This window comes from Scyliorhinus torazame, chromosome 12 (genome assembly GCF_047496885.1).
Source record: "Scyliorhinus torazame isolate Kashiwa2021f chromosome 12, sScyTor2.1, whole genome shotgun sequence".
Taxonomy (NCBI): domain Eukaryota; kingdom Metazoa; phylum Chordata; class Chondrichthyes; order Carcharhiniformes; family Scyliorhinidae; genus Scyliorhinus; species Scyliorhinus torazame.
In genome coordinates this window covers 161,603,354-161,715,612 of record NC_092718.1, presented here as the reverse complement: position 1 = coordinate 161,715,612, position 112,259 = coordinate 161,603,354, and the positions used below count along the sequence as shown (strand labels likewise).

General features: G+C 45.1%; 1 protein-coding gene across 4 annotated transcripts; it reads left to right on the top strand.

Moving 5' to 3' along the window:
• Positions 1–210: 210 nt before the first annotated feature.
• Positions 211–100,374, top strand: lig3 (ligase III, DNA, ATP-dependent). Of its 4 annotated transcripts, none has more exons than XM_072469302.1 (21): positions 211–259; positions 7,055–7,615; positions 8,314–8,415; positions 11,052–11,246; positions 12,196–12,347; positions 28,350–28,516; positions 36,774–36,851; positions 40,758–40,926; positions 45,507–45,662; positions 55,113–55,244; positions 60,991–61,070; positions 74,768–74,855; positions 76,709–76,786; positions 87,208–87,331; positions 88,801–88,943; positions 89,074–89,148; positions 89,442–89,588; positions 90,120–90,291; positions 91,458–91,546; positions 93,006–93,080; positions 98,562–100,374. In XM_072469302.1, exons 2-21 carry the CDS (start codon positions 7,072–7,074, stop codon positions 98,802–98,804), a joined length of 3,009 nt encoding a protein of 1,002 aa, XP_072325403.1. In that variant the 5' UTR covers positions 211–259; positions 7,055–7,071; the 3' UTR covers positions 98,805–100,374. The 4 variants fall into 4 exon arrangements, with proteins under 4 accessions (XP_072325403.1, XP_072325402.1, XP_072325404.1 ...); XM_072469301.1 differs by lacking the exon at positions 211–259 and adding an exon at positions 6,714–6,845 and having other exon boundaries at positions 90,120–90,276; XM_072469300.1 differs by lacking the exon at positions 211–259 and adding an exon at positions 6,717–6,845.
• The last annotated feature ends 11,885 nt before the right edge of the window (positions 100,375–112,259 follow it).

Genomic DNA, 112,259 nt, shown 5'->3' with positions numbered 1-112,259 from the left:
GCCCTGAGGGTACTTGCAGGGGAACGATGTCAGGCAATGCCTGTAGGGGCCAGAAGGCAGGTGTGTGTGTCTTCTTGTCGGCAGACTATTATAGAGGCTGCCCGCCCAGGCGCCTTTAATCGGTCGCCACGTCACGGCGACCGGAGCGGAGACAAAGCGGGAGGGCTGGCGGTTAAAGGGGAGGTTCCTGGGGGGTGCGGGGGGAGAGAGAGAGAGAGAGAGAGCAGGCCGCAGGCGGGGAGACCGGGCTTCGCAGCAGGTCAGTCAGCCACAGGGTGATCCGGGGAGGGTGGAGAGAGGATGAGTGAGTGGAGGCCGGGGGAGGGATGGTCGCTGATTCGGCAAAAATCGGGCCGCCTGCTTCCTCGACCAATTTTAACCGACTTTGTGAATCTGGGCCTTGAGGCCTCGGCTTCAATTTGGCGGCAGGGACGGATTCCCTTGTTTTTCCCTCCCACCACCTTCGTTGCCGAAGGTCAGAGCAGCTGGACGGCGCCAGTTGAAGGGGAGGTGTCTATCCGGGAAAATGTTTTCATCTCCACACACAGCGAGTTTAGAAGCGCCGACAAATACAACTGTAACTGTGTCTTCCTGAATCCTGTCATCACCGTCAGTCAGACTTTCTGCTCCGGTCACAATCCCAAACCCGAAGCATTTAATGCTTGATTTTCCAGAAAAAAAAGCCCTGAACATTTTGAGAGAAAATAACACCAGTGTGTGCATTTGCATAGCGCCCAATCTCGGGACGTGGCAAAAAGCTTTACAGTTTTTTTTGTATAGCTGTAGTCAACGTTGGGAGTGTGGCCACCAATCTGTCATGCAGTCCCATATTCTGCCCATCGAGTCTGCACCGACCTTCTGAAAGAGCACCCTACCCAGGCTTTCTATCCCCGTAACCCCATGCTTTGGTCATGGTCACCCCACCAAACCTGCCCTGCACATCTTTGGGCTGTGGGAGGAAACTGGAGCACCCGGAGGAAACCCACTTAAACAGTGAAAATGCGCGTGGAACCCATGCAGACAGTGAAAGCAGGCAGTCGGCCAAGGCCAGATTTGAACCCAGGTCCTTGGTGTTGTGAGGCAGCAGCGCTAACCACCCTGTCGCTGGGCTGCCTCAAGTTAAGCTGACAGGGTGACACAAACAGCATTGTGATGATGACTGGATAATTTTGTTTTAGCTGCTGGTGAGAGATGATGATTGGGCATGAGGGAGAGTTCCCCTGTTAGAATGGTGTGTTTTTTTCTATTATAGAAGATTTGCACCTGTGACAGTGCTCTCTCTCTCTTCCCCCCCCCCCCCCCCCCGGTACACACTGATGGGCAGGAATGACGACTGAACTTGCCGTCCCATGAATCAAGGAACAAACTTAAATCCGGAGATCTGGAATACAAATTCGGTCCTGTCCTGTCTCCCCGCCCCCCCCCCCCCCCCCCCCCCCACCCACGGCCCAAACATAAACCAATACAGTTTGATGTTTTTAGACCTTGTGAATAATTTTCCTTACTCTTGCGTCTACAAAAAAAATAAATTTAGAGTACCTGATTCATTTTTTTCCAATTAAGGGGCAATTTAGTATGGCCAATCCACCTACCATGCACATCTTTGGGTTGTGGGGGCGAAACCCACGCAAATGGGGAGAATGTGCAAACTCCACACGGACAGTGACCCAGAGCCGGGATCGAACCTGGGACCTTGGCGCCGTGAGGCAGCAATGCTAACCAGTGCGCCACTGTGCTGCCCTTTACTCTTGTGTCTTTGAGAAATTTGTGAAAATTGCCATGTGTGCCAGCCTAGGTTTTGTGCTCAAGCATCCAGAGTGGAACCTGATCCCACAACTTTCTGACTTGGGTGGCACCGTGGTTAGCACTGCTGCCTCACAGCACCGAGGACACGTGTTCGATCTGGCCCGGGGTCACTGTCTGTGTGGAGTTTGTACATTCTCACCCTGTGTGGGTCTCACCCCCACAACTCAAAAGATGTGCAGGGTAGGTGAATTGGTCATGCTACATTGCCCCTTAATTGGAAAAAAAAAAATTGGGTACTCTAAATTCAAAAAAACCTTTCTGACTTGTCAATATAGAAACATGAGTTGGGCAGCACGGTGGCCCAGTGGTTAGCATTGCTGCCTCATTGCGCCGAGGTCCCAGGTTCGATTCTGGCTCTGGGTCACTGTCTGAGTGGAGTTTGCACATTCTCCCCGTGTTTGCGTGGGTTTCGCCCCCATAACCCAAAGATGTACAGGGTAGGTGGATTGGCCACGCTAAATTGTCCCTTAATTGGAAAAAATGAATTGGGTAATCTAAATTAAAAAAAAAAAAAAATAGAAACTATGAGTTGAATATTCAGTTCCTATTTAGCCTGCCCTGCCATTTAAATATGTCATCCTGACCTGTACCTTTACTCTGTTTACCTACCATTGCACCATTTCCCTCAATGTGGTTGCCTAACCAAAATCTGCTGATCTCCGTTTTGAATCTCCGATTGTCCCAGCATCCATTTTAAACATCTGTGTAAGCCAAGTTTACCACAACTTGTTTTGTGATTTAATCCTTTAAATCATGGTATAATTATGGTGATACTGCCCTGCACCTCTTCCAAGGCATGTATGTAATCTCTGAGCTGCTGCATCCAAATCTGAGTTCAGAACTCCAGAAGGACTCTGATGGATCTGTACAACTGAAGCACCCCTTCTCATTGCATTCCAATCCCCTTGAAAAGTCCCCAACATTCATTAGCTTTTAGTACTTGTCCACCACCATTAATAATTTGTGTGCATGAACTTCCAAATCTCTGCTTCTCTCCAGTTCCTAATTTCTCATGTCTAGAAAAAAAAATCTGATTTATCTTTCTTGGGTCCAAAGCAGATGACCTCACATTTGCTCTCAATAAATCCCATGTGCCATAGTTTGATCTTCTCAGTTAATCTATGTCCCTCTGCAACCTTTCGCACCACTTGCTGATCCTCATAATTTACTGCTGTGTGTAGACATGGATATAAAATTCTTTAGTTCTTCACCCATATCATTAAAGATATACAATAATAATCGTTTATTGTCACAAATAGACTTTAATGAAGTTACTGTGAAAAGCCCCTAGTCGCCACATTCCGGCGCCTGTTTGGGGAGGCTGGTACGGGAATTGAACCCGTACTGCTGGCATTGTTCTGCATTGCAAACCAGCTATTTAGCCAAAGAATCTGACCGCTATGGAGCACTGTCACACCCTGCTAAAATGAGCTCTGTACTGTGAAATGGTTCACCTGTTTCTAAGTTTGCTTTGCTGTAAAGATTAAAAACGTTAAAATCAAAGTTCACGTGGAAACGGACAGGGAAAGGCCATCTGCCCCGAGACTGAACTCCATGCGTGCGATTGCTGCGACTATTTGAATTTTTTTAAATTTAGAGTACCAAATTCATTTCATTTGTTCCAATTAAGGGGCAGTTTAGCATGGCTAATCCACCTACCCTGCACTTCTTTTTTGGGTTGTGGGGGTAAAACCCACGCAAACACGGGAGAATGTGCAGACTCCACACTGACAGTGACCCAGTGCCGGGATTGAACCTGGGACCTCGGCGCCGTGAGGCAGCAGTGCTAACCATTGCACGCTGTGACTATTTCAGGATGTCACTCTAGTATCGACTGTTTCACATCAGACCAAATAGAAAAAAAACTTGTGGGATAACTAAAGTGATTTTGTTCATGGCTTCTGATGATCCATTCACATTGCACCCGCTTGAGTGATAGAAAATACTTATAAATGAACCACCCTATTGATAAGAAGCACCACATTCTTGTATAAAAGAACTTTTGATCTGTGATGTTGTGAGCTTGCTGAGAGTGGTGTCACAATTGACCGTGCTAAATTGCCCCTTAATTGGAAAAGATGAATTGGGTACTCTAAATTAAAAAAAAAAAAAAAGTTTCTAAGAAAGATTGAAGATATTGAATGCTTTTTTAAAGCATTGTGCTGTGTATTATCAGCATTGTGTTGTTGATAGCATGTTGTATTCATTTTGATTCTGTGTATAGGAAAGCTTGTAAGTACATTTACAATTTAGCATGAATGTGGTAGCACAGTGGTTATCACTGTTGCTTCACAGTGCCAGGATCCCAGGTTCCATTCCTGCCTTGGGCCACTGTGTGGAGTCTGTACATTCTCCCTGTGTCTGCGTGGGTTTCCTCCCACAGAGCCCCAAAAGACGTGCTGTTAGGTAATTTGGACATTCGGAATTCTCCCTCAGTGTACCCAAATGGGCGCTGGAATGTGGTGAATAGAGGCTTTTCACAGTAACGTAATTACAGTGTTAATGTAATGTTAATGTAATCCTGGTGACCCCACCTACCCTGCACATCCCTAGACACTAAGGGCAATTTAGCATGGTCAATCCGCCTAACCTGCACATCTTTGGAGTGTGGGAGGAAACCGGAGCACTCCGAGGAAACCCATGCAGACATCGGGAGAACATGCAAACTGCACCCAAGTTTGGAATTGAACCCGGGTCCCTGGCACTGTGAGCCAGCAGTGCTAACCACTGTGCCAAAGTGCCGATTGGCTCATTGTGTGAGCTAGCATGTTGCTAGAGCAGTCTAGAATCTTATTGGCCTGTAGTGCCCTATCAACATGACATTTTCCTTTCTACATGTGTTTATCTGACTTCCTGTTAGTGCATCTAAACTGATTGCCTTAACTACTCTGTGGTAGCGAGTTCCACGTTCTAACCCTACCAGATAAAGAAGTTTCTCCTGAGTTTTATTGGATTTATTATGCGATTGTCTACCAATTAATACTCATTGGTTTTGGATTTTCCCTGCAAGACCAGTTGGGCCCTGCTTCTGTATTTTATCTTTGGTATACTTGTGAGATTTTGGGGAATCACCAGTGGTATTTATGGGTATGAGAAGGGTGTTGACAGTGCAGCGAGGGAGATGGGATTAGCAGAAATGCTTGTGGGAGTTGCTGACACCCAGTCCCGGGCTGCCGCTGACGCCCAGTCCCGGGGGCTGCCGCTGACGCCCAGGCCCGGGCTGCCGCTGACGCCCAGGCCCGGGCTGCCGCCCAGTCCCGGGCTGCCGCTGACGCCCAGTCCCGGGCGGCCGCTGCCGCCCAGTCCCGGGCTGCCGCTGACGCCCAGTCCCGGGCTGCCGCTGCCGCCCAGTCCCGGGCTGCCGCTGCCGCCCAGTCCCGGGCTGCCGCCCAGTCCCGAGCTGAAGCACTGTACTGTAATATGTATTTGGGCGACGTTTCCGTATTGTGGTTTGCGTTCTAAAATCTTAGAAAGACAGTCACTCAGTAACACTTATTTGGTAAGAGAGAAACCATTGTGACAAGTTTCATTGCAATTCCAGAGGGAGACTTTCAAATAAGTGACTTCTTGAACTAACTAAATTTACATTTATTTATTTTCCAAAGGCCTTTTTTTGCTCAGGGTTTCCGTAAAAAAGTTATAAGTACATGATGGATGAGAGATTTGATGAATTGACACCGATTTCTCAAGTTATCCACCATCTCTGATCCTGCTTGACATCTTTCATGTGTAGCTTGATATTGGGGGAGGGGACCTCAAGAACCTGAACATTTCTGAAGGTTTTGCTGTGCTAATGTTTCGAGATAATTGGCTTCCCTGGGTGATTGTTGTATTCAGCACCTTGAGCAGTGATGTACTAATGCTGTACGCTGCGGAGTTCCTTCAGTGCTCTTCTAATTTTGAATGGATAATGAGGGTATCTGAAATATTTGGAAGATACAAGTTACATCTGCTGAGTTGATCTCCGTACCAGTGGTTCTCTTGCTCTCCTTCCTTTTAGGGGTGGCATGGCGGCACAGAGGTTAACACTACTGCTTCAGCACCAAGGGCCAGGGTTCATTTCAAACGTCACGTGACTGAGTGGAGTTTGCACGTTCTCCCTGTGTCTGAGTGGGTTTCCTCCAGGTGCTTTGGTTTCCTTCCGCAGTCCAAAGACATGCAGGTTAGGTGGATTGGCCATGCTAAAATTGCCCCTTAGTATCCAGTGATGAGGTAGGGTTATAGGGATAGGGCGGGAGATTGGGCTTGGGTGAAGTGCTCTTTCAGAAGGTCCGTGCAGACTCGATTGTCCGAATGGCCTCCGTCTGCATTGCAGAAGTTCTTATTGAAAGTCTAAATCGCCTTTTGATATGAAGCACCATTGAGAGGGTATATGAGTATCCATGATGTGACAACGTTGAAAGGACGTCCCGAGTTCTTTGATCAGAAGTAGCAAAATGACTTCTCCCAGTTAGTCAGCACAGTCAAAAAAGAACATTTATTGCAGAAGACTAATCCCCCACCCACAGAACCGTGCACGCATGATTGTGTATGCACATGCGCTCTCTCTCGCGCGTTGTTGCGCTCTCACACACACCTGTAAACTGTAATTTAATTTGATGCTAAGACAATTATTTTGTATTTAGTCCACTAACTAGGATAAGGTTACATGGCTTTTTTCACAAGAAAGGATATGAAGTTAAATGAAGCGAGAAGATGAGAATTATTGTGTGTTTTTGTTTATTTAAAATAAAACAACTTAATGATTTGTGTCCGATATAATGGCACCTACTTACTAATTGCAGAAATTTTGCTTATGTGAAGTATGTTAATGTTAAAAACATTTTTTTAGAGTACCCAATTGTTTTTTCCATCTAAGTGACAATTTAGCGTGGCCAATTCACCTACCCTGCACATCTTTGGGTTGTGGGGGTGAGACCCATGCAGACACTGGGAGAATGTGCGAACTCCGCACAGACAGTGACCCGGGGCCGGCATCGAACCCATGCACCCATGCGTTCAGCACCGTAGGCAGCAGTGCGAACCAATGTATCACCCAGGTGAAGTATGTTAACTTGTGGTGTGGTGGGCACAGCTTTCTGGCTGTAAGCAACATCTTGGGAGATCAAGATTATTTTATGTATTGTGAATTTATTGGTATGATGATCTAGTTAAAAATCGGACAGTCCTCTGACTATCCTGTTGGCAGTGAAAAAGATGATGAACTGTGTTGTCTTATTTAAGATATTTTTCCCCCTTTTTATTGCAGCTGACTGTGAGAACTCTATGTACGGGTTGCTTTCCCACTTAGCAAAATGTTTGCTTAGACTCGAGAAGATTTGTCTAGTACTGAATCGAGTAGAAAGATTTGTGGTTGAAAGGCAGAGCAGCTGCACTTTGCTCCCATATTCTCACCACGTCTGGTTTGTCCATCTCTTCTCTGAACATTTAGCAGTGAAGCAAGGCCTGAGACTGCGTGTTTTCAACCCAATTGTTGTGACTTTCTGTTGGATCCCTAGCTGCCCCTTGTGCACAACAAAAGCAGGGATGCCTGTGCAGAGATACTGTGTGGACTATGCCAAGCGTGGCACAGCTGGCTGCAAGAAGTGCCGGGAGAAACTCCCAAAAGGACTGGTGCGGATTGGAAGGATCATGCCCAACCCTTTCTCTGAGGCAACTGAGATGAAGGAATGGTACCACATCAAATGTATGTTTGAGAAGCTGGAACGTGCCCGACTAAGTACCAAGAAAATCGATGACTTAACAGACCTAGAAGGTTATGAAGAGCTTCAGGATGCAGAGAGGGATCTGATCAACCAGCACATTAAAGGTCAGAATACTGAGAGTTGGAGAATGGATTTTACTTTAGATTTATATTATACAATCTGTTTTGATTTGTAGTTTAACTATTTGTTTCCAAATCCTTAATAGGTGAAGCATTCTCCTTAGTCATATGATAAACTGGATAGATTGAAAGTCCAGTGGTTGAGCTTTAATCTGTATTGAGCAAGACATTGTAATTGACCAAAGTTTCCCTGGGCTGAAGGATTGGACAGGCAGTGGCTAATGTTCCTGATCACTATCTGTAACCCTTCCAGAAAACAAGAATGGATGCCTTGTGACAACAGAATCAGGCCTGGTTGTGATGCCTCCTGTGATCAAATAGCCCAAGACCATTTGCCCTCTGTACTCACCCATGAAGCACAGCTACTTGGGCAAATGTTTAAATATTTCCCATGGAATGCATTGCTGGTAGGGCCAGCTCCTTCAGAAGAAGGAAGAAAATGAAAGTAAGCCCTGCCTTATTCAGGAAGATTGGGTAAATGTTGGTGGCTAAATTCAGGAAATGCACCAGACCAATGCAGTACTCGGGTTGTGCTGATTGTTGAAATGTCAAGGGAACATTTACAGTGTCCGACCTTCCTGTTTTAAAAACAAATGACCGGCAATCCCAAGGGAAAATGAACAAGTTGGTGGTAAATATGTTTACGGGAAAAGTTCTAATGTAGTTTTACGTTTTTCTGATAGAACTTGCAATCAAGAATGGCTTACTATCTTCAAAAATTAAGCCCTCGCAGAGTAAACCGACTGCTGTCGCTCCATCGCCTCGTAAATTCTCTGGATTCTCGGGTAAGGACACACTCCTTCACTCATCATCTTTCTGTGATGGTCGTTAATGTCTTGTACATTACATTGTTACAGTTAAGAGAATCGGACAATGGGTATTAATTGTCTTTGAGCATGTACAAATAGAGGATAGCTGGGACACTGGGTTGTGTGGGAGAAGAACTGCGAGACAGAACAAATCAATGATCACTAAATGAAGAGAAGCCTTGTATCTTGGTTTTGGCTTCACCAATCAGCTTGGATCCTTTTAACAATGGTAACTGAAATAAATGACATGAGAATGTTTGTTTGTTTTCCTGCATCTTAGACCATAAGACATAGGAGCAGAATTAGGCCATTCGGCCCATTGTGTCTGCTCTGCCATTCAATCGTGGCTGATATATTTCTCATCCCGATTCTTCTGCCTTCTCCCCATTCGGACCAAATTTTGGTCCAAACCTTCCCAGAGCTTCAAACAGGTACCTCCACTCTACCCGGTCGAATGCCTTCTCCGCGTCACCATGTGCACGATCATCTCTGGCTCCCTTCCCCCTGACGGGGTCATAATTATATTCAGCAACCTCCTAATGTTACTAGGAGCTGCCTCCCCCTCACAAAATCTGTTTGCTTCTCAGAAACCACTTCTGGGCCACAACCCTCCAAGCTACATGGCAACACCTTCGCCAGGACTTTCACCTCTGTATTTAGCAGAGAAATGGGCCTGTTGGACCCACACTCCAGGCGTCAACGAAATTGACACCTGCGCTAATGTAGCTGGCAACTCCCCCTTTTCTACCATCTTGTGTATGTCAAGTTTAAATGTTTCTCGTATATTGAAAGAAACAAGAGGAAATAATATACCAGATGCTGCAGGGCATTTGTGAGGTTTTATGTGCAGCAGCAGGCTTGTATCCAGTTTAACTTTCATTTGGCTGTTCACAGTGCAGACTCTCTAAAAGTAGCAGACATCACATCTGAATTCTATTTTATTCTCACCTGGCAATGCCGCATGTATTCACTGATGGTGAATGGCAACTCCTTTCTCTAACCAGCACAGTAGAGTGCTGGAACCAATTTTAACTGTAAGAACAAAGCATAAGGGATAGTAAGAGACATGTTCTCTGCCATTCAGTAAGATCAAGGCTAACCTTGTATTCAACTCCACTATCCCCCGATGTATGTCTGTCAATAGCTGAGGCCCAAGCACTGATCCTTGTGGTACCCTGCTAGTTACAGGTTGTCAATCTGAAAATGTCCTGGTTATTCCTACTCTATTTTCCGTTCATAAACCAATCCTCAATCTATGTTTATATGCTTTCCCCAGTGCTTTAGTTTTCCTTTGTAACCTCTTGAGTGTCACCTTTTATCAAGTGATTTTTGAAAATCCAAGTACACTATATCCACTGGTTCTCCTGTATCTACCCTGCTAATTACTTTCTCGAGAAGAAAAGATATGTGTTGACATATGTTGCCACATCCCTAATAATAGATTCCAGCTTATTCATGTCAACTGATGTAGAATTCCATGTTTTCTCTCCCTCCTTTTTGTGCACAGTAAGAAGTCTTACAACACCAGGTTAAAGTCCAACAGGTTTGTTTCGATGTCACTAGCTTTCGGAGCGCTGCTCCTTCCTCAGATGATCAGTAGAGTCAAATCTGCTGCCTCCAAATCCAGGGGGAATTGGGAATCTAGGGAGATATCATAGAATTTACAGTGCCGAAGGAGGCCATTCTGCCCAAAGCATCTGCACCGACCCATTAAAAGAGCACCTATGCCTCCACCCTATCCCAGTAACCCCACCTAACCATTTTGACATTAAGGCACAATATAGCATGGCCAATCCACCTAATCTGCACACATTTGGACTGTGGGAGGAAACCGGAGCATCCGGGGAAACCCACGCAGACACTGGGAGAAAGTGCAAACTCCACACAGACAGTGACTCGAGGCTGGAATTAAATCCAGTTCCTGGAACTTTGATGCAGCAGTGCTAACCACTGTGTCACCATGCCGCCCACGCTGAAAGATCTAGGCCAGTGCATCCTCCATCTTTTAAAACTGACCACCAGGTCGTGGGGATTTGTTGACTTTTTCCCGTACTGGCCTCCCGAACAGGCGCCGGAATGTGGCGACTAGGGGCTTTTAACAGTAACTTCGTTGAAGCCTACTTGTGACAAGAAGCGATGATGATTATTATTATTATTATTTTAGTCCCCATTAATTTCTCCAGTAATAATTCTTTATTAATACTAATTTTGTAAATTCTTATTCTTGCTAGATCTTGATTTGCCCCAATATTTCTGAACTAAAGCCTCAGCTGCACCAGTATAGACTATCTGTTTCTGTTCTGTGACTTCAATCTAAGGGTTCTGTAAAAAAAAAAACATTTTTTTTCTTATTTAAATGGATTTAGGGGCAGAATGGTGATGGAAATGGGTGTTAAATGCAATTTCTTTTCGATTAAAATAGGTTGTCAGCCAGCACCTGGAAAGGAAAAGTAGTTGAATGTTTTTGGTAGGGGCCAATCTGGTATCACCCGAAATGTTAACTTTCTCCTGCAGACCTGTTGACCTGCAATGCGTTTACTGTAACTGATATTTCTTCCTGTGTTCTTTATTACTGTTATAAAAAAAATACTTGTGCACTCACCCACACACAGCTACAACAGGGTACCCCGATGAAGAGCCCTCGACCTCGAGCACTGCGCTGGCAGCTGGGGCGTGTGACCCGAATCACAAGGATTGCTCGTTGCGGGAATTCCGAAAACTCTGTGCTATGATTGCAGATAAACCAAGCTATAATACTAAAACACAGATCATCCAAGACTTTCTGAGGAAGGGCACAGGCGGGGACGGTGAGTCTCACCTTTTTGCACTCTCGCACAAGTTTCATAAATCTGTGGCTAAAAAGGAGCCATTTAATTTTCCAAATGCGGATTTTTTTTTTTAAAGCAGTTGTCCAAGCAAATCTCCCAAAATCTGCAATCTAACCATTACAAATTATTCAGATTACATTGACCCGTTTTATGAAATCTCTGTTAGGAAATTCCTCTGTGTCATAAGGGAGACAGACTAACCGGTGTACACCAACCTCGCAGCTGAACTGTGCTAAGAACTTGTGGTTTCACTGCCAAGGTAAGGAAGCCACACCAGTTTTCTCCCATATTGAAGATGGGGGCTTGTGCTGGTGTACAGTTCCATGGATGATGCCTGCTCTCCAGCTCTTTATGTTCGAGTTTGGAGAGTAATTGGGGGAGCTTAAGTTTGGATTTAAGTGTTGATTTCTCACTCTATACACCAGGAACATTTTTATGTTCTTTACCAATGACGTTTTAAATCTCTTACCCCAATGTTAACATGCCATCTACACAGAGACTTGTTGATATCTTGGTTTGGCTGATTGGCCAAAATTCAATAGATGCCAAAATTAACTAACATTTGATTTGAAGAATGGTAGGGGGATTTCTCAGTAATTAGTGTTTGCACCCTAACAGCAATGTTGATTGAATTACATAGTTACAATTCAATAATTTAAAAAAAAAAGTTTAGAGTACCCAATTAATTTTTTCCAATTAAAGGGCAATTTAGCATGGCGAATCCACCTAGCCTGCACATTTTTGGATTGTGGGGGCGAAACCCATGCAAACACGGGGAGAATGTGCAAACTCCACACGGACAGTGACCTAGAGCCGGGATCGAACCTGGGACCTCGGCGCTGTGAGGCAGCAGGGCTAACCCAATGTGCCACCTTGCTGCCCTTTTACAATTCAATGATGGTGACTGATGTGGTAACCTGTTTTCTAGGAAAATTCCATGGCGATGTCTACCTAACCATAAAACTACTTTTACCTGGTGTGGTAAAAACCGTTTACAATCTGAGTGACAAGCAGATCGTCAAACTGTTCAGCCGGATATTTAACTGCAGTCTGGATGACATGGTGCGAGACTTGGAGCAGGTCTGTTGCAGTGTTTTGCTCAAACCCGTTTGCATTGTATTAAAACAAACTGTGGCACATACAGTTTACACATATGAAGAGAAAACACAGTTGTGTTTTTAGTGTGTAAGGAGAAAATGCAGGTGATGATATTTTGGATATGAATCTGTCATCAAAACGGGACGTAAAAATATATTCCATTCACATCAGTAAAGGGAAAAGAGCACAAGACGTAGGAGCAGAAGGATGCTTTTTGGCCATCGAGTCTGCTCTGCCATTTAATGTGATCATGACTAATCTGACGGGATAATCTTCGACTCCACCTTCCTGCATTAATAATTTTTATTAGTATCACAAGTGGCCTACATGAACACTGCAATGAAGTTACTCATCCCCATGACCCTTGATTCCCTTACTGATTAGAAATCTGTCTATCTCGACCTTGAACATACTTAATAACCCAGCTACCAAAGCCCTCACAAAGAATTCCACAGATTCACTACCCTCTGAGAGAGGAAATTCCTCCTCCGCTATGTCTTAAATGGATGGCCCCTTAGTCTTTGAGATTATGCCCTCTTGTCCTAGATTCTCCCGCAAGGGGAAACAACCTTTCCGCATCTACCCTGTCAAACCCCCTGAGAATCCTAATTGTTTAAATTAGGTCACCTCTCAAAGAACAATACAGCCCAGGAACAGGCCCTTAGGCCCTCCAAGCCTGTACCGGTCGTGATACCACCCTTGGCCAAAACCCTCAGCACTTCCTTGTGTCGTATCCCTCTACACCCATCCTATCCATGTATTTGTCGAGATGCCTTTTGAACGCCGTTAATGTATCTGCTTCCATAACCTCCCCTGGCAGCGTGTTCCAGGCACTCACCACCCTCTGTGTAAAATACCTGCCTCGCACATCTCCTCTAAACTTTGACCATGGACCTTAAACCTATGCCCCCTAGTGACTGACTCCTCCACCCTGGGAAAGAGTGCCTGCCCATCCACTCTATCCATGCCCCTCATAATCTTGTACTCCTCGATCAAGTCGCCCCTCAACCTCCGTCGTTCTGATGAAAACAGTCCCAGTCCATTCAGCCTCTCTGCATAGCTAACCCTCCAGTTCAGGCATCCTGGTAAACCTCTGCACCCTCACCAAAGCATCCACATCCTTCTGATAGTGTGGCGACTAAAATTGTGCGCAATATTCCAAGTGCGGCCGTACCAATATCTCATTTTTTAAAAAAAAAAAAAAAAATATTTTATTGAAAATTTTTGGTCAACCAACACAGTACATTGTGCATCCTTTACACAATATTATAACAACACAAATAACAATGACCTATTTTATAAACAGAAAATGAATAAATAATAAATAACAAAAATGAAAACTAACCCTAATTGGCAACTGCCTTATCACAAGTAACACTCTCCAAAAATATAATTTAACAGTCCAATATATAATTATCTGTAGCAACGACCTATACATATTATACAGTATATATTAACAACCCTGAGAGTCCTTCTGGTCCCCCTCCCCCGATCCTGGGCTGCTGCTGCTGCCTTCTTTTTTCCATTCCATCTATCTTTCTGCGAGGTATTCGACGAACGGTTGCCACCGCCTGGTGAACCCTTGAGCCGACCCCCTTAGAACGAACTTAATCCGTTCTAACTTTATAAACCCTGCCATGTCATTTATCCAGGTCTCCACCCCCGGGGGCTTGGCTTCTTTCCACATTAGCAATATCCTGCGCCGGGCTACTAGGGACGCAAAGGCCAAAACATCGGCCTCTCTCGCCTCCTGCACTCCCGGCTCTTGTGCAACCCCAAATATAGCCAACCCCCAGCTTGGTTCGACCCGGACCCCCACTACTTTTGAAAGCACCTTTGTCACCCCCATCCAAAACCCCTGTAGTGCCGGGCATGACCAAAACATATGGGTATGATTCGCTGGGCTTCTCGAGCACCTCGCACACCTATCCTCCACCCCCAAAAATGTACTGAGCCGTGCTCCAGTCATATGCGCCCTGTGTAATACCTTAAACTGAATCAGGCTTAGCCTGGCACATGAGGACGACGGGTTTACCCTGCTTAGGGCATCTGCCCACAGCCCCTCCTCGATCTCCTCCCCCAGCTCTTCTTCCCATTTCCCTTTTAGTTCATCTACCATAGTCTCCCCTTCGTCCCTCATTTCCCTATATATATCTGACACCTTACCATCCCCCACCCATGTCTTTGAGATCACTCTGTCCTGCACCTCTTGTGTCGGGAGCTGCGGGAATTCCCTCACCTGTTGCCTCGCAAAAGCCCTCAGTTGCATATACCTGAATGCATTCCCTTGGGGCAACCCATATTTCTCGGTCATCGCTCCCAGACTCACGAACTTCCCATCCACAAACAGATCTTTCAGTTGCGTTATTCCTGCTCTTTGCCACATTCCATATCCCCCATCCATTCCCCCCGGGCAAACCTATGGTTGTTTCTTATCGGGGACCCCCCCAAGGCTCCAGCCTTTCCCCTATGCCGTCTCCACTGTCCCCAAATCTTCAGTGTAGCCACCACCACCGGGCTTGTGGTGTAGTTCCTCGGTGAGAACGGCAATGGGGCTGTCACCATAGCCTGTAGGCTAGTCCCCCTACAGGACGCCCTCTCTAATCTCTTCCACGCCGCTCCCTCCTCCTCTCCCATCCACTTACTCACCATTGAAATATTAGCGGCCCAATAATACTCACTTAGGCTCGGTAGTGCCAGCCCCTCCCTATCCCTGCTACGCTGTAAGAATCCCTTCCTCACTCTCGGGGTCTTCCCGGCCCACACAAAACCCATGATGCTCTTTTCAATCCTTTTAAGAAAAGCCTTCGTGATCACCACCGGGAGGCACTGAAACACAAAGAAGAATCTCGGGAGGACCACCATCTTAACCGCCTGCACCCTCCCTGCCAGTGACAGGGATACCATATCCCATCTCTTGAAGTCCTCCTCCATTTGTTCCACCAACCGCGTTAAATTTAACGTATGCAATGTGCCCCAATTCTTGGCTATCTGGATCCCCCCCCCCCCCCCCGCTTGATCCCCCGCTAGCGGAATTACTCCCCCCATGTTGCTCCCAGAAGTCGGCAAACTCTGACTGACCTCGGCTTCCCCCCGTGACCTCGGCTTGCACCGTGCGAAGCCCCCTCCTTCCTGCTTCTCTATTCCCGCCATGATTATCATAGCGCGGGAACCAAGCCCGCGATTCTCCCTTGGCCCCGCCCCCAATGGCCAACGCCCCATCTCCTCCACCTCCCCTCCTCCCCCCATCACCACCTGTGGAAGAGAGAAAAGTTACCACATCGCAGGATTAGTACATAAAACTCCTCTTTCCCCCCTTTTTAACCCCCCTCTTCGCCCCCCACATTCGCCCCACCACTTTGTTCAAACGTTCTTTTTAATAACCCGCTCATTCCAGTTTTTCTTCCACAATAAAAGTCCACGCTTCATCCGTCGTATCAAAGTAGTGGTGCCTCCCTTGATATGTGACCCACAGTCTTGCCGGTTGCAGCATTCCAAATTTTATCTTCTTTTTATGAAGCACCGCCTTGGCCCGATTAAAGCTCGCCGTCCTTCTCGCCACCTCCGCACTCCAGTCTTGATAAACGCGGATCACCGCGTTCTCCCATTTACTGCTCCGAGTTTTCTTTGCCCATCTAAGGACCATTTCTCTATCCTTAAAACGGAGGAATCTCACCACTATGGCTCTGGGAATTTCTCCTGCTCTCGGTCCTCGCGCCATCACTCGGTATGCTCCCTCCACCTCCAACGGACCCGCCGGGGCCTCCGCTCCCATTAACGAGTGCAGCATCGTGCTCACATATGCCCCGACGTCCGCTCCCTCCGCACCTTCAGGAAGACCAAGAATCCTCAGGTTGTTCCTCCTTGCGTTGTTCTCCAGTGCCTCCAACCTTTCCACACATCGTTTCTGATGTGCCTCATGCGTCTCCGTCTTCACCACCAGGCCCTGTATGTCGTCCTCATTCTCGGCTGCCTTTGCCTTCACGACCCGAAGCTCCCGCTCCTGGGTCTTTTGTTCCTCCTTTAGCCCTTCGATCGCCTGTAGTATCGGGGCCAACAGCTCTTTCTTCATTTCCTTTTTGAGCTCTTCCACACAGCATTTCAAGAACTCTTGTTGTTCAGGGCCCCATGTTAAACTGCCACCTTCCGACGCCATCTTGGTTTTTGCTTGCCTTCCTTGCCGCTGTTCTAAAGGATCCACTGCAATCCGGCCACTTTCTCCTCCTTTTTCCATCCGTTTCCAGGGGAGATTCCCTTCTGGTTTACCGCACAGTGTTTTTAGCCGTCAAAATTCCCGCTGTGGCTCCTAACAAGAGCCCAAAAGTCCGTTTCACCCGGAGCTGCAAAATGTGCGACTCAGCTGGTCATCGCCGCACCCGGAAGTCCATATCTCATTTTTCTAAACACCAGTGAGTACATGTCCACCCTACTCCTCTCCTTATATGAAAATTCCTCCATATCCAGGATCAACCTAATTAATCTTCTCTGGACTGCCTCCTATGCCAGTATATATTTCCTTGGATCAGGGGACCAAAACTGTTCACCGTATTCCAGGTCTAAGTAGTATCTTGTATGGTTAAAGCAAGATTTCCTTGTTGTTATACTCCATTCCCTTTGAAATAAAGGCCAACATTCCATTTGCCTTCCCAATTACCTGCTAAACTTTCATGCTAGCTTTTTGTGATTTATGCACGAGGACCCCCAAATCCCTCTGTGCTGCAGCTTTCTGCAGTCTTCATTTAAATAATATTCAGCTCCTTTATTCTTCCTACCAAAATGCATGACTTCACATTTTCCTAAATTATATTCCATCTGCCAAGTTTTTGTCTACTCACTTAACCATAAGACATAGGAGCAGAATTAGGCCACTCGGCCCATCGAGTCTGCTCAGCCATTCAATCATGGCGGATATTTTCCCATCCCCATTCTCCTGCTTTCTCCCCATAACCCCTGATCCCCTTATTAATCAAGAACCTATCTATCTCTGTCTTAAAGACAATCAGTGATTTGGCCTCCTCAGCCTTCTGCGGCAAAGAGTTCCACAGATTCACCATCCTCTAGCTGAAGAAATTCCTGCTCATCTCTGTTTTAAAGGATTGTCCCTTTAGTCTGAGGTGGTGTCCTCTGGTTCTAGTTTTTCCTACAAGTGGAAACATCCTCTCCACATCCACTCTATCCATGCCTCGCAGTATCTTGTAAGTTTCAAGAAGATCCCCTCTCATCCTTCTAAACTCCAACGGATACAGACCCAGTGTCCTCAACTGTTCCTCATACGACAAATTCTTCATTCCAGGGATCATTCTTGTGAACCTCCTCTGGACCCCTTCCAAAGCCAGCACGTCCTTCCTTAGATACGGGGCCCAAAACTGCTCACAATACTCCAAATCAGGTCTGACCAGAGCCTTATACAGCCTCAGAAGTACATCCCTGGTCTTGTATTCTAGCCGTCTTGACATGAATGCTAACATTGCATTTGCCTTCTTAACTGCCGACTGAACCTGCACATTAACCTTAAGAGAATAGTGAACAAGGACTCTCAAGTCCCTTTCTGCTTCTGGTTTCATAAGCATTTCCCCATTTAGAAAATAGTCTGTGCCTAGGTTCCTCCTTCCAAAGTGCATAACCTCACACTTTTCCACATTGTATTTCATTTGCCATTTCATTGCCCACTCTCCTAGCCTGTCCAAATCCTTCTGCAGCCCCCTTGGTACCTCAATACTACCTGTCCCCCTACAGATCTTTGTATCATCTGTAAACTTAGCAACAGTGCCTTCAGTACCTTCTTCCAGATCATTAATGTATATTGTGAAAAGTTGTGGTCCCAGCACAGACCCCTGAGGCACACCACTAGTCACCGGCTGCCATCCTTAAAAAGACCCCTTTATCCCCACTCTCTGCCTTCTGCCAGTCAGCCAATCCTCTATCCATGCCAGGATCTTACCCTTAACACCATGGGCTTTTAACTTATTTAACAGTCTCCTATGCGGCACCTTGTCAAAGGCCTTCTGGAAATCTAAATAAATCACGTCCACTGGTTCTCCTTTGTCTAACTTCCTTGTTACCTCCTCAAAGAATTCTAATAGATTTGTCAGACACGACCTCTTTGACAAAGCTGTGCTGACTCAGTCCTATTTTACCATGCACTTCCAATTCCTTTGCAATCTCATCTTTAATAACAGACTCTAAAATCTTACCAGTGACCGAAGTCAGGCTAACCGGCCTATAATTTCCCGTCTTCTGCCTCCCTCCCTTCTTAAACAGTGGTGTTACATTAGCCACTTTTGAGTCCTCTGGGACCCTTCCTGCCTCCAGTGATTCCTGAAAGATCATCACTAATGCCTCCACAATTTCCTCAGCTTTGTCTTTTAGGACCCTGGAATGTAGTCCATCCGGTCCAGGTGACTTCTCCACCTTCAGACCTTTCAGTTTCCCCAGAACCTTCTCCTTAGTAATGGTCACTGCACTCACCCCCCCCCCCCCCCCCCCCCCCCCCCCCCCCGAGTTCTCCTGGAGCTCTGGCATCCCACTGGTGTCTTCCACCATGAAGACTGATGCGAAGTAACTATTCAGTTCGTCTGCCATTTCTTTGTTTCCTATTATTACTTCTCCAGCCACATTTTGCAGTGGTTCAATGTCTATTTTTGCCTCTCTCTTACCTTTTATATATTGGGAAAAAACTCTTCCTATCTTCCTTTATATTACTAGCGAGCTTGCATTCATACTTCATCTTCTCCCCCCTTATTGCTTTTTTAGTTGTCCTCTGCTTGCTTTTAAAGGCTTCCCAATCCTCTGGTTTTCCACGAACCCGCGCCACTTTGTATGCTTTTTCTTTAGCCATTATGCTGTCCTTGACATCCCTCGTCAGTCATGGATGCCTTGTCCTCCCTTTAGCATGTTTCCTCCTCCTTAGGATGAATTTCTGTTGTGGCTTCACAGCACCAGGGTCCCAGGTTCAATACCCCACTGGGTCACTGTCTGTGCGGAGTCTGCACGTTCTCCCCGTGTCTGCGTGGGTTTCCTCCGGGTGCTCCTGTTTCCTCCCACAATCCAAAGACATGCTGTTAGGTGGATTGGCCATGCTAAATTGCCCTTAGTGACCAAAAAAATAAATTAGGAGGGGTTATTGGGTTACGGGGATAGGGTAGAAGTGAGGGCTTAAGTGGGCCAAATGGCCTCCTTCTGCACTGTGTGTTCAATGTTCTCTGTTCTCCCTAATAACTCCCATAAACACCTCTCATTGCTGTTCCACTGTCTTCCCTGCTAGGCTCCTTTTCCAATCAACTCTGGCCAGCTCCTCCCTCTTGTCTTTGTAGTTACCCGTAATTAATTGAAGTACCGTTACATCTGATTGCAGCTTCTCCCTCTCAAACTGCAGGATAAATTCTATCATATTGTGGTCACTGCTCCCTAAGGGTTCCTTCACCTTAAGTTCCCTAATCAATCTGCCTCATTACACATCACCAAATCCACAATTGCCTGTTCCCTAGTAGGCTCTTTCACAAACTGCTCCAAAAAACCATCTCTTAGACATTCCACCAATTCCACAAATTAACCTATCTATATCCCTCCGTAGGCTCTGTGTCACCCTCACTATTTGCCACCCAACCTATTTTGTCATACTCAAACTTGGCAATAGTACTTTCACTTCCTTTGTTCAAGTCATTAATGTATATTTTAAATAATTGTGGACCCGGCACTGATCCCTTTGGCACTCCGCTAGTTACAAGTTGCCATTCTGAAAATGCCCCTCTCATCCCAACTCTTTGTTTTCTATTAGTTAGCCTAAAATGAGTTAGTTTGGAAAAGGAGCAGAATCAACAGATATGCCAGTCGCAGAGCATGGATGAGTAATTAAGTGACCTGCAAACTGCTGAAAAGTCTTTTTGGTGCAGTAAAGATGATTGGTGAGTTAATGTGGCAGTATTTTCTTTGGAAAAATAAGGGTAAGTATGCAAATAGTGGGATTTGAAAAGACACTGGAGAGATCCATGCAGACAAACACATGAAGCTGTGAGGGGGGTGGGTGTTGGCTATTAAACCAAGCTGTAAAGGTAGCAGATCAGAAACTAAAAGCAAACATGGAAGTAAAATGCTATAGACTCTCCTGCCATGAGCCAAGATAAAACTCTTACTGCTGCACTGTCTGCTTCATCTCTGGTGTTTTATTAAACTGAAGGCTGCTGGAATGTTAGCTGTAGCACTTTGGAACAATTTTTTTTCTTCAAACAATATTTAATTTATTTTTAAAACCTAGGTGCTATATTCTATGACTAAATGCGTAGTGTCAGTCCTAGTGACATTTGAGCCAAATTATGTCAAGGGTTCATAAAATGTAAATTGTTCAGGCGAAACCTGGGACATTCCACATGTTTTCACCCTCTCCATCTTGCTTTTCCGAAGGAACTGGGATATTATTCTCTTGGCACCAGTGGATGTTTTGCCTAATGGCTCACTCACAAATCTTGACAGGGCGCAGCAGCATGGATTTAATGTGGAGAATATCGCTGTCTGTTTCTGTCGTGGGCTGTGAAGTGGTGGGGGAAGGGGGTCATTGGTGGTCAGAGGAGAATTGGCCTATTGTCACCTTCAGTAGCCCCCAAAATACTGCAGTCGGTTGTCGCTTTCCTGACCGAGATTAACTCCGCAGAGACTGAGATTTGATCTTGAACCTTCTGATTTGTGTAGTTCTTGTGCATTCCTTGCATGAGCTGCATCATTGGAAAAATCTTTTAACGTGTGAAGGAAATTTAAGCAAATAAAAATAAATCTTTCAAAAAGAATGTGTTCAGTTAAGAAGTCGAGTTTAGCAAGGCTTCCGGGTGCGGCGATGACCAGCTGAGTCGCACGTTTCGGCAGCTCCCTGTGAAACGGACTTTTGGGCTCTTGATAGGAGCCCCAACGGCAATTTTAACGGCTGAAAACACCGTGCGGTAAACCAGAAGGGTGTTCCCCCTGGACACGGATGGAAAAAGGAGAGGAAAGTGGCCGGATTGCAGCGGATCCTTTGGAACAACGGCAAGGAAGGCAAGCCGAAACCAAGATGGCGTCGGAAGGTGGCAGTTTAACATGGGGCCCTGAACAACAAGAGTTTTTGAAACGCTGCGTGGAGGAGATAAAAAAGGAAATGAAGAAAGAGTTGTTGGCCCCGATATTGCAGGCGATTGAAGGGCTGAAAGAGGAACAAAAGACCCAGGAGCAGGAGCTTCGGGTCGTGAAGGCGAAAGCAGCAGAGAATGAAAACGACATACAGGGCCTGGTGGTGAAGTCGGAGATACAGGAGGCACACCAGAAACGATCTGTGGAGAGGTTGGAGGCACTGGAAAATAACGCAAGGAGGAACAACTTGAGGATTCTTGGCCTTCCTGAAGGTGTGGAGGGGGCGGACGTCGGGGCATATGTGAGCACGATGCTGCACTCGTTAATGGGAGTGGAGGCCCCGACGGGTCCGTTGGAGGTGGAGGGAGCATACCGAGTTATGGTGCGAGACCGAGAGCAGGAGAAGCTCCCAGAGCCATAGTGGTGAGATTTCTCCGTTTTAAGGATAGAGAAATGGTCCTTAGATGGGCGAAGAAAACTCGGTGTAGTAAATGGGAGAACGCGGTGATCCGCGTCTATCAAGATTGGAGTGCGGAGGTGGCGAGAAGGAGGGCGAGCTTTAATCGGGCCAAAGCGGTACTTCACAAAAAAAAGATAAAGTTTGGAATGCTGCAACCGGCAAGACTGTGGGTCACATATCAAGGGAGGCACCACTACTTTGAGACGGCGGATGAAGCGTGGACTTTTATTGTAGAAGAAAAATTGGAATGATTGGACTACGAAAATGAACGTTTGGACAAAGTGGTGGGATGAGTGGGGGGGGGCGAAGAGGGATTGTATGATTAATCCTGCGGTATGGTAACTTTTCTTTCTCCCACAGGTGGTGATGGGGGGAGGTGGGGAGGGAGAGGAGATGGGGCGTTGGCCATGGGAGGCGGGGCCGAGGGAGAGGCGCGGGCTTGGTTCCCGTGCTATGATAATTATGGCGGGAATAGAGAAGCAGGAAGGAGGGGGCGCCGCACGGGGCGAGCCGTGATCACGGGGGGAAGCCGAGGTCAGCCAGAGTTTGCTGACTTCTGGGAGCAACATGGGGGGAGTAATTACGCTAGCGGGGGGGTCTAGCGGGGGGGGGGGGGGGAGGGGGGAATTACTGGGTTGCTGCAGCTGGGGAAAGGGGGGAGTGGGTGCGGGAAAGGATGGGCGGGGGGGCACCGTCTGGGAGAAATACAGCCGCGTGGGAACTGGGCGAGAAGCTGGAAAAAGATGATGGCTAACCGGCAAGGGGGGGGGGGTGGGAAGCCCCCCAACTCGGCTGATCACGTGGAACGTGAGGGGGCTTAACGGGCCGATAAAGAGGGCACGAGTACTCGCACACCTTAAGAAACTTAAAGCAGATGTGGTCATGTTACAGGAAACGCACCTGAAACTGATAGATCAGGTTAGGTTGCGCAAAGGATGGGTAGGGCAGGTGTTCCATTCGGGCTGGATGCGAAAAACAGGGGGGTGGCTATATTAGTGGGGAAGCGGGTAATGTTCGAGGCAAAGACTATAGTGGCGGATAACGGGGGCAGATACGTGATGGTGAGTGGCAAATTACAGGGAGAGATGGTGGTGTTGGTAAACGTGTATGCCCCGAATTGGACGATGCCAATTTTATGAGGCGAATGCTAGGACGCATCCCAGACCTAGAGACCGGAAAGCTGATAATGGGGGGAGACTTTAACACGGTGTTGGAACCAAGGCTGGATAGGTCGAAGTCCAGGACTGGTAGGAGGCCGGCAGCAGCCAAGGTGCTTAAGGATTTTATGGAGCAGATGGGAGGGGTGGACCCGTGGAGATTCAGTAGACCTAGGAGTAAGGAGTTCTCGTTTTTCTCCTATGTCCATAAAGTCTATTCACGCATAGACTTTTTTGTGTTGGGTAGGGCATTGATCCCGAGGGTGAGGGGAACGGAATATACGGCTATAGCCATTTCGGATCATGCCCCACACTGGGTAGACTTGGAGATAGGGGAGGAAACAAGAGGGCGTCCACCCTGGAGAATGGATATGGGACTAATGGCGGATGAGGGGGTGTGCTTAAGGGTGAGGGGATGCATTGAAAAGTACTTGGAACGCAATGACAATGGGGAGGTTCAGGTGGGAGTGGTCTGGGAGGCGTTGAAGGCGGTGGTTAGGGGGGAGCTGATATCAATAAGGACACATAAAGGGAAGCAGGAGAGTAAGGAACGGGAGCGGTTGTTGCAAGAACTTTTGAGGGTGGACAGACAGTATGCGGAAGCACCGGAGGAGGGACTGTATAGGGAAAGGCAAAGGCTGCATGTGGAATTTGACTTACTGACCACAGGCACTGCAGAGGCACAATGGAGGAAGGCGCAGGGTGTACAGTATGAATATGGAGAGAAGGCGAGCAGATTGCTGGCACACCAATTAAGGAAAAGGGGAGCAGCGAGGGAAATAGGGGGGGTGAGAGACGAAGACGGAGCAGGGAGCGGAGAGAGTGAATGAAGTGTTTAAGACATTTTATAAAAAATTGTATGAAGCTCAACCCCCGGATGGGAGGGAGAGAATGATGGAGTTTTTGGATCGGCTGGAATTCCCAAGGTGGAAGAGCAGGAAAGGATGGGATTGGGAGCACAGATCACGGTAGAAGAAGTGGTGAAAGGAATTAGGAACATGCAGACGGGAAAGGCCCCGGGACCGGACGGATTCCCAGTTGAATTTTACAGAAAATATTTGGACTTGCTCGCCCCGCTACTGACGAGGACCTTCAACGAGGCAAAGGAAAGGGGACAACTGCCCCCGACTATGTCAGAAGCAACGATATCGCTTCTTTTAAAGAAGGAAAAGGATCCGCTACAATGCGGGTCCTACAGACCAATCTCCCTCCTCAATGTAGATGCCAAGGTCTTGGCCAAGGTAATGGCAATGAGAATAGAGGAATGTGTCCGGGGGTGGTTCATGAGGACCAAACTGGGTTTGTGAAGGGGAGACAGCTGAACACGAACATACGGAGGTTGTTAGGGGTAATGATGATGGCCCCACCAGAGGGTGAAACGGAGATAGTAGTGGCGATGGATGCCGAGAAAGCATTTGATAGAGTGGAGTGGGATTATCTGTGGGAGGTGTTGAGGAGATTTGGGTTCGGAGAGGGGTATGTTAGGTGGGTGCAGCTGTTGTATAGGGCCCCAGTGGCGAGTGTGGTCACGAATGGACGGGGATCGGCATATTTTCGGCTCCATAGAGGGACAAGGCAGGGATGTCCTCTGTCCCCATTACTGTTTGCACTGGCGATTGAGCCCCTGGCGATAGCGCTGAGAGGTTCCAAGGGATGGAGGGGAATACTTAGGGGAGGAGAAGAACACCGGGTATCTTTATATGCGGATGATCTGCTACTATATGTGGCGGATCCAGCGGAGGGGATGCCAGAAATAATGCGGATACTTGGGGAGTTTGGGGATTTTTCAGGGTATAAATTGAACATGGGAAAGAGTGAGCTGTTTGTGGTGCATCCAGGGGAGCAGAGTAGAGAAATAGAAGACCTACCGTTGAGGAAGGTAACAAGAGACTTTCGTTACCTGGGGATCCAGATAGCTAAGAATTGGGGCACATTGCACAGGCTAAATTTGACGCGGTTGGTGGAACAGATGGAGGAAGATTTCAAGAGATGGGACATGGTAGCATTGTCAATGGCAGGGAGGGTGCAGGCAGTTAAGATGGTGGTCCTCCCGAGATTCCTTTTTGTGTTTCAGTGTCTCCGGTGGTGATCACGAAGGCTTTTTTCAAAAGGATAGAAAAGAGTATTATGGGTTTGTTTTGGGCCGGGAAGACTCCGAGAGTGAGGAAGGGATTCTTTACAGCGTAGTAGGGATAGGGGGGGGCTGGCACTACCGAGCCTAAGTGAGTATTATTGGGCCGCTAATATTTCAATGGTGAGTAAGTGGATGGGAGAGGAGGAAGGAGCGGCGTGGAAGAGATTAGAGAGGGCGTCCTGTAGGGGGACCAGCCTGCAGGCTATGGTGACAGCCCCATTGCCGTTCTCACAAGGAACTATACCACGAGTCCGGTGGTGGTAGCTACACTGAAGATTTGGGGACAGTGGAGACGACATAGGGGAAAGACCGGAGCACTGGGGGGGTCCCCGATAAGAAACAACCATAGGTTTGCCCCGGGGGGAATGGATGGGGGATATGGAATGTAGCAAAGAGCAGGTATAACGCAATTGAAAGATCTATTTGTGGATGGGAAGTTTGCGAGTCTGGGAGCGCTGACCGAGAAATATGGGTTGCCCCAGGGGAATGCATTCAGGTACATGCAATTGAGGGCTTTTGCGAGGCAGCAGGTGAGGGAATTCCCGCAGCTCCCGACACAAGAGGTGCAGGACAGAGTCATCTCAAAGAAATGGGTGGGGGACGGTAAGGTGTCGGATATATATAGGGAAATGAGAGACGAAGGGGAGACTATGATGGACGAACTAAAAGGGAAATGGGAAGAAGAGCTAGGGGAGGAGATTGAGGAGGAATGTGGGCAGATGCCCTAAGCAGGGTAAACCCGTCGTCCTCATGTGCCAGGCTAAGCCTGATTCAGTTTAAGGTATTACACAGGGCGCATATGACTGGAGCACGGCTCAGTACATTTTTGGGGGTGGAGGATAGGTGTGCGAGGTGCTCGAGAAGCCCAGCGAATCATACCCATATGTTTTGGTCATGCCCGGCACTACAGGGGTTTTGGATGGGGGTGACAAAGGTGCTTTCGAAAGTAGTAGGAGTCCGGGTCGAACCAAGCTGGGGGTTGGCTATATTTGGGGTTGCACAAGAGCCGGGAGTGCAGGAGGCGAAAGAGGCCGATGTTTTGGCCTTTGCGTCCCTAGTAGCCCGGCGCAGAATATTGCTAATGTGGAAAGAAGCCAAGCCCCCGGGGGTGGAGACCTGGATAAATGATATGGCGGGGTTCATAAAGTTAGAGCGGATTAAGTTCGTCCTAAGGGGGTCGGCTCAAGGGTTTACTAGGCGGTGGCAACCGTTCGTCGAATATCTTGCGGAAAGATAGATAGGGGAGAACAAAGAAGGCAGCAGCAGCAGCCCAGGACTTGGTGGGTGGGGGGGGGGGGGGGGGGGGGGGGGGGGCGGTGTGGCCTGAGACAAGGCAGTTGCCAATTAGGGCTAGTTTTTATTTTCTGTTATTTAATATTTATTTATTTGTTGTTGTTTTCTTTTGTTCTTGTTTAAATAAAAAAGGTCATTATTATCTGTATTGTTATAATGTTGTGTAAAGGATGCACAATGTACTGTGTTGGTTGACCAAAAATTTTCAATAAAATATTATTTAAAAAAAAAAAAGAAGTTGAGTTTAGCTAAATTTAATTGAACTTGTGTTTTTATTTGATGTTTGTAGGTGGAGATTTTGCATAGTGATAATGTTTTGCAACTGTGGCCTGCTTTGTATTGTGTACAGCTGGGTTGCGACTGCACAAACTCATTTCATAGAGCATTGATTGTCAGGCTCACAGCCAATGGAGAAAAGAATGTCATATAGCACAAAATCAATTTGGAAATGTGTTTAAATGAAAGGAGCAACCTGGAAAAAATTGAACGCTTGGGAAGGCATTCCAATTTGTTCCCAGCATCCATTTTAAAGCTGGTCAATGGCATGGTCTTTTTATAAATAAATATTGGCTGGTAGCATTTGTGTTGGAACTTTATAGCTGTTCACAAATGCACCAATTTGAGCTTGTTTAGAAGTACAGGTGCCAGTCTTGACTTAGCAATGGGAGTTTTGTACAAACACCAACATGAAGGCAAGCAACAGTGTGTACAATTTTATTGTAGATTTAACAAATTTTATTTTTATTTGAATAGCTTTTTTTTGGTTGGGCTTTGAGGAAACATTTGTACCTACATTTTAAAAGTGTGAAAACATTCTAACCCAGTGCTAATAATGCAAACTAAGCACATTTATTGCAAGGGAGTGGTCCTTGCCTGTGTTTTGTAGAGTAACTATTTTATTTCACCAAGCTTTCATTGCATATATCTATTTGAAAATTTTCACTGCTTTCGTTCAGAAACTGGCTTTCATTTAAGATAACTAGAACAGGATGCTCCAGGGTTCCAGAAATTTCTTTTTTACTATTTTCTCCCATCAGGTGGCGCACCATTCCCAATCTAGTTGGTAGCCAGAGGCTTAACACTGCTAGGGAATGTTATTAGAGTGACCAAGGTAGACTAAACCTTCAATTACTACTTATTCCCCTACTATTTCTTCTCTCTCTTTCTTTTTCTCTCTCTCTCTCTTTCCTTTCTTTCTCTCTTTCCTTTCTTTCTCTCTTTCCTTTCTTTCTCTCTTTCCTTTCTTTCTCTCTGTCTCTCTTTCTCTCTGTCTCCCCCCCTTTCCCCACCCCAACCGACCCAGCAGCCCTACATCCCATGCTGTTTCTTCAGTCTTTTTATTTTGGCTGTTTGATTAATCATGCTTATAATAATTGGGATCCTCTTTAAATACTAGCCAGGGCTCAGTGGCAATACACTCGTCCAGGTCAAAATATGTGGATTCGGGACTTGAGCTCAAAATCTAGGCTACCACTCCTGTGCAGTACGGAGAGTGCTGCAGTGTTGATGACTCCTTATGGATGAGATGTTAAACTGAGGCCTCATCTGCTCTCTCAGATGGACATAAATGATCCGAGTGCACTAGCATCATTTTAAAGACTAAGTGAATTCTCTCAGTAGTCCTGGTCAATATTTATCCCTCCCCAACACCACTAAAACAGGGTTATCTGGTTATTATCACCTTTTTTGTGTGGGAGTTGGCTGTGTGTGAATTGGCTACTTCGCTTCCAACATTACAACAGTGATTACACTCCGAAGGTAACTCATTGGCTGTATACCTCTCTCAAACACCTTAAGGTTGTTAAAGGCGCCAAATAAATAAGTCTTTCTCGCTTTCACTCTAGGGAGATGTCTCTGAGACTGTGCGCATCTTTTTTGAAGGGAGTCAAAGTTTTCCTCCGGCCCATAAGAGCATAATGACAATTCAGCAGGTCGAGGCAGCCCTCACTGAACTTTCGAAAATGACCAGGGAAGAAGACCAACAGAAGGAGCTTCATAATATTGCTGCAAAGTAAGTCTTGGGTTTTAGAAACATTGTGAACTATTGAGTGGATGGTCCCTCTTGACCTCCTGAGGGTCCCAGCATCACAGATGCTAGCTCATTTTATTCTGTGTTATTAAGAAATGGATAAAGAAAAGGCTATGAGTCCTGAATAAACCCCCGGAGCAGTGCTGAAGGCTTGTGCTCGAGAACTAGCTGAATCTCTAACCAAGCTGTACTTGTGCAGCTACAATAGTGGCATTTTCTTGACAAAGCAGAAATTTGTCCAGCTAAGTCCTGCCCACAAAAGCCGATAAATCCCATCCAACCAATTACTGCCCATCAGTCCACTATGTTATCGGCAAGTGTCATTGACTATTCTATCGAGTGACAATTTTTAAAAAATATTCACTTATGGGTTGTGGGCCAGCATTTATTCCTAATTGCCTTTGAGGGGGCAGTCAAGAGTCAGCCACATTGCTGTTGATCTGTAAGGAGATTTCCTCACCTAAAGGATATTGGTGAACCAGATTGATTTTTACAACTATCTGCAATGGTTTCATGGTCATCATTAAACTTTTAATTCCAGATTTTCTTTATTCATTTCAAATTTTACTATCTGCCATGGTGGGATTCGTACCCAAGACCCCAGAGGGTCTTTGGATTACAGTGGTGATGATACCATTGCGCCACCACCTTGGTTAGCAATGAGGCCAGAGTGGCTGCACTTGACATCGGGATAGCATTTGATTGAATGTGGCTGCAAGAAGCCGTGGTGAAATTGAAGTCCGTGGGAATTCGGGAAAGTTTACTGTGTCAAATCTAACACAGTGGGAGATTGTTGATGGAGGCCAATCATCCCAGCCCCAGAGCACTCTAGCAGCAGTCCTCAGGATAGTGCCTGAGGCCCAACTGTCTTTGTCTGCTTCATCAGTGACTTTCCCTCCATCATAAGGTCGCAACTGGGAGTGTTTGCTGATGATTGCGGTATTCAATTTCATTTGCAATTCTTCAGATAGTGAAGCTGTTTGTGTCTGCATGCAGCTGGACTTGGACAATATTCAGGCTTTGGCTGATAAAGGGCAAGTAACATTAATTCCAAGCAATGGCAATTTCCAGCATGAGAGAATATAGCCACCTTCTGACATTCGGTGGCATTACTATCAAATTGAATTTAACTGGACTAGCCACATCAATACTGTGGCTACAAGAGCAGGTCAGAGGCTGGGAATTCTGCAGCGAGTAATCCCCTCCTGACTCCCCAAACCTGTCCACCATCTATAAGGCACAAATCAGGGACGGAATTCTCCAGCTGTTCTTGCCAGTGGGAATCTCCCAGTCCCGCCAATGGCAAACCTCCACCACGGGTTTCCTGGTGGCGAGGTGTGCATAGAACAGGAAATCCCAATGGCGGGCCGCCTCCGCGAAACATGCTGCCGGGGGGATGTGGGAAAATTCCGCCCAGGAGTCCGAGTTGCAACGCTGCAGTTGCCTGGGTAAATGTGGCTCCAACAACACTCGAAGATTGACACCGTCCAGGACAAAGCAGTCAGCTTGATTGACATCCCGGCTTTGACAAAGAGTCATCGAGACTCAAAACGTTAGCTCCCTTCCTTCTCTCTACAGATGCTGTCAGACCTGCTGTGATTGTCCAGTATTTTCTGTTTTTATTTCAGATTCCAGCATCTGCAATAATTTGCTTTTATATTGACATCCCATCTATCACTTTAATCTCTCGTAGCTTTCCCCATTTGTGCAATTTGTAACATGTACAAGATACACGGCAGCAACTCGCTAAGGCAAGTTCCTGACCTGCTTAGGGGAACAGGGCAGCAGACGGATGGGAAAACCACTGCTGAAGATTCCCCTCCAAGTCACATGCCACCCTGACTCTGAAATATATCGCTGTTCTTTGATTCAAAATCCTAGAACTCCCTCACAAACACCAATGAGGGTGCATTTACACCATGAGGATGACTGTGATTCAAGAAGGCAGCCCATTACCACTTTCCTGGGCAGTAAGTATAGGCCTTGCAGGCGATGGCCATATCCCAGGAACAAATTCTAAAACAAAATTAGCTTCAAAATATAAATGCGCTCAAAACATAATTTAAAATTTTTTTAGAGTACTTAGAATTCTTTTTTTTCAATTAAGGAGCAATTTAGCGTGGCCAATCCACCTACCTTGCACATATTTGGGTTGTGGGGATGAGGCCCACGCAGACGCGGGGAGAATGTGCAAACTCCACACGGGCAGTGACTCAGGGCCAGGATCGAACCCGGGTCTTTGGCGCCATGAGGCAGCAGTGCTAACCACTGCGCCACCGTGCTGCCCTTCAAATCATAATTCTGCACCAGTCTTTTGAACTTCTCTGCATTGTCAGTCAGACAGAATATGACTTTTAACTGATGAAAGCTCCCCAAATTGCTGAATTTGCAGTCTGTGTTGGTCCTGGCATGAAATATACCATGTTGCAGTTGGGGCTGTGAAACAGTTGCTGGATTTGGTATCGGATCTGCTTTGTTCTACTGATCCACAGAGATTATTCTCACCAAATTTAATGGTGATGATGATGACAGTGAGGGTATTGCTGAGCAATAAATTTGGCTTCAGTGGACTGGTTGTGATCCAGAAATGGTTCATGGAGGATGTTCTTGAGTCTTTGAAATCTTTGTATTGTCCCACATAGAAAAATCTATGGTCATGAGAAATCTATTTGCCTTCTGCTTAAAAATCTCTTTATGGTTATGGTACATTGTTGTTTTTTTTAAATTTAGTGTACCCAATTCATTTTTTCCAATTAAGGGGCAATTTAACGTGGCCAATCCACCTAGCCTGCGCATCTTTGGGTTGTGGGGGCGAAACCAACGCAAACACGGGGAGAATGTGCAAACTCCACGCGGACAGAGCCGGGATCGGACCTGGAACCTCGGTGCCATGAGGCAGCAGGGCTAACCACCGTGCTGGCCTTCACATTGTTGAACATTGTGGGCTGTGGCATTAACATTCGATCATTCTAAAGAAAAGATTAGGACCTACTGTTTTAATGTGGTGATGCAGAATGACTGGAAACTAATCATTTTTGGGAGACACCCTACTGTGTAAATTGGCATCTGTACAGGATGATTTAATCTAAACCTGGCATCTAATTTGTGATATTTTGCAATGAGGTTGTTTATTTTTGCCAGTGAGCCATAGGAATGCGGGTGAAGGGACAGAACATGTTTTCCCTACCTCCCTTCAAACATGTTTTTTTGACAGCCAGAGTAGAGTGGTTAGCACTGTTGCTTCACAGCAGCAGGGACCTACGTTCGATTCCCGGCTTGGGTCACTGTCTGTGCGGAGTCTGCACGTTGTCCCTGTATCTGCGTGGGTTTCCTCCGGTTTCCTCCCACAAGTCCCGAAAGACGAGCTGTTAGGTAATTTAGACATTCTGAATTCTCTGTCTTTGTACCCGAACAGGCGCCGCAATGTGCCGACTAGGGGCTTTTCACAGTAACTTCATTTCAGTGTTAATGTAAGTTGACTTGTGACAATAAAGATTATTATTATTAATAATATTAAGACATAGCTGGAGGGAAGGTGGCTTCCATTTCTTTTCTCTTTTCCATCCCACTGATGGTTCAGATTTTGTATTTTAGGTGATTTTATGGACATGTTCTTGGCTCCTCAGCCTGGAGAGTACCCTCACTGGCCTTTATACTAGATAACCTTTGATAAAGTGCTCAGGATGAACATACAGATAATTTTTCAAGGTTTTGCTTAGCTGCTGAGTCTATCCAGTATTTTCGCATAATCTTTTTCTGATCTTCAGAAACAGCAGTGTCACAATATCAGACTTTGTTTCAGATTAAAGATCAAGCAAATTTATTCAAAAATCGTAAAACATTTATAGTAGATGTTATTAATCTAACTCAAATAACAAATATTCAGTGACCAATCTTTTATACACAGCATTATTTTATTCTTGTAGCTAAATGACCTGACCTATTCCTCTGAACGGTCCGTACTGACTCCTTGTTGTAAACTGTGCAGCCAAATTAAATGTCACCCAAACTATCAGCAAGGCTCTTGATTTGAATTTCTTGCCACTCTTTGCTCTTGCATGAGCCTTCCCCCTCTATTTTATATTGGCCTGACCTACTTTAAGGAACCACGATCACACAACCTCTGTGTTTGTGTGTGGGGGAGTGGGATTTGTGTATTTCATTGGTATTCTACTAAGTAGCTTCTTGAATTGATTCCAGTCCTGGTCCATAGATTTGTAAACTCCTTTCTCTCTCCCTGTTGTAGTTAATTTCTTTCTCATCCTACAAAGTTTACCTTTATGATCCTCCCGTCTTCCGGTTTAAAATTAATTCAGTCACCTTATAGTTTCTATTTCCAAGAATTTTGCTTACTTTTTTTGCTTACTTCTAAATATTCCTAATTAATTACTTATGATTAAAGTGTATAACCTGCTTTAAGGCATGATGTTTGAATGCATGCAATAAATCTATTCCTTTTTCTCTACTTCAGTTAGTGTCGTAATAGTGTAATGATTGGCCTTTGTCAAAACAGATTAGTGTAGACAGATATTGTTCTCTGCAGCCATGATTGGAAATTTTGAAGGCTGTGTTATATGTCCAGTGCCACCATTAAGGATGTCTTCTCACGGCTGGAAGAGAACTTGGGAACTTGAGGGAGGTTGCAGTTCTCATAGTCCATTTGGGAACCAGTGACACGGGAGGAAATAAGAATGAGATTCTGCTGAGGGAGGTTGAGGAGTTTGGATCCATTATCAATAAGTAGAACCTCAAAAGTAAAGGGGCTGGATTCTTCGATTTGGAGACAATGTCCCCACGCCTGCATGAAAATGAAAATGGTGGCCTTTTACGCCAGAAAAACTGCCACAAAACTACCACAGATTCCCCGTGTTGCTTGGGGCTAGCAAGGCGGCAGAGTAGAGCACCCGGCTCTAGCTGCTGATGCGCCCTGGAGAATTGCCGTGTCCATGGCTGTTTGGCCCTACATTAATTTGCACACATCTTGGATAGTATCCCAGAGATTATGGGCTGGATTCTCCGATGCCTGACGCCGAAATCGCATGCAGCGACGGGGTGGATGGCGAAATCGGGGAGGGGTGCTCGGCCCCCTGCTTCATCGCTCGTGGACCCGCCCCTCAAAATAGTGTCCCCCCTTCGATCGGCTCGCGTGCCCTGGACCGCCCCACCACACCACACCACATTGCCCCCAGCCCCGAATATATCCACCCTGGTCCACCCCGACTGTGGCGGCTCTGGACTGAGTCCGCAGCTGCCACGCAGTTCCCGACGGGTGAGACCATGAGAGACCTGTGCCATCGGGAACTCGGCCGGTTGGGGACGGAGCATTGCGGAGCAGGCCTCAGCCAACATACGGAGACCGTGGATACGGCATGCGGCGTACTCTGCGAGTATGCCGCTTTTCAGGGGGCCGAGCACCCCTCCCCGATTTCGCCATCCACCCCGTCGCTGCATGCGATTTCGGCGTCGGGCATCGGAGAATCCAGCCCATAATCTCTGGGATACTATCCAAGATGTGTGCAAATTAATGTAGGGCCAAACAGCTTGGAGTTGGATGCGTGGTTCAAAGAGTTGTGTGGGAAACAGACTTTGATTCATCCAGCAATAGCACAAGTACTTGGGAAGAGTACTTGAACTGGGCTGGGACCAATGACCAATGGCACATCAAATAACTAAGTCTGTAGATTAGCATTTATACTAATAAGTGGGGGTATGGGGGGTGGTGAGTTCAGGGTAGGGGAACTTAAAAAATCTCAAGAGAAAAGTCAAGATTGTAGACCAGTGTAGTAATGAGTGGAATGTAAAGGGAAGGAGCAAAGGTAATGTAATAATTTTTATATAGACTGGGTGTAGTGTGCTGTGTGAAAGATAAGAAGGGCTCATGGGGTTGATGGTAATATATTATCGTGGACATAGGAATTGTTAAAGGACCAAATTAGAAAAGGAACAATGTTGCCGAACTGCTGTTATTGGGATTCTGCAAGGATCTGTGCTCCATTATTTGCAGTTCATATTAATGATTTGGATGAAGGGAAATATATCCCAAATTTGCTGATGGTATAAAGCTAGGTGGGAATGTAAGCTCTGAGGAGAACATAGGAATTCTGCAAAGGGATAGTCAGTCAGCAAGAAGGTGACCAATGGAGTATTGACTTTGATGGGAAGAATGTGATAGTTTATTAAAAAATAGTCAGAAATTATTAAAATGGTCCATAACTTTCTGTGTCCCCAACGTCAGGTTTGGGGGTTACCCCAAAGATGCGCTGGGGACTCCCTCTTCGACGTTCCCAGGTAAGGGTGCGTAGGATCTCTTATTTTCTAATAAGAGACGGGGTCCGGTGGTAGTTTGAGATTGAGTTTATTTTAAAAAACTGGTTAGTACACTTTCAAATTACAACTGCTGGCCTACGGCGCTGAGGACCAGGGTTCGATCCCGGCCCCGGGTCGCTGTCTATGTGGAATCTGCACATTCTCCCCATGTCTGCGTGGGTCTCGCCCCCACAACCCAAAGATGTGCAGGATAGGTAGCTTGGCTACGCTAAATTGCCCCTCAATTGGAAAAAAAAATAATAATTGGGCACTCTAAATTTATTAACCCCCCCCCCAATTGGCTTACAAGTTTTGAATTGTGACTTCTGAATGGTGTTCCATACTGGCAAACTGCAAATGTATAATCTTACCTTGACACAGAACAATCCAATCTTGTATTTCATCCCACAGTTACAATATTTTCAAAACTTGGTTTTAATATTTCCCCACAGGGTGTAAGGGTTTACCTGGCAATTGTCCAGAAACGCTAACTTGCCCTGGACGATTGCGTTGCATGGGATCCATCCAATCACCATTCAAATTAAATCGTTAGTTTAAAATGGATCTGCCAGTGTATACTAATAGTTACTATGATACTGTGAAATAAAAGCACTTTTAACTTCAGTGTAACCATTTTAAAGACCCAGGCTGAGCCCTGCACACACCCCAACAGGACCCCATCCCATCTAAATGCAACACCCCCAGTGTCAGAACTCCCTCGTACCATTCATTTACGGCAGCTCAGTGGTGCAGTGGTTAGCACCACTGTCTCACGGCACCGAGGTCCCAGATTTGATTCCGGCTCTGGGTCACTGCCCGTGTGGAGTTTGCACATTCTCCACGTGTTTGTGTGCACCCACAACCCAAAGATGTGCAGAGTAGGTGGATTGGCCACGCTAAATTGCTCCATAATTGGAAAAAATTAATTGGGTACTCTAAATTTAAAATAAAATGCCATTAATTTTCCTTCTCCCTGGCCTGGTATTTTCAATGGGGTATTTAAACTTGCCTGCTTTATGGCAGCCAGTACTGTAAAAAAGGAGGCATGCCCTCCTTCACTTAACATCTTTTACACTTTGCAGCTGAAGCCAGGGACACAATGTGCTGCCTGAAGGTCAGGAAGGTCAGATGAGACAGGCGCTAAGGAATTTAAGTGTCGGTATGGGATGACAAAATGCCATTGATTGCCACTTCTGGGGGCGCTATTGCCCGTTGCCAGTGTTCAGCGGGATTTGGGTGTCCTTGTACACAAAACATACAGTTAGCAATGCAAGTAATTAAAAGAGCAAGTTGCTTATTGGTCTTTATTGCAAGAGGGTTGAAGTGCAAGAATAAGGATTTATGTCTGCAATTTTATAGAGTTTTGATGAGGCCACAACTGGAGCACTGCCAGTTTTGGTCTCTGTCCCGGGAAGAACTTACTTTCCTTCCAGCAAGTACATTGAAAGTTCACTTGATTGATCCCTGTGATAAGAGGGGCGATTGTATAGAATGGGCTTGTGCTCTCTGGAGTTCGGAAGAATGAGAAGTGATCCTACTGAAACACATGGCGTTCTGAGAGGCTTTGACACAGTGAATGCTAAGTGACTGATCTCTTGGCTGAAGAGTCTCTAACTAGCTGGCAAAGTCTCAGGGTAAGGGATCTGCGTTTAGGACTGAGATGAGGGGAGATTTCTCGGAGGATTGTGAACCTATGGAATTCTGCATCCCAGAGGACTATGGATGCACAGTGGTTGAGTACAGTGATTTAATGTTTTGGGTTATAAGGGAATCCAGGGGTATGGAGATCAGGTGGGAAAGTAGAATTGAGATTTGAGTTCAACCAAGATCCCATTGAATTGCGGAGCTTGCTCAAGGGACCTTAATCTACTCCTGCTTTTCTCCCTTGTATCCTTCTGAATGAAACTGAAGTTTGATCTTTTGTATCTTCTAGATGTACAGCCAATGACCTGAAATGCATCATCAGGTTGATCAAGCATGATCTAAGAATGAATTCTGGAGCAAAACATGTGTAAGTGTCTGTTCATTTTTAATTAGGAAAGGAATGATATTTAAAAATGGTTCTATAATTATAGGTTTAAAGTGGAACTTTTTAAATGTTCTTTTTTCATTTGTTTTGTGAATCTTTTTGATCAGACTATCCTGAGGACTTCATTTCTTATCTGCAGAAATGCTTTTATTTCCGTCTGTGTGCCATTCCTCAGCTGAGAGAGTTTATAGATGACCTGTTGCAGGGTAGAACTGTGTAATTATGTTATTGGGACTCCCCACTATTCTGGAACTGATTTTACATTGGGCATGGAAATCAAAGGTGCTATATAACTGTAGATGATCAGTTTAGACAAGGTAGACAAAGCAGAGTTGTCCCCATTTGCTGATGGTAAAAGGACTGGGGGAGGGGTGCAGATTTAAGATTTTGGGAAACAGATGCAGGGAGAAATGTGAGGAAGGACTTTTTACGCAGCGAGTGGCAATGATCTGGAACTCGCTACTGTGGAGGCTGGTGGAAGCAGAGACAATACATAATTTAAAAGGGAAATTGGATGGAAATTGAGGGGCATAATCCTGCGGGGTTATGGGGATGGACCCAGGGCATGGGGCTGATTCGATTGCTCTACAGAGAGCTGGCGTAGACTCAATGGGCCGAATGGCCACTTTTTGTGCTGACTCTGACTGGCGGTATCGGTGTTATATTGTGAGCAGTTGACTGACATTGGCAGTACTACCAGCTCTGCCATTCAGAGACCTTTGTTCCTCCTGTGTTAATTTTAACTTTAAAAAAACTTTTGCTCTCAAAAATTTAGAAAAAAATTTCAAAGATTCTGTACTTTCTTAAATTCCCACCCTGTTTAGTAGTTTGCTTGGCAACCTTTTATTTATTTAATTTATTTTTTAAAGAGTACCCAATTCATTTTTCCAATTAAGGGGCAATTTAGCGTGGCCAATCCACCTACCCTGCACATTTTGGGTTGTGGGGTCGAGACCCACGCAGACACTGGGAGAATGTACTTGGCAACCTTTTAAATGCTGCTTTCCATGGTGTCTAATGGGCAGCAATGCAAGACTTTGCTGTACCAATCCCATTATTTGCTGTCCGGCACTTGGAGTTCAGGTTAGTCAACTGATTCCCATGTTACATTGTTGCTTTTGTGTAAATGCACAACTGAATGGTGTGTTGCTAATTGAGAATTGCAATGATGACTCACTTTTTAAAATTTTCTTCTTTCAAAAATGTCCTTTTTAATTTTTTATTTCACTATTGTAGCATATATCTACATAAATACGTGGGGGTTGGTTAGCTCAGTTGGCTGGACAGCTCGTTTGTGATGCGGAGTGACACCAATTCCCATACCGGCAGGTTAAATCGCCACCAGTCAGTGCTCTCTCAAAAGGGGAGAGCAGCCTATGATTCTTGGGGACTCTGGCGACTTTCATTTCATTTCACGTATCGACGATCAATATTTTATGATAAAACACCAGTTGTTTTGGTATTTAGTCTACTCATTACAACAGTGAACGCATCGGCTATAATATGAGACTCCCAGGTAGTCATATTAAAATGCTACTTAAAATGTGAAGTTATTCATTTTGGAAGGAAGAACAAAAGAACAGTATTATTTGAATGGAGAAAAACTGCAACATAAACTGAGTTGGGGGTACTTGTGCACAAAATTCAGAAAGCTAGCACACAGGTGCAGCGGGTAGGCTAATGGAATGTTGGCCCTTATTTCAAGGGGGTGGGAGTAGATGAGGGATTTTTTACTGCATCTATATAATGTACTGGTGAGACCACATCTGGAATACTGTGAGCAGTTTTGGTCTTATTTAAGGAAATATATTATTTAATTGAAGGTGGTTCAGAGAAGGTTCACTTGGATGATCCCAGGTATGGAGAGATTGCCTTGCATAGAAACATAGAAAATAGAAGCAGCAGGAGGCCATTTAGCCCTTCGAGCCTACTCCGTCATTCATTATGATCATGGCTGACTGCCAAGTTTGGTACCATGATCCTGCCTCTCTCTCCCCCCCCCCCCCCCCCCAATACCCATTGATCCCTTTAGCCCCAAGAGCTATATCTAATTCCTTCTTGAAATTACACAATGTTTTGGCCTCAACTACCTTCTATGGTTGTAAATTCTACAGATTCACCACTCTCTCTGGGTGAAGAAATTTCTCCTCGCAATAGTCCTAAAAGGTTTACCCCTTATCTTCAAACTATGACCCCAATTCTGGACACCATTGGGAACATTCTTTCTGAACCAACCCTGTCTAATTCTGTAAACAATTTGTACGTTTCTATGAGATCTCTTCTCATTCTTCCAAACTCCAATGAATATAATCCTAACCGATTTAGTCTCTCCTCATATGACAGTCCTGCCATCCCAGGAACCAGCCTGGTAAACCTTCGCTGCACTCCCTCCATAGCCAGAACATCCTTCCTCAGAGGAGGATTCATGAGCAAAAGTTAAACAGGTTGGAAATCATTGGAATTTAGAAGAATGAGACGTGATCTCATTGAAACTATTTGGATTTTTAAGGGGCTTGACTGGGTAAATGCTGAGAGGATGTTTCCCCTCATGGGAGAGTCTAGGACCATAGGGCATAGTCTCTGAATAAGGAGGTGCCCATTTTATTTATTTAAAATTTTTTTTAGAGTACCCAATTCATTTTTGTTCCAATTAAGGGGCAATTTAGCGTGACCAATTGACCTAGCCTGCACATTTTTGGGTTGTGGGGACGAAACCCATGCAAACACTGGGCGAATGTGCAAACTCCAGAGGTGCCCATTTTAAACTGAGATGAGGAAGAATTTCTTCTCGGAGTTGAATGTCTTTGGAACTCCTTGTCACAGAGAGCTGTGGGAGCAGAGTCCTTGTGTATATTTAAGACTGAGAGAGATAGATTCTTGATCAGTAAGGGAATCAAGGGTTATGGGGAAAGGACGGGATGTGAGGAATGTCGGATCACCCATGATCGTATTGAATGGTGGAGCAGGATCGAGGGACCCAACGGCCTACTTCTGTTCCTATTTCTTATGGTCTTAAATTAAAGCCTTTCTTTCTTTCATGTTGAGACTTGTATTTTGCAATGGTGTTGTTGCCTTTTCCGTTCTTTACCACCCTACATCGCCTTGGTCCTCATTTAGGCTAACCATTGTGATGCTTCAAACTATTAGACCCTTGCACCTGCTATAACCTGACCTCTGGCTTTGAAACTCAAGGCTCCATTTCCTCCAGCCCCTTCATCTTGAAAAGTGGTCATTTCCAATTTTGCCATATCTAAAATAAGTTTTTTCCCCCCCTATTATTGCAGAATACTTGACATTCCACTCTTGCATCATAATTTAGTTCACAACCGCAATCCAAGATGTACCAATATCAATTGCTTCATTAATAATTGGGAGATTCCTGGACACCGTTCAGATGATTAATTCCTTTCATTGCCACATTTCTGTCTGTGGCTAGTTACTGCTTTTTTCATGCAGGCACTTTCGGACAGGTTACACTTTATAGTTTAGGTTACCTTTCACTGCAAGTTTTAATCTTGTGTAACCAATTGCCATTTGATCCGCCCATTCTTTAATCAAAAGGAAGTATTCTGTTGTTGCTGAGGGTTCCTCTCCCCTTTAACCAATACCTTAATTGTGACCCCACCCATTCTTGCAGGTCTTCATGCGTATTACTGTGCCTGGTTAGTAGATTCTGGGTTGCACTCAAATTTGAGTAGTGTTCAAAATTTGTAATTTGATACCAATTTTCCAATCTATTTTGTTTTTTGGCGTCCTTCTGGATATCCTGAATTCTCAGATTACTAGCGCTGTTTGACTGGTATTGATCAAATACACCAGCTTCACTGGTCATTCTTTTAAAGTTGCTAACCAGGTTGAATGTCCGATTTCCTGCTGAATTTCACTTAGGTTGGATGCCTTAGACCCCAATGCTTACGATGCATTCAAAGCCTCGCGTAATTTGCAAGATGTGGTTGACCGGGTTCTCCAGAATCAACAAGAATCTGAACAAGTACCAGGATTGAAGAAAATTCTCAGCATCAAGGCCAACCTTCTAACCCCAGTACAGCCTATGCTGGTAAGGAACAGATGATAATCTCAAATCTCAACTTTAGTCCTCCCCTTTCTGGCCTTGCTTTACAAATATTAATTTGTAAATCTGGCCGAACCAATACCAAATGGAATTAAAGGTATACATACGTATTATAAATTAGACACCAGACTATGTTGAGCAGAGTAAGTTGGGGCTTATGCTTTAAATTCCATCCCAGCACATTCAGATCCAAATTAGAGATGTTCAGGGCTGAATTTTATGTTGGGCATTGCTGGGAAACTCAGGTGGGGGGAGATCATACCATACAGGTAAGGGGGGACCATAACAGGTGGGGGGAATTTATTTTCAGTTGTTGATCTAAATCGGGGGGGAAAAAGCTAGTACCAGTAAAAGTGACTGTAATCGCCCGCTGCCCTCCCCAGATTGTTGTAAAAACCCATCTGGTTCATTGATGTCCTTTGGGGCAGACAGTCTGCTGTTCCTGTAGCAGACCTGCAGCAATGTGGTTGAGCCTGAGCTGCCCTCTGAAATTATCTAGCAAGCCATTTGATTATGTTCAAGAAGTTGACACCACCATTTTCACGAGGGCAATTAGGGATGGGCCATATGTCCCCATCCCAGGAATAAAGACAAAGATTTCTGACTATTGTGAGCTTTGTCCATGTCCCCCACCGCCCCATAAAGACACTAAAGGACTCCGACCCCGTGTGAATATATATAACTTGTGGCACGCATAAGCGAGCCATTATGCAAGCCCGACTGATCTTAAAACTGGTTGTTTCTGTAATTCTGAGCACATCAGGCTTGTTGAGCAAGTGTTGTCAAATTGCAGAATCTCATATAACGTTGGACATTATATTCTGCGTTTTGTAAGCACGGGCTGGTTGAGTACAGTCAAGACTTTGCCTGTTGCGAACAGAGGAAGGGATATGCTTGCCAATCAATCAGCACTCTCTTCTCATGCATATAAGTTGTCGTTCTCTTTGAGATTTGGTATTCATATGAGCCTGTCCTGATGAGTGTAAGATGAAAATCTTTGACAGCAAGTCTTTTTTTTTTTTCAGCAATACTCCAAATCTCTTTACAGCCTCTCTGTGTCCTCGTTACAGCTTACATAGATCATAGAATTTACAGTGCAGAAGGAGGCCATTCGGCCCATCGAGTCTGCACCGGCTCTTGGAAAGAGCACCCTACCCAAGGTCCACACCTCCACTCTATCCCCATAACCCAGTAACCCCACCCTACACTAAGGGCAATTTTGGACACTATGGGCAATTTATCATGGCCAATCCACCTAACCCGCACATCTTTGGACTGTGGGAGGAAACCGGAGCACCCGGAGGAAACCCACGCACACATGGGGAGGATGTGCAGACTCCGCACAGACAGTGACCCAAGCCGGAATTGAACCTGGGACCCTGGAGCTGTGAAGCATTTGTGCTCTCCACAATGCTACCGTGCTGCCCTTACATTACGCTTGTTCTTTGTCTCAATAATTAAGTATAGATTGTAAATAGCTGAGATCATAGTATTGAACCTTTGTGGCACTCTATTAGTTATAGCTTGCCAATTTGAAAATGTGTATTTTATCTCCACTCTTTATAACCTGACTATTAACCAATCCTCCATTCATAATAATAATCTAATAATCTTTATTAGTGTCACAAATAGGTTTACATTAACACTGCACTGAAGTACTGTGAAAATCCCCTAGGCGCCACACTCCGGTCCCTTTTCGGGTACACTGAGGGAAAATTCAGAATGTCCAATTTACCTAACAAGCACATCTTTCGGGACTTGTGGGAGGAAACCGGAGCACCCGGAGGAAACTCACGCAGACACGGAGAACGTGCAGACTCTGCACAGACAGTGACCCAAGCCAGGAATCAAACCCGGATCCCTGGCGCTGTGAAGCAACAGTGCTAACCGCTGTGCTACCATGCCACCCATAATAAAATATTTGCCCATTAACTCCATGAGCTCTTATCTCGTGTATTAACTGCTTAGGTAGCACCTCAGGAAATGTCCTAGGTCCAACCATTTTCAGCTTCTTCATCAATAATCTTCTCTCCATCATAAGGTCAGAAGTGGGGATGTTTGCTAATGATCACGCAGTATTCAGTACCATTCTTAACACCTCTGATACTGAAGCAGGCATGCAACAAGACCTGGACAATATTCAGGCTTGGGCTGACAAATGGAATGTAAGTGCCTCTTTAAGTAAGTGTTAGGCAGTGACCATCTCAAACAAGAGAGACAGCAACCTTCTCTCCTTGATGTTCAATGGTATTACCATAATTGATTCCCCCATCATCAACATCCTGGGGGCTAATAGAAATCCGAAACGGCGCTGAACCAGCCATATAAATGCAATCGCTACAAGAGCAAACCAGAGGCCAAGAATCTTGCAGTGAGTAACTTGCTTCCTATCTCCCCAAAGCATGTCTGCCATCTACAAGGCATAAGTCAGGAGTGTGATTGAATAGGCTCCACTCTGGTGTATCACAATCAAGGAGCAGTGGCCTGCTTGATCAACACATCCTTTAGCATTGTTAAACATTCACTTCCTCCACCACCAAGGCAGTGTATACCATCTACAAGATGCAAGGCAGCAACTCGCCAAGCTCCTTCAACGCCACCTTTCAAACCCATGACCTCTACCATCTCGAAGGGCGAGGGCAGTAGATAGATGGGAACGCCACCACCACCTGAGTGTACTTATTCCAAATGGACTGCAACAGCTCAAGAACGCAGCTCACCACCACCTTCTCAAGGACAGTCAAGGATGGGGAGATCTGCTGGCCTTGCCATTGACACAATCATCCCAGGAACAAATGTATTATAATTGCTTTTTAGAAATCTGTACATATATTTAATGGCTCCCCTTTACTTTTTTTTCCAATTTTGTAATTTCTATTGAATATTAAATGTTAAAATTTCAGTGTTTAGGACAACAAGGTGGTGCAGTGGTTAGCACTGGGACTGCAGCGTTGTGGACCTGGGTTCGAATCCCGACCCTGGGTCACTGTCCATGTGGAGTTTGCACGTTCTCCCCGTGTCTGGGTGGGTTTCATCCCCACAACCCAAAGATGTGCAGGTTAGGTGGATTGGTCTTGCTAAATTGTCCCTTAATTGGAAAAAATAATAATTGGGTACTCTAAATTTATAAACAAAAACAAAAAAAAAATTTCAATGTTTTGATACCGCTTGCAAAGGTAACTTGCAGTGTGTTTATTTATTCATTCACTCCAGTTTCTGTTAAAGCACACTGCCAGAGTTTATTTTACACACGTGATCCCTATGAGATGAAGTTGCATCGGTTATACGGTATTTAAGGTAGTAAATAAATACAGTTGAAACAATTTCTGAAATATATAGGAAGCAAGCAAGACTGTTACATTTTCAAAGCTGTTAGAATTCAACAGCAAAATGATGGTTTTAGGGCTCTCCTATTGCTATGCAACTATGGTACATCTGATACAAAACGTTACTAAGCAAAGGATGCTTTACATCCAAAATTAAGGACAATATGAATTAGAAAATATGGTATTTACCATTTTTAGTCTTAATACAAACTGCACCCTATTTGTCAGTTAAACAACAGCAACTATGTAACTCACATCTAACATTATAAAAATGAACAATTTGGGTGATTTAATTACTCTTTCAACCACAACTATAATGGTTTCAGATCTATTTTCTGGTCAAATTTAGTGCTAAATACAGCACTGATAGATCCAAACATAAACAAAAATTTAAAGTGAAACCTACGAGCAGTCCAAATTTTATGTTGTGCATTTTGTCTCAAAAATTCACTTCTGTGCATTGGCTTAATACCTTAACTGTGCTGTCAACTATTGCTAATGGCTTCCATTTCTATCCTACTCGCTACATACTCAACACCGAATACGTTTGCCAAATGCAATTTCTCTTACATTAAACCATGTGTTTACTTGCTTTGATCATATTATACTTGCTAGCTTTTAACCCACTGGAAACTTTCTAGAATCTTCTCCTGCTTTCTGCCACAAGTGATGTTGTGCACCTACATTAAGCCATCCAAATATTGATAGGTCTTTTATGATCAGAGGCAAATGAGGGTAATGCATCATAAGATGTATTCCCCATCATTTGTTGCCTGGTAGTGCCTGGTACTAGGGTTTCCTGTTGTTCGTGATGCCCATTGTTGCAAAAGGCCTCAGTAATGTGGATGTTTGGAAATTGGAATTTTAGAAATCTTGTGAATGGAGCCACTTCACTTCAGTTGCATCCCTGCCCTAGGGTGCTGAAACACAGTACCAGTTTCAATAATTACCTTTAGCGGCTCCAATCTTGCTCCCCAGAAACTCCTATACAGTGCAACAATTACAAATACCTGAACTGCAACCTTTCAGCCATTGACCTAAACCCCCTCCCTGCAAGGTTGCCTGGAGCACAATGAGAATATCATTGACATACTGTATTGTAGAAAATAAACCTTGCCCAAAGGAGGAGTGTTTGACAAAAGTATTCTTTGGAAAGTATTTCACACCGAGACTATCCATTTAAAAGTTTTTAATCTTCCTGCGAATTTTAAAGAAAACATCTAATTTCCTTTCCTTCAGGCTGAAGCTTGCAAATCAATCGAATATGCCATGAAGAAATGCCCAAATGGAATGTATGCAGAAATTAAATATGATGGAGAGAGAGTTCAAGTACATAAGAATGGGGATACCTTCCAATACTACAGCAGAAGCCTGAAACCTGTCTTGCCACATAAAGTGAGTAACTCATTTCTCCTTCCAAAGGAACAAACCGTTACCCTTTTCCATTTCACATTGCACAAAGAGAATGCTTAGTTTTTTTTCTACGTTGCTGGTTGGGGAGGAGGCACATTTGAAAGCTTGCACTTGCCTTGGGAGTTTTTAATTTAACTTTTCCACTTTCTTTGCCAAGCAATTATATTATATTGCTACTCCTGGTAGCATGTTATATTACTGGCTTTAAAGTAATATATGTCATTACTACTGTACATGATGTTGAAAAACACTCAAATCGTCAAAGTAAACTGAAAAATTCTATTGAGTAACGATAAAACTAATAAATGAGTTTGACACTCTACTGAACTAACTCTAGCAATAAAGTAAGGATAACTAACTGTACAAACTGTATCTAAGCTACACGCGGTGGCTAGGCTGAGATCTCTCTTCTACACTGCTGTTCTCTGGTAACTCCTGCTGGAAAGGGGCAGCACGGTATCATTGTGGATAGCACAATTGCTTCATAGCTCCAGGGTCCCAGGTTCGATTCCGGCTTGGGTCACTGTCTGTGCGGAGTCTGCACATCCTCCCCGTGTGTGCGTGGGTTTCCTCCGGGTGCTCCGGTTTCCTCCCACAGTCCAAAGATGTGCAGGTTAGGTGGATTGGCCATGATAAATTTCCCTTAGTGTCCAAAATTGCCCTTAGTGTTGGGTGGGGTTACTGGGTTATGGGGATAGGGTGGAGGTGTTGACCTTGGGTAGGGTGCTCTTTTCAAGAGCCGGTGCAGACTCGATGGGCCAAATGGCCTCCTTCTGCACTGTAAATTCTATGATAATCTATGAAAGAGAGATAGAGCCTCTGGGAGCTCTTATTATATAGTGGATCTAGTAATGCCCTCTAGTGGTAGTATTACACCTAGGTGTTGTGATTAACTCTTTAGTTACATGTCTGTCTACATATCTTACAGAAATCTCCTTCCAAAGAGCAATTAATTCTGGACTGCAGGCCCCATCAAATAATTTGAAGAAAAATTACAGGAGAATGAAGGGAGGCTCATTCGGCATCTGACTACCTATTTAGGGCTCCCTGCTTGCTGCTGATGCTACTTGCAGAAAGTGGGCAACGTTCTATTCTCCAACACTGAAGTTTATTGCCATTAATGAGCACAAAATTCCGTTAACACAACAGGGGGCTGTAATTTAATCTAACTGGATTACAGTTTATAAAGCGCTTGACTATTTGAAATTACCTCAGCCTGTTTGAATTACTCTCCATTTATTTTAGACAGATATGTTTGTATCTGCAGCAGTGTTTTAGAAGTGACTTCTTCACACCAGCCTTCCTGAGCGAGATTGCCAATTTAGTGAGAATTGTGCCAAATATGGACAGTTTATACTATAGACTTGTATCCGATTCCTGATGGCTTGAGACCGCCACACTTGGTTGCTTATGGCGTGCGAAATGCAGGAGGAGATTTTCATACCAACAGGCTTCCGAAGTAAAAAGAGTGTTCAAAGGTGCTTTTCACGCAATTTCTCCTATCTCTGAAATTCTGTGGGAGACTGGCAGTTGTTATCTTTTCTGATGCATGGGAATGTTGGTGATTATTGGGGTAGAATACTGAAAACACTGTGAACCTCCCTCACAGTGCCTACATAATTATAGTTTTGACTGATACTCCCGTAATTGTGAATTTCAGTCTTCTATGTCGGAAAAAAACTATGAATAAGGCGCCCCCCCCCCCCCCCCCCCCCCCCCCCCGCGATTCTCCGGCCCAGATGGGCCGAAGTCCTGCCAATAAAATGCCTGGCCCGCCGGCGTAGATTAAACCACCTACCTTACCGGCGGGACAAGGCGCGGGCGGGCTCCGGGGTCCTGGGGGGGGGGGGGGTCGTGGGCGATCTGGCCCCGGGGGTGTCCCCACGGTGGCCTGGCCCGCAATCGGGGCCCACCATTCCGCGGGCGGGCCTGTGCCGTGGGGGCACTCTTTCCCTTCCGCCTTCGCCACGGTCTCCACCATGGCGGAGGCGGAAGAGACTCCCTCCACTGCGCATGCGCGGGAATGCCGTCAGCGGCCGCTCCCGCGCATGCGCCGCCCGGAGATGTAATTTCCGCGCCAGCTGGCGGGGTACCAAAGGCCTTTTCCGCCAGCTGGCGGGGCGGAAATTCGTCCGGCGCGGGCCTAGCCCTTTAAGGTTGGGGCTCGGCGCCCAAAGATGCGGAGCATTCCGCACCTTTGGGGCGGCGCGATGCCCGACTGATTTGCGCCATTTTGGGCGCCAGTATGCGGACATCGCGCCGATACCGGAGAATTTCGCCCAAGATCAGTGTTGCTGCTGGGATACCTCATCTGTGTGCGTGGTGTGTCTTTCCTCACTTGTTTTCTCTCACTCATTCTCAAAAAAGCTCTGACAAAAACCGAGGTATTGTTTTGTGTCCACCATGTAATCACACAGCTTCCTTTGCTAGTTGCCATGTTAAGGATTCTCTCTCCTTGGCTTCTGTTCCTTCCTTCTTCAAATCTGCCAGCATCATCCCTTTCAGTTGGCTCCTCCTGGTGCCCCATCTCCATCCAGCCTATCCTCTCGACATCTTGAACATGCTGCCCCTAAATCATAGAATCATAGAACTTACAGTGCAGAAGGAGGCCATTCAGCCCTTCGAGTCTGCACCGGCCCTTACAAAGAGCACCCCACCGAAGCCCACGTATCCACCCTATCCCCGTAACCCAGTAATCCCCACTTAACATTTTTTGGACACTAAGGGCAATTTAGCATGGCCAATCCACCTAACACGCACATCGTTTGGGAGGAAACCGGAGTACCCGGAGGAAACCCACGCAGACACGGGGAGAACTTGCAGACTCCGCACAGACAGTGACCCAGCCGGGAATCGAACCTGGAACCCTGGAGCTTTGAAGCAATTGTGCTAACCACTATGCTACCGTGCTGCCCACAGTATGGGCTCGTCTTTCGTAGAGCTCCCATGTTTGAATCCCTCCAATCAGGTTTCCGCCCCCTCTCACGGCACTGAAATGGCTCTTATCCTAGCTGACATCGTATGTGACAAAGGTAAACTATTCCCCCTCAACCTGCCTTCAGCCTTTGACACAGTTGATCACACCATCCTTCTCCAGTGTGTCACCACCATTGTCCAGCTCTTTGCTCAGCTGGCTCCCTTCTTACCTATATCTAATCATGGGCAGATAATCGCCATCAATGACTTCTTTTCCTGGTCTCTGGTGTCACAAGGATTTATCCTTGCCACCTTGGATGACCCTCCGACTGGATAGCAGAAATTTCCTCCAATTAAATGTTTGGAAGATGGAAACCATTGACTTTGTTCCTCGCCACAAAGTCCCTTGGTCCCTATCCACTGACTCCATCCCTCTTCCTGGCACCTGTTTCGAAGCTGAACCAGACTGTTTTGTCACCTTGGTGTCAGCCACATATTCCTATCGCCAAGTGCACCTATTTCCACCCTGTCTCAGTTTCTCTGCTGTGGAAACTCTCATTTGTGCTTTTGCTAACCTCCAGACTTGGCTAATCTTAACGTTGGCCTGCCACGTTCTACCCTCTATAAAATTGAAATCATTCGACACTCTGCTGCCTTTGTCCTGACTCACCACCAAATCCCATTCATCGACACCTCATGCTCATTAACCTACATAGAATCACTACTGCAGAAGAAGGCCATTCGGCCCATTGAGTCTGCACCGACCCTCTGAAAGACCACACTACCATCCCACCTCCCCACCCTATTCCTGCAACCCACCTAACTTTAAAAAAAAATAGATCTAGAATACCCAATTTTTTTTTTCCAATTGAGGGGCAATTTAGCGTGGCCAATCCATCTACCCTGCACATCTTTGGGCTGTGGGGGTGAGACCCAGGTAGACACGGGGAGAATATGCAAACTCCACACGGACAGTAACCCGGGGCTGGATCGAACCCGGGTCCCCAGTGCTATAGGCAGCAGTGCTAACCACTGCGCCACCATGGCGCCCAACCCCACTTAATCTACACATCTTTGGACACTAAGGGGCAATCTAGCATGGTCAATCCACATAACCTGCACATCTTTGGACTGTAGGAGGCAACAGAAGCACCCGGAAGAAGCCCTCGCAGACACTGGGAGGAGCTGGCTCCTGGCTAAGCAGCACCTTGATTTTAAAAATTCTTGCATTTCAGATATCTCAATGGCTTCGCTCCTTCATACCAAATGTCCTCCAACCCCACAATCTTCAGATATCTGCTATCCTCCAATTAAATAATAATCTTTATTGTCTCAAGTGGACTTACATTAACACTGCAACAAAGTTACTGTGAAAAGCCCCTCGTCGTCACATTCCGGCGTCTGTTTGTGTACACAGAGGGAGAATTCAGAATGTCCAAATGATCTAATAACGCGTCTTGTGGGACAAAACCGGAGCACCCGGAGGAAACCCACGCAGACACAGGAAGAATGTGAAGACTCCGCACAGACAGTGACCCAAGCCAGGAATTGAACCTGGCACCCTGGCGCTGTGAAGCAACCTGTGCTCAATTCTGACCCTTTGTACATCCTTAATTAATCATTCCATCGTTTTTAACCATGCCTTCAGCTACCTAGGCTTAAAGCTCTGATCAAGTTTTTGGTTAGCTAACCTGATCTTTTATGTAGCTCGATTTCATATTTTGCTCCTGTGAAGTACCTTGGGATGTTTATTAAGATAAAGATGCAACATAAATGCAAGTTATTGTTACAATATAACCACATCTCACAAGGCCAGGATTGCCTGAGAAGCATTAATGTATTTTCTGTTTCCTCACTTGTCCGTTTTTCCCATTTTCCTCTCTTAAAAGCTCATAAACAATATTTTGTAACAATTTCACCTCCCTGATAAGTGCAAGAGTAAACTATAGGAGAGGGTTGTCTGCTCCTGAACTTGTTTAATTGGGTTAATGTGGTTCCTTAGTAAATCCTCTCTCTGTTAGTGTTGAGCTGATGCAATTCTGTCAAAAATGGATGTGCTGATTCCATATACAAGCACTGAAGCATATCTAGTATCAGAAATTATGGGTTTGTTGTTTGCTCTATACTGTTAGTTATCCTTCAGTATTATAAACATGAAAAAAGAACCCGCATTCACGTAACTTGGCCTCAGTCTCAGCCTACTTTGTGCTCAACAGCAGTGGGGTTGAATTTTTTATTTTTAAATTTAGAGTACCAAATTCATTTTTTCCAATTAAGGGGCAATTTATCGTGGCCAATCCACCTACCCTGCACATCTTTGGGTTGTGGGGGCGAAACCCACGCAAACACGGGGAGAATGTGCAAACTCCACACGGACAGTGACCCAGAGCCGGGATCGAACCCGGGACCTTGGCGCCGTGAAGCATCAGTGCTAACCCACTGTGCCACCATGCTGCCAGTGGGGGGAGGGGGTTGAATTTCTGACCTACATACTTAAGAGATCTACTTCCTGAGACCAAGCTGATAACATGACTGTAAGACGTAGGCCCATCGATAATGCTCTGCCATTCAATGAGATCATGACTATCTGAGATAATCTTCAACTGCACTTTTCCACCGTACCCTCTTGTGCAATGAGACCTGGATGTCCTTGTACACCAGTTGCTGAAAATAAACCTGCAGGTACAGCAGATGGTAAAGAGCAGGTTTGGTCTCCTTATCTGAGAAAGAATGTCCTTGCTATGGAGGTAATGCAGTGAAGGTTTGCCAGGCTGATTCCTGGGATGACGGGACTGAATGTGTGAGGAGAGATTGAGTGGGTTCGGATTGTATTCGCTGGAATTCAAAAGAATGAGGGTAGATCTAGAAACCAGATAAAATTCTAACAGGACTAGACATGATAGATACAGGGAGGATATTCCCGATGTCAGGGGTGTCCAGAATCAGGAGTCACTTTCTAAGGATACGGGGTGGACCATTTAAGACAGAGATGAGAAATTGCTTCACCCAGAGAGTGGTGAACATGTGGAAACACAGAAAGCAGTTGAGGCCAAAACATTGTATAGGAGTTAGAAAATGGTTCTTGGGGCTAAAAGGATCAAAGGATATGGGGGGGGGGAGGAAAGTGGGAACAGTATATGGGTTGCATGGCAGCCATGATCATAATGAATGGTGGAGCAGGCTCGAAGGGCCGAATAGCCTCCTCCTGGTCCTGTTTTCTACGGGCGTGATTTAACGAAAATGAACCAGTCCTGCGATGAGTACATTTAGCCGGGTGATTCCCGATGCTGGCAGCGCTGAGAAAAAACCCTCTATTAAATGGGCTCTGCTTCATTTTGGGGCCTCAGCGAGGCCCCACCAAGGTCATACGTCGTCCCGTTTCCTGCAGTAACATGTTCAACTCACCAGTGCAGGAAGAGAAAAATGGCACCCACCCTCTGGACCCCCCACCGCAGCTTCCGGATCCCCCAACTCACCATTGAGAGTTCATTGAGACATCCACACCCCACTTCATAGGTGGAGGACACCCCGAGGCCTGATACCCAGTGCATGCAAAATGCCACCTGGGCACCTTGTCACTGCCAGCCTGGTGCCCTGGTAGTGCCCTTGCCAGGGTGCCCAGGTGGCATCAACCCTGCCCAAAGGCCAACCACCCAGTAGCCTCCGATTTCCATATTGATGGAGACCAGTGCTAAATGGTGCTCGCTCAGGGTCTCTGAGACACAGGGGTTAGATCCTGCGCCTTGGGCTACTCCGGCGAAAGCATATTCCAGTGAGCCTAATTGCACACTTGATGTCTTGCGAGATGCCATGAGATCTCATGAGGCACGATGAACTGCATAAATCCCGTGAGATTTACTGGCCAGTTCCCGTTCCGAGTCGGGGCGCAGCCGTTAGGTCACAAACCTATGTTTCTAATCCTTCATTCTCTTGCTGATTAAAATCTGTCTATTTCACCCATGAACATACTTAAATGACCCAGTCTCTATAGCCATCTGCAGTACAGAATTCCACCGATTCTCTACCCTCGTACTCCGATATTATGCCCTCTGAGACTGAGACTCTCCAACAAGTGGAAACAACTTCTCAGTATCCATCCTGTCAAGCCCCCTGAGAATCCTATATGTTCCAATAAGGTCGCCTCTCATTCTTCTAAACTCCAGTGAGCACAGGCCCAACCAACGCAACCTCTCCTCATAAGAAAATCTCTTCATACCCAGGATCAATCTAGTGAACCTTCTCTGGACTGCCTCCAATGCCAGTACAGCTTTCCTTCGATAAGTGGACCAAAACTGCTCACAGTATTCCAGGTGTGGTCTCACCCATGCCTTATATAGTTTTAGGAAAAGCTCCCTATTTTTCTACTTCATTCCCTTTGAACTAAAGGCAACATTCCATTTGCCTTCCCTCATACCTGCTGAATTTGCATGCTAGCTTTTTGTAATTAATATTTGTGAATTTCCAAATCCCTCTGTGCTGCAGTCTTTCTGCATTTAACAAATATTCAGCTCCTTTATTCTTCCTACCAAAGTGCATAACTTCACATTTTCCGACATTACATTCCACCTGCCAAAGTTTTGCCCACTAATTTAACCTGTCTCTATCCTGCAGTGGACTCTGTGTCACTCTCAGCCTTCCTACTTACCACCTACAAGTGCATCCACTACCTCTGTAGTTACATCCTTTAATATCCAAGGATGCAACCCATCAGGCCCTGTGGACTTATCGGCCTTTAGTCCAATTAGTTTCCCTAGTACTTTTTCTTTACTGACAGTCAGTGTATTTATTTCCTCCTCCTCTCTCCTCCCCCCCCCCAGTGGCCAATCCAACTAACATGCACATATTTTGGGTTGTGGGGGTGAAACCCACGCAGACACAGGGAGAATGTGCAAACTCCACATGGACAGTGACCCGGGGCCAGGATTCGAACCCGGGTCCTCAGCGCTGCAGTCCCAGTGCTAACCACTGCACCACCGTGCTGCCCTCCTTTTTATATATTTAAAGATGCTTTTGCTGTCCATTTTTATAATTCTTGCTAATTTACCATCATATTTTATCTTCTCTTTTTTTCTGGGTCGTGTTTTTTTTTTTAGCACTTTCCCATTCCTCTCCCTTACCACTAAACTTTGCCACATAGTATGAAACTGAAAGAAAAAACATATAATCTAACTCCTTGGTTAACCACAGTTAGTTTATCCCCTTGCTAGAATCCTTCTTCCCCACTGGGATATATCTTTGTTGTGAGTTTTGGACTATTTTCATAACCATTGCTGATAGCAGGACTGTCTTTCCCACTAAAATCCTTTCCCTGTCCAATCCAACCAACTCTGCCCTCCTTCCTTTGTAATTACTCTTATTTAGGTTTAGCCCAGTCGTTCCTGACCCAAGTTTCTCACTCTCAAACTGAATACTAAATTCTACCATGTTATGGCCACTGTTCCTAGGGGATCTTTTACTCCGAGATTGTTTATTAAACCTGCCTCATTATATATTACCAAATCCAAAATAGCATGATTCCTGGTTGGATCCACAACATATTGTTCAGGAAATTGTCCAGAATACACTTGATGACTTCTTTCTCATGGCTACCTCTTCTAATTTGATTTTCCCAATCTACATGAAGATTAAAGTCATCCATAGTTAATGTACCATCTTTTTTGACATGCATTATATCCTGATTTATTCTCCATCTTACAGTATAGCTGCTGTAGGGGGCCTATAGACTACTCTCACCAGTGTCATCTTCCTCTCGTTATTTCTTACCTCCCCTCATATGGGTCCCACATCTTCCGAACAAAATCACTTCTTATTGTCCTTATTCCATCTTGCACTAACAAACCTTTCCTTCTTGCCTGTCCTTACGAAAAGTCACATGCCTCAGAATATTTAGTTCCCAGCTTTGACCTCGTTGTAACCACCTATGTGTAATGACTACAAGATCACACCTATTAACTCCAATTCGAGCAGTTAATTCATTTATTTTGCGCTGAATATTTGGTGCACTTAACTTAAGAACCATTAACTTAGCATTTTTAACCATTTTTCCTGCTTTGAGCCTTTTTTCTGATGTTATTTCATGTTTGTAAACTATCCCTTCCGTCACACTCTGGATATCATTACCTAAATAGCCACCTTGCAATGCTGCCATATTCTTTTGCTTTGTAGCTCTACGTATCTTCTCTCCAGTACCATCCCTCCCTCTATTTAGTTTAAAGCCCACGCTACTTCCCTAGTTATGTGGCTTGGATAGTTATGACATTAGACTGTTAGCTGAAAAAATGAATGTGTGGGGTTTACAGGGAGAAGGTGGGGAATTGGTACTAGGTGAGTTGCTCATTCAGAGAGCCGGTGCAGACACGATGGCCAAATGGCCTCTGTCTGCGCTGTAATAATTCTGTGATTTTAATGATGTTAGGTATGCCCCCATGTTCTGGCAGGATGAAAGTGGGCCGATCTCTATAGTTCCATTATTGCAAAAACTAATTTTGCTTTTTTGTTTTGATTTTTCCCTCCTAGGTTGCTCATTTTAGGGATTTCATTCCCAAAGCTTTTGTAGGAGGTGACAGCATGATTTTGGATTCTGAGGTGCTGCTGATTGATACAGAAACTGGGAAGCCACTCCCTTTTGGAACACTAGGTGTCCATAAGGTAATGTGATTAAAGGATCCAGGATTAATTTGTTTATGCAAAGTTTACAATGATCTAATCCAGATTGCATGAGCAAGAATTCAAATCCATAGGAAAAAAAGACTCTGCCAACATGACATGGAAACATAGAAAACAGGAGCAGGAGGAGGCCATTCGGCCCTTCGAGCCTGCTCCGCCATTCATTATGATCATGGCTGATCATCCAACTCAATAGCCTAATCCCGCCTTCCCCCATATCCTTTGACCCCCTTCACCCCAAGTGCTATATCTAACTGCTTCTTGAAAACAGTGTTTTGGCCTCAACTGCTTTCTGTGGCAGTGAATTCTACAGGCTGACCACTCTGAGTGAAGAAATTTCTCCTCATCTCAGTCCTAAATGATCTACCCTGTATTCTCCCTGTTCCATACTCTGCTGGATCTGGTGCAAACATTGATTTGTGCTTGGGCGTGGTTCAAGACTTGCTGGTTTTACTCCAGATTCTTGACAGAAAATCGTGGTTTATTTTATGAGCTCAAGATAATGAGCTCCCGCCCTCCTCAATCTTGGCTGGTGAGGCCAATTCTAGTCCTCTCTCTGACCGCAGTGGCTGAGATCTGCAAACCGCACCCATTTCAGCAACTGAATTTGGAACCTTGTGGCCTCTTTGCCATAAAAACATGTTGCCTTTAATTACAGGGCAAACTCTGTATTACTGTATGCAAAAATTTTGATATTTAAGAGGAATGTTGACGACCGAGAATAAGTATGAGTGTATGATTTTTCAAAATAATAAAAACACAACTTTTTCTGAACCTGAGAATTCCTCATTTCGGACCATTGCGAGGGTAGGCAACTTACTGTATCCAAGCATTATGTTGGGGTAGATTACAGAGCAACAGAGGATTAGGACAAATCTTCTAGTTGTTGTGCTTCTCCAATCAAGAAATGCAGTTAAAAGCAAATTACTGCGGATGCTGGAATCTGAAACAAAACCAGAAAATGCTGGACAATCTCAGCAGGTCTGACCGCACCTGTGGAGAGACAGAAGGGAACAAACATTTCGAGTCTGGATGACTCTTTGTCAAAGTTCTTTGTTAAGAGCTCTTTGTTAAGAAATGCAGTTTGTTGAATAATTGAGAACTTAACTTAACCATCATATTCATGTTCTCGTTCTCTCCTCTGAATTCAATGCCATTTATGCCTAATTCTCTCCTTGTAAACAGCATAACCTATATTCATGACCCCCTCCCTTGGACTTGCCATCTCACATGGCCTCACTACTGCCATCAAGTCAATCCTAGATAATGCCATCATCAATCACTTCCTTGTATCACCCCCTAATCTCCCTTTCTTCTGTCTACCTTGCTTCCTTTAGTGGATGCTCCCCTAATTCATTTATATCTGCAATTTCAAAATCCCATATGTGCATATCCTTTGGTCCTCTATTAGCCACAACATTTCTGCGGCTGCTCAATTGCACAGTTATCTTCAGTTTGATGCCCTAATCCACAGTAAAACCATCACATTCTCTCGCATGCTCTTGCACACTCCCTTTAAAATATCTATATCAATCTTTATTGTCACACGTAGGCTTACATTGCAATGAAGTTACTTGAAAAGCCCCTACACGCCTATTCGGGTACACAGAGGGAGAATTTAGAATGTCCAAATTACCTGACATCACATCTTTCAGGACTAGTGGGAGGACGGAGCACCCGAAGGAAACCCACGCAGACACAAGGAAAACGTGCAGACTCCGCACAGTCAGTGACCCAGCCGGGAATCGAACCTGGGACCCTGGTGCTGTGAAGCCACAGTGCTAACCACTGTGTTACCCTTTAGGTCCAAAGAATGCAGACTTGAATGGATATAGTGTGCTCTATGGTATAAGCTATCCACCACCAGATCTGACTGGACCACATAAAACACTTTGCCTCTTGTTCTAGTTTGCTAAACTGTTCATTATTTCAGGGTCTCCCTGCAATGCAATGATAACCTCCAGCTTCCTTTTTCTAATGCAAACTGTGTCCCTAAACTTGCCGCACCTGTATTTTTCACCCTTGCCTCCAACAATAAGTGCAAGAACTCATCAATTCCTTTGTAAGTAAAACTGAGACCTTCCAATCAGCTGCTTCTTCCCTTACATCCACTAATGTTGCCCTGCCTCGGCCTTTAATTTAGCTCCCTCTAGTTTCTTTCCTGTCATCTCTTGAGCTCACCTTGTCCATGAGACCCACTTCCTGGTCCCAATATTAGGCGATATTGGGGTGAATTCTCCGGCTCCCCAACCGCGTGCTCATCGGCGGTGCACCGTCCTGGCAGTGGCATTCTCCGTTTCTGCTGCCAGCCAATGGGATTTCCGATTGTGACCACCACGTTGCCGGGAAACGAATGGGGGGGGGGGGTCTCCAAAACACTGCTAACCCGCGTCCCGTTAGCACCAAGTTTATACACCCATAATCCTTGTTTGCTGATCTACATTGGGTCCTGGTCAAGCAACATCTTGGTTTTAAAGTTCTCATCTTTGTTCCACTTCCCTCCGTGGCCTCACTTCCATTTCCTCAACAAATCATTTCCTTTCGATATTTGTGCTCCCCTAATTCCAGATGACTCTTTGTCAAAGTTCTTTGTTAAGAGCTCTTTGTTAAGAAATGCAGTTTGTTGAATAATTGAGAACTTAACAACTTAACCATCATATTCATGTTCTCATTCTCTCCCCTGAACTCACTGCCATTTATGCCTAATTCCCGCCATGTAAACAACATAACCTATCTTCATGACTCTGCCCTTGGACTTGCCATCTCACATGGCCTCACTACTACCATCAAATCAATCCTAGATAACGCCATCACCAATCACTTCCTTGTATCACTCCCTAATCTCCCTTTCCTCTGTACCTTGCTTCCTTCTAGCCTCATGATTAATCCCCGATTTTTAAATGACTCCTCTGTTGCTGGCTGTGCCTTAACCTGTTTGGGGCCTAAGCTGCTTCCCTAAACACACACACACACACACACACACACACTCTCTCACAGTCTCTCTGCCTCTCTCTCTCCATCATAAAGTGATTTGAAAATTCTTCAGAATTGTCAGCTGTACAAAGTGGAAGGGACCCAGGATTGGTGCCTAATCAGAAACCACTGATCCCATCTCGCTAACATAATAAAAACAAAAAGTGCTGCGAAACCTCAGCAGGTCTCGTGCATCTGTAGAAAGAGGAACAGAGTTAATCTGCGCAATCCGCTGGCCGCGTTGGATTCCCGCTCGCATGCGATGCTGCTGGTGAATGCCGGGAGCATCCTCTCGCTGGCTTCCTGCCAGTCTTCACGTGGGATCCACCAAGTTCCACTGAAGGATTAAGGGTTATGGTGTTTGGGCCGGAAAGTGGAGCTGAGTCCACAAAAGATCCCTGGGTGTTCAGGATCCGTGTACTGTGGCTCCATGGCCCTCTTCCTGGAATGTGGGCACCTTGGCACTGCCCAGCTGGGACCTTGGCATTGCCACCCTGGCTCTGCAAAGCTAAGTGCAGGGTGGCAGTGCCGAGGGTTCAGGCCTGAGGGGGCCTTGCCCATGAAAGGAGGGTGGAGGGGGGGTATGCAGGGCAGGTAAGTAGGGACCTCTGGGAAGTTGGAGGGGTGATGGATAGGGGTCCTGGAAGGGAGGGGGTGCTGTGTAAGGGAGCTTGGGAGGGCGCCTGAAGAGGGGGCGTCCCCAGGGACCCCATAGCGGAGTGTCCTCTCTTTGGGGAGGTGCAGTAGTGCCCATATGTGTGTGGGGTAATCCACAAGCTCACTTTGAGATTGGCGCACCCTTTCAAAATGACGCCCGATCTCTGAGTTCCACCCCAGTGCTAAAGAAAATTCTAAGTGTGGGATAAACCGGTGAAAAACTCAGGAACCAAAAAAGTGACCAAGTGTCACTGAATAGCGGTGGAGAACTCGCTGGCCCCAAACTCCCTGAAAAACCTGCCACAAATGAACGTAGAAATTTTTGAGGCGAATCTTGCCCAATGTTTCAAGTCCAGATGTCCGTTAATTCTGTTTCTCTCTCTATCTGGTAGCGGGTGGAGGCGGCTTCGTGAAGGGGCACCAGTTTGGTAGTCCTGGTCACAGCTCCCCTACCGCTTGCGCCGGCCAGGTACTCCACCAGCCCGATAGTGGGGGCGCCCCGGGGATTTGGGGCCAGTGGAGAAAGCATGCCGGGGAGGTTGGTGCGTCGGTCTGGGCTCCAATTTGTGATAACCATCGATTCACCCGTGGGAACATGGATGGAGGGTTTCGAACATGGCGGCGGGAGGGGGTGAGGAGGGTGGGCGATTTGTTCCTGGAGGGAACTTTGCGAGTTTGAGGGAAATTACTTTAGATACTTACTAGTGCGGGACTTTGTATGCAGACAGGTCCCATCCTTCCCAGGCCTCCCGCCAATAGGGATCCAGGACAGAATAGTCTCTAGAGGAGAAGGAGGAGAGGGTAGAGTCTCGGATATTTACAAGGTGCTCATGAAGGGGGAAGAGTCCCAGACGGAGGAACTGAAACTCCAATGGGAGGAGGAGCTCGGCGGGGGGATGGAGGACGGTGTATGGGCGGAAGCCCTGAGTAGGGTAAACTCAACCGCAACGTGTGCCAGGCTCAGCCTGATTCAGTTTAAGGTCGTTCACCGGACGCACATGGCGGTGGCTCGAATGATCAAATTCTTTGGGGTAGAGGACAAGTGCGCTAGATGCGCGGGAGGACCAGCGAACCACGTTCACATGTTTTGGGCATGCCCTAAGCTTAGGGGGTACTGGGAGGGCTTTGCGGGGTCATGTCCCGGGTGTTGAAAACAAGGGTGGTGATGAGTCCAGGGGTGGCAATTTTCGGGGTTTCGGAAGACCCGGGAGTCCAGGGGGAGAAAGAGGCCGATGTTCTGGCCTTTGCTTCCCTGATAGCCCGGCTGCGAATACTGCTGGCATGGAGGGACTCAAAACCCCCGAAGACCGAACTATGGCTTTCGGACATGTCAAGTTTTCTGGGTATGGAAAAAATCAAGTTCGCCTTGAGGGGATCTGTATTGGGGTTCGTCCAAAAGTGGCAACCATTCATCGACTTCTTCGCGGGAGAGTGAATGTCAGCAGTGGGGAGGGGGGAGATTAGAGTAGAGTAGGAGGGATAAATAGGCAGGTAGTGTCTATGGGAGAGGAGCGGGTATGTGCATTATGGTTTGGTTGAAGTGTTGGTTTTCCGTTGATGGGGTTTGCATATTTCTGTAATCTGTAACTGTTTACAATGCCAAAAAATACCTCAATAAAATTGTTTGTTTAAAAAAAAATTTAAAAATTCTGTTTACTCCATAGATGCTGCCAGACCTGCTGAATTCCTCCAGCATTTCCTGTTTATATTTCAGATTTCCAACATCCGCAATAATTTGCTTCTATTCATCTAGCTAACTGTTGTCTACAGTTTCAGCTGCCGGGCTAGGTAGATGAAACCTCCGATGAGGTTCTCGTTCTTCATAATTATCTAGTGCACCCTTCTGGACAGCTTTGGCTAACCTGGAATATATCCCTTAATCATATTTGCTGAAGATGTATAGGCCCACTTATTAAGAATGGCTACTTGGGGAGATAGAGGAAGGCTGCAGACAGTGAAGCTATAATCCAGCAGGAGCCTGTGTCTAGTGTTCTGAGGGATGGAGGTTGGAACATTCTTTTGGACTAGTGAACAGTAGAGCAAGAATTGTATGTATTAGTTCAACAAATCATTTGAATTCTACTTTCTTCTGTTTCAGAAAGCCGCCTTCAAGGATGCTAATGTTTGTCTTTTTGTCTTCGACTGCATTTACTTCAATGGAGTCAGCCTCATGAACAGGTCTGTACATCTCTGTCATGAAACTGCTTCCTCCCACTTCCTCTTTGTTTCACCCAAAGGGGCCCTTACTTCCTCCACCAACCATCTATATATATTTGATATCCTCCCTGCTCCCAATTCATCCTGAGATAACATCCCATCATCGTCCCCCTTGCAAAGAAAGTCCCGTATCTGCAGGTATTTGAACACGCTCCCTCTCGGGAGTTTGAATTTTTCTGTCAACTTCTCGAGACCTGGGGTGTGATGGTGGCGCAGTGGTTAGCTCTGCTGCTTCACGGAGGTGAGGACCCAGGTTCAATCCCAGCCCCGGGTCACTGTCCGCATGGAGTTTGCACATTCTCCCCCTGTCTGCATGGGTCTTGCCTCCATAGACCAAAGATGTGCAGAGTAGGTGGATTGTCTGCACTAAATTGCCTCTAAATTGGAATTTTTATTTTTAGACTCCTCCAGTCTCGCAAACCTACCGTCCACATATGGGTCCCTGAACCTCCACTCCCCTCCTCATCCATGTTTTGTATGTTGCATCCATCCCCGTTGCTGCATATTGGACATACCCCCAGTTTGACATGCCTGAATTGGTTCCAGATTCTCAGCAATGGCACCGCTACTGGGCTTGTCACAAATCTGGCCAGCGAGAACGGAAGAGGGATAGTAACTGGCGCCCGCAAGGACTACCCTACACATGAGGCCTCCTCCATCTGAACCCACTCCGACCCTGGTTCACCAAGCCATTCCCGCTCCCTTTCAATCTTCGTCGCCCAGTAGTAAACCATTTAGTTTGGTAATGCTAGACCTCCCGATCGCCAGATCCTCTGCAGGATGGCTCTACGAATCCTAGGCGTCTTCCCTGTTCATGCACAGGCCAAAATTAATTTATCCACCTTAGCTAAGAAGGACCTGGGGAGGAAGATCAGGAGCGATCGAAACACACAATCTAGGACAATAAGTATATGAATCACTAAAACACAGTTTATACAGAATGTTCGCTTTGTTCCAAACTATATCTACAATCTATGACCTCCATAAGGCTTCCCCTATTCCCAAACAACATCCAAATTTAAGTAAGTCCATAGGACATATCAATCTATAATTACCACACAAGTCTGGGAAATGTGAGGTCATCCATTTTGGTAGGAATAACAGCAAAATGGACTGTTATTTAAATGGTAAAAAATTGCAGAGGGACCTGGGTGTCCTTGTGCATGAATTGCAAACTGTTGGTTTGCAGCTGCAGCAGGTAAACATAGAAAATAGGTGCAGGAGTAGGCCATTTGGCCCTTTGAACCTGCACCACCATTCAATATGATCATGGCTGATCATGCAAATTCAGTATCCCACTCTCGCTTTCTCTCCATACCCCTTGATTCCTTTAGCCGTAAGGGTAACGTCCAGCTTCCTCTTGAATATATCCAACAAACTGGCCCCAACAGGGTGGTCGAGAATTCCACAAGCTCACAACTCCCTGAGAGAAGACGTTCTTCCTCATCTCAGTCCTGAATGGCTTACCCCTTATTCTTAGGCTATGACCCCTAGTTCTGCATGCCCCCAACATTGAGAACATTCTACCCGCATCTAGCCTGTCCAGTCCCATCAGGATTTTGTGTGTTTCTATGAAATCCCCTCTCACTCTTCTAAATTCTAGTGAGTACAAGCCTAGTCGATCCAGTCTTTCTTCATATGTCAGTCCTGCCATCCCAGGAATTAGTCTGGTGAACCTTCACTGGACACCTTCAATAACAAGAATGTCCTTCCTCAAACTAGGAGACCAAAACTGCACACCGTACTCAAGGAGTGGCCTCACCAAGGCCATGTATAACTGCCTACTCCTATACTTAAATCCTCTCGCTAATAAGGCCAGCATGCCATTAGCTTTCCTCACAGCCTGCTGTTCCTGCATGCCAACCTTCAGCGACTGTTCCACCATGACACACAGGTCTCGTTGCACTTCCCTTTTCCTAAACTGCCACCATTCAGATAATAAACTGCCTTCCTGTTTTTGCCACCAAAGAGGATTACCTCTCATTTACCCACATTATATTGTATTTGCCCACTCAGCCAGCCTGTCCAAGTCACCCTGCAGCCTCACAGCACACCCAGCTTAGTGTCTTCTGCAAATTTGTAGATATTGCTTGCAATTCGTTCAAATCATTAATGTATATTGTGAACAGCTGGGGTCGCAACACTGAACTCTGCGGTAGCCCACTCGTCACTGCCTGCCACTCTGTAAAGGACCTGTTTATTCTCACTCTCTCCTTCCTGTCTGCCAACCAGTTCTCTATCCACGTCAATACATCACCCCAATACCATGAGCTGTAATTTTGCTCACTAATCTCTTGTGTGGGACCTTGTCAAAAGCCTTTTGGAAGTCCAGATACACAACATCCACTGGTTCACCCTTGTCCACTCTACTGGTCACATCCTCAAAAAATTCCAGAAGATTTGTCGAGCATTATTTCCCTTCAGTGAATCCATGCTGACTTGGACCGATCCTGTCCCCACTTTCCAAATGCTCAGTTATTTCATCCTTAAAATGGACTCTAGCATTTTCCCCACCACCAATGTCAGACTAATTGGCCTATAATTCCTTGTTTTGTCTCTCCCTCTTTTAAAAAAAAATGAGGTTATATTAGCTACCCTCCAATCCATTGGAACTCTTCCAGAGTCTATAGAATGCTGGAAAATGATCACCAAAGCATCCAATATTTCTAGGGCCACTTCCTTAAGTACTCTGGGATGCAGGGCCTCAGGCCCTGGGAACCGTGTTTTAATCCCATCAATTTCCCCAATACAATTTCCCGACTAATAAGGATTTCCTTCAGTTCGTCCTTCATGCTAGACCCTCTGTCCCCTAGTATTTCCGAAAAGCTATTTGTGTTCTCCTTAGTGAAGACAGATCCAAAGTAATTGTTCAACTGGTCTGCCGTCTCTTTGTTGCCCATTATGAATTCACCTAACTCTTAACAGTAAGGGACCTACATTTGTCTTCATCAGTGTTTTTCTCTTTGCATATCTACAGAAGCTTTTGAGGTCAGTTTTTATGTTTTCTGCAAGCTTACTCTCATATTCTATTTTCCTCTTCCAAATTAAACCCTTTGTCCGCCTCTGCTGAATTTTAAATTTCTCTCAGTCCTCAGGCTTGCTGCTTTTTCTGGCCAATTTGTATGGCTCCTCTTTGGCTTTAACACTATCCCTGATTTCCCTTGTTCGCCATGGTTGAGCGACCTTCCCTGTCTTACTCTTGCGCTAGACAGAAGGCAAATGGAATTTTGTCCTTCATTGCTAGAGGGATGGAGTTTAAAAACAGGGCAGCTATGTTGCAGCTGTATACTGTGCTTGCGAAGCCCCATCTGGAGAATGGTGTACAGTTTTTGTGTCCTTACTTGAGAAAGGATGTACAGGCACTGGAAGGGGTGCAGAGGAGATTCACTAGGTTGATTCTGGAGTTGAGAGGCTTGGCTTAAGAGGAGAGACTGAGCAGACTGGGACTATACTCATTGGAATTTAGAAGAACGAGGGGGGGATCTTATAGAACATGAATTCTGAAGGGAATAAATAAGATAGAAGCAGAGAGATTGTTTCCACTGGCGGGTGAAACTAGAATAGGGGGCATAGCCTCAAAATAAGGGGGAGCATATTTAGGACTGAGTTGAGGAGGAATTTCTTCACCCAAAGGATTGTGAATCTATGGAATTCTCTGCCCAGTGAAGCTTTCGAGGCTACCTCGTTGAATGTTTTTTAAGGCAAAGATGGATTTTTGAACAGTAAAGGAATTGAGGGTTGTAGTGAGCGGGCGGGCAAGTGGAGCTGAGTCCACAAAAGATCAGCTGTGATCTTATTGAATGGCGGAGCAGACGTGAGGGACCAGATGGCCTACTGTCCCTAGTTCTTGTGTTCTAACGTTAAATGTCTTTTCCTGGTCCAGCGATTTAAATAGCCTTTACGAAGGTTTTTGTGCGAATTTGGCTCTTAAGACCTAGATGCTCGCCTAGGTTATTGGCTGGTAGATTTCAAACTCTCCTCTCTGGCTGTTAAGTGTAAACTGCTTCTGAGGGTGCTGGCAGCTATATATCATTTGTCGATACCTGCATCTCGTAACTTTTTAAAAATAGCATCTCATTGTCATTTAAATGCTGGCTACTGCTATCGCTGGGCAAATTTCTCCCTGTTGCTGGACACACTCATGACACCTATTGCTGGACAGATCGCATCTCGTCATGCCTTGTTACTGCTGTTTCTAGGCAGATCTCTACCTCTGCTGGGCAGATCCATGACATGGTTCCACCTTTAAAAATGAAATGTCTTAACTTGAAAGATGTTTCATTTCTCAGTACTTTTCTCACTAGTTCGATCTTATTGAACATTACAAAATTCAAGAGCATGCATGAACAAAACACTTCTGGTAAGCTTTAACTATGCACAGTTCCAAAGATGGTCATGCATGTAGGCTTGCTACTTTCTGAGTTCTGTCCGAGACTCTGCACTAACCAAGGACTACGTACTTTACACTGCGGGCGGTGCCACTCTCCAATCCTCCATTAACCCTTCTCTCTATCAAGCACCTTATTCTACAATGCATGCAAGTACCATCATCACAATACAACACCGTCTTGTCTCTTGACAGTTCATTCACGACCTCGGTCTGTCACTTGTGGTGTCACAAAAATGGATATCTATGGATATCTCCTTTGCCCTCTCAGTCAAAGGTACTTTCGAATAGTCCATTAACAAGTCTAAATTGGTGATGAATTTCGACTGTCGATGCAGTCATCCAAACATGGAATAGGCGCTGGGAAGGTTTGGGTTTGATGAGAGCTTTATTGACTGGGTGCGGTTGCTCTATCAGGCACCAGTAGCGAGTGTGCGTACGAACCGGCTGAGGTCGGGATATTTTGAACTACACCGAGGGACGATGCAAGGGTGCCCCTTCTCCCCGTTACTGTTTGCTCTGGCCATAGAGCCATTGGCCATGGCGTTAAGAACCTCTAGGAACTGGAAAGGGCTGGTTCGGGGAGAGGGGGGGTTGGGTGGAGCACCGGGTCTCGCTCTACACAGATGACCTGCTCTTGTACATTTTGGACCTGTTGGAGGGGATGGGGGAAGTAATGCGAATCTTGGGGGAATTTGACAATTTTTCGGGGTATAAATTAAACATGGGGAAAAAGCGAGATGTTTGCGATCCAGGCAAGAGGACAGGAGAAGAGACTGGGAGAGCTGCCGCTTAGAATGGTAGGGAAGAGCTTTTGATATCTGGGAAGCCATGTGGCCCGGAAATGGGAGGTACTACACAAGTTAAATCTACCCCGGTTGGTGGAACAAATGGAAGGGGTCTTTAAGAGATCGGACATGCTCCCGCTATCACTGGCGGGTAGGGTACAGACCGTGAAAATGACGGTCCTCCCCAGATTTCTGTTTGTCTTTCAGTGCCTCCCCATCTTCATCCCTAAGGCCTTTTTCAAGCGGGTGAATAAGATTTTGGGTTTTGTGTGGGCGAGTAAAACCCCGTGAGTGAAGAAGGTGTTGCTGGAGCGCAGTCGGGGGTGGGGGGGGTGGGGGGGGGGGGGGGGGGGTTGGCGCTGCCGAACATCTGCAATTACTACTGGGCGGCTAATATCGCCATGATTAGGAAGTGGGTAGTGGGGGAGGGGTCGGCGTGGGAGTGGATGGAGGCGGTGTCATGTAAAGACACCAGTCTGGGAGCATTGGTAACGGCACCTCTGCCGTTCTTGCTGGCCCGATACTCCACAAGTCCGGTGGTAGTGGCGGCTCTGAGGATCTGGGGGCAATGGAGGAGACATAAGAGAGTGGAGGGAGCATCGATTTGGACCCCGATTTATAATAACCGGTTTGTACCGGGTAGGCTAGATGGCGGGTTCTGGAGTTGGCAGAGGGCAGGAATTAGAAGGATGGGGGATCTATTCAAAGACTGGAGCTTTCCCAGCTTGAAAACTTTGGAGGATAAATTTAAATTGCCAGCAGGGAATGGTATTAGGTATTTGCAAGTGCGTGACTTCCTGGGAAAGCAGGTGCTGGCCTTTCCGCTGCTGCTGCCACAGGGGATACAGGATAGAGTAGTTTCCAGTACCTGGATGGGAGAGGGGAAGGTATCGGATATTTACCAGGAGCTTTTGGAGGCGGAGGAAACCCAGCTGGAGGAGCTTAAGGGCAAGTAGTAGGACGAGTCAGGAGGAGAGATAGAGGCGGGTCTATGGGCGGATGCCCTAAGCAGGGTTAATACCTCCTCATCATACGCCAGGCTTAGCCTGATACAATTTAAGGTAGTCCACCGGGCACACATGACAGCGGCTAGGATGAGTAAGTTTTTCTGGGTAGAGGATAGGTGTGCGAGGTGCGCAGGAAGCCCAGCAATCATGTCCACATGTTTTGGGCATGCCCAAAGCTTAGAGGGTTTTGGCAGGATTTTGCTAAGGCAATGTCCACAGTACTAAAAACACGGGTGGTGCCGAGCCCGGAGGTAGCGATGTTTCGAGTGTCAGAAGATCCGGGAGTTCAGGGGGCGAAAGAGGCCGATGTCTTGGCCTTTGCCTCCCTGATAGCCCGGAGACGGATTTTGTTAATGTGGAGGGACTCGAAGCCCCTGAGTGTAGAGACCTGGGTTAGTGACATAGCTGTGTTTCTCAGTCTCGAGAAAAGAACGTTTGTCTTCAGAGGGTCAATGTTAGGGTTCTCCTGGAGGTGGCAGCCGTTCGTCGACTTTCTTGGGGAAAATTAAAATGTCAGCAGATGCAGTATTCCAAAGGGGGGGGGTGTGGATTGTTGTTGTATGGTTGAGGTGCGTGAAGATTGGGCTTGGGGGTGGGGGGGGGGAAATGTTTATTTTACCATGTTGATGTCATTGTTTATGTTACTGTTATAAAAATTTTCAAATACCTTAATAAAATATTATTTTTTAAAAAAAAGATTGATAGCCCCAACTGGTTGATCATTTAATCTCCAGCATAGTGATTTTGTGTGGCCCAGTTTAGTATAGCGAAAATGTCTACCTTTTTTCATATCTCTCAGCCCTCCAACAGATTCGGCCCTCAATGTTGCGCCGACCTGTGAAACCACTCTAAAGCCCCCATCTACACTATTCCCTTATCGTCCATATGTCTATCCAATGACCATTTGAATGCCCTTAAGTGTTGGCGAGTCCACTACTGTTGCAGGCAGGGCATTCCACGCCCTTACTACTCTCTTGAGTAAAGAACCTATCTCTGACATCTGTCCTATATCTATCTCCCCTCAATTTAAAGCTATGTCCCCTCGTGCTAGACATCACCATCCGAGGAAAAAGGCTCTCACTGTCCACCCTATCTAATCCTCTGATCATCTTGTATGCCTCAATTAAGTCACCTCTTAAACTTCTTCTCTCTAACGAAAACAGCCTCAAGTCCCTCAGCCTTCCCTCATAAGATCTTTCCTCCATACCAGGCAACATTCTGGTAAATCTCCTCTGCACCCTTTCCAATGCTTCCACATCCTTCCTATAATGCGGTGACCAGAATTGCACGCAGTACTCCAAATGCGGCCGCACCAGAGTTTTGTACAGCTGCAACATGACCTCATGGCTCCGAAACTCAATCCCTCTACCAATAAAAGCTAACACACCGTGCGCCTTCTTAACAACCCTCTCAACCTGGGTGGCAACTGTCAGGGATCTATGTACATGGACACCGAGATCCCTCTGCTCATCCACACTACCAAGAATCTTACCATTAGCCCAGTACTCTGTCTTCCTTTTATTCCTTCCAAAATGAATTAACGCACACTTTTTTGCATTAAACTCCATTTGCCACCTCTCAACCCAGCGCTGCAGCTTAGCTATGTCCCTCTGTAACTTGTAACATCCTTCCGCACTGTCCACAACTCCACCGACTTTAGTGTCATCTGCAAATTTACTCATCCATCCTTCTACGCCCTCCTCCAGGTCATTTATAAAAATGACAAACAGCAGTGGCCCCAAAACAGATCCTTGTGGTACACCACTAGTAACTGGACTCCAGTCTGAACATTTCCCATCAACCACCACCCTTTGTCTTCTTCCAGCTAGCCAATTTCTGATCCAAACTGCTAAATCACCCTGAATCCCATGCCTCCGTATTTTCTGCAGTAGCCTACCGTGGGGAACCTTATCAAACGCTTTACTGAAATCCATATACACCACATCAACTGGTTTACCCTCATCCACCTGTTTGGTCACCTTCTCAAAGAACTCAATAAGGTTTGTGAGGCACGACCTACCCTTCACAAAACCGTGCTGACTATCTCTAATCAAATTATTCCTTTCCAGATGATTATACATCCTATCTCTTATAAACCTTTCCAAGACTTTGCCCACAACAGAAGTAAGGCTCACTGGTCTATAGTTACCGGGGTTGCCTCTACTCCACTTCTTGAACAAGGGGACAACATTTGCTATCCTCCAGTCTTCTGGCACTATTCTTGTAAACAAAGATGACTTAAAGATCAAAGCCAAAGGCTCAGCAATCTCCTCCCTAGCTTCCCAGAGAATCCTAGGATAAATCCCATCCGGCCCACGGGATTTAACTATTTTCACACTTTCCAGAATTGCTAACACCTGCTCCTTATGAACCTCAAGCCCTTTGAGTTTCCGACCATTCCCCCTCTTGCTGGCCTGTCCTCTCTTGCACCTTCCTAGTTTCTAGCTTTCTCCGATTTAAAAGTGGGTCGAATGAAAGGCTTAGACCTATGAACTAGTTCATAGTCATCTATCTGCAAGCTCCATGGTGTGTCTAGGAGTTCTAACTTTCCCCCCCCTAATATGAGTTCTAATCATTGTCGGCAACAAATCTTTAAATTCTTCCAACAGAATTACCACTGTCATAGGTTTCTTCTATTTTTAATACTCGCAACCACTGAAAAACATGACTGTTTAACCTTTTCAGATTCGATATAAGTCTGTCCAAACTGTTTTCTTAAGCTCAACATTTGTCTGTAAGCCTCCGATACCAGCTTATAAACACCCAATATAGCTTTCTGTACTGTCTCGTAGTCTCCAGATCTTTCCTCTGACAAGGGTGCATAGACTTTACTAACCCTACGTGCAAGGTTAGTCTGTAAGAGTAGGGTCAAAATGTCTTTTGGCCATTTCATCTGTTTAGTTAAATTCTCAAAAGCAAAAAAAATGTCTCGGTATCCCTTTCATCAAATTTTGGAAGAGCTTGTACATACCTGAACATCTCCCCAATTGGTTTTCATCTAGAACCACCTTCCTCCACTGTCTATTCTCACCCTCTTGGTTTCTGTTGCCAGTGTGCAAATTTGGAAGTCTCTCTCTTTGTCTCTTTCTTCCCTTGCGGCTTGCTCCATTTCCCTTTTGAACTACTCCACTCGTTCCCATTGAAAGCTCACTCCCTTTCCTGTTCCCATTGGAAAGCTCACTCCCTTTCTCGTTCCCATTGGAAAGCTCACTCCCTTTCTCGTTCCCATTGAAAGCTCACTCCCTTTCCTGTTCCCGTTGGAAAGCTCACTTCCTTTCCTGTTCCCATTGAAAGCTCACTCCCTTTCTCGTTCCCATTGGAAAGCTCACCCCCTTTCTCGTTCCCTTTGAAAGCTCACTCCCTTTCCTGTTCCCGTTGGAAAGCTCACTCCCTTTCCTGTTCCCGTTGGAAAGCTCACTCCCTTTCTCGTTACCGTTGGAAAACTCACTCCCTTTCTCGTTCCCATTGAAAGCTCACTCCCTTTCCTGTTCCCGTTGGAAAGCTCACTCCCTTTGTTGTTCCCGTTGGCAAGCTCACTCCCTTTGTCGTTCCCGTTGGAAAACTCACTCCCTTTCTCGTTCCCGTTGGAAAACTCACTCCCTTTCTCGTTCCCGTTGGAAAGCTCACTCCCTTTCTCGTTCCCGTTGGAAAGCTCGCTCCCTTTCTCGTTCCCGTTGGAAAGCTCACTCCCTTTGGCATTCCCGTTGGAAAACGCACTCCCTTTCTCGTTCCCGTTGGAAAACTCACTCCCTTTCTCGTTCCCATTGAAAGCTCACTCCCTTTCTCGTACCCGTTGGAAAGCTCACTCCCTTTCCTGTTCCCATTGGAAAACTCACTCCCTTTCTCATTCTCATTGGAAAGCTCACTCCCTTTCCTGTTCCCATTGGAAAGCTCACTCCCTTTCTCGTTCCCGTTGGAAAGCTCACTCCCTTTCTCGTTCCTGTTGGAAAACTCACTCCCTTTCTCGTTCCCGTTGGAAAGCTCACTTTCTTTCTCGTTCCCATTGAAAGCTCACTCCCTTTCTCGTACCCGTTGGAAAGCTCACTCCCTTTCCTGTTCCCATTGGAAAACTCACTCCCTTTCTCATTCTCATTGGAAAGCTCACTCCCTTTCCTGTTCCCATTGGAAAGCTCACTCCCTTTCTCGTTCCCGTTGGAAAGCTCACTCCCTTTCTCGTTCCTGTTGGAAAACTCACTCCCTTTCTCGTTCCCGTTGGAAAGCTCACTTTCTTTCTCATTCCCATTGGAAAGCTCACTCCCTTTGTCATTCCCGTTGGCAAGCTCACTCCCTTTGTCATTCCCGTTGGCAAGCTCACTCCCTTTGTCATTCCCGTTGGCAAGCTCACTCCCTTTGTCGTTCCCATTGAAAGCTCACTCCCTTTCTTGTTCCGATTGAAAGCTCACTCCCTTTCTGATTCCCATTGGAAAACTTACTCCTTGTCCTGTTCCCGTTGGAAAACTCACTCCCTGTCCTGTTCCCGTTGGAAAACTCACTCACTGTCCTGTTCCCGTTGGAAAGCTCACTCCCTTTCTCGGTCCCGTTGGAAAGCTCACTCCCTTTCTCGTTCCCTTTGGAAAGCTCACTCCCTGTCCTGTTCCCATTGGAAAACTCGTTCTCTTTCTTGATCCCGTTGGAAAGCTCGCTCTTTTTGGTTTGGCAAGCTCACTCCCTTTCCTGTTCCCGTTGGCAAGCTCACTCGCTTTGTCGTTCCCGTATTAAAACTCACTCCCTTTCTCATTCCCGTTGGCAAGCTCACTCCCTTTCCTGTTCCCGTTGGAAAACTCACTCCCTTTGGTTTTCCTGAATCCCTAACTTCTTAATTTCTATATCTCTTTTTGTAATTGAATTTTAGCTAATTCAATATTCTCACTTTTTGCAATATTGGGACTGTTTGACTCTGCCTGTTCATTTCAGTGAGTTGCTAGGCTTTCAATTGCTTCAGCTTTCTTAGCCTCTGTAGATAATCCTAATTCCAATTTCTCTGCTAATTCCAACAATTTAGCTTTCGGTATACTTTTCAAATTGGCAAATGTTATATTAACTACTTCTAAATAAGATTGAGCTAGTTCAGGGCGGCATGTGGCGCAGTGGACCGCACTGGGAATGCGGCACTGAGGACCTAGATTTGAATCCCGGCCCTGGGTCACTGTCCGTGTGGCGTTTGCACATTCTCACCGTGTCTGCGTGGGTCCCCCCCCCTCCCCCCCCACCACAACCCAAAGATGTGCAGGGTAGGTGGATTGGCCATGCTAAATTGCACCTTAATTGGGGGAAAAAAATAATTGGGTATTCTAAATTTATATTTAAAAAAAAAAGATTGTGCTAGTTATAGAGCCATTTGTGCATCCGTCTTACTTTAAATAACACATTCTCACTTGTTCCCCACTCTCGTTCTGTTTAAAAAGTCAAAATTTCCCTACACCCAAGGAATTCAACTTTTTAAGATCCTGTACCTGAGTCTCCAATTTTCTATCATGGACCATGCTGCCCCTTTTTCCAAACTATATCTAGGATCAATGACCTCCATAAAACTTCCCCTTTACAAACAATATCGCGAGGTAGATTTCTACCTGTTGCTGGTTAGATCCAAGAGACCTAGTGGTCAGCAGATTGCACCCCATCATATCTTGTTACATCTGCGCTACTGCTGTTATTAGGCAGATTTCTACCAGTTGCTGGGCAGATCTATGATAACCCTCATTAAACCTGTGTGCAGTTGGAAATTCCTTGTGATCCTGGGTCTTAACAGACACAATGGAGCTCATTGTATCATTGAATTACTGTCAATATCATGTAATTTACAGTGTAGAAGGAGGCCATTCGCCCCATTGAGTCTGCACCAGCCCTGGGAAAGAGCACCATACTTAAGCCCACGCCTCCACCCTATCCCCGTAATCCAACCTAACCTTTTGGACACTAAGGGGCAATTTCAGCATGGCCAATCCACCTAACCTGCACATCTTTGGACTGTGGGAGGACACCGGAGCTTGCCTGGAGGAAACCCACGCAGACACTGGGAGAAAGTGCAAACTCCACACAGACAGTCACCCGAGGCTGGAATTGATTCCGAGACCCTGGAACTGTGAGGCAGCATTGCTAACCACTGTGCCACCGTGCCACCTTTATGTTGTGCTAATGCCACTGGCTCTTAACTCTAAAGTTGCCAGTGTAACAATCCCAAAAATAAATTGCTCAAATATCCAAAGGCTGGCAACCAGAAAGTTCCTTTTTAAAAAAAGACAAAAGGTTATCTCTGATCACCAATTTTAGATCCTTCACCAGACCCTAAGTTATTGGTCAGAGTTGGTTAGGGACCAATAAAGCTTTGTTTAAAGTAGATTTGAATTTGTGATTTAAGACACTTGCTCAGTGAATAAAGCCTCAAGATTCCATCGGGCTTTTAATAAACAAAAATAAACTTTACTATACAAGTTCAGAAAGATAACAATTTACAATATCTATCTTATACTCACGCAACGAGCGTTAATATGAGGCACAGGAAATCCTGGGTGAACATAACACTAAATAACAGATGTGACCAAGACCACAGATTTCTCAATAACCAAAGCTGAAGTCAGTAACACCGAGTCAGTCAATCTCACTGAAATTCTCTGTTTCTCCTTCTCACATGGGGGATTCCCATCTTCGCTCTAAAGTTATTCCAACTCGGACGGCATCAACTACTATCCACCTATCTCGTCTTGCAAGATTCTGTTCCCCTAGATTCCCGAGTCTGCACTCGAGCATAAATTCACAGACACCGCTTCAGTTCCTTGCCCATGCTGAGAAGAGCACTACTGCTCCAAAGGGATACCTTTGTCCCAAAGGCCCTCAGCAGAGAGCCACCAACCATAGGCTGCCTTCTTGGATCTTACTGGCTTCTTCTGAGCCCTTTTCACCTAAAGTTTGATATCTGCAGCTCTTGTCCTGTTTGGAACCTGTTTTTCCGCTCACTCATTTACCTTAGCAGGGACCTGTGACTGTCCATTGTCTCTGTCTCCTTGCCCCCACTCTGCCTGCAGCGGTGCTCTGCTCCTGGTCACACAATCTACATTTTCATACCATCTTTCTTCCTGCTGGGCCTAAACACAAAAGTGCAGGACTGCATATGTGCAGCCCGCTCCTCGTCTGCTCATGCACAGAAGCTCTAAGGTCCTTCTGGAGTGGACGTTTCTGACATCTGCTCCCAACAGCAAGATTAATTTGACTTTCATAACACCAACCTTGGTACAACTGGCATTTATCCTTGGTGTTGCTCCAGGTTACGAGAGACTTGGACGTTCCAACATTTTCTCTTCAGACTATTTAGGAATGTGGGTCCCTATCAAAAACATATGGGGGCTTAATGGCTTCCATCATCTCCATATAAATCTGCACTTATAATAAATAGAAGAATGAGCCAGATCGGTCCAGTGGTTTCCTTTATTTGCACTCATCCTTGTGATTTATTTAAATATGCTTTTTGTATCTTTACAGACCAATCAGTGAACGAAAACAATTTCTTCATGACAACATGGTTGAAATTCCCAACAGGATCATGTTTTCAGAGATGAAGCATGTGACTGTGAGTACAGTCAGGTTTTAAGTGGAATCTTTTACAAATGCCTCAGAATGCTGCATGTTGTCATTACTGAAATGGTCTGCATTTTCATTGTTTGGTTTTGAATTGGTGTTCAATGTTGAAGGTAACACCAATTTAGTTGAAGCTTTTTTCAGCAGACAGTTAGTGATCCAACTGTGCACATATGGATCTGGATGAGGTGGCCAAACTCAAGATAGAATTTTATATAATTTAGCACTCTCTACATAGAGCTTGCATGATGAGGATGAGTATTGGGAATTTGGGTATGACACTCTGCATGTCACAGAAAGCTTTTGCCCAATAATGATTTCCTTTCCTGAGTGGCCAATCTATAATTCCATCATACTTCATAGCCTTTGTACATCCCAACATAGAACTGAATGCCCTGTTCTTATTCCTTCTTCGATTTCTTATATTGTCAATTATTTAGTCCCTTATATTTTGATTAAAACCCAGGCACTAAGTGGTATGTGGCTTCAGCCAGAGCCTCTGATGTTATTGCCAGTGTAAACTCTACCTGGGTTGCAAGGTTTTTTTCAACACCCTAAGATGCCATGACCTGCTTGAACAGAGTGCAATCTCTGCCACATGTCATACATGTTCCACCAGGCAAGCAAAGGTGAACCATCACGTCACTGGCAAAAAAAACAATGCAAACGTGCAGTTTAAAAGGAACAGTGATCTCTCCTTAAAACTCGCCTCTTTTACCAAACATTTAGTCTCCCCTCCGAGTATTGTAATATTTCCGATTCTGGCTCCATGCACCTGTGCAATGCCAGATAAAAAACATTAAATAAATGTGAGCTGTTTCTTTGCCATTTGCTGTCAACCGGTGATTCTGCTGCTCTCTGCCTAAGCATCATATTAATTCTGCAGTAGTAACATTCGTTAACATTGGTTATCCTGAACACAAAATGGAAACCAAGATTGCAAATATTATATATCCTTTTCATTTTTTAAAATATAAATTTAAAGTACCTAATTCTTTTTTTTCCAATTAAGGGGCAATTTAGTGTGGCCAATCCATCTAACCACATCTTTGGGTTGTGGGGGCGAAACCCACGCAAACACGGGGAGAATGTGCAGACTCTACACAGACAGTGACCCAGAGCTGGGATCGAGTAAACATTGTGTATCCAATGACTGCTGTCTAGAACTATTGATTAGAGATAGCAACACAATCCTTTTTTAAAAATAAACTAAAGAGTACCCAAATATTTTTTTTTTCAATTAAGAGGCATTTTAGCGTGGCCAATCCACCTAACCTACTCATCTTTGGGTTGTGGGGGTGAAACCCACGCAGACATAGGGAGAATGTGCAAACTCCACATGGACAGTGACCCAGGGCTAGGATTCAGCAACACAATCCTGAAGTTTTGTTTATTATAAACTTTACTCTGACAGGTTATGATCAGGCGAACTCTTATATCACTGTTACAAACGAGCTCCTGTGCAGTTGTCCTCTCTAATTAATCTCTTGTCTTTTTACATCTACCTGTGATGCACTTGATGTGTCTTTATCTTTGGTCCCTTTTTATGGAGGGGATCTTGGGCTGGTAGAGTTGGACATTGGCAAGTTCTATAGATTAGGGCTGTGTTAAATAACTGAATGCCTTCGTTCATTCTGCTCAAGTTCATTCACTCTAAAATTGAAAGAAACCTGTCCTTTTGCGAAACTGCTCACCAAACCCGTCATTAGCTTATGTAAATACTTGAAACAGAATTCAAAACAAGCAAAGTTGCAATTTTGATGCATTTATGAATTAAATTACTCTGTAACCATCTGTATAGCTAATTAATATATTTAAAAAAATCTTTGTACCCTGATTTTACAGAGGGCCTCTGATCTGGGAGAAATGATCACTCGAGTTATTAGAGAGGGCCTGGAAGGACTGGTACTGAAAGATCTTAAGGTGAGATATTCTCAACACGGCTGTTACTATAGTCCTATCTTCTCTAAGGGCAGAATAGGCTGGACTAATGGGGAAAGTATTTATGTATGAAAGTAATCGAGCTATGCCTGTATCTACATTGTCAATTGTGTGTGTTTTTTCTTTAAATTGTCCATCCTCTGATTGTGGGAGGCAGTGCAAAGGATGGCAGTTATTGCCCATTCCTAGCTATCGCTGAGCAACTTGAGTGGCTTGCTAGGTCACTTCAGATAGATCCAGACTGATTCCTGGGATAGCGGGATTGAAATGTATACGGTTCTGACAGGGCTGGACAGAGTGGATGCAGGGATGATGTTTCCCCTGGCTGGGGGTTCTAGAACAAGGGGTCACAGTCTCTGGATATGGGATAAGCCCTTTAGGACTGAGATGAGGAGAAATTCTTTCACTCCTGATGGTAATGAACCTGTGGAATTCTCTACCACAAGGCTGCTGAGGTCATCACAGAATATATTTAAGAAAGAAATAGATGTCGAGACAATAAAGGCATCAAGGGTATGGGGAGAAAGAGGGAGTATGGCATTGAGATGGAGGATCAACCATAATCATATTGAAATGTAGAGCAGATTTGATGGGCCGAATGGCTGACTCTCCTATTTTCTATGTTTCTACATTAAGGAGTTGACAATGTTGCTGAGGACTTTAGCTAATTATTTGAGTTTTACGATAATTTGGTTTCTTAGAATCATAGAGAAGAGCAGGAGATTATGTGGCCCAAACTGCTTGTGTCTGCTCTATCCTATTAATACCACTTAGTTGCTCATTCCTTTTGGCGTTAAAGAATTTCCTTCTCCAAGTATCCAGTTTCCTTTTGGAAGTCATGTTGAATGACCCCTTCAGGCAGTGTATTCCAGATCATCATAATCATTGCATTTTTTTATTTATAGAATTGCCTCAATACACCTCTCTCCTCTTTGACCAGGCTTTTGGTCATTCATCCGAATAGCTCCTTTTGTGCTTGCTGTCAAATTTTAAGCCTGATAATTAATTACGGGACGTTATACTTCATTAAAGATGCAGGTTTCCTTCCTTGAAGGACATTAGTGTACCAGATAGGTTTTTGCGATAGTCAATAACTGTCTATAGCTGAGACTAGTTTCAATTTGAATTTAAATTCACCAGCTGCCATTGTGAGATGTTGTAGCCACGTAAAATGGCTAGTTCCCGATTAGAATGGTCAAACCCCGATTTTAAAATGGCGAACGAAAGAGGCTGATGGGAAAATCAGCCAACAGGACTCAAACGGACAGCTGCAGGTAAAACAGAGTATTCGCCCCTGGGGAAGTCAGTCCAGACCGATACCTGCAGCCATCAACATCACAATAACCCAGCCATCTGCATTTTAATCAGCCATCTCCGGGAACAATTGCTACAAATTAGCAATTGAAAGCCGACCCAGACCTTTCGGCGCCAGCAGGGGCTGACACAAAGAAAGGTAAATGACCACCCCCCGATCAAGGAATCGCCCCATTATTGGAGCATATTGAACCAAGTGATTGGGACCAAGTCCAATCATTTGGAACCAGGTACGAGGTCCGCCCCGAGAGGCGGGAAGCCCCTGGGGACTATAAGAATAGGGGCCAAGTTCAGCTCTACCCTTCTTTTCCTGCTCGCAACCTTCGAGACCCGTCTACAAGAAAACTGTAAGTCTTACTCCAGCGATCACCACCAGATAGGCGCTCCTGATTATCGACTTGTACCAGCTTTTGAATCCTGCAGGCCAGAACCAATTCGAAAGACCATTCGTTTCCTGACCTGGTGGGCCATTTCCAAAGTTAAGTATTGGCCTTTAGTGGTAGGTAGTAGTCTAGAAGTAGGATTATTGTATAAGTATTAATTGCTGTATATAATAAATGAACGTTGATTTAACTCTTACTAAGCGGTGTGTTGCGTTATTAATCATTACTTGGACTTGAACCACGTGGCGGTATCAGAAAGATACCTGGCGACTCATGAGCAAAGTTGACAGAATAAGAATAAAGTAAACTAAGGCTTAAACGAGCAACAATGTAAGCCTGTGTCCCCAGAGGATTAACCTGCACCTCTGGAATACTCATCCAGTGACATCACTGCACCGCCATCTCCCTAATGTCATAATATACACCAGTATATCATGGTGCAGATACACACGCACCGATGGACACACAGCGGGACCAATCAACACACACAACACCGCAGCCAATCACCAGTTAGAGCACACACACTGTAAAGACAGGGGGCATCAGAGTTCCCGCTCATTCGAGCTGCAGCCTCCTAGTAGGACAGAGCTTACAGCTTGCAGCACAGATCTTCACCATGTGCTGAGTGCATAGACTGGTTAGGACAAGGCATAGGTCTTTAGTTCAATCTAATATCATGTTAACCCACAGTGAAAGTATGTTCAACAGTTTCTGACTTAATAAAATAGTGTTGCACTATTTTAAATGTTGGTGGCCTGTATGTGTTCTGTTGCTAACTTTGGTTGGCTCTTAATTCGTTGCATCTTTACTTAATTTGCTCTGTTTCTATAACCTTTGCTCTAGAGTCACCAGGTATCTTTATGATACCGCCACGAGGTTCAATTTCAAGTACTGATCAATAACTCAACACACCAATTAGTAAGATACAAATCAAAACACATTTATTATACACAGTAAATCACTACTCGTGCATAAAACTCTACTTATCAGATTATCTCTAACACTAAAAGGCCTATACTTAGCTTTGGAACTGGCCCACCAGGTCAGGGGAACAAATGGCCTTTTGTTCGATCCTGAGTCTGCAGGATTCAAAAGCTGGTGTGGACTGGTATCTAGGAGTGCCTATCTCATAGCGTACGTTGACTGGAGACTTACTTGGTTGATGTGGCAGCTAGGCAGTTCACTGTCAAGGGTTGGTTTGCGCTGCCAAGAAGGAAGAATTGAACTTGGGGACTCTACTTTGTAGTCCCCAGGGGCTTCGCGCAGTTCGGGGCGGACACCGTATCTGGTTCCAAGTGATTGGACTACATTCCGATCACTTGGATCGATTTCTCCCATACTGGTGCCGTTTCCTGATCGCTGGGCGGTCCCTGAGTGTCCGTTGGCCTTCCTTTGCCGAGGAATCTGGCTTGGCCTTATTCAACTTAAATGTTTCAATTGTTCCCGGGGATCGCTCATTAGTATGCAGATGGCTCTGAGTTTCAGTGCTGTCTGGGTTTCTGCAAAGTCTAATACACAGGAGACTTTGCACCTGCTAGTTTTTCCTGGCTTGGCTGAATTTCCCTGCATTCTTTGCGGACCTCCATTTTAAGTCGGGAAGTGGCCAACACAGGTGGCTGCACTCCCTCCTTGTGATCCCTAACGCGAAGTGTGAAGGATCACATAACTGCGTTGTCTTCACTCCCTGACCCAGCGAGCACTCTTCCATGGCCTCTACACTGACCATAACTATGTATGAACATTTTTAACTAACAATTCTAAGTGGCGCTATGTCACAACAGGGACATGCATTACAACATTTAAAAAAGCGGTACCTCTAACTATCCTCGATAAACTATCCTCAATCAAACAATCAAAAATAATCTACAACACTTTAAATGTACAAATAGCAGCAACACCAGTTTCTCTGGCTTGGCAGTCAAGCACAGAGGTTTACATTCTCTCAATTGTCTTTATTCACAAAATGACACAAACAAATGTCCTTTATTGTAGATAAAGGGGTTCGGGGGCCTGGTGAAAATCGAAAATAGGGGATCTCATCCTGTATACCGGGATGCGAGAGCTGTAGGCTCTCCTTCGCTATTTCCTCATGCGGATAGTCTGCACGATGCTGCAGAATATCGCCAATACTAAAAGGGATTCAATTACGTATGAGAGCTTTGTCTGTGCTCTGTGGTGGCAGCATGGAGTGCTCTTAACGCTGTCTTTAGATCGCTGCACTGCCTTTGCAATGCCTCTACCTGTTTCTCTGTCTCTTCTCTTACCAGGACTGCACGTTGCGTGTCCTGATAGGCCTTATTGTACTGGGTTTGGAAGCTGCTCAGATGCGCTAGACAAGACTGGTGTGCTCCCTTGGCATCATCCACCTCTCCGTCCTTTGCTGCCAACTTCCTTCTTAATTCTATATTCTCCCTCTCAATTTCACTAACATCGACCTTACTCATTCGATGTCTCTCTTCTATCACTTTGCGGAGCGTCCGAACGACCTCCTCTGTGCCTCGCAATTGTGCCAGACAGGACACGATTGCCATCGGCTTGCAAGCTTTTCCCAAGCTCCTCTTCTGGATCTCTGACAGGTTCTCCCACCAAGTATGTCCTATACTCCCAGGTCCTGTTTCCTCATTATCACAGAATTCACTCCAAAGGGGCCATCCTTTCCCTTTGAGATATTTTCTGATCTCTTCTTCCCAAACGGGACTCTGTCCTACTCTACTGCTGGTCGTTGCGACCTCGAATTCCTGGGGGTTCATAAGGCGTTCCATTGCCTTCATTGCCATTTTCCTTTCCGAATGCTCTCTTTTAAAATTTGGAACAGGGGTACTAAGGCGGTGCTGTAAACACGGGTATGGCGTTCGCTACTTTCCGGAATACAAACTCCCGACAGTTTTCCGCAACAAAAATCTATCAGTTTTACCTTATAGCCCTGTTAGTTACGCATGCATTAACACACTTCCGAATTATGAGGATTGATCAGAACTGCTTGAACACGTGTGGTTTTTTCTGTTCCCAATTGGATTCTAATTCAAATTTTGGGTTCTCCCGGAGTGGTAAGGCCACTTCTAAATTGGGTCCCGTCAGGATGTCACCAGTAAATGTTGCTAATTTGTTGGCTCTTAATTCGTTGCTCGTTGTATCTTTACTTAATTTGCTCTGTTTCTATAACCTTTGCTCTAGAGTCGCCAGGTATCTTTATGATACCGCCACGAGGTTCAAGTTCAAGTACTGATCAATAACTCAACACACCAATTAGTAAGATTCAAATCTAAACACATTTAATATACACAGTAAATCACTACTCGTGCATAAAACTCTACTTATCAGACTATCTCTAACACTAAAAGGCCTATACTTAGCTTCGGAACTGGCCCACCAGGTCAGCGGAACAAATGGCCTTTCGTTCGATCCTGAGTCTGCAGGATTCGAAAGCTGGTGTGGACTGGTATCTAGGAGTGCCTATCTCGTAGCGTGCGTTGACTGGAGACTTACTTGGTCGATGCGGCAGCTAGGCAGTTCATTGTCAAGGGTTGGTTCGTGCTGCTGAGTGACCCTGCCAAGAAGGAAGAATTGAACTTGGGGACTCTACTTTATAGTCCCCAGGGGCTTCGCGCCGTTCGGGGCGGACCCCGTATCTGGTTCCAAGTGATTGGACTACGTTCCGATCACTTGGATCGATTTCTCTAAGACTGGAGACGTTTTCCTTCACCACTTTAATATTACATTGTTTTTGTTGCCTCGCCTCATACCTTCTCCAAAATGAATCACTTAACACAGCTCTACATTAAATTTCATCTGTCCATGTGTCTGGCCTATTTTATTCGTTTATATCTTCCTGAAATCTTGATGTGGCGTTGGACTGGGGTGAGCACAGTAAGGACCTGAGGAAGGAGCAGCGCTCCGAAAGCTAGTGATTCGAAACAAACCTGTTGGACTTTAACCTGGTGTTGTAAGACTTCTTACTGTTCCTGAACTCTGTCACTGTTTAGGACATTTGAATTTTGTGTTTATTGTGGACTTTGAAATGATTCTTTGTATATATAAGTCCAGGCAATTAATGTATATTAAAAAGAGCAATGGTAGTAAAGAGGAGTTTAATGCAGAGAAGCACAGTGGTCCCAATATTAACCCTGGGGACATCACTTCACACTACCCTATAGTCTGAAAAACAACTGCTCATCATGACTCTGCCTTCTGCCCCTTCGCCAAATTTTGACCAGTGGAATCACTGCCCCTTTAATCCCATGGGGTTCAGTTTTGTTGACAAGTTTATTATGTGATGCATCATGAAATGTCTTTTGAAAGTCCATAAACGCACCTTCAACTGCACTACCTTCAGCGACACTCAAATCACTTCATCAAAGAAGACAATTGAGTTCATCAGATGTCTTTTTTAAATTCTATGCTGGTTTTCATTTATGAACTCCTGTTTTCCAACTCCCAGTTAATATTGCCTTTGATTATTATTTTTAAAAAGATTCCCCACCATTAATGCAAGGCTGACTGACTTGTAGTTTTGATTTATCCCCCCTTTTTTATTTTGAACATTTTCAATCCTGCAATTTCCTACCCCCTTCTCGAGCAATTTGGGGTGAGTAATGAAAATGCTGGCCTAGCCAGTGACACTCGTGTCCTATGAAAAAGAATTTAAAGAAACCCACACGCGTGGAGAATTGTGAGATTGTGCCCAGAACTTCTGAATTTCCACCCTTACTAACATCAAGCTAGGAAGGTTCTACTTCAAGTATTGATCATGGGGATAATGAAAAAGAAATAGTCTTTCTTTCGTGCTCTAATTCATTGTGACCTACTATCTTCCTCTTAGCCACTCGTTACCTCTTTCTGTATGCTTTTTTCTGTTTATCCTTCTCACTGTTATCCTTTATGTAACTCTTTCCTATTTCTATCTGTCATTCCATGTGTCTGTGCATTTCTCGCAGGTTACTGATAGTCTGTTTCTATATATTTGCTAAATCTCAGTTATATACTGAAATGACAGCTGACCTACACCACAAATGGGATGGCTTAGACTATGTGCAACTTGATGAAATATACGCAAGTAAGGGAGGAATTGGAATGTTGCAGGGAATCTGTGATTGGCAGTTGGCAGGTCTGAATGTGGACACGAGAGCTGAGAGAGAAGAGTTGGCTGAGTGGTTGGGAGGCGTGCAGACAGATAAGGCCTGGTAGATATTAGGAAATCGGAGGACCGGCAGCACACTGGAGATGCAAACTGGAAACAGATCTCTGTTTTACACAGTAATCTTAAAGTCAACAGGACATTTGTATTTTTGATCGTGATTTATTATATGTTTTTCATTACTGGTACCTTTGAGCTAATTGCTCATTCTCATGAATAGAATTTTTGTTCGGAGTGACATTAAAAATAGTGCACTTCAAACAAGTCAAAGATCCGAGACAGATCACAATGTAGTATTGTTTCTGGTAACATTTCGATTTCAAGATGTCAAAGAATCAGTCTTTACTAACAGAAAAAGGAAATTGCATTTCTGGAGTTCCTCGGCATCATCAGATTCTTAAAAGTTGACCAAGTTTTCAAAGATAAATGTTAGAGTCACTAGGAGGACAAGGGCAGCAGATACCTGGGAGCAACACCATCTGGAAGTTCCACTCCAAGTCACTACCATCCTGACTTGGAAATATATCGCTGTTCCTTCACTGTCACTGGGTCAAAGTCCTGGAACTTGTTTCTTGACAGCACTGTGGGTGTACCTGCACCACATCTGGCCGTTCAAGAAGGCAGCTCTCCACCACTTTCCCGAGGGCAATTAGGGACAGGCAATAAATGTTGACTTGGCCAGCGATGCCCACATCCCTTAAATGAATGAAGAAACATTCAACAGAGAAACGGCAAATGTCCTAGGAATCACAAATCGGCAAAGTGGCATGCTGGAAAAATGGGATACAAGGTAATTTGAAGGATATTATTGTGGAAATCTATTGAGACAGTATAATCGCTCAAATTCGGAAACGGCAATTATCGGAAAGTTGTTTTGAGCAGGCCCACATAACACTCCGACTCGCCACTTACCATTTGTGGCACTACAATAAATCATGATGGTCATGGCCTTTGTGTTTATTCTAATAGTTCTGTCTCTACTGTGTACAGGAATAGAACAATAGTCGAGCTCCTAGAAGGAGGAGTAATCGCTACTAAAGATAAGAGTCCCCAACCTTTGGATGTTTGTGAGAAGGCCACAGGAGAGAGACAATATTGATGACAGGAAGAAAAGGCAGCCAATTAGGAATTAAAATTGTGGTTAGGCATTCTAATAATCCAGAAAATTCTGCAATCCTGGCCCCAAGTATTCTGAACTGAGACATTAGTGTGTGTAATTTTACAGCCGGTAGAAACTTTACTCTTTCCAAAACTGAGAAGCAGATGCAAAATATATCTGTGGCATGAAGATTTTGTGGTCACCGACAAGTGAAATCTACTTGTGAAATCCCATAACATGTATCGCTCAAAACATTTACTCATGAAGCCAACTTTGGAGGAAAGAGAATTGATTGCACAATTTTCCTTCCAGTTAATCATTTGCTGTTGATATTTATTTTTCCTACCTCTTTAATTTATTCATATTTTGTCCTCTTTGAGGTAATAATTTCAGGTTTGACATTTTTGAAAAGAGAGACACTTTGGGTATGTGCTATGTAGATCTCACTGCAATCATACTTTAAACTGCAGCTAATGAACAAGAAATCCCATTCTTAGAATCAAGCAGCAGTACATCTGGCCCAAGAGCCAGTGAGAATTCCAAGCGCAATTCCATTCCTCCTGAATAGCCCAAATCTTTGTTTCTTTTCTCCTTAAGTTTACTTGATCATAAATATTCTGTTGCTATTGCCAGATCTTTTAAAGTTCATTGCAGCTTTTCATTTTTCTTGAAGCACCCGCCTCCATCGAGTGTAATACTTTGGCTCTTTGTGATGAACTTGTCATAGATTCCTGATGTCCAGTTCTTATGCAGCCATGTGAACTTAACTCTGACAGTCATACAAAGATTGGTGCCTGACAAGGTCTGTATTTTACTGGGTCTTCCCCCTAAGCAGCAAGCATGGGTTACATTCTCATGACCTGGAAATAACAGACCTAGAAACAACAGAAAAATACCTTTCTAACCTGGAACTGAACGATCGGAAAGTAGTTAAAATGGCAGCCATTGGCTAAGTAGCACCCTCACTGGAGTCAGAAAGTTAGTTCAAGCCCAATCAAAGTGCAACACTGGAGCAGTCTAGATTATCTTTTGGATGAGCATTAAACAGAGACCCACATGGTGGACGGGAAAGATTTTGTCCCACTGTTTGGACGAGTTCTTTCTGGTGGCCTGGCCAAGTTTGTCCCTCAGCCAACAAGCTGAGAAACAGATTATATGGTTGTTATCACATTGCTGTTTGGGACCTTGCTGTGTGCAAACTTTCCTACATTTCAATGTACTTGGTTAGTTGTAGTATGCTTTTGTCATCTTGAGGTCATGAACTGTATTGTACAGATACATGCTTTTCTTTTTAAATACTAATGGTTAGGAAAGCCCAGATGTGAAAGGCTTGAGGATTCCACCACTATCCTAGCTGAGTGTATTACAATCCCGGACCAGACCCCAAAAGTGGCTAGGATACTGAACAGAAACCCTAATACTTTATTTTAATATTGTAAGACTGTGAGGAAAGGATACCTCACTCCAGGAGTGATTTCACGCAAAATAGGGATATGGTATATTAGAACAAACTTTATTACTAACACAGTATTAAAATATCTTTCACATCACATGAGAAAATAGCTTGCAATTACCCCTCAAACAATGCTAAACAGCACAGTGACATAATGACCCTTAACTGCTATCATTGCTTCCCCTCAAACAACAGAACCATCTCCGATCCTAATCCACTTGTAAATGCAGCAAGCACTCTGGAATACTTGCTGTACTGAGATGTCGCGAAATTCCACTTTGGGGAAAAAAATTAATCTTTTGAAACTGATTTAAAGAAAGAGACCTGTCCCTGTCAGAACAATGGAGGATCTCCAGCTGAAATCTTCAGAAACTGCCTTCATAACCTGACTTCCTGCACCCAACTGACTGAACTGTATGGAAAGAAACTGCTAGTCTGTCTACAGACAGATCTTTAACTGAACTATATCAAGAGCAAATGCTTGACTTCTGTTTATACCCCAATCTAAAACCTAAACTGAAACCTTAATATCTGACCGCTTTAGCCCATAGCTCCTCCCATTAACTACACCATCTTGCTAACTAAACACAATGTATCTGATTAACTATTCCACAAGGAACTCTCTTAATATAAATAAAAATCCATTCGCCCAAACTTTTACGATGCTTTAATTGCACCCCTGGCTCCCAAAAACCCTAGTTGTCTTGCAAACCAGGATTTAAAAAAAAAAAAAACACTACAGCAGCAGTCGTGTACACACTAACCGGCTGTTAACCCTTACTGCACCAAATACATATACACCAATATATCTAAAATCTCTGTATTCATCACAAATGACCATTTGCTACAACACTGTAGGTACACCTAACATGCGGGTATAATTTCATACTTGAAAAGTATTGAATAAAGTTGATGTAATAAAGTTAGTTTTGGAAATGTTACCTTTTGAAATGTTTTTACTTTTATTGTTGCTATTGTACATATGTTCTGATTGTTACTGAAATTGTTTTCAATGTGTAGAGTCTGTATGAGCCAGGAAAACGGCATTGGCTGAAAGTAAAGAAGGACTATCTCAATGAAGGTGCGATGGCTGATACAGCGGACCTTGTTGTGCTGGGAGCGTTTTACGGGCAAGGGAATAAAGGTAATGGTGACATGCTGCTTTATAGATTTCGGTCCTGGGTCAGTAAACTACAGTTAGATTGTCCACAGTCCAAAAACTACCTTAACTACTTTCAACTAAAGACTTAATGGATGCACAGTAAGTAGAGAATTGGTGTGGGGAGGAATTTATGCAGTAAGGGAAGACTTGATGAGGGAACCACAGTATTTAAAAAAAATAAATTTACAGAACCCAATTTATTTTTTCCGATCAAGGGGCAATTTACTATGGCCAATTCACCTACTCAGCACATCTTTTGGGTTGTGGGGATGAAACACACGCAAACATGGGGAGAATGTGCAAACTCCACACGGACAGTGACCCAGAGCCGGGATCGAACGTGGGACCTCGGTGCCATGAGGCAGCAATGCTAACCACTGTGCCACCATACTGCCCAGTTGCTATGTTATCAATGTGAAATTGTATATGTTCACACCTTCCCAGCAGAGTCACTCAGTAGTAACCGTAGATTCATAGATGTTTACCGCACAGGCGAGACCATTTGCACCACTGTGTCCACATCGGCCAACAAAGATCTGACCACACTAATACCATTTCTCAGCGCTTGGCCCATAGCCCTGGAAGTTATGTCAGTGCAAGTAAATACCGAAACAATAGAATACTTCAAATGTTACAAGTGTTTCTGACTCAACCACCCTTTCAGCAGTGATTTCCAGACTCTCACCATCCTCTAAATGAAAAAGTCTCCCCTCAACTGCCCTCTTAGCCTTCTACCTCGTTCTTAAATCTATGTTCCCTGGTTATTGACTCCTCTGTTAATAGAAAAAGTGCCTTCCGATCCACCACCTTATTTATGGCCCTCATAATTTTATACACCTCTATCAGGTCCCCACTCATCCTTCGCTGCTCCAAGGAAAACAGCCCGTCTAATCTTTTGGCATAGCTTTAAACCCTCCAGTCCAGGCAGCATCTTGGTAAATCTCCTCTGCATCCTGTCCAGTGCATTCACACCCATCTTATAATGTGACCAGAACTGAACGCAGTAATCCAGTTGTGACCTAACCAGCGATTAGTTGACTTGTATTTGCTGCCCCTGCCCTGATTCAGAAATACTGGAACCAATTTTAACACCCTCACAATTGCTCTGTTCGAGACCTGAAATCTCAGCAGAGGTCAGAAATCAGAAATTCTGTTGTCGTTCTCTCCTCCTCCTTTTCTCTCTCTCTCTCTCTCTCTCTCTCTCTCTCTCTCTCTCTCTCTTCCCCCCCCCCCCCCCCCTTTAAAAATTATGTCCCGCCTTATACAAGTCCTCTCTGGTGTATGAGTCAGTGGAGTTAATAGAAATGAATATAGGAACATGGGACTTACAATACGATCATGTTTGTTGTGGTCTCGTTTCCACTTTCCTGTGCCCCCCACCTAACAAAAATCAATCTAAATTCACCTTGAATACATTTAGTGAATGTGATTCGTCATTGGACTGGTTTCAGGTGGGATGATGTCCATTTTCTTGATGGGCTGCTATGATCCTGATTCTTCCCGATGGTGCACAGTGACTAAGTGTGGAGGTGGCCATGATGATGCCACACTGGCACGATTACAGAATGAACTGGATATGGTAAAAATAAGCAAGGTACTGTGATATTTCCAATAATTCATTGTTCTTGCTGTACATTAACAGAATTATTTAAACTTTTATGAAATCCGAAAATTAAATTTGGTCATTGATTATAGCCATTTCAATAAATGTTTGTTTGGTGCAGGATCCAAGCAAAGTGCCAGGTTGGCTAAATGTCAGTAAGAACTACACACCCGACTTTATTGTCAGAGATCCACAGGTAAGTTTGCAAACTGTTTCTACAGTGGATATTGCCATTAAGGCCTCCCTGCATGACTGATGTCTTGAGTGTTGGATGAAATATCCTGTTTCTTTTTGTCACTTGTCACATCTAAGTAGCCATGGTTTTTGAAATTTCACTTGTTTTTGCATGAAAATGTTCTGTGTCTTCTGAGCTTAATTTGGGAGAAATCTCTACAAATTCCTCTCTCGCACGAGTTTCTCAAGACTGGCGTTTATTTCTGATATTTAATGTTTCAATGCACAGCAATGGCTGCTTTTTCTTTATTGCAGAACGCACCAGTGTGGGAAATCACGGGAGCTGAGTTCTCGAAGTCGGAAGCCCACTCTGCAGATGGCATCTCAATTCGGTTCCCGCGGTGCACACGGATTCGTGATGACAAAGACTGGCAAACGGCAACCAATCTCCCTCAGCTCAAGGTAAATGGCATTTCAGATTGTACGGCATCATGATGCTGTGATTTAGCAAGGAACTAGGGATACATGTGAAAATCAATTAACTTAGGATATTGCAGATGTAATATTGTGCTGGAATGTCCAGGTTGTTAAAACATTTAAAAGAAAATGTCTGGCAGGAGTCAAGGGTTGGAATGTGATGTTGTCAACCTACCTTCTTCACCCATCTATGGGTGCTTGGGGGAGACTATGCAGTCGCTGGGGATGAGGGGTGGGGGGGAATGAGTGAGTGTTTAGAACTTTGACGTTTGTCCACAGCATTAGAAATCTAATGCCATGTATTATCTTGTGAGTCATGCTATACCAGCTGGATGTTAATCACGTTAGTTGGACTCAAATGACCTGTTCCAACTGATTCATGCCATTACTGTCTACTTATAAATCAGTGAATTTTAATTGCACACTTTTTGTTCTGCCTTTTATTTAAAGCACTGGTTTTTTTTTAAGAATCGCCCTTTGCTTTCACTGATCTTTTCAATAAACTGGATCTTGCAGGAATTGTACAGGGTTTCGAAAGAGAAGACCGATATTATTTTGACTTCTGGGAAAGATGATGATGAGTGGCCCTCGGGTGGTCCTGGGAACACAGAAGCGACATCAAAACTGGCATCACGAGGTTCAAAAGCCCCTTCAAAATCACCTGGAAAGAAAAGTAAGGGCCAAGAAGGTGAGAAAGTGTATCCTTGCTCAGTAAGCTACATTTCTGGTATGTGATGTTGTGGTGGGTTAGACTTTGGGGTGGGAGTTTGAATCCAGTCTAGAACAGGATGGAAGAAAGAGACTCTGGTTATATAGCGCCTCTCATGACTTCAGGGCATCCCAAAGCGATTTATAGCCATTGACGACTGTCACAGGAGTGTCCCTTTAAGAAATGTTTTTGTCTTATCACATGGCTTCAGTCATGTCATTGTGTGGGTGGAGCTGAGCTGTGGCTCTGAGTTTTACTTTCGCTCAGAGTTAGAACTGCTTTAGTACAGCACAGGTTGAAAGAAGGTTTTTTTTCTCCCTCTATCTGCATCTTAAAAGCTGTTTCCAGACTGCTTGATAACTGGAAAAGAAATAACTTTTCTGGAAAGAATTCGAACCTGCTGTTTTCGGAAGGAAACAAGAAGTATCCAAACCAGGTCTTGAGTGCTGTGCGCAGGGCCACACCTTTGATAAGGGTTTTCTGGTTTATGGGATCTTGTTATTAAATTGGAACAGCTAAAGGGGGAATGTATTAAGGGTTATACATAGAGTATTTATGTGAGTAGTTGATAAAAATGCTTACTCTGTGTGTTTATAAAAATGTTAACTAAATTCGTAGAATAAACTTTGTTTTTGATTAAAAGTGCTTAAGGCCTCTGTTGAATAACACCTGAAAGGCAGGCCCTTGTGCTCTTCGTAACCAAAATAAATAACAGTTGTAGGGCGGGAGCCGTGCTGCTGGCCGGCGGGGCTATCACAAGGGCTGGGGGAACTGGTGGGGGGTAGCCAGCGGGGCACTATCTGGCAGGTCGGGTCCGCGCATGGCAAGCGTCATGTTTTACGGCGCAATCACTGCAGGCCTTTGCCGTGCGCATACGCGGCCACGGACCCGGCCATTTCCTGCTGTTTATATAGTGGGAGTTTTACGCAGCGTGGCTGCTAGCCGGTCGCACGATCTATGAGGGGGCGGCACTGATTTTTTTCAAGTAAACCCCCACAGTTCCTCCGCACTTAGGCTCAGAAACGGAGAATCCAGCCCCCCATCTATAACAGACGGAACATTTTACTAACCACACAGACTCCACCCGTCCCAGTCAAAAATCTTTCTTTTAAAATGTCTTGTCTATCTGTTTGAAACCATTTTAGCTAAAAAACTGCCACCTGAAACTTCAGATTCATTAACAGGAAAAGGGATGAAGAGGAAGTTACCAGCAATTGAACAGAATGGAAAGAAGGTGAAACTCATTTCTTCAATAAAATATTTGTTCCTGTGTATTGTGTTAGTGATTGCATTTTATAGTCTGCCCTGTGGTGCTTAGACAGGACTGGAGTTGGTGCCTGAGATGCCACTTGTAGTTGTGCTGTCATTCAGGAGGTCTGATGGGAGATCATGAGCTTTTCAATAGGGAGAAAAGGCCACAGACTTTGTTGGGCAGTGTTGGCCCAAGTGTTTTCTCTGAGGGCATACACTGATCCAGCTGTAACAATATACATTTTGAAGATTTACATACAGGTGATATTCCCGTTTTCTCCTCATTCTGTATAGAGTTAGTTAATCTCGTGGCACCATTAAGGGCTCTGTGAGCTCAGCGTCACTTTGTTTGGGGAGAGGTGAGTAGTTAGTCAGGATTCCTAAATCCAATCATAGAATCCCATTTGGCCCATCATAACCGACCCTCCGAAAAAGAACTCAGGCCCACAGCCTGCCCTATCCCCGTAACCCCGCCTCCTAACCTTTTGGATCCCAAGGGGAAATTTAGCGTGGCCAAACAACCCAGCCTACACATCTTTGGCCTGTGAGAGGGACCCGGAGGAAACCCATGCAGACATGGGAAGAACATAAAAACACCACACAGACCGTCACCCGAGGTCGAAATTGAATCCGGGTCCCTGAAGTGAGGCAGCAGTGCTAACCACTGAGTCACCGTGCCTCCCCAATGTGGTGGGTGTGTGTGTTGGATTTAGATGATAAGATCTGGCTTGGCTGGGATGCCAGCATCACAATCGCAGAGCCAAATATGTGTCAAGACTGAGCAAGGTAGACACTGGAAACTGGCTGGTGCATATGAAACCATATCACAGCAACGAGCCCCAGAGGAGAGGAGAAAATTGGAAAGGAAGATCCAATAATGCTGCCTTTTGGGTGGATTTTGAGCTTGGTGAGGTTCTTTAGTTGGCAGATGTTTTTAAGTTGAGAAACCAAGATTGGAAATCTAGAATACAGTAAGACAGAGCAGAACTGAAAGTCGTGCTAAGACTTAGGAAGAGTGTTGTAAGAAAGAAAGAATGTAAGGAGTTTGCTCCGCTTTCAGATCCTGAGAAAGAATACGTTAGATTAAGACATAATAATAATAATGATCTTTATTGTCATAAGTAGGCTTCCATTAACACTGCAATGAAGTTACTGTGAAAATCCCCTAGTCGCCACACTCAGGCACCTGTTCGGGTACACTGAGGGAGAATTCAGAATGTCCAATTCACCTAACCAAGCAGGTCTTTCGGGACTTATGGGACAAAACCGGAGCACCCGGAGAAAATCCACGCAGATATGCAGACTCTGCGCCGACAGTGACCCAAGCCAGGAATTGAACCTGGGTCCCTGGTGATGCAAAGCAGCAGTGCTAACCACTGTGCTACCATGCTGCCCATATTTGTGCCTGTTTAACTGGACCTCTGTTTTATTTTCCACAACAGATCAAATCATCTGGGGTCAAAAAGAGTAATGGCTCTTTGCTTTCCAGTCCAACTCTGCCTTCTTCTCCTAACCAGGTACTCTGCTGTTTTTAAGGAAGAGGTCCTGCTCGGAATTTGCAATATTCATTGTGCTGCCTTTTATTTTGCAATCCTTGCACTGTGGGCTCCAACAGTGCTTTGCATCCACTTTCCTTCGCACGTCTTTTAACATTTTGGAAGGATTTGATAGGAAGGATTTCTGCTGGTGGAGGAGTCGAGGACAAGGGGACATGATTTTAGAATCGGAGTTAGGCAGGAGAGAACTTGCGAAATGCTTATGCAAGGGGTGATAGAAGGGGGGAATTCTCTTCCATGAAAAGCAATAGATAATGTTCAATTAATAATTTTAAATTATTGATCAATTAGCTTTTTGTTGCAAGCCCAGGTTAAAAGGATTTGGAACCAATTAACCGATTTAGCATGCTTTCATTGACTGCCTGAACAAGCTCGATGCACCTTCTTGCTTTTCCTATGCTGCTTTAAGATCGATGGGGCTGACCACAAGTCTCGGGGGTTGATTCTCCCAAAAAATGACTAAGTGTCATTTTGGGCAGGAAAACTGGCGAGAACCCCACAGGCTATTCGGGAGCGATTCCCATCACACTCCACCCACACTTAGTCATTTTTCTGGAACTTGGTGAGATTCTCACTGAATTCTCCCACACGTAGAAATTTTTCTGGAGTGGGAAACTAATGACCGGCTCCTCGGAGATCGGGGCACCCTTTAAAAAGGGTGGCCTGATCTCAGTTAAGTGAGGGTCCCCACTTTCTTTCCCCCCCATCTCGCAGACATGGGCAACACCCCAACCCTTGACTCCGGAGGGGCAAATAAATGTCCTCATCAAACCCCCCTCCCCCAAATCAACCCACGCCAGCTCAGGGTATTGCCCCTCCCTCCCAAGTGGGAGTGATATACCCACTCTGGGATTGCCGAGGGCCCCTCTCCCCTTAAGGCCTCTCTCACCTTTCATGGCCATGACTCCTTGGGCCCGACCAGTGGCAGTGCCAACCCGGTGCTGCCAAGGGGTAGTGCTAGGATGCCAATGGATACTGTCAAGAGGTGGGACCTGAGAGGAATCATGGCCATGAAAGATACCATGCATACTAACCGACCATCCATTGGCCTCTTGAACCCTTTCACGTGGCCATCATGTCTGGAGATCAGGACTGATTTCGCACCAGCCTCATGCCTCATCGATTGGGGGTGGTGAATCCCAGAAGTCAGGAGACCCCAGCCTCAAACGGGCTGAGCGTATTTAAATGATTTTAAAGACATATTTAAACATCCAAGTCTTGTTCATGCCCAGCAAAGACATGAACCAAATTGCGTCCAGTGCGGCAGGCCGGGAGCATCGTGCTTCATTCAGCATCTAGCACAAACCCAGTTTAAGGGGGCTGTCCCGTTATTCTCCGGGAATAGCGGGAGGTTCACCTGGCACAGCGGGGCAATAGAATCGCATCCCAGGTTTGCTGCTGCTCCTGGCTCCGAACTTCTGATCAGCCATACAACATTGTAAATGTTTTTTTTTCATATAACGTCTCCGTATTCTCCCTGAAGATTCTGACTCTCTCTCACTGTTCTACAGCCACTGGCAATGTTCAAGTCACCTTTCTTCATGTCAACCTAGATGATAAATGTTGGTGGGTTATTCAACATAAAGGATATCTCACATTCTCTGTCCAGCAGCGGGCACTTGATAGTTGTCAGATGTGGGAACCTCCGACGCGGGGGGGGGTTTGCACTGTGTCGCAGTGATTAGCACTCGAGCCTCACGCCGCTAAGGACCTGGGTTCGACCCCGCCCGTGTGAACATTGCACATTCTCCCTGTGTTTGTGTGGGTCTCATCCTACAACCCAAAGATGTGCAGGGTAGGTGGATTCACCATGCTAAATTGCCCCTTAATTGGAAAAAACGAATTGGGTACTTTTTAAGTTGAAAAAAAAATCTTGCTCATTAAGGCATTAAGATAAAAAGTCTCTACTCGGCCGTTTACCATAAACGGTATTGTATAACTTTTCCTTGAGTATTTCTTTGAGCCCTGCATTGTTCAAGTCAAACCAGAGTTGTGATTCAATTCACTAAGATATTGCTGTGTCCTGCACTTTCACTGCTAGGCTTTGATCATAGCGTGTCATGGTAGTTATGTGGCAATAACCATTTGGGGAACTTGCATTTTAATTCCTCATCCGTTGGGTTTCTAAAAATCACTGAGTGCTCGGATGTTCCGTTATATATCTTTTGTTGAGCTGTGCAGATGAAGCCTTGCAAAAACAGCTTGATTGCCTCATGTGCACAGCACACAGATGTTTTCTTGATGTTGCAACAGGCATGCCTAATGTGCTGTCCTATTTGTGTTATATGTAAAAGGATCTTTGCTCTAGCAAGGTTTCCCAGCAAGCTTATTTTTCCTCTGAAATTTATGCTCTGTTTCTTGTGCTGTAGAACTGAGGGAAGGTATCAAGTTTCTCTGAGTGAATTAGCTACAATGCATCTTGAAGTATTACCTAATACATTTAATTAACTGTTAACCATCCTGTAGAAACCCACAACTTATAAGAAGAGATTTGAACTTCTAGTTGATAGCTTGTTAAAAAGAAATCTGAAGTACCCAAGGCTCTTTTTTCCAATTAAGGGGCAATTTAGCGCGGCCAATCCACCTATGATGCATACCTTTGGGTTGTGGGGGTGAGACCCAGGCAAACAAGGGGAGAATGTGCAAACTCCACATGGACAGTGATCCGGGACCAGGATCAAGCCTGGGTCCTCAGCGCTGTGAGACATCAGTGCTAACCACTGCACCACCGTGCTGCTGTCTTCCAGTTGATAGCTGAAAGAATGACGCAAGATATCACATTTTAAAACTTTTACTGTACCAAATGATTTAAAAGCTCCCTATTGGCGAAACATGATTTTCTTTTTGAAGACAGCTTATACTTTAAACTACAAAAAGGAACCTTCCCCTTGTACACTTATCACACATTGCACTCTCCATAGAAGTATAATCCTTGTAACAAAAAGTCCATAGTTGTTCCCAACTCCTAGTGGCTTCCCATATCCCCGTTTCATCAATTATTAACTTCAAGTGACCATCTCCAGGTGTTTCCCTAGTGTTTCGGAGAGTTTCATCAATCCACCACCCGCCTGCTCTTCCTCAGGCCATGCCGGAATGAATCTAGAATTTGTGGAGGGCGGTAGATGCTTCTCTTAAACTAGAGACGTTTCTCTTCCGCAATTGGCTGTGGTCGCTCACGACGCCTCTCTTGACGACACAGAACTGCCGTCGGTCTGCAATAATCACAATGTATGAGGCCTGTGTTTTCTCAGCTGGCGTATAGAAACTTAACTAACTTGAAATTCTAGGTAACCTAAAATGCAGACATTTAGTTGAAGTGATGGATTTATGCATGTATCAAACACACAAAACATTGGAATACTATTAATACAAATTTAGCAGGGCGGCACTGTTTTGCAGTGGTTAGCACTGCTGCTTTACAGCACCAAGGACCCGGGTTTGATCCCAGCCCCGGGTCACTGGCCATATGGAGTTTGCACATTCTCCCCATGTTTCCATGGGAAGAATGTCACCCCCACAGCCCAAAGATGTGCAGGGTAGGTGCATTGGCCACGCTAAATTGCCCCTTAATTGGAAAAATTAAAAAACTAATAATTCAAACTTGGCAGAAACCTCTGTCTTTTAGCAGTTTAAAAGTGTCTCATCTCTCCAGTGTTCATAACACTGAATTTAGCCTAGTTTTTTTAATATACTGTGAACCATAGTAAGTTGATAGTGTGGAGAGAATATGTATATGAATGTTTGCTTTTATGATTATATAAATGTATTTTATTCTGTTCTTTTGTTCAGCTAGTTATTGAACATGCTTTAACATTACTGGTCAGGAAACAATGGAGCCTCACGTTGCTCACTGTCATTCAAGTGCTGGTTAAATGCAAAACTAAGGAGCTGGGGGATATTAAAATGCTGAATAAGATGCAGACCTTGCTTAAAGCCTTGGATTGACGTAAAGAAACATTTAAGCCACTTGCAGCACCAAAGAAGGCCATTCGGCCCTTTGAGTCTAAACCAGCTCTCTGTGCAGCAATCCAGTCACTACCATTCTTTAACTCTATCCTTACTTGTTTATTTCATCCAATTTCCATTTGAAATCGTCACTGTCTCCACTTCCACCATTCTCATGTGCAGCGGGCCCCAGGTCATTAACAATCGCTGTGTTTAAATTAAATTCTTCCTCACATTCTCCCTGCATCTCTTGTCCAAACTTGGCTTAACCTTTACATCTCTATGAAATCTCCCCTCCAATCTTCTTTGCTTCAAGAAGACCAGCTCCACCTTCTCCAACCTAATCTTTTGTAGCTAAAATTCCCCATTCCTGGAAACATTCTGGTAAATATCCTCTGCACATCCTTCCTAAAGTGTGGTGACCAGAACTGGGTGCAATACTCCAGTTGTGCCCTGACCAGGACGTTGCAAAAGTTCAGTATAATTTCCCTGCTCAGTGCCTCCACTTATGAAGCCAAAGATCTCATATTCTTTGTGTTCCATTCCTGTTGGGGACCGTTAACGTTTAGAGAAATCCGAACACTCTGTGATTCACAATGTCACAAGATTTCTCATTTTTAACAGGATGTAAAAAGAAGTGAGCAAAGCAAGCAATATTAACTTAACGCCACAGTTTATAAAGACATGTTATAAATTAGCCTGAAAAATGACCATTTGCCACAAGTTTCCCTTTTCTCTCCTTGGCTATTTATTATCCAACTTCACACTGAACCTCCTATTCCATAAGATAACCAGCATTTTAGGTGGTACTTTGTTTTAAAAAAAATAAATTTAGAGTAGCCAATTATTTTTCTTTTCCAATTAAGGGGCAATTTAGCGTGGCCAATCCACCATCTGGTCATCACATCTTTGGGTTGTGGGGGTGAAACCCACACAGACATGGGGAGAATGTGCAAACTCCACACGGATAGTGACCCAGGGCCGGGATTCAAACCCGGGTCCTTAGCGTTGCAGTCCCAGTGTTAACCACTGCGCCACATGCTGCCCATGGGTGGTACTTTGTTGATATGGATTTTAAGAAAGTGTTTGACAACATCCATTTCATTCTCTTTGCCAACTTTCTCTGTTACTTAATTGAAGAAGTCAGCTAGATTAGTCCAAAACCATACTGGCTCCCCTTAATTAACTCACACCTCTCCAAGTGCCTGTGTTTTTTACCCCCATGGTTATGTTTTTCAAACCTTACCCACCATTGACATCAAACTAACTGTCCTGTAATTACCAGGACTATCCTTCAACCCGGCCTTGTATAAAGGTGTCATATTTGCCACTCTCCAATTCCCTGGAAAGTCCCAGGTAGTAATTCCTGGTCTGAAGTTGAGCTGGATGCTAACTTTTTAAATTGATGGTAGACATCTGAAACTAGGGCAGGACTGGCTCAAAGGCTTCTAAAAAATGTGAGACCTCCCGTATTTACAAAATATCATCTTTCCTCAGACCCTGCTGAACATATTTACAGGAGTAAAACTTTATTTGCCTGCATCAGTGCAAGACTTCAGCAGACTCCGGCGGTATTTCATTGCATACGACGGAGACTTGGTTACAGAATATGAACTGGCGACAGCAACACATGTGATTGGTGACCTGAAAAGTAATACATGTGCCAAATGTGTCTCTGCGAATTGGATTTGGGAGTGCATCAAGAAAAGGAAGCTGGTTCCATCATACGGATTGATTTGAATCTCCAGCCCAACGGCGCAAAGCAAAAGGGTGAAGATCTCTAATTTGAGGTTTAGGTACTTTTTTTCCAAGAAATTTTAGACTTGTAATCAAGACTTTGTCATGGGGAATGAACGATATTGGCACATTGGAATTCTGTGCTTGGTATCATGTATACACTTGTAGACTTGCCTGGTAGGAAGACTGAAGCAAGGAGGTCCTGCAATTGTCTCCACTTTCTCTAACACTCCCTTTTTTTGTGACACGTGTTGATGACTGCTACTGTGGTGCTGTACTTCTCTGTATTCGAGGCCATGGGAATGTGCAATCCACAGTTCTTATGGGGATACTACCTTACACAACAAAGTATGAAGCAAATTGATTCGTGTTTAATTTGGAGTCGCCAAGACTTCCGACAACTAACAGAAACACTATTATTTTGGTTGAATTCTACGTACTCCTAAAGTACGGCAATTTGGAATGACTTTTGAAAATACAAATACATTTGTATATAACCTGACCTTTTGATTCTTGAGCTTAAATTAAATAATAAAGCATGGAACAAGGTTTACTTGGAAGACCAGGATTCAGGTAAAACTTTTCAGAAGATATTTTTTCCTCTTTCTGACCTGATGGTCCAGTGGATAACTTGGTGTGGTTCTTAGGTGTATAGTTTGATCTTTGATGGTCACAGTCAAGCTACAATTGGGGTTACTATAGATGGTCTCAACGTTACTTGACCTTGGACATTCCTCCACCAGATCGCTCTCCCCTGTGGGTGGTATGTATGGATTTAGTTGTGATGTCTTATCTGCCACACCAATGAAGTAGCATCTAAACACCTGGAGAATGGTCACTAGAACAAGACACTGTGGAACCATACCGTGGTGTGAGTTGGTGCCTGTGACGGACAAAAGGGCAAAATAGAGAGGGGTAATTAATTTCTCCACCTACTCTTTCCCAACCCAAGAACAGATTATGCACTACCAGTTGTTTCAATTGGGCAGACAGGGCTTTGTTTGTTGTTGGGTTCCTGCAGTCATACTCAGTGATTGCATAATCCACCGGGGATCTCTTTCAATCACTATGGACAGATTGCTTTAACCTGCTCTTCTCTTCAATTAAGGTAATTTCTTCCCCATCTCGCAGCTTGACAAAATCCCCAGTGAAGCTTAATTTGCAATAATGTAAATAAGGGTTTGGGGGGAGGGAGGGAAAGAGAAATCATTTGTAGTTTTGCCCAAAATCTTCCAAATTTGTTCTCATCTGACAAAGGTTTCCCTGCAAGAGTGCATCTAATTGGAGCGACTTGTGTGTCCCAATGGTGACATTTGTGTTTACTGACTAACTTTGACAAATGCAAAATGTGTTTTGTTTTATACTCTTCAGACTTTGTGATTTTTTTTTAACCAGTTTCTGGGTTGTTCTGAGGATCAGTATGTTGTGAGCAATTGGTGCTGCCATATCAGTAAATAGCCTACTTTTAATAAAAACCGACTAACTTGCCACCTCTGTTAGTTTAATAATGTTGTGGAGTTTATTAACGTGGGTGAGGAAGCAAGATAGTAACAAAAATAAATTTGACACGTGACTTCTGCTCTGTCAACTGCTGATTTTGTTCTTCGTCACCTAAACAAGCTTGTCTCCTTCAAGGAACTCTGTTTTTGCTCTTTAGGGGTAAAGCAGCAGAATGGGGGGAATATTAGGGTGGGTGGAGGGGGCAGCATGTGGGTGATGTAGTGAAAGAAACGAGGGGAGTTGCGGTGGGACGTGGGTGATGTAATGAAGGAAGAAGGGAACAAAGGTGAGGAATATGGAGTAAAGTGGAGAGGAAGGTGAACAGAGAAGGGAGAAAAAGGGTGAGGGCAGGGCAGAGGAAAAACATGGGAAAGGAACAAGAGGAGAGAGTGGAGTGCAAAAGGATAGAATGATCAAACACAAGGGACAACAGGCAGGATGGGGACAGTATGATGGGTCTAGGGATGATACGTGATAACGGTGATGTGCTGAGAATAGTGGAGACCAGAGCACATTAGATAAGGGAAGGGAATGAGGGCAATGCAAACATCATATCTAATGACTGAGCAACAACACAAGATCAGAACTGGTTAATAAAAAACATTTTATGCTGGTTTGTGATGTTTATCTAGTTTGGAGGGGGCGGGGAGAATGAGAGAAAACTAGAATCTGTCAGAGACACGAGGATGGGAAAGTGACGTGTTCAGACATTTGAAAGGGAGAGAGACAAGATCATAAACAAAGGAAGGATTTTCCCTTGTTCGCTACCTGTTATGAATGCGAGACACCCCAAAGGGCTTCACAGCCAATAAAGCACTTCTGGGGTTGGGTGAGTTGAAATTTTCATTATTAAAGAAGGTTTTGAGATGTTACGGCATGGAGCAAATGGACTTTAGGTGCCAATCAATCCAACCTCATTGTATGGTAACACAAGCTGAAGGAGTAACTGCCATGTTTCTATTTCCCATGTTCTGCTGAAACACAGTGGTTATGTTACTGGAATAGTGCCGTATCTAGTTGTGAATGGTGATGGACCATTAAACAACTGACAGGAAAATGAACTTCCGTGAAATCCCCACCCTTGAAGGCAGATTTCAGCGCGAGAAAGAAAAACGATGGTTGAAGTGTTTGCAACCATCTTCAGTCAAAGTGCACAACTTGATGATCTATGTGATCAGCCATAACCACAAATTTAATCATCTTCTAGTTTCACTCCTATCTCCCCTCATGCCCTCTCAAAGCTCATCTTGCCAATGAGACCCACCTCTTGTTCTCGAGGCTCTAGTCATACTAAACTGCTGAACACCCAATTTCCCTTTCCTGGCCCCGATGTTAACTGATAATAGTAACGGTGCTCTCTCCTCTGCTACTGTTACATCTCCTTCAAATCAGCTATCAAGAGCCCTCTCCTCAAAAAACAACCCTTAACCAAACTGCCCATGTAAACCACCATTCCATCTCCAACTTCCTGCAAGTCTTCGAAGGTATTGTCACCTCCCAAATTGGTGGCCATCTTTCATTTGTTATGAACTCCTGGTCAGCTGTCAACAGTGGCTAAAATACTGGACCAGAACCATAACGTTTTGAACTTTTACGGCGCTGCAAAAAGATCGATTCGTTCTAGGAGTAATAACATAAGAAATAGGGCGTGGTTATTTTATAAACAAATTTTATTGAAACAAAAGAAAAAACAATATTTAAACTTTTAAACCCAACGATAACAGATTGCATGTAGTTTCTTAACCTAACACCTGAATTCTCATTAATCAGCACTTCAAATGAACATACAGCTTCCATTCCACTTGTACAGACAGGCAAAAGTAATACTTGCATTTACAAAGCAATTTTTCTGCGGTTCGTGAAGTTCCATAATCTCTCTCTCTGGCTTTTCAAAGCCTTTTCCTCACCTGTTCAAACAGGATTTGTTCTCTCTGAGCTCCGCCCAACCCCTCAAACAAAGGTTCTCACTTGGGGTGCCCAGACTTGGACACATTATCATTATCTTGGCTGCTTGATTTCCCACTCCAGTTTATACAAATGAACAGAGCCATGCTATTGATGTGCAACCGATCTCCTATTTATTCACAAAAGAGGGCATCAGACTCTCTAATAAGCTGGTCAAAGAAGAGTGTCCTGGATGACAGTGGATTTCAAGTTAATCACCCTGGCTGAACAGGGGCATGCTGTGTATTCTCACTAATGGGTTTCAGTCTGAAATGAGGCCATATAACTCAAGCTGGTGTGAGTGTATCCCTCTGACTCTGTGCTTTCAGTTTTTTCCTCAGTCTGTTTAACTCCTAAAGTGCCTCCTACATCTTGAAACCCATTTCTGGACCCAAATTCCTAATATCCCTCACGTAACACTTTTATATCTGCATGTGATATCTACAGTCAGGTTTCCACCCCTGTCACAGTACTGAAGTAGCTCTTGTCAAAGTTACAAGTGACACCCTTGTAAACGGACAAAAGTGAACTATCCCCCCTTGTTCTTTGTCGATTTGTCTGCAGCCAATTCTGTCATAGAATCAGAGACCTTTACAGAACAGAAAGAGGCCCTTTGACCTATCGTGTCTGCACCGGCCATCAAGCACCTATCTAAATCCCATTTTCCATCACTTGATCCATAGTCTAGTATGCTATGGTGTTTCAAGTGCTCGTCTAAATAGTGTTGAAATGTTGTGAGTTTCTTCTCTCTACCACCCTTTCAGGCAGTGAATTCCTGATTCCCACCACCCTTTGAGTGAAAACTGTTTCCCTCACATTTCCTCTAAATCTCCTGCCCATTACCTTAAATCTATACCCCCTAATTATTGACTCCTCTAAGAGGAAAGGTTTCTTCCTATCCACCCTATGGGTCCCTCATAAATTTATACACCTCAATCAGGCCCTCCCTCATCCTTCTTTAAAACAATCTCAGCCGAACCAGCCTCTCTCCATAGCTCCAGCGCATCCACTGTTATCCGGGTGGGTGGGATTGTTCTCATCTGCTTCCATTCTCACGTTATACCCAGGGAATCACCTGCATGTCTTCTCTTTGTGCTATCTCTGGTATCTGCTAAAGGTCTACCCTTGGTCCCTTTCATCGACATGCTGCCTCTTGGCTACATCATCATTTGAAACATCTCAATTTCCACGCAGCTCCACCTCGCCACTGGATTTCTCCGCCCCTCAACTGTTTCTAAATTCTCAGACTGCATATCCGATATCCAATATTCCTCCAATTAAATATTAGGAAGATAGGTGAATTATATGAGCTTGGTGGAGATGGTCAGGCAGACCTGCAGAAGTGGGACAGCCTCCCACTATCGCTGGCGGTTCAAGTTCAGTTGATTAGAATGAATATAGTGCATAGATTTCTATTTCTGTTCCAGTGTCTCCCAGTATCTCTGCCCAGATCACATTTTCAAGGGGTAGACTAGCTTATTACAGGATTTATCTGGGCGGCCAGGGTCCCCAGTATTCGCAGGGAAGTGCTTCAGAGGGAGAGACGGGCAGGAGGCCTCGCGCTGCCAAATTTGTTAAAATAATTTGGGCCGGCTAACGCGGAGAAGGTGTTGGGGTGGTCCGGGGACCCTCTGGGTAAAGATGGAATCGGAGTCAGTTAGGGAGACGAACTTGGGAGCGTTGGTAATGGCGCCACTGCCTGTGTTGCCGATAAAATATTCAACAAATCCTCTCGTGGTGGCCTCACTAAACATTTGGAGGAAGCTTCACCGACATTTTGAATTGGGGGCGGTCTCGCAGCTGGGTCCCATCTGTGCCAATCACTTATTCGAACCGGCAATGCTGGACGACACATTTAGTGCTTGATAGGAGAGAGGGCTGGAGAAGGTGCGGGATCTATTTTTGGAGGGGCAGTTTGCTAGCTTGGGGGAGTTAAAGGAGAAAAATGGGCTTTCGGATGTGAAGGATTTGGGTCCCTTCAGGGGCAGAGCTGGGTTAAGCAGTTTTTTCCGGCCTTTCTGGTGGTTCAGCTGTCTACATTGATAGAGTGGATTTTTTTCCTGCGCAGGATTGGTGGAGTGTAGTACGTCCGGGATGTACCAACATATAGCGGGGGAGGAGTTGAGTTTGGTCGAGGGGATGAAGGCAAATGGATGGAGGAGTTGGGGTTGATACTAGAGGAAGGGATGTGGTGTGAGGTGTTGATGAGGGTGAATGCAACATCTCTTGCGTAAGGCTGAGCCTCATTGAGTTCAAGGTAGCTTTGCGAGCTCCTCACTAAAGTGAGGATGAGCTGCTTTTTTGAAGATAGGTGCAAGTGTTGTTCAAGGGGGCTGCACATCAGACGCACATGTTTTTGTCCAGGCTGGTGGAATTTTAGGGGTCCTTTTTTGACACTCATATCGGCGATCCTGAATGTGGAGGTGGAACCCTGCCCACTCGTGGCGATTCTTGGGGTCTCCGACATGCCGGAGCTGTGCACGAGAGCTGGAGCGGAATTCCTGGCCTTTTTTTCGTTGGTGGCTTGGAGGTGTTTCTTATTGGGCAGGTGAATGGCGGTGCGCCAAAGGCGTTCGGCGTGACTGGTTGATTTGATGGAGTTTGCGTGCCTCGAGAAGGGCAAATACACCTTGAGAGGGTCGATTGAGGGGTTTTATCGAAGATGGCGCCCATTGATGGTGTATTTCAGAAAATTAGCCACTGCTAGAGTTTAAGGGGGAGGGGTTTTTCAGGAGGGCGGGGGGGGGAGATGGGCGTCTTTGTGAAACGTGTTTGCTGATGGAATCTTTTTAAAGAATGTTTGTTATGGTTCATGTCTTTTATATTCTTTTGTATGAAATGTTAAAAATTTAAGAAAAATCATCTCCCAAAAACATTAGGATGATAGAAGCCACTTTTTTCAGTCCAGTCCACTCCATTTCTGCCGACTCTGCCCCTCTCCCTGTCAGCTGTCTGTCCACAATCTGTGTTCTGTTTGAGTCTGAAATAATAATAATCCTTATTGTCACAAGTAGGCTTACCTAAACACTACAATGAAGTTACTGTGGAAAGCCCCCAGTCACCACATTCTGACGCCTGTTCGGATCGCAAGTGCACATCTCAATGCTTCCTTCTCACTGAGGGACAATTCAGAATGTCCAAATTACCTAACAAGCGCGTCTTTCGGGACTTATAGGAATAATAATAATCTTTTATTGTCACAAGTGTGAAGTTACTGTGAAAAGCCCCTAGTCACCACATTCCGGCGCCTGTTCGGGTAAGCAAACCGGAGCAGCTGGAGGAAACCCACGCAGACATTGGGAGAACATGTAGACTCCGCACAAACAGTGACACAAGTCGGGAATCGAACCTGGGTCCCTGGAGCTGTGAAGCAATAGTGCTACCCACTGTGCTATCGTGCTGCCCTACTATATATTCGCATCATCACTAAGATCGTCTAGTTCCTCCTCATGTAACATTGCCCTTGCCTCAGCTTATCTGTCATTGAAACCTGCATCCTTGCTTTTTTTAGCTCTCGATTTGACTATTTCAACACTGTAGACTGTTCTCCCTAGTTCTACTTGCCACAAAACCTGAAACAAGAACAGAGGATGCTTGAAAAACTCAGCAGGTCTGGCAGCATCTATAAGAGAGGAAGCAAAGTTAGCATTTTGAGTCCTTTGGCTCTTCATCAGAAATAAAGGGAAGGAGAATTAGTGAGATCTATAAGAGATTGCAACAAAAAGAAGCAACTTTTAAGGATATAAGACAGACGGTCTGGTGGTGGGGAGCAGTTTGTATTGAGACAAAACATGTATGTAATGTTTAACAAAAGGGGTCGACGATAAGAACGGTCACAATCTAAAGCTGACCGATATTAGTTCCCAGTTTAGCATCAATTTTTAAAATTTCAATTTTTCAAAATGTCTATGCGTTTCTCCCCATTTCTGTAATCGTGTCCAGTATTACAGCACCCTCCAGTCACGACGACCCCCTGGATGCCCCTTCCCCATGAATTCTGGCCTTTTGGGCATTCCCCATTTCACTTGCTCTTATATTGGCAGTGTGCCTCCAACTGTCGAGGCCCCAAGATTGGGAAATATGTTCCTAAATCTCTTTCCTCCTTTACAATGCTCCTTAGAATCTACAAATTTTGTGCATTTGTCCTAATATCTCCTTGGCAGCAGAGTGTAGCATATACAAGATGCACTGCAGCGACTTGCTACAGCACCTTCCATATCCATGACCAATACCACCTAAGAAACACGTGTGAGCATCCCCGATTGCAAGTTCTTCTGTGTCACACACTATCCTTATTGGGAAATATATCGCCATTCCTTCATCATCACTGCCAGAATCCTGGAACTCCCCAATTGGTGTACCCACACTTCACAACTTGCAGTGGTTCAAGAAGGTGGATCACCACCACCTTCTCATGTGTAATTAGAATGGACAATAAATGCTGGTCTTGCCAGTGATGTTCACGTCCCTGATTGATTTTTAAAAAATGAAAACCTCCCCATAGTGTCTTCTGCAACTGTTAACTTGTAGAAGTCATAGAATCATACAGCACAGCAAGGCCCATCGTGTCTGCGCCGGTCAAAAACAACCACCTAACCGTTCTAATCCCATTTTCCAGCAGTTGGTCCATACCCTTGAGATCTCAATGCTTCTTAAATGTTATGAGGGTCTCTGCCTCCACCACCCCTTCAGGCAGCAAATTTCAAAGTCCCACCACCACCTGGGTAAAAATGTTTTTCCTCACATCCCCTCTAAACCTCCTGCTCCTTACCTTAAATGTATGCCTCCTGGTCATTGACCCATCCACCGAGGAAAAAGTTTGTTCCTGTCCACTCTTATCTATGCTCCTCATAATTCTATACATCTCAATCATGCCCCACCTCAGTTTCCTCTGCTCCAAGGAAAACAACCCAAGTCTAACCAATCTCTTTTCATCGAGATTACCATCACCCTCTGCTTCCTGTCATTCAGCCAATCCTGGATCCAATTTGCCCAATTTCCTTGGACCTCATGGGCTTTTACCTTCACTATCAGTCTCCCATGTGGGACCTTACCAAAGGCTTTGCTGAAGTCCAAGTAGACTATGTCAAATGCATTTCCTTCATCGACACACATGGGGCCGGATTCTCCGATTTGGAGGCAATGCCCCCATCGGTGTAGGAGCGGGGGCCAGGAAAACTGGCGCAAAAGGCCACCGATTCCCTGTTTTGCTCGGGGCTAGCAGGAAGGCAGTGTAGAGCATCCCGGCTCTTGCTGCCGATACGGCCCGGAGAATTGCCGGGTCCGTGGCTGCGCATGCGCGCGGCGGTGGCCTGCAGCGGCTGTGCCATGCTACCTGGCGGACGCAGCCCGCGGATCTGGCCTGCAAAATAGTGCCCCCCTTTCAGATGGCTCGCATGCCCCGAACAACCCCACCACAGTGGATATGTCGGCCCTGCCCACGGATCGGCCTTCCCCCGACTGGCGCCGCTGGACTAAGTCCGCAGCTGCCACGCCGAGTTCCCAATGGGTGAGACTTTACACGTCCAAACTCGGGGGGGGGGGGGGGGGGGGGGAGGGGGGAGGGCTCAGGCAATTGCCTGAGGCCGTGGAGACGTGGTGGGTACGCCGCTTTGGCGGGAGGCAGCATCACGGAAATGGCGCCGCCCTGATTCTGTCGGGAATTTGGATTCTCCGGCCTGTCGCCGAATGCGATTTTGGCGTCGGCGACCGGAGAATCCAGGCCCTGGTTACCTGTTCGAAATACACCAAGTTGGTCAGACATGACCTCCCATAACAAAACCATGACTCCTCTCAATTAATCCCTGCCTCTCCAAATGCAGATTAATTCAACTCTCAGAATTGCTTCCAAAAATTTCCCCACCACTGAGGTCAGACTGACTGGCCTGTAATTTCCTGGTTTATCCCTTCCTCCCTTCTTGAATAATGGTACCTCATTGGCTTTCCTCCAGTGCTCCGGCACCTCCTGTGGCCAGAGGGGAATTGAAAATGATTGGCAACATGCCTACTATTTCCTCCCTTGCCTTACTCAGCAGCTTGGGATACATTTTTTTCAGTAATCTTTTATTAGTGTCACAAGTAGGCTTGCATTAACACTGCAATGAAGTTATTGTGAAAATCCCCTAGTCACCACACTCCAGCGCCTGTTTGGGAGAATTCAGCACTGAGGGAGAATTCAGAATGTCCAATTCACCTAACAAGCATGTTTTTCAGGACATGAAAACCCACAGAGGAAACCCACGCAGAAACGGGGAGACCGTGCAGCCGGGTCCCTGGCGCTGTGAAACAATCGTGCTAATCACTGTGCTAGCTTGCCACCCATTCATGTGGCCATGGAGATTTGACTCCCTTTAAGCTTGCCAGGCCACTCAGAATTTCCTCTCTGGCGATGTTAATCTCTTTAATTTTACAGTCCATCGCCCTGGTTTCTATACCCACATTGTCCCTCTCACAAGTGAACACTGACACAAAGTATTCATTTAGAACCCTACCTACATCCTCTGGCTCCATCCACAAATTACCACTGTGGTCTTTAATGGACCCTACACTTTCCCTAGTTATCCTTTACCCTTAATGTACCTGTAAAAACAGTGGTTAGCACTGCTGCCTCAGGGCAACATGGTGGTGCAGTGGTTAGCACTGCTGCTTTGGCGCTGAGGACCAGGGTTCGATCCCGGCCCCAGGTGACGGTCCGTTGTTTGCACATTCTCCCCATGTTTGCGTGGGTCTTACCCCCCACAACACAAAGATGTGCAGGGTAGGTGGATTGGCCATGCTAATTTGGCCCTTAATTGGAGAAAATAAAATAATTGGGTACTCTAAATGGTGCCTCACAGCACCAGGGACCCAGGTTCAATTCCGACCTCAGGTAACTGTCTTTGTGGAGTATGCACGTTCTCCACACATACCCATGTCTGAGTGGGTATCCCTTGGTTTCCCCGGTTTCCTCCCACATTCCAAAGATGTGCAGGTTGAGTGGATTGGCCATTGACAAATTGCCCCTTAAAGTGAGGTTACAGGGCGGGCGATTGGGCCGAGTTAGGATGGTCTTTCGAAGTGTCGGTGCAGACTTCATGGGCCGAATGGCCTCTCGCACAGTGGTTAGCACTGTTGCTTCACAGCACCAGGGACCTGGGTTCGATTTGTGGCTTGGCTCACTGTGTGGACTCTGCCTGTTCTCTCTGTGTCTGTGGTTTCCTCCGGGTGCTCCGGTTTCCTCCCACAAGTCCTGAAAGACGTGCTGATAGGTCATTTGGACATTCTGAATTCTCCCTCTGTGTTCCCGAACAGGCGCTGAAATGTGGCGACTCGGGGCTTTTCACAGTAACGTCATTGCAGTATTAATGTAAGCCTACTTGTGACACTAATAAGTATTATTATTATTTCTGCCCTGTAGGAATTCTATGATCCCATGAAAACAACTTGGGATTTTGCTTTATTTTACCAGCCAGTATCCTTTCATGTCCCTTTTTTGCTCTCCTAATTTCCTTTTCAAGTTCCTTCTATATCCCTCTGGGACTTCTGCTGTATTGAGCGCTTGATATCTGCTATAAGCCTCCCATTTCCTCCTTATCCACTGCTGTATATCCCTTGATATCTAGGTTTCACTGAATTTGTTGGTCTCATCCTTTTTCTTGATTGGATCATGTTGGCCCTGCATTCTCCCTATTTCATTCTTGCATGTGTCCCATTGTTCTATCACAGATTTAGCTAAAAGTGTCTGCTCCCAGTCCACTCTGGCCAAATCATATCTGATCTTCCTAAAATTGGCCTTCCCCCAGTTTAGATCTTTGACTTCAGGTCCAACCTTGTCCATTTCCGTAACTATCTTGAATCTAACCGAGTTAGGATCACTGTCTGCAAAATATTCCCCCATTGATATTCCAACCACCTGCCCAGCTTAATTATTGAAAATTAAGTCCAAGACCATCCCCTCTCCTGTAGGTCCTTCTACGTACTGGCTTAAAAAGTGCTCCTGGATGCATTTTAAATATTCCGTTCCCTCTAAACCTTTCACACTTTGGCTTGCCCAGTTAATATCAAGGAAGTTGAAATCCCTCACTCTCTCACTATCATAGAAATAATAATCTTTATTAGAGTCACAAGTAGGCTTACATTAACACTGCAATGAAGTTACTGTGAAAATTTCCTAGTCGTCACACTACAGTGCCTGTTTAGGTACACTGATGGAGAATTCAGATGTCCAATTTACCTAACAAGCACGTCTTTCGGGAGTCGGAGGAGGAAGCCGGAGCACCTGGAGATAACCCACGCAGACACCAAGAGAACGTGCAGACTCCACACCAAGCTGGGAATCGAACCTGGGTCCCTTGTGCTGTGAAGCAACAGTACTAACCACTGTGCTACCGTGCCGCCCTATCACAACCTTTTACTTTTACACTTCTCCGAAACTTGCCTATGTATCTGCTCACCTATTTTTCTTGGACTGTTTGGAGGCCCACAGAACACTCCCAAGTGTCTCTGTTTGTCTTCTGCAACTGTTGGCTTGTAGAAGTGTCTCTGTATTGAGCGAAGTTAGTGTATTTTGTTATTTTTGATGTTACAAGGAGTGATGTGTTCTTTTCATCAGTATTACACTTGAAGTAAGCCCACTTACTTTACAGTTGATAGGTGCACCTTAGTCTGCCTTCGGAAGATGGGAGAATTACACAATAGAGAATTATATCCAGCAAACGCAAAGAGTCATTTCATTGTTAGGATCCTTGGTGTTATAACCTGCCTGCTTACCATTGGCTGGGGACTAATGACAATCCCACAATCCTGTGGGAGTATGAGCTTCCCCAATGAGGGGGGGCGGAGAAACCATTAGTAAACCCCATGTATAAATAAAGCTGGCCAGTTTGGGACCAGCAGGAAGGAGTGTGCAGCAAGGGAAGTTGCTGCTGCTGTTATATATAATATATATATGTTATTGTAAATAAATGTTATTACTTTGTATCCTTAAAACCCGTGCTGGATTCTTCGTGGCCCTTACAAAACTGGCGACGAGGGTTAAAGTGAATAGCTGTTTACACTGCTGAAGCCACCTCCCTGGATATTTATTGGATACAGGTTGGAAGTTGTTTTCTATTATACCATGCCTCTGTACGGACGTTTGGATGTTTTTGATGCTGCGCTGGAAAGCTGGAACCAGTACGCACAACGGATGCGTTACTATTTCCAGGCAAACAATATCACCGAAAACAAGCGCCAGGTGGTCATATTGCTCACCGCCTGCGGCCCGCATACGTTTGGGGTGATTAGGAGCCTTACGTACCCAGCTGGGCCGGACACCAAAACGTTTGATGAACTTGCGAATATAGTGGGGCAACATTTTAACCCAACCCCGTCCACGATAGTCCAGCGTTACCGGTTTAATACCGCTGAGAGGACCCCTGGAAAATCCCTTGCCGATTTTCTATCCAGGCTACGCAGGATTGCGGAGTACTGTGGCTATGGGTGAGACCTTGTCAGAAATGTTACGCGACCGTTTAGTTTGCGGTATTAACAATGCGGCCACCCAGAGAAAGTTGTTAGCTGAGCCAACATTGACTTTTCAACAGGCCATTCAAATAGTATTGTCCTGAGAGAGCGCAGAACGAGGAGTGCAGGAGCTACAGGGAATGGAAGTGCATGCCTTCGGGCGCAACCCCTTCCGTCCGAAAACGTCCCCCCGCACTCCTGCGGTACCTTGGGTGAGGCGACGTCCGGACCGATGCCAGTGGCCGTCGGACATTCCTCCCCGAAGGGAGCCTTCTCCAGAACCAATGGATGAGGAGCCATGTCCGTGTCAGACCTGTAGGCGCCGACGCCGGTCCTAGGGGCGCCAGAGGCACTGTCGTTCTGACCGAAACTGGGACCAGCCCAGGGGCCGTACCTTCCATGTGGATGAACCTGCGGCGACTACTCCTGAGGACGTGGAGACGGAGGATGACTGCCTGCAGCTGCATTGTGTGGCAGCTCCCCGTGTGGTCCCCATTAAGGTGACAGTACGGGTCAATGGTCACCCGCTTG

What these genes read in the sequence shown, in the direction of transcription:
- lig3 (XM_072469300.1), top strand. Translation starts at nt 6,791, where the DNA reads ATGCACCCATGCGTTCAGCACCGTAGGCAGCAGTGCGAACCAATGTAT. An exon ending in CCCCAGTACAGCCTATGCTG is followed by an intron (nt 40,927 to 45,506) that starts GTAAGGAACAGA and finishes CCTTTCCTTCAG; the next exon opens with GCTGAAGCTTGCAAATCAAT. An exon ending in TGGTACTGAAAGATCTTAAG is followed by an intron (nt 76,787 to 87,207) that starts GTGAGATATTCT and finishes TTCAATGTGTAG; the next exon opens with AGTCTGTATGAGCCAGGAAA.